Raw genomic sequence first — 141840 nt, 5'->3', positions numbered from 1 at the left:
ATTTCAGCCTGGTCAACGTGCGGCCCCAACCATCTCCCAAAGCCTCTGGCCGCTGCCTGGCAGTCCCATCCCTGTCCCCAGGGGCCTTTCCTGGGAAGGCAGAGTTTCTGCTGAAGTGGGTGGCAGCTTGGAACCGAAGCCAAAATCTTGAGGAATCAGGAGGCTGCTGCCTGGTTCCAGTCCCTAGTTGCCTAAGTGATCTGTGAGTGTCAGCTTCCCTAGCTCTGTGCCCGGGATAAATCTACTTCCTGGGGTTCCAGTGAAGGTCAGAGAGGTTTACATTTAAGTGCCAGGCACATGGTAGGTCCTCATTTTGCCCCTCGGTCTTCCCACCTATGAAATGGGGAAGTTGAATCAGATGGTTAGAACGCAAGCACTCTATGGTTTTAAGTTCTAGCAGCCAGGGCCTCCTCTCTGTCTCGGAGCCCTGAAGTTAGATACTCCCTCAGCTAATTTCCTGAATGTTCTCCAGAAACTTGTTCCTCTGTTTACATCTCCCCCCAAAAACCCCCCACCTCAAGGGCTGTGGGGAGGAGGGAGCTGTTCCAAGGCTTGTCAGTGAGCCAAGACAGGGCTGTGGATCTTTTTGCCACCTCTGTCCTTGGGGACCCCTGGGGAAAGGGCAGAACTCCAAGGCCCTAGACCCCCAGTGCCACTCACTGACTGTGGGGTTCAATCAGCGTTGGTCATTCATTAAATTTCACCCCTACCCCCAGACTATAACTCCTTAAGGACAGGAGAGTATCTCCTTACTTTCATTTCTCTAAAACGTGGCTCCTAGGAAACATACCATCCCACTAACTGTTGCCATAGGAAGCACAAACGCCACCTCTTCTGGGAAGCCTCCCCTGATACATACTCATGGCCAGGGTGACCCTGGAGCTGTATCCCCAGATTGGCACTATCATCTTCTACCTGGTTTTAGAGCTGTTCTGAAATTTCGTCCTTCTCTTTAGATCAAAGTTCCTTGAGGCCAGGAGCCCCACTGGTTGTTTGTATGAAAGGATGTGGGGAGGATGGTCAATGTCCACAGGGAAAGGGCTTTGTGCGACCTCCAGGGCCACAGCCTCCCCTCTCTTCACTGCCCATTTTGGGCAGCACGTTGGGGGTGTGGGGTGAGGTAGAAGGGGCAGTAACTAGTATCTAGACCACCAGCGGCTCTCCTAGGACCACTCCACCTGCTTCCTAACTGGTTTTCCGGCTTCCAGCCTCACCCCTCCTACCCTGAAGCAGCTTGCTGACTGTCTCAAAACACAACTCTGACCACATCACTCCCCGTACTCTAAACTCCAGAGTGGCTCCCCACTGTCCTTAGGATCGAGGCCCCAAATCTTTAACAAGCCCCTCCCTGCATGCATCTGCCCGGGCCACCGCCCATGCATCATCTCCTCAGCCCCCAGACACCATAATTCCTGAAGGCACCATGTTTGGTCCCAACTCGCACCTACTGCTCCCTCTGCCTGGAACCCATTCATCCTTTAGACCATGCGTTCTTGAGACCACGGCTTTAATGCCACGTCCTCAGGGAGCCTTGTCTGATCCCCAGGTGAGGTTCCCCTATCTGCTCCCGAGCACCCTGCATGTCTCCTTGGCAACCGCAATTGCACTTCTAATTTCCTGCTCCTTATCTGCCGGTCTGCCAGACTGTGGAAAGAGAGATCTATCGCTCTCCCTCATGCGGACGGCAGCCCTGACACCTGGTACCGTACCAGGCAGGCTTGTTTGCTGAATGAACGAATGAACGCAGCACTCTGACTGTGGCTGGGGTGCTTACCTAGTTGACGAAAAAGAAAAAAAATGGAGTGGAAATACAAAAAGTCGTAAATCTTTGCCAAAGGCTCCTCCCTCGCAGTAGACATCAAAGTGTGGACTTTAGCCAAGCGGGTTATGTCGTGGCCAATGCCTGAAACTTTCTGCTGAACCCACCTTGGAGGCAGTCCTCTGACTACTCAAATCTTGCTGCTCCCCATGGGGCCTGGTCTTTCCAATTCTGTCTAGGCAACAATCTACTTCGTCGTTAACAAAAATTAACGACACAACTGCTTACCAAAAATCTTCACAATGTCAGGAGAGCTGAGTGACCCGGGTACCAGCATAGACGCTGACCCACAGAGGGAAGGGTACTGCTGGCCTCTGGGAAGCCAGAGCGAGCCCAAGTGGACAGGTGCAGGGGGCGTGTGGCTGGCCTCCCATCTTCAAAGAGTAATACCTCCCCTCAAGTTCTTAAGCATTTCTACATTGTATGCTAGATTATATCCTCATGACATCCTGTCAAGGAAGCAAATCTGCCCCACTTGGTAGGAAAGGAGGTGCAGAGAGGGGGAAGAGTTGACCCAAGGTCACACAGCAAGCCGGTGGTACATCTGGCATTCAAACCCAGGCAGTGGACCCTGTCCTCAACTCAGCCACTTACAGTAAAGATGATTCCCAACACTCAGCCATGGCTTTAGGCTCAGCCCCTCGGCTGGAATGTGGAGGAACAATCTCAAACCGCCACATCGGCAGACAGGGAACACTGGGTTGGGCCTCCTTTCCCCCAACCTGTCTGCCTGGTAACCCTCTATACATACAAGAGGCTTGTGCCTGCTCTGACCCTATCTTGCTGTGTGACCCTGGGCAATCTCCTTCACCTCTCTGTGCCTGTTGTTGGGTGGTACGAGGACAACCGAAGACAGGAGATCTAAAAAGCCTTCTCAGAACCTTCATCCCAAGCCTGGGCTGGGGGTTCCAATTGAGGCCTTTAAGAACTGCACTGACTCTCCACCAAAGGATTAGAGCCCTCGGTGGGGAGCTGGGGACCATCAGGGGACACTCAGCCAGGACAAGAGGAAATAGCCCACCCCCTCTCCAAAGGAGCCCTGTTAGGAACCTGGGGGCCAGGGGAAACTTGGCCATGCTGGAGGGGAGGGAACGTGGGATTTGTTTAAAACCCATGGAGCAGGAGATCCAAGGAATAAACTCTTTAGTAGCCCTGAATCACCCCCACCTCAGGAATGAGCACAGGGACTAGTGTTTAGGGGAAACCAAAATGACAGGGGCCAAGTAGGCCTGACGTCAGGCTCCAACCCACCCACCCCCACACCCCCACAAATGGTGGGTCAATAATCCCCAGTGGTGCTCCAACTCCTCAGGCTAAGCGTTCGGCCATCTGGCCCCAGCCATGTCCCTTGGCCACTTTCTCTCCTCTTCTCTGGCTCTCTCCTGTCCAGGTGCCAGGCAAGCCCCAAGAGCGTTCCTCGTTGTTCTCACGCCCCTGGTCCTCTGTTCACAGAGGTTCCCCTACCTGGAAGTTCTTTCCAATTCAGATGCCACCTGCTCAGTGAAGCTTTCTCTCATCTCTCCAGCCAGGAGGAACTCCTCGCCTGGCATGATACTTCTGCCTCTCCCAAAGATATGCCATTTGGCCTGAGGATCCTTACAGACATTTATGAATTGGCAGAAGCTCCCCTAACACCGTCTTGATGACAGTTTTTCCTCCTTAGCATAGGGTATATAGTAAGTGTTCAATAAATCTTCGTTGGATGATGAACAAAGGAATGGTTCTCTAAGTATCACTGTCCCCTTCTTCTCCCTTCATGATAACCTGTAATTCTTCTTCCCAACTAGCAAATAGGTTAGATTCACACAGAACTTCCCAATTTGAGCTTAAGGTTGTAAAGAAAGGAAATAAAGCTGTATTGGAGCAAACACTCTCACTGGGTTATCTCACCAAATCCCCACACCACCCCTGCAAGCGAGACCTTTCATCTCTTCTCACAGATGAGGAAACTGATGGTCAGAGGTGAGCGTTCAACTTGATCCAAGTCCCTGCGGGTAAGTGGGAGAGCCAGGCTTTGAACCTGAATCTATTTGATACTAAAGCCTGGAAGGTTTCTCAGGTTGTAAGACTCTGAAAAGTATCTCCAAGGCAAGGTGCCCTCTCCTTCTTTGGTTTCTAAGGAGGAAAAAGTTCTCTTTCTGAGTAACTTAGGTCAGGGTGGGTTTGAAAGCAGAGTGAATGATAATGACCTCAATGTCTCACACCCTTTTATTGCTTGTATGCGGAGACCTTAAATCAAGGACCAGGCCACAGGGTGTGAGCTCCCTGCCACCAGAACTGTCCAAATAGAGCATTCCAGGGGAGGGATTCCTGACCAAGGAGGTAGGTTGGGTCCAAGACACAATTTCATTATTACTTACTCTGGACAGGCAAATGGCAGAGGGGGAGGCAGATGTTGGTGGGGAGAGGAGAGAGGAGGGAAAAGGGATGTTAGAAGGGGACTCCAGCTCTGGGCAGAGCAGAGGTTGGTCCTGGGGCATCACTGGGGGGCTCTTCATACCTACAGGGGTCTCATCTTGCCCCCACCTGGTCCCCTTCAGGCTTGACAGCATCATCACAGAGAAATGGAGGTGGCTGTATCCCTGGGACAAGCAGCCATCATCACTGGCACATGCCCTCCTCAGGCACTACCTGGTGACTTGTACTCAATTCACAGGACACAGAACAGGACCAGGAGAGAGAATCAGAAGGGCCTGTCCAGGGGAAAGCAAAGAGAAGTAGGTGGCTTCCACCCCCATGATGCAGAAGTGATCATCAAGCCCTAGAGAGATTATTGAAAGGTCCAAGCTTTCCTTCCGGAGACAACACCCCGCCCTAAAACAGCCCCAACAAGCCCAGCCTCAACCAAAAGAGTTTCTTTCCTGGGGCTCCAGAAACCCCCATGAAATCCCCCTGCCAAGTCCCTTCTCCCTGGTGTTGCTGACCAACCCCCTCAGCAACCCCCTCCTCTGAGGACCCATTCCTGGGAGATGCTGGGGAGAGCGAATCACTGAAAGCAGGGTCCCCAAGTGTTCCCTGGTCTCTGACAGCCGCCAACCTAGCTGCCTCCACTCTCCACTCCCTCGGGCCATAGTGGGATAGGCAGTCTCCGAGCGCCTCGACCTCTACGGAGCCCTCAGAAATGCCCTAGGCTCGGCCACCCCCGACGCCCCAAGCCCAGCCTCAGCCCCAGATCGACCTCGGCGACCCGCGACATTCAGGTCCAACTGGATCCAGCCGCTCGGAAATTGTGCCCGACCCCAGTATCGGACCCAGCCCGGATGCCAGGGGTCTCCACTCCCTGCTCGGACTTCCGAACGCCCCAGACTAGAATTGCACCAACTCTCCCCGAACCGAATCGGCCACCCCGAGTCCTCCAGACCCGGCCGGGGCCAGCTGCCCAGATCCAAGCTGGGCGCGGCGGCTCCCGACGGAACCGCGGCGGCGCCGCCCGGCCAGCCGAGCCTGGCCCGCGCGCCCCCCGACTCCACGCCTTCCGAGCGAGAGCCGCAGCCCGCGCCCAGCCCCCCGCGAGCCCGGCCGAGTCCCACCGCGGCGCGGCCGCCGGGGCCGTCGAGGCGGGGCCGGGTGCGGCGGCACTCACCATAGCTCGCGCGCTCCGCTCCCGCACCGCGCCGCTCCCCGGGCCGGATCCCGGCTCTCGGCTCCCGGCCGCGCTCTTGGTACGGCGCGGCTCGCTGGCCCCGGCCGCGCGCTCGGCTCCCCGCGGGCGAGCGCGGCTCCGGCGCCTGGTCCCGGGAAGGCGGGCCCGCCAAGCGGCCAATGGCGGGGCGCGGGGACCGGGCCGCGCAGCCAATCACGCCCCGAACCCGGCCTCGGCCGCGCCCCCTTCGCCTCCTTAACCCCCGGCGCGCCGGGCAGGGAGAGGGGGTGCGTGCGGACCGCGCCGCGGGCGCGGGCAGGGCCTCGGGCTGCGGGGTGCGGGGTCGGGACCTCGCCGAACCCGGCTTCGGGGGCAGGCGGAGCCCGAGGAGCGGCTCAGCTGCGTCTGGTGCGCGGCGCCAGGAGCCTCGGCGACCTTTGTCTCCTGCCTGGCGCCTGCTCGGGAGTGTGACCCAGGGCGCTGCAGCTGCGCGTGTGTTTTTGTGGTGTGTGTGAGTGTGTGTGTGTGTGCGCGCGCGCGCGCGCGCGCTGGAGGGGAGGAGTGTGGGGAGGAGGACCGAGAATAAGCGGGGAAGGGATGGAACCCGCGTGCCTGTGTGTTTATTTGTGACGGAATTCATAGACTGACTATATTTGGGGTTTGTTACTTGGAGCTTCCGTGTGTGCGTGTGTATGTGTGTGTCGATGTCTGTGTAAGAGAGAGGGGCAAGAGAAGGCGGTGGGAGAGAAGCAGAGAGAAGGACCGACGGCTCTCCGTGCCTGTGAGTTTTCTGTGTCCCGGGTAGAAACTGTCTCTGCTGTGTGTTGTGTAAGAGAGTGAAGGAGGAAGAAGGTGCAAGGATGTGTGTCTGTGTATTTGTATGATGTGTGACCTGTGCGTTATGGGCCTGTTGGACATGCATGGCCATGTGGTAGAAAGAGACTTTGTATCCCTGTTACAAACAGAGACCAAATCCCTGTGGTGTTGTGATGTTGTGGGTGCTTGTGTTCGTTTGCACACACAAGGGGGCATGGCTGTGATTTGGTACACTGTGGAGGTAGCCTAGTTTTTGAGAAAGAGAGATGAAAACCTTGTGTGTGTTGTGAAAGTGTTTTGTGTGACTCTGTAATCACTTATGTTTGTGTTGTGTCCAGAGAGAGAAACCAATGTGTAAGAGGCGTGATGAGTGTCTTTTCAGGAGAGACAAAGCCCTCTAGGAGGAGATGAGGTTTGGGCTTTGAAGGAGGTATAAGCCTTCATAGGGCAAGAAGGAATGAAGTGGGGAATCTTGCCTATCAGCCATGGGATTGGGGGCAAGGGACTTAAACTGGCAGGGGACAGGTGGATTCTGGAAGAGAGGAGGGAGGGTAGGAACAGCTCACAGCAGCCCCTGCTCAGGAGCTAGCTCACATCACTGTGGGCACGCAGGAGAGAGGAGATCTAGGCACATAGTGCCAGGTTCCAAAGGGGACCGTCCCATCCTGGGCAGTGTGTGTGGCTACCTAGAGGTGGTGGGGGGCTCTGTGGAAACAAATCTCCCCCCTTCCATTCAACAGCACTCTGAATTCTTTAATGTGGAGGGAAGGACATCCAGAGGAGGGTCACTTGTCAAAATTCACAAAGCACGTTGAGTGCAGCAGACAGGAAGCGGAGTAGAGAGGGGAGGGTTGGGCCTTGCCCTAAAGGTGACCAGATCTTCTCTGTCCCAGACACTCTCTCCATCCTGGAGGTTGGGTAACACACCCTCAGCTGCCCAGGCCGGGGCTAGCTTCAGATTCCTGACCAAGCATCTTCCTGGGAATTGTAGCCTGATGCCTGGGAAGACATTCTGAGATCCAGGGAGACGCAAAAACGGAACCCACTTATCCTGGATCCCCTTTCCAGCGGTGTAATTGTAGCAGATTCCATTCCCTCAGTTTTCTCCTCTGTAAAATGGGATTTGTCATTCCTGCCCCCCTCCCTGTACTTATGTGAAGACTTAACGACTTAATGTACATGCATGTCCTTTGTAAACTACAAACCACTGGAAAATATTAAGCATTGTTCCATTTATATAAAGTTCAGCAATAAGCAAAATGAATCTATGCTGTTGGGGGGTCAGGCTACTATTACCTTTGGGGAGGGAATAACTGGCAAGGGGGAACCAGGGGCACTTCTGGGCGCTGGAAAGGTGGTTTCAGGACCAAGGGCTGGGTACGGGGATGTGCTCAGTTTGTGAAGCTTCCTGAGGGTCTGTATATTTTTCTTTTTTCTCTTTTTTTTTTTTTTAAGATTTTTATTTATTTATTCATGAGAGACAGAGAGAGAGAGAGGCAGAGGGAGAAGCAGGCTCCCAAGGAGCAGAGAGCCCGATGAGGGACTCGATCCCAGGACCCTGAGATCATGACCTGAGTCGAAGGCAGACGCTTAACCATCTGAGCCACCCAGGCACCCTGTATATTTTTCTTCATACAGGCATACCTTGGAGACATTGCAGGTTTGGTTCCAAACCACCACAATGAAACGAATACCACAATAAAGCGAGTCAAATGAATGTGCTGGTTTCCTAGTACATATAAAAGTTAAGTTTACACTATATTGTAGTCTATTAAGTGTGCAATAACATTATATCTTAAAAAAAAAACACAATGGTTGTACTTTAATTAAAAAATACTTTTGGGGTGGGCACCTGGGGGGTTTAGTTGGTTAAGCCACCGACTCTTGATTTCGGGTCAGGTCGTGACCTCAGGTCGTGAGATTGAACCCTGTGTCAAGCCCACATTGGGCTCCATGCTCAGCGCAGAGTCTGCTTGTCCCTCTCCCTGTGCTCCTCCCCAGCTTGCGCTCGCTCACTCTCAGATAAATAAGTCAAATCTTTTTTTAAAAAAGTAAATTTAAAAAAAAGGTACTTTGGGGGTGCCTGAGTGGCTCAGTTGGTTAAGCACCTGACTTTTTTTTTTTTAAAGATTTTATTTATTTGACAGAGAGAGGCAGCGAGAGAGGGAACACAAGCAGGGGGAGTGGGAGAAGCAGGCTTCCTGCCGAGCAGGGAGCCTGATGTAGGGCTCGATGCAGGGCTCGATGCGGGGCTCGATCCCAGGACCCTGGGATCAGGGCCTGAGCCGAAGGCAGAAGCTTAACAGCTGAGCCACCCAGGTGCCCCTAAGCAGCTGACTCTTGATCTGAGCTCAGATGTTGATCTCAGGGTCTTGAGTTCAAGCCGTGCGTTGGGCTCCACTCTGGGCATGGAGCCAACTTTAAAAAAAGGTACTTCAGGGCGCCTGGGTGGCTCAGTTGGTTAAGCGACTGCCTTCAGCTCAGGTCATGATCCTGGAGTCCCTGGATCGAGTCCCGCATCGGGCTCCCTGCTTGGCAGGGAGTCTGCTTCTCCCTCTGACCCTCCCCCCTCTCATGTGCTCTCTCTCATTCTCTCTCTCTCAAATAAATAAATAAAATCTTTAAAAAAAAAAAAAAGGTACTTCAGTGCGCCTGGGTGGCTCAGATGGTTAAGCATCTGCCTTCAGCTCAGGTCATGATCCCAGGGTCCTGGAATCAAGTCCCACATCGGGCTCCCTGCTCAGCAGGGAGCCTGCTTCTCCCTCTCCCTCTCCCTCTGTCTCTTATGAATAAATAAATAAAATCTTAAAAAAAAAAAAAACGTAAAAAATTTTAAAAAGGTACTTTATTACTTTATTGCTGGAAAATGCTAACCATTACCTGAGCTTTCAGCAAGTCATAATTTTTTGCTGGTGGAGGGTCTTGCCTCAATGTTGATGGCTGTCCACTGATCAGGGTGTGGGTGCTGAAGGCTGGGGTGATTTCTTAAAATAAGACAATGGTGAAGTTTGCCACATTGATCGGCTCTTCCTTTCATGAATGATTTCTCTGTAGAATGGGATGCTGTTTGATAATATGTTACCCACAGTAGAACTTCTTCCAAAATTGGAGTCAGTCCTCTCAAACCTGCCACTGCTTTATCCACCATGTAATATTTCTGTACTCTTCTGAATCCTTTGTTGTCTTTTCAACAATCTTCCCAGCACCGTCACCAGGAGTAGATTCCGTCTCAAGAAACCACTTTCTTTGCTCATCCAGAAGAAGCAATGTCTCATCTGTTGATGTTTTATCACGAGATTGTAGCCATTCAGTCCCATCTTCGGGCTCCACTTCTTGTTCTAGCTCTCTTGCTGTTAACACCACATCTGCAGCTACTTGCTCCCATGAAGTCTTGAACCCCTCACAGTCATCCATGAGGGTGAGAATCAGCTTCTTCCAAACTCCTGTGAATGTTGATGTTTTGACCTTTTCGCGTGAATCATGAATGTTCTTAATGACATCTGGAATAGCAAATCTTTTCCAGACACTTTTCAATTTACTTTGCTCAGATCCAAATAATTTGGATAGTATTAAAGAATCTTCAATATTAAATAAGCATATTAAATAATCTTAAATAATAAGACCTGAAAGTCAAAATTACTCCTTGATCCAGGGGCTGTAGAATGGATGTTGTGTTAGCCGGCTTGAAAACAACATTCATCTCGTTGTCCATCTCCATCAGAGCTCTTGGGTGACCAGGTGCATAGTCAATGAGCTGTCATATCTTGAAAAGAATCTTTTCTTCTTGAGCAATAGGACTCAACAGTGGGCTTAAAACATTCAGCAAACCATGTTGTAAACAGATGTGCTGTCATCCAGGCTTTGTTGTCCCCTTTGTAGAGTGCAGGCAGAATTGATGTAACATAATTCTTTTTTTTTTTTTTTTTTTGCGATGTAACATAATTCTTGAGGGACCTAGGATTTTCAAAATGGTAAATGAACATTGGCTTTGACTTCAAGTCACCAACTGCATGAGCCCCTAACAAGAGAGTCAGCCCATCCTTTGAAGCTTCTAAACCAGGCTTTGACCTCTCCTCTCCAGCTATGAAAGCCCTACGCGGCATCTTCTTCCGATAGAAGGCTGTTTCGTCTACACTGAAATCTGTTGCTTTAGTGTAGCAGATCTTCTGGAAAGCTGGCTGCAGCTTCTATCTCAGCTCTTGCTGCTTTACCTTGTACTTTTATGCTATGGAGATAGCTTCTTTCCTTAAGCCTCACGGATCAACCTCTGCTAGCTCCAGACTTTTCTTCTGCAGCTTCCTCCCCTCCCTCACCCTTCATAGAATTGAAGAGAGTTGGGGCCTTGCTCTGGATGAAGCTTTGGCTTAAGGGCATGTCGCTGATCTTCTATCCAGATCACTCACCCTTTCTCCTTATCAGCAGTAAGGCTGTTTCGCTTTCTCATCATTCCTGGGTTCACTGGAGTAGCACTTTTAATTTCCTTCAAGAATTTTTCTTTTGCATTCGCAACTTGGCTACCTGGTGCAGGAAGCCTAGTTTTCAGCCTATGTCGGCTTTCAACATGCCTTCCTCACTGAGCCTAGTCATTTCTAGCTTGTTATTTAAAGTAAGAGACATGCGACACTTCTTTCACTTGAACACTTGGAAGCCATTATAGGCTTGTTAATTGGCCTAATTTCAATATTGCTGCATCTCAGGGAATAGGGAGGCCCAAGGAGAGGGAGAGGCACCGAGGAATGGCTGGTAAGCAGAGCAGTCAGAACTCACACAACGTTTATTGATAAATGTTGCCGTCTTATGAAGTTTGCCGTCTTATATGGGCACAATTCACGGTGCCCCCAAACAATTACGATAAACATCAAAGATCACTGATCGCAATTCACCATAACAGTTATAATAATGAAAAAGTTTGGGGCACCTGGCTGGCTCAGAAGAACGCGCGACTCTTGATCTTGGAGTCGTGAGTTTGAGCCCCACATGGGGTGTAGAGATTACTTAAATAAATAAAACTTTACAAAAATATAGGGGATGGGGTGCCTGGGTGGCTCAGTCATTAAGCGTCTGCCTTTGGCTCAGGTCATGATCTCAGGATCCTGGGATAAAGCACCACATCGGGCTCCCTGCTCAGCGGGGAGTCTGCTTCTCCCTCTCCCTCTGCTCCTCCCCCTGGCTTGTGCTCGCTCTCTCTCTCTTTCACTCTCTCTCTCAAATGAATGAACAAAATCTTTCTAAAAAATAAAATAAAAAATAAAAAAATATAGGGGCACCTGGGTGCCTCAGTCAGTTGAACGTCCGACTCGATGTCGGCTCAGGTCTTGATCTTAGGGTCATGAGTTTAGGCCCTGAGTTAAAAATTTAATTAATTAATGAAAAAGTATGAAATCTTGCAAGAATTAACAAAATGGGACACAGAGGCACAAAGCGAACAAATACTGTTGGAAAAATGGAACCCATAGACTTGCTCAACACAGGATTGCTACAAACCTTCAATCTGTAAAAAAAGAAAAACAAACAGCGCAGTTATCTTCAAAGCACAATAAAACGAGACATGCCTGTATATTATATTGAGACAACATGTTCCAAAAACAAAAAAGAAAGATTGCGTGTCCTGACCACATTTTCCTCAGTCACGCAATGGGCATTCTGAAGTTCTCCATCAGCGAGTCAGGAGCTGGGCTAAGCTGTGGGGAGACAGCAGTGAGCAAGATTGGATCCTGGCAAATTCACTCCCCAGGCCGGCGGCCGCGGAACCAGGACTAGAGACGAAGCCTCCAATGCTGTGGCCGAGTCCTTTCCATTCCGCCAGGAGAAGCAGTCTCTGGTCTTAGGCTTGCCCGGGAAAGAACAGGAAAAAGGTTTGCTGTGAACTCTGACCCAATCCCCCAACTCCTTAGGGATCCCCAGAGCTCACCTCCTCTAAACAGTCTTCTCGGAACAATTCTGTGCAGTAGATGCCACCCCACCCCACGTTGCAAGTGAGAAAAATGAATGTTCAGAGAGGGGAAGTGACTTCCCCAAGGAGGCACAGCTAGTCGGAGAAGATTTCCTCCTTTGCCGACATTGTGCTGCTTCTTTGGTGTTTGTGGGCAGAGACATGGGTGTTTGTATGGCAGGAGAACATGTTTCCCTTGTCAGATTCCTACAGATTGAGAGGTGAGGGGTGTTTCCTCCAAATATTCATTCAGGTCTCTGGGCATTGTGATGGCTCAGTCAGAGCCTCAGGGCTCAAAACCCTGGTGGAAAACCCAACTTAAACTGGAATACAGAGGTAGAGCTGGCTTTAGGCACGGATGCCCTGAGGAACTGACATGAGGTGGTCAGGACTCAATGTCGCTACCCATCTCTCAAGACTATTTTCCTCTCTGCCTGCCTCATTCTTTTTCCTCATGATCACAAGACACCTGCCAGCAGGTCCAGGCGTGCATCCTAGTCTCTCAGCAACTCCAACAGAAATAAGAACTCTCTTTTCCCAACAGCTCCAACAAAATTCCCCAAACGGAGTCTCATTTGCTCTTATCGAGACATGTGTCCGCTCCTCTGCCAATCACAGGGTTCTGATTGGCCAGGCCACAGTTAGTGAGGGCCTCAGAGGGACCTAGCATTTGAGTCTGGCTGTGGGTTCCAGTCATCTCAGCTTCAGGATTCACCAGAGTCCAAGAAGAATGCCCCAGAACTTGTGGAGAGGCTTACCTCGCACAAGCCTTCAGTAAAGGGTCAGGATTGCCATTGGCATCATTCTTCTCTGCTTTGCCTATATCACATCATCTTGTACAGAATCGATGTTCAGTAATGTCTAGTACACCCTTAGTGCCCAAAGAATCCTTAGCGGTTGACTGATTTCATGTGTGTGTGTGTGTGTGTTTTCATTGATATCGTGGACCAAGTCAAATAGGGTCGGACAAAATGGACAGCCCACAGGCATGCAGAAGCAGAATGAGACTCGTTATAAGGGCTTTAAATTTTTTATTTTGTTTCTTCTTCCACAACTGAGCAGATACTGCGGTCTAGAGCTCCCAGAGGAGAACACCAAACTCTCCAGAAACAGACTCTTCTGATGTACACACACCAGCCTGTCAGAGAGGATAGAGTCAGGAACACGTTGGAAGGAACCCATTAGGACGCTGGCAGGGGAAGGGGCAGGTTGAGCTTGTCAGACCCAATTAAACTATTTCTAGACTCATCTAACCCTGCAGAGAGGTCGCCTGGGGACAAGGATGTCCCAGCCTGACCCCTTCCCCTTGGGCCGCCGGCTACTGTAATTCAGCTGGGCAGTTTGAGTTTCTGTGAGGAATTGGAGGTCCATTAAGACCTGAACAACAATAGGTGCTATTTATCAAGTGTGTGCCGGGCCCCCTACTGGGTACTTTCCGTGATTTAAATACAACACCAACAGAATATCTTTTGGATACTCACATTAACCCTGCGTTTCCTTTCCTTTTTCTACTATTTCCTCCCTTTGCCCTGATTTCCCTACTTGATTTCAAAAATAAAATAAATCTGTGTTTTTTCTGATTTCAAAGCGAATGAGGGGCTCCTGGGTGGTTCAGTCGTTAAGTGTCTGCCTTCAACTCAGGTCATGATCCCAGGGTGCTGGGATCGAGCCCCGCATCGGGCTCCCTGCTCTGCGGGAAGCCTGCTTCTCCCTCTCCCACTCCCCCTGCTTGTGTTCCCTCCCTTGCTGTGTGTTTCTCTCTGTCAAATAAAAAAATAAAATCTTTCAAAAAAAAGCGCGCATGAATACATGCTCATTTTAAAATAATGCAAATAATGCAGGGCACCTGGGTGGCTCAGTCGGTTAAGCGTCTGCCTTCAGCTCGGGTCATGATCCCAGAGTCCTGGGATCAAGTCCCACATCCAGGTCTCTGCTCAGCGGGGAGCCTGCTTCTCCCTTTCCCTCTGCCTGCTTCTCCCTTTCCCTCTGCCTGCCCTGCTTGTGCACGCTGTCAAATAAATAAATAAAATAAAATAAAAATAATGCAGAAATGAATACCATAGAAATTTACTTAAAAACTAAATCTAAACTCCTCTGATATTAACCCCGGCTAACTCCTTGATGTGATTCTGCCTTGAGCTGTATTAACCGATGTGTGTCCATTTTGTGAAAGGAAACACGTTACCCACCTGTTCATAGCCTCCCCTCCTCCCCTGCTTTGAGAAAGGAAACTGTAGGCCAGGCAGCTGCAGCCTGGCTTTATCCTGCGGATCTGGGGAACAGGTGGAGGGAGGGGGGAAGAAGCAAGCTAGGGGAGCAAGGGCAGAGATGGCTGGGTTGAAGAAGATGGAGAGATGCTGGCGCAGGGGGCCAGCGAGCTGAGAACCAACACAGACTAGGCTTTGAGGGAGTCAGAACATAGATTTGGGGGCCACTGTGCTGTGCATAGGGAGAGAGGGAAAGTCAGAAAAAGAAAGAGAGGGAGAGAAAAGTGAATTTTAGCAAGCTTTATCGAGATTGTAAGTGAGACCTTCCTTAACATTTTCAAAAGATTTGAATACATATTTAAATTGCTTTTCAAAGAAAATTTCCTTTTCAATGTTTTTTGGGAGGGGACCTGGTGTTCCTAATTCAATAGGAGGCTGAGACTAGCCTCAAGGTGGTCCAGCTTTTTCCCAGATCAATTTTTTATAAACAAAAAGTGAAATTACGTAATAATAATAACTGCTAAAGTGTATTGCCTACTTACTCTATGCCAGGAACCACACTAAATACTCTTCCACATTAACATATTGAATTCTACAATAACTAATGGGGGGGGGGACTACTAGTATCCCATCCTACAAATGAGGAAGCTGAGGCTCAGAGTGGTGAAGCAACTTGCCTGAAGTCACACAGCCAGCAGGTGGGGATGCTGAGATGAGATACTTGGTCAATTATTTTAATCTTCTGGTAAATGTAATAGTTTTATTTGGGGTTTGGGAGGGTTTTGTTTTGGTTTTGGTTTGTTTTCTTTTAAGATTTAGTTTTTAAGTAATCTCTACACCCAATGTGGGGCTTGACTTTCCTTTAAGATTTAGTTTTTAAGTAATCTCTACACCCAATGTGGGGTTCTGACTTTCCCTCTGCACAGCACAACGGCGCCCAAGATCAAGAGTCGCATGCTCTACTGACTGCCAGCCAGGGGCCCCTGTGCCCCCTCCCCCCCCCAAGCAGTTTCAAACCCCTTTCTGCTTGTGACCAGGTAGGGATATACATAAACAAAGACAGGCACAGACTGCCACGAAACCCGCCCCCAATTCCTTGCAGTGGTGTCGTGAGATTTGAACTGTGTTGGAGTCTCAGTTACCCAGACACAAATTCACAGACCCTGAAGGCTGGACCTGAACAACATATGAAAAGTGATCTATTCCAGTCCCTTTTGCAGTTTATGAAACTCCTTGGCAGGTTCCCCCCCCCCCCCCCCCCCCCAGGTCACCTGGCCCAAATCTGAACACCTCCGCTGATAGGAGACCCACTACTTTTGCAGAGCCCAGAGGGAAACAGCTGAGAAACTAGGCCAGGCTGGAGCAGTGAAGCAGAAGAAATGCCTGAGAATTAGCTGAGAAGAACACAGGGAGACAGCCAGAGGGGACAGGAGTGCAGAGAGAGTGAAAACCACTTCCTCAAAGACTTCCCTGCCGATAGCAGCACATAAGAGTGGGCCAAGGTGGGGGAATGTGGATCAGGTAGGAGGGAGAAGATGGCAGGACCAAATTAGCAATGATGATCGGTTACATAGAGAAGAGGTTCTTGGGGCTAAAGATATTTGACCTGGTGGAAGGTCAAGGGCGCTAAAGAGGGAGTAGCTGAGTATGAAGGAAGGAGCATGCAGGTCAACCAGGTAGGAAAGGGTGCTCCAGCAGTGGGAAAGTCCTGTGTAAAGACCCAGACATGGGAAGGGAGCAGGACCACAGGAAGAAAGTTCCATGGCTGGAGCGCCTAAGGCAGTAAGGACAGTGGTGGACTGGGGTTGGGGAGAGCCGGGCCAGGCCTCACCACTCAGTGAAGTGGCTTTCATCCTAAAGCCTGAAAACTCCCATTCTCAGGAGCTTTCCTGGGGAGCTAGGCTCACAGGCAAGGCTGGGCCTGGCAGTCCCAGGCCAGGAGCTCTATTCCACCCTTGGGTGTCTTTGTCCCATGTAGCTACAACCTTTGGGCCAATGGTAGGGTGAAGGCAGCAGAAAGGCATGGATCCAGGGGCCCTTGAAGCAGAACCGGCCTGCTCAGCTCTGCCGACTCACGTGGGAACTTACCAGGGGCTGCCCAGCCAGTCAGGGCCATAGATGAACACTCAGGGCTCCAGCCAGGCCACTGGGTGGGCCAGGATCCACAAAAGGACCATCTGACAAGGGCTGGGGACCATGGGATGAGCTTCTACTCCAGAGTCAAACTCTCTGAATAGATTTTGGCCTCATGTGAGTGAGCCTGGACCAGGGTCTTGTCTCAACTTCATCTCTAAAATGGGAGGGATATTACTTGCCCCGAAGGCATGTTTTGAAGTTTAGGTGAGTTAACAATGCAAAAGATTTAGCATAAAGTAGTTAGTAAATAAGTGCTCATTCCCCAAATCCGGGGGCTGGGGGGAGGCCCTGGATGCCACTACCCCTGGGCTGCACGCCCCCTTCCGTGTCTCGAGTCCGATTAGGGCTCCCACATCCATGCTCCCACGCTGTGTCACTGCTGACGCAGTACCTCCTACTCTGTCTTGCCCAGTCTGTTCGCTCTGTGCCCTCTGTCGATCTCCCCTGTCTGACCCCAGCTCTGCAGCCCCAGAAACAGGAACCAGGCTGGGGTCGGTGCCCAATAAATGTCTATCAAACTGTACAGAAGGTCCCTGCTGGGGAATGCAACCTGTTTAACGAGCACCCCCACCCCCTGCCGCCTACCCCATCTTGTTTAGCCTTCACATAACCCCTGTCTTCATAGATGAAGATCCTGAGGGTCAGAGAGGTGAAGTGACTTGCCCCATGTCACACAGCCTGTAAGTGACAACCCAGGATGGAAGCCACCTCTCTCTGATTTCAAAGGTCCTGCTCTTCACTGCAGCTCCAAGCATGCTCACTGCAGGTCTTCCACGTGGAGGGCAGAGTTCAGAGGCTCCAGCTGCAGCTGAAAAGGGCAGGAGGACCTGGGGGATGGGGACAGTGACTCAGAATCTCTGGGCATCCGTCTCCTCACCTATAAATTGAAGGGGTTGGGTCAGTGATTCTCAGCCTTGGCAGCCTAATCAAATTGTCCAAGGAGCTCCTAAAATGTACCACTGCCTGAGCCTCACAGGTCAGTTAAGCCTGGATCTCTGAGAGTGGGTCCCAAGGCTGATAGGACTCCCACATGATTCGGTTGCACGGTCAGGGCGGAGAACACCGAACCAGCCTCTCCCTGAGGCCTACGGCAAGAAGCCACTCCGTCTGGCAGGGCTTTGGAACCAGGCAGATGTGGGTTCTAATCCCAGACCCGCCCTGCCCCATACACCAACATCACCTAGCAGAGGAGAGTGAGGCTCAGTGAAGTTCAAAGCCACGCAGCCAGGAAGTGGCATTGTGGGGGCTGAATCCACGTCTTCCCTCAGGAACACTAGGTCCTGGACAGGTGGGAGCAGGTGCGGACGGGTCCACCAAGAGCCTGTGGCCCCTATGGCGCCCTGGACTGCCTACACCTGGGCGGGGCGCGTGGGTGGTGGTGGTGTAGGCGGGGTGGGGGGGGGGGTCCTACAGCCGTGCCTGCCCCGTGACTCACAGCTCGGGCAGCATGAAGTCACCCAGACTCCGGCCATCTCGTCCAGCACATGCCCAGGCACCTCCGCTGCTTCCATGTCCCACACCCAGGGCTTGACGGGCCAGTGTGGACAGAGCGGGCAGCTCGTGTGGCTGGGGCGTTGGCACTCCCTGTGGGAACACACTGGCCCAGAGGCTGATATCGGCTTAAGGCACAAGCAGAGCTTGTTTGACACACCCACCCCGGGGCACCTGGGGGGCTCAGTCAGTTGAGTGTCCGACGCTTGATTTCGGCTCAGGTCATGATCTCGGGGTCCTGGGATCGAGCCCCGTGTTGGGCTCTGTGCTCAGCGGGGAGTCTGCTTGTCCCTCTTCCTCTGCTCCTCCCCCCACTCTCTTTCTCTCTCTCTCAAATAAAAAAAAAATCTTCAAGCACCCACCCCAACACTCATGTGCCACATGGTCTTAACAGGTCAGGGCCCCTTTGTGAAACGCTACAAAATGGGAGTAAAAGCACAGCTCACAGCCTCCCCACCAGGCCTGGGACCACGCCGGTCCGTCACCCCTGCACCTTCCCCATCTTCCTTGCAGGCCTGAGTCCCACGGTCATCCTTCAGCAAAGCCTTCTCTGGCCCCCCTCTCCGAGGAGGCTCCCCCCTTTCTTCTCTATCACTGTACCCCCGTCCTTCCTGCATTCTAGTCGGCAGAACTTACCACTCCGGGCTTAGCTGTCCCTGCCTTACCTGCCACTGTCTCTCTCCAGTTAGACTACGAAGCCCACAGAGGTGGGGACCGCCGTGTCTTTTGTGTTTTGTCCTGTCTCTTCACAAGGTGTACCTTACATGCCACAAAATGCACCCATTTTAAGTGTATAATTCAAGGATTTTTAGTAAACTGATGGGGCTACGTGAGCATCACCAGCAGCCAGTTTTAGAACTTCCATCACCCCGAGGGGCTCCCTCGGTGTGTCTGCGGGTCGTGCCTGCTTTCCCCCACGCCCCCAGGCAATCACTGGTGGGCTTTCTGTCTCCCTGGTTTCACCTTTTCTGGAAATGGCGTGCACACACAAGGAACCACACGATACGGGAGCTGGGTCTGGCTTCTTCGCACGAAGTCTTTGAGCTTCATCCTGCTGTCGTGTGGCAGCGGGTTGCTCCTTTCTATGGCTGGGGAGTATTCCTGGCGTGGATGTGGATTTGTCTACCCATTCATTCACCTCTTTGATTTTTGGATTGCTTCCAGTTTTTGCCTGTAGCATCGTGCTGCTATGAACATTTGCCTACAAGTCTCTGTGTGGACAGACATTGCATTTCACTCGGGTACATACCTCCATACCTGTGAGTGGAATTGCTGGGTTATATGCTAAGTGTATGTTCAACTTCTTCAGAGACAGGGAGCCTGATGTGGGACTCGATCCCAGGACCCCGGGATCATGACCTGAGCAGAAGGCAGATGCTTAACCATCTGAGCCACCCAGGCGCCCCCTCGCAGAACTCTTTCTACCAAGGCTACATGGATGGAACCCATATCCTCATCCCCAAGAAGGACCCTTACAGAATGATGTCTCTTTTTTTTTTTTAAGATTTTATTTATTTATTTGACAGAGACAGAGACAGCGAGAGCAGGAACACAAGCAGGGGGAGTGGGAGAGGGAGAAGCAGGCTTCCTGCTGAGCCGGAGCCCGATGTGGGACTCGATCCCAGGACCCTGGGATCATGACCTGAGCCGAAGGCAGTCGCTTAACCAACTGAGCCACCCAGGCGCCCCAGAATGATGTCTTAATACAATGCCCTGGGCTCTCTGGAAGATGATGGAGGAATTAACTCCACCCAGGACAGAGCATCTCTGCCCTGTCCATAAAAGGCTGTTAAAGAAATCATCCCAAACACAGGTCCACACGGCTGCGCCTATGTGATAAATCATTCTTGTACTGTAACACCAGGGTAAAGCATCTTTCCCAGCTGACATGGCCTTCGTTCTTCAATCAGGAATCGGAGACTATACATTATGTTTCCTTTTTTGCCTTGGCTGAGAGGATGCTCAGAGCAGCATTCGGTTGACTGTGAGCTCCTGGAGGGCAGGGACTGGGGCTGCTTGCCTCTGGTCCCCTGGAGCCAGCACAGCCCTGTCCCAGGGAGATTTCTTAGCAAATGTTCACTGGGTAGAATGAAATGGAAACGCAGGAATTTCATTGACTTAGAACATTTTATCACATATTTCCAGTGGTCCATGTATTTTTTTTTAACAGTCTGTATGTGTAGTTTCCTGTATGTGCTGTAAATGTTACTTAGTGGCATATAAATTGTGAAAGAATAATAATGAAGAAAACAGAGTTCCTGGTATTAAAATGTTTACATCTGAAGGGAAAGATAAAACATACCCTGGCGACTGCAGAGGAAATGGGGACATGATGGACGCCATACAGGAGTCATTAAGGGCTAAGAAGTCCATGGGTCAGAGTGTGGCTCGGTGACCAGGAGAAGGGTCAGGAGAGGCGAGGGTATAAGGACAGGTAAGACTTCCAGAGGCCAATGCTTGTAAGGAGCTAAGTAGGCTAGATTTGTGGGAAATAGGCCCTCTTACTCTTGTAGGAGGTGGAAGTTGGTGGAAGGAACAGTAGGTTCAAGAATTCTCAAAAAGAAAAAAGAAGAATTCTCGGGACACCTGGGTGGCTCAGTCAGTTAAGCGTCTGCCTTCAGCTCGGGTCATGATCTCAGGGTCCTGGGATCGAGTCCTGCATCAGACTCCTTGCTCAGCGAGGAGCCTGCTTCTCCCTCTGCCTGCCGTTCCCACCGCTTGTGCTCTCTCTCTGACAAATAAATAAATAAAACCTTAAAAAAATCTGTTTAAAAAAAAAAATCTCGGGAAAGTTGGTTTTGAAAACACATATCCCTTTTGATCCAGAAATTCTACCTTTAGGAATTTCTCCTACAGAAATAATTAAAGATATGCACAAAACTGTAGCTATAAAGATGGTCCCTTGCAGAGATTTTATTGGAACTAATTATGCCTATCATAATTATGTTGAGAAATTTTTGGCAAGATCTCTATAGCCATTAAAAATATACTGATGTGGGCGCCTGGGTGGCTCAGTTGGTTAAGCGACTGCCTTCGGCTCAGGTCATGATCCCAGGGTCCTGGGATCGAGTCCCACATCGGGCTCCCGGCTCAGCGGGAAGCCTGCTTCTCCCTCTCCCACTCCCCCTGCTTGTGTTCCTGCTCTCGCTGTCTCTGTCTCTGTCAAATAAATAAATAAAATCTTAAAAAAAAAAAAATACTGATGTAAGATATTTATTGAAATGGAAAAGTGTTCATGGTTTGCGGGTGAATTAAGCAAAAGGAAGGTTATGATATTCCATGTGCCCTTGTGCAACTCAGCAATGCTTTCTTGGGTATTTATCCCAGAGAGATTTATGTTCCCATACACAAGAAGACTTGTACCAGAATGTTCTGCAGCATGGTTTGCAAAAGCAATCATCTGTGGAGTAAGTAAAGAAGCTGGTCTATTCATTCCCCAGAATCGGGGATGGCATATGAATGAAAAAACAAGAGTGACAAGGATCAACACGAACACACCTCTAGAACGTAATGTTATAAGCCCGGAAGCAAGTTGCAGAAGGATATAAGCAGAACTCTGCTATTCATCTGAAGTTTAACAATATCCAAAACATGCATGGGAAAGATAAGCCCCAAACTTGTGAGAGGCTGACTTGGGGTGGAAGGGGTACCTGGGAGGGACCACAAAGGAGCACCCAGGGGGCTTCAGCCGTATCTGTTAGTTGTTATTTTTTTACGGGGGGGGGGGGGGACGCTGAAGCAAACAGGCTAAAAATGTTAATATTTGTCAAAACTCAGTTGTGAGTATAAGTGTATGTTCTGGTATTCTCCATATCTTTGTTTGCTTACCATACTTCATTTAAAAACCAACATTCAGGGGCACCTGGGTGGCTCAGTTGTTAAGTGTCTGCCTTCGGCTCAGAACTTGATCCCAGGGACCCGGGATCGGCTCCCTGCTCAGCGGGAGGCCTGCTTCTCCCTCTCGCACTCCCCCTGCTTGTGTTCCCTCTCTCGCTGTGTCTCTCTCTGTCAAATAAATAAATCTTTAACAAAAATAAAAAATAAATAAAAACCAACATTTGGGGGCACCTGGGTGGCTCAGTCAGTTAAGCGTCTGCCTTTGGCTTGGGTCATGATCTCAGGGTCCTGGGATTGAGTCCCAAATCAGGCTCCCGGGCTCCCCGCTCAGAGGGGAGTCTGCTTCTCCCTCTCCCTCTGCCCCTCCCCCTGCTGTGCTTTCTCTCTTTGTCTCAAATAAATAAAATCTTTTTTTAAAAACCCATTCATTAGGGGCACCTGGGTGGCTCAGATGGTTAAGCGTCTGCCTTCGGCTCAGGTCATGATCCCAGGGTCCTGGGATCGAGTCCCACATCGGGCTCCCTGCTCCTTGGGAGCCTGCTTCTCCCTCTGCTTCTCTCTCTCTGTCTCTCATGAATAAAATAAATAAAATCTTAAAAAACAAAACAAAACAAAACCCCATTCATTATGTTTTGTTAATATAAATAGATACGTGGAGATGGGGTGCCTGGTTGACTGAGTTGGTAGAGCATGTGACTCGATCTTGGAGTTGTAAGTTGGAGCCCCACATTAGGTATAGAGATTACTTAAAAATAAAATCTTAGGGGCGCCGGGTTGGCTCAGTCGTTAAGCGTCTGCCTTCGGCTCAGGTCATGATCCCAGGGTCCTGGGATCAAGCCCTGCATAGGGCTACCCGCTCAGCGGGAGCCTGCTTCTCCCTCTCCCACTCCCCCTGCTTGTTTTCCCTCTCTTGCTGTGTCTCTCTCTGTCAAATAAATAAATAAAATCTTTAAGTAAATAAATAAATAAATAAATAAATAAATAAATAAATAAATAAATAAAATCTTAAATATATATATAAATCTATATGGAAAACTAAAATTTAAAGAGTACTGTGTATAATAGCAAATAATCAGTTAATCATGATTATTTCTATGTGATGAGATCACTATTTTTATTTTCCTATATCTGTACTTTCTGATTTTCCTATAAGTGAACATGTATTATTTGTGTAATTTATTTTATTTTATTTATTTATTTGAGAAAGAGAGAGAACACAAGTGGGGGGAGGAGCAGAGGGAGAGGGAGAAACTGGCTTCCCACTGAGCAGGGAGCTGGAGGTGAGGCTCGATCCCAGGACCTGAGATCGTGACCTGAGCTGAAGGCAGACACTTAACAGACTGAGCCACCCAGGTGCCCCCATCTGTGCAATATTTTAAAATCTTAAAGAAAATAAGAGTCTAAAAACCCTGCAGGGAGGGCATTCTGGGTAGAGACAACAGTAGGGCCAAAGGATGGCTGTGGAGAAGCTCCTAGTACATTTGGGCACCAGATAGGGGAGGGATAGGAAGAAAAACCTCTGGAAAGGGGCACTATACAACACGCAGGACTAGGGAGCCTCAGGATGCCCAAGGCTCATGCAGGACATGGGGCCTCAGACTGGGCTCTCTGGCTACTGGGAGCCTCAGGTGTAGTCCCAGGAATCTGGCTCCACTAGGAGTGTAATAATTGCATTTTAATGATAATGTAAAAACAATGAGTATAAGCATAGTCTGACTCCTCCAAATGACCCAGGCCTCATAACCCAGAGCTGCCAACCCTATTTCAGTGCCCATGTTGGTCTGTGCTCAGGGCCTGGTGAGTGCCAACAGCCCTACTTTAATTGTTTTGGGCGGGTGATGAGAGAAAGAAGCAGGCCTCAGCTTGACCAGTTTATTTGCCAGCGCCATGAGCTCAGCCCTTGGGCCTGGTAGAATTCCAAGGGCCTAGGAGATTTTCAGACCTGAAAAATATATTTTTTTTGATCCAAAACAACAACAACCAAAATAACACACACACACAAACACACACACCCTGTTAACTGAAATAATTTCAATTGCAGAATTATAAAAATAAATTCCTTCAGTGACAGGGTTGTTCAGTCAGCTGAGCGTCTGCCTTCGGCTCAGGTCATGATCTTAGGGTCCTGGGATCGAGCCCCGTGTCGGGCTCCTTGCTCAGCAAGGAGTCTGCTTCTCCCTCTCTCTACCTCCTGCTCGTGCTCTTTCTCTCTCTCAAATAAATAAATAAAATCTTGGAAAAAAAATTAAAAAGAAAAGAAATAAAAATGAATTCCTTTTTAAAGCAAAAAAATATTTATATTTGGGGTGCCTAGGTGGTCCAGTCAGTTATGTGTTGATCTCAGCTCAGGTCTTGATCTCAGCGTCCTGGTTTCAAGCCCTGTGCTGGGCTCTGTGCTCAGCGGGGAGTCTGGTTGTCCCTCTACCTCTCTCCCTGCTCATGCTTTCTCTCTCTCAAATGAATAGGTAAAATCTTAAAAAACAAAAAAACCCACAAAACACACACACACACACACACACAACCAGTCCTGGTTAAATCTTAAAATATAGAAGGATGACACGCCCACAGCAAGGGAGGCCAAACGACGAGCCCATGTGCTCGCCTGATGAGAGGACCTCCCTTGCCCAAACGGGAAAAGAAGTGGCCCAATGGAGTCAGCCCACACAGCTTCGTAGAAACTCCAAAGTAAAAACAAAAGCCAACAGAAAAGAAAACACAATGCACTAGCAGAGCCAGTAAAACCCTCCTAATTCCAAGGCGTGATCTTGATTCCACAAAGCATCATCATCCAGCACACGAAACGAAGTGCATTCATTTGAATGTTATGAGGTTTGCAGCTGTGTTCGTGACTCATCTGCAACTTGGTCTGATGGTTGTACCGAAGCCTGAGGAGTTTGTACCTCATTTTCTGTTGTCAGGAACAGCGTAATAAAAACAATCCCACTGTGCACTGTCTGGTGGGGAGGATCTCCTTCCTTTCTGGGAGAGCCTGTTTATATATGGCTCAGGTTTGGGAAACACTGGGAGGGGCCCAGGAACCTACTGAAGGCTGGGGGGGCAGGGCGAGCTGTGCGGAGCATGGCTTCAGGGAAATGAATGGCTGACGGCACATAATATATCTGTCCTGGTCCTGGTGGGTCCCGGACCCTCTGCCATGTCAAATCAGTACATGGAGGCCTCATTGCACGTTTGCTGAATTGAGGGGGGCCGGAAGGAAGAAGCTGTTTCTCCTGTCTTCAGACCCTGCATCCAATGCACCCCTAAATCATTTTGCTCTACCTCCAAAGCAGATCCAGCCCCAGCCCCTTCTCCTAGCCTCCACCACCCTTCCCCTGGGACTGCATCCGTGGGCTCACCACCCTCTCCCCACTCTGCCCTTGTCTCCCGAGAGCCTCTTCTCTACCCACAGAAAGAGGGAGAGTTTTAGAGCCTAAATACTCTGCTTCCGTGGCTTCTCACCAAGTTCAGAATCAAATTCCAACTCTTCATGGTAGCCTAGCTCTACCCACCTCCGCCACCTCTTCTTCTCCCCACTCCCCTCTGCTCACTCAGCTCCAGCCACAGCGTTCTTGATGTTCCCCCAAAATGCCAAACTCATCGGGTTTCAGGGTGTTTGGCCCTGGCTGTCCCCGTACTTGGGATGCTCATCCTCAGGGCTCAGCGGGGTGGCTCCTTCTTACCACCACCAGTGTCACCATCTTGGAGAGGCCCTTGCCCTGGTCCCCTGGAAGATGTAGCTCTGCCCGCCCCCGCGCCTCCCCGGCCTCCATTAGTCTGTTTCAAGGGTTCGTAGCGCTTACTGCTGCCTGGACTTCTCCTGTCAATGTACGCATTATTCTTTCATAACCCAATCTGCAGGAGATCTCGAGCCCCCCCGGGGAGGGCAGGCCCATCTCTGTCCTGTTCACCCGGAAGAGGGCCTGGCACACTGTAGGTGCTCAGTAAAAGTTTACTGAGTGAACCATGAGATCACATTTTATACTGCTACAATGGCTACAATTAAAAAAAAAAAAAAAGGTGAGGATGTGGGGAACTCAGAGCTTTGATACCTTGCTGGTGGGAATGTGAAACGGTGCAGTTTGAGTTCATCAGTCCTCAGAAAGATTTCAGATAGAGTTACCATATGATCCAGCAATTCCCGTCCTAGGTACAGACGCGAGAGGGATGAAAACATATGCCCACACAAAAACTTGTTCATGAATGTTCATAGCAGCACTGTCTATAATTGCCAAAGAGTGAAAAACGCCCAAATGTCTGCCGGCTGACAAGTACATAAATAAAATGTGGTATATCATTACAATGTAATATTATTTAGCAACAGAAAGAAATGAAGTAATGATACAAGCTAGAACATGGACAAACCTCAAAAATACATAGTACTAAGTAAAAGGAACCAGACAGAAAAGACCACTATTACATGATTTCATTATATGAAATGTCTAGAACAGGCAAATACATAGAGACAGACAGAAAGTAGATTAGTGGTTTCCAGGGTGTGGGTGTGGGGGGGAGGGGGGTGGGATGGGGTGTGACCTCTAATGAGTATGGGGTCTTTTTTTGGGATGATGAAATGTAGCATTAGAGTGGTGATGGCTGCACAACCTTGTGAATATACTAAGAACCACTAAATTGCATTCTTTAAAAAGGTGAACTGTGGGGCACCTGGCTGGCTCAGTCAGTTAAGCTTCTGCTTTCAGCTCAGGTCATGATCCCAGGATCCTGGGATTGAGCCCCACAGTGGGCTCCCTGCTCGGCGGGGACTCTGCTTCTCCCTCTGTCTCTGCTTCTCTCTCTGTCTCTCAAAATAAATAAAATCTTAAAAAATAATAATAAAATAAATACAATTATTTAAAAAATAAAATAAAAAATAAAAAGATGAACTTTATAGTATATGAATTATAAACAAATTGTATACAAATGTTCATAGCAGCATTATTCATAATTGCCAAAAAGTAGGAAAAAACCCCAAATGTCCACCACCTGATTAATGGATAGACAAAGTATGGTCTATCCCTACAATGAAATGGTATTCAGTAATAAAAAAGAAATGAGTATTGACGTATGCTACAGCCTGGATGAATCTTGACAACTTGATAGTAAGTAAAAGAAGCCAGTCACAAAAGACCACATATTCTTTAAAAAAAAAAAAAAAAAGTTTTAAAGATCTTATTATTTATTTGAGAGATAGAGAGAGAGTGCATGAGCGGGGTGGGGGGTGGGGACACAGGGAGAAGCAGGTTCCCCGCTGAGCAGGGCTTGATCCCAGGACCCGGAGATCATGACCTGGGCTGAAGGCAGCCGCTTAACCGACTGAGCCACCCAGGTGCCCTAAGACCACACATTCTATGATTCCGTTCATAGGAAATGTCCAGAATAGGTAAATCTATAGAGACAGAAAGTAGACTGGTGGTTGCCTAGGGCTGGGGAGGGAGAGGAGCAGAGCAGGGTGGGGGTGGGGGGCGGGTAGGGCTGGAGAGTGATTGTGTGGGTTCAAGGCTTCTTTGGGGATGAAAATGCTCCACTCCAGGTTTATGGCAAAGGAGGCACAGCCTGCAAGTGCACTGGAAATCATATTGCCCACTTTAAGTAAGGGCGACTTTTCACGGCCTATAAATTCTACCAGGATCAAGTTATTTTAAAAGTTTATTGAATGAATGGATGATCAAGTACGAAGAGGATAAGGGAGGGAAAACAACTGAGAAACACTTCCCCAGGTCTGGACACAGCCGATCCCCTAAGACACCCCAGCTGTGGACCCCAGGGCACCTTTTAGTCCCCTTCTCTCCCCTCTTTCTGCTTCTCTCCGAAGCCCCACACCCCCAACCCCAAGTCTGAGATTCTGGTGGCACCAGGCCAGGGCTGGGCTGGCAAGGGACCTGCCAGAGATGGAGCACAGCTGCCCCCTGGTGGTGAGCTGAAGTGAGCACTTGGGAATGCGCCCGAGGGCTCAGCCTTGGGAAAGTGGCCCAGCATTAGCCAACTAGGGAGGCCTCGGGGACAGGCTGGGGACAGAAGAAACTTCCAAATGCTTGGAGGCAGGGAATACCATGATGACACCTAGGACACTTGGCTAAGTTTCTGAGGCTGATATCAGGATTCATAATTATTACCGAAGGTTTCTCTCTGTTTCCTCCTCCTCCCACAGGGATGTGGGCACGAGGAGTGCAGCAAAGTGCTGGTTCTTTCTGCCTCCCCAGCTTCCATCACGGTGCCTGGGTGTTAGTCGGTACTCCACAAAAGTGTGTGTGCTGTAGTTTGTTGTAGTAGAAAGAACAGATGGACAGCCAGGGTGTGAATCCAGTGTCCACCTTGCTAACCCAGTGACTTTGGGTAAGTCACGGGACCTCAGTGGGGATGGTGAGGGAGCACTGTATCCAGGGGGGTGTACAGACCTGGGGTGAGAGCCCGGATCTCCACTGACTTGCTGGGGGACGTCAGGGAAGTCCCTTTACATTTCTAGCTTCTGTTGTACCCCCTTTAAAAATTGGGAGAGTAGGGGCGCCTGGGTGGCTCAGTTGTTAATCATCTGCCTTCGGCTCAGGTCATGATCCCAGGGTCCTGAGATCGAGCCCCGCATTGGGCTCACTGCTCAGTGGGGAACCTGCTTCTCCCTCTCCCACTCCCCCTGCTTGTGTTCCCTCTCTTGCTGTGTCTCTCTCTGTCAAATAAATAAAATATATATTTTTTTAATTGGGAGAGTAATACCTTTACTTCTGCTCCTTGGATCCCTTTAATGAATATGTACTAAGAACCTACCCTGTCAGGCGTTGTCCTAGTGCTGGGTTCACGGAGAACAAAGAGCCACACCTGCCTCTGCTCGCAGGGAGCTTATATTCCGGTGAACAAAGCCAACAGCAACCAATCATCACACACCTAACATATTATAAATGAAGACTGAAGGTTAGAAAGCACAGGTAGCTGTGGGAGAGGATAGAGTAGATTAGGCCAGAGAAACCCCCTCTGGAGAGGGACATTCAAAGTGAGACCCAAGGAAGGTGAGGCTTGGTGAGCAGAATGTTCCAGAGATGTGTGAAGGCATTCAGGAGGGAAGCAGCCCCACCACCTGTCACGGGGAGTCACATGGAAGCCAGAGCCATCCAGAGAGAGGCAGGCAGGGGGGGCCAGATCACGGGGGGTGGGGGGAGAGGGCCTAGTGGGCCACCTTCAAGATTTGGATTTCGGGAACGCCTGGGTGGCTCAGTCGGTTAAGCCGCTGCCTTCGGCTCAGGTCATGATTCCGGGGTCCTGGGATCGAGATCCGCACCGGGCTCCCTGTTCAGCGGGAAGCCTGCTTCTCCCTCTCCCTCTGCCTGCCTCTCTGCCTACTTGTTCTCTCTCTCTCTCTGTCAAATAAATGAATAAATCTTAAAAAAAAAAAAAAAAAAGATTTGGATTTCGTCCTAAGTGGGACAGAAGCATACAAAGTAAAGAAATGAAAATCCTCCTTCCCCCACCCACTGCCTCACCCCTAGGGATCCAGTCCATACTGACTCAACTATGGAGAGGAGACCTAGCTGAATGAAAACTCCAAGCAGTTTGGCAGTATGGCTCCACTGACCTTATCATTAGCCACCTCGGGAATCAACTTTCCAAAATAAGCTAGAACATTTGCTAGGGCTGGCATAAGGTTCTAATTGCTGCACAAGAAATAACAAAATGTTGGATCCTCCTTTGTGGCAAAAAATGGAGGATTTGGTTCAACCCGTGCTTCCTAACCCTGGTGTGCCTGTCAGAATCTCCAGGGGGAAATTTAGAAAGTAGCAATACCTGGGACCCAAGTCAGAATCTCCTGGGTGTGGAGTTTGAAATCTGTATTTTAACATGCTTCCCAGCTGTTCTAACACATTAGGCCTGTTGAGAGAGAATCTCTGCTCTTTACATTTAGCGGGATACTTTGCAGGAAAAACAATATTACAGAAATATACCTCCCAGGGCGCCTGGGTGGCTCAGTTGGTTAAGTCACTGCCTTTGGCTCAGGTCATGATCCTGGAGTCCCTGGATCGAGTCCCGCATCGGGCTCCCTGCTCAGCAGGGAGTCTGCTTCTCCCTCTGACCGTCCCCCCGCTCATGCTCGCTCTATCTCATTCTCTCTCTCAAATAAATAAATAAAATCTTAAAAAAAAAAAAGAAATATACCTCCTGAAGCCCATTTGTACCTATTGGTCCTGTTCTATTGCTTAGGGATTAAAAGTAGTCTGCAAAATAGTATGGGAGTAGATCTTCCTCCTTTTGTTGTTTGTGTTCTCGGATTTTCCACAATAAGCATGGATTGCTTCGGTAACAAGCAATCAAATGTGAGAAAGAATGGCAGCAAAGCCTTTGTGGGGGAGGGGATGGGATGACTCAGATAACTTCTTGGTGTGATCATTGGCCAGGTGGAAAGATTGGATATCACTCACACTATCCTTCAGAGATCGTATTGACCCCCTCTATGTGACCTGCCTGCCTGAGGGGCTGGTGAGCAGGCGCAGATGTGGTCTTGTCCTGGTGGGCACAGAGTCAAGTCGGAAGACAGACATTACTCAAGTCATTGCATGAATGAGTTGAATTACAAGGTGAACTAAATTTCTGGCAGGAAAGAAATGTGGCTTTTTTTTTTTGGCTGGGCATGGAGCCCAGCGAGGGGCTTGAACTTACAACCCCAAGATCAAGACCTGAGCTGAGATCGACACGGACCCCTCTGACTGCTGTGTGGTGAAAAGTCTGGAGGCCCCCCCCCCGCCCCCCGAGGTAATGCTGGGAGACCAGACAGGATGTTTTCTCATAAAAGCCTAGGCCAGAGATGACGGTACCTGGAGTAGTGCTGGAGATGCTGATGGAATGGATGGTACCTGGTGTTGGACTGCATATTGAGGTGAGGGAGAGGGAGCTTTCCAGGATGGCTCGCAGGTTTATGGTGGGGAGGATTGTTTTGAGAATCAGGTGGGGGGAGATAATGAGTTCCATCAGACAGGTGGGCTTGAGGTATGTTTGGGGCAACCAAGGGGAGATGGGGTACAAGTGGCTGGATGTTCTGACTTGGGGTTCAGAGGAGGAGCTAGGCTAGAATGGGGTCCTCAATCTTGGCATTGCTGACACTGAGGCGGGGTAATTCTTCGTCGTGGGGGCTGTCCTGGGCGCTGTGGGATGTGTAGTGGCATCCCCGGCCTCTAGCCACTAGATGGCAGGAGCACCCTCCCTCGCGGTGGCCATCACAAACGTCTCCAGACCTTGCGGAAGGGCCCTTGGAGGGCCAAGCCATCGGGACACCCTGGGCTAGACGAGTACATTCGGGAGTCATCAGCATCTACGTGGGTGTGGCCTCGACAGCCCAGGGAGAGAGAACGGGATGGAAGAAGAGGGTGCAGGACCCAGTGCTGAGGAGCACCCGCAGTTAACACCAGGTACAGCCCTGCAGGGTGTCACAGGAGGCCAGGAACAGAGAGGGTCAAGAGGTGGGAGGAGGAACAGAAGCCAAAAAGTCAAGGGAGGGAGTGTTTCCAGAAAGAGCGGGTAGCCAACAGCACCAAGTGCTGCCGAGAGACCTGGAGTGGCCTGAGCCAGAGCGATGTCCGCGGGGGTTTGGTGACTTGGCCTGTGCGGTGACCTCGGGGTGCTTCGGTGAAACTGGGGGAGGGGGCAAAAACTCCAACGGCCCAGGCTGTAGAAGAATGAGGAGGAAGCAGGGAGGGGAGCACAGTGAGCGAAGACAGCTCTTCCTGAATTTTTGCTGGGAGGGGAAATAGGGGGGTAACTTGAGTCCTGGGGTGGGGGTGGGGAAGCAAGGTTGTGTGCCGGCACTTTTAAGATGAGAAAGACTTAAGCATGTTAAACATCTGGGGACAGCCTGGCTTGGAGGGTGGAATGCGCTGTAGGGAGGGGATAATTAGGTGAAGACAGGAAGGAATGGGACCGGGGTCTGGGACCCACGGGCCAGTGCTGGGGGTGGGAGGGGGGTTGGGGAAGGCGGCAGGTGTGGATGGTTTGAGGATCCCCAGCTGAGGGGGGAGGCCTACAGCTGTGTTTGTGGAAGGAATGTTGAAGGCATGGAGCAAATGGAGAACCTGGATAACTTTGATACCAGGTTGTGGAAAGTGGGAGAGAGGGTTTAAGGAGATGTAATTTAAAGAGCCTGGTGCAGTTCTGGATCCTAAGGAAGAGCCAGGTTATGAGCTGCTCTCCTCCTTATTCCTTGTAGGGGGTTCAGAACTGGCCTACCCCTTAGTTAAGTGGCTTGCCATCTCTGTCTGAGCTTACAGCATGTAAAATGGTGATAATAACAGAACCTTCCTCATAAATTTGCTGTGAAGATTCAATTAGATAAAGTGTGTTAAGTGCTTACAACTTGTAAGAGTTGTACACAAAGAGTGGCCCCATCTCTGGGCCTAGAAAACCTGTTAGGTTTTATAACAGACTGACCAGCAGGGGGCAGCATGACCACGCAGGGAAGGCCTTGCTGCGCGAGATGCGGAGAGAGAATTTTAAGTCAAGGCACCTAAGCCAGCAATGCTGCAGACTTCAGGGGCGGGGCCCAGGCCAGCATGGAGCCCCCTTTGGGTGGGGGATAGGGTTAGGAGAGGGGTGGGGTGCCCCAGCTCAGGTGGGATGGGGAGCAAGCAGTGTGAGGGCTCCTGGCGTGTCTCCGGCAACAGTAAGGACAGCTTTGTGAGCAGAGGGGAACAGCCTTGACGAGCCAGGAGGAAAATCGACAGATTGATAGGAGCTATTTCCCCCGCGCCCAAAGCCAGACCAGGCTGGGTGACCAGGGATGTTCTGGGGGAAACGGGATGAAGAACCCAGTCCAGCTTAAGAAGGAGCCTTGCTCGGGGCGCCTGGGTGGCTCAGTTGGTTGGGCGACTGCCTTCAGCTCAGGTCATGATCCTGGAGTCCCGGGATCGAGTCCCGCATCGGGCTCCCTGCTCGGCGGGGAGTCTGCTTCTCCCTCTGACCCTCCTCCCTCTCATGCTCTCTGTCTCTCATTCTCTCTCTCTCAAATAAATAAATAAAATCTTTAAAAAAAAAAAAAAAAAAAAAGAAGGAGCCTTGCTCGGGTGCCTGGCTGGCTTAGTAGGTGGAGCATGTGACTCTTGATCTCAGGGTTGTGAGTTTGAGCCCCACGTTGGGTGTAGAGATGACTTAAAATCTTAAAAAAAAAAAAAAAAAGGAAGGAAGGAAGGAACAAATGAACAAATGAACGAACTCGGGTGAGCCTGGGGAGAGAAAGGGAACTGTGCTGGCTTGAAGAGGGCAGAGTTCAGCCCGGGCTTTGGGCTGGGAGTTGGGAAGTGAAATGGCTGTGAGGCTTTGCAGGATGGGAGTTAGAAAGCAGAGCAAGGACCTGGGGCCAGAAGTCCCATGGGGCTGGGGGTGCCAAGGGAGGAAGGATGGGGAGAACCAGTCAGACTCCAGGAGAGCCAGGGCCAAGGACACAACCTGCTGTCAGAGTCTCAGGCCCAGCTGCCAGAGGCAGGCTGAGCTGGCCTCACCTGGCCTCAAGTCCTCCTTTGCACAGATGAAGCCTCTGCAGACCCAGGGAGGTCTTGGGGTGGGGACGCTGCCCTCCAGGCTTGACTCCCCTGCCAGTAGGTGGTAAGGCAGCCTCTTCTTTTTTCTCTTCTTTCTCCCAGGTCCCTTTGCTCCCCTGCCTGTGGTCTCAGAGGACATATCACCCCTAGTCTATCCTCTCAGACATGGAGGATCCATACCAGGCTGCAAATTTGGCCAAGACTGGGATTACAAGCAAGGCCAAGGCTGCTGTCTGTGTAGACCATGCTCCCACCATGTCCTCTTCTCCTTCCCCAGATTCTTTTTTTTTTTTCCTTTAAAGATTCTATTTATTTATTTGACAGAGAGACAGCGAGAGAGGGAACACAAGTGGGGGGTAGAGGCAGAGGGAGAAGCAGGCTTCCCATTGAGCAGGGAGCCCGATGCGGGACTCGATCCCAGGACCCCGGGATCATGACCTGAGCTGAAGGCAGACGCTTAACGACTGAGCCACCCAGGCGCCCCTCCTTCCCCAGATTCTATCTGTGCCTCTGAAACCTGGCCTAAAACCCCAGGAGGCTGGCTGAGAATGATAAAGGCCTTAATTGTTCAGGATAGAGCAGTCCTCAGGGCTGTCTGATCCCATGCCCTCATTTTACAGAGGAAGAAACCAATGCATAAGATCACAGAGGCAAAGTCTTGTAGCAAAGCAAAGACTCAAATTCGATATCCCAGTGTTCTTTTCCCTGATTGGTGGAGCTAAGAACAGATAACCATGTAGTGTCTGGAGCATTCTTGCCTGACAAAGGAGCCCAGGCTGAGTGTCATCTCCAACAGTGATCTTTTTCAGGACAGAAAATGTCCCTAACCTCCCATGTGACATTTGTCAAATCCATCCCTTTCTCTGGGTATCAGAGTCTCAACTCTAAAGTAGGGGAATCAGAAGGGGGGGTTGCTGTTTAACACATTTTATTAGGTGTTATAATCTTACTTCCAAAATTGGAAAAATAAACAAGACAAGAGAAGAAAATTACAGGTTCATTTTGCCTATGAACATAAAGATGAAAGATAAAAATCCTAAATAAAATCCTGGCTGACTGAATCCTGTGTTTTTTGTTTTTTTAAATTATGGCCAGGGGTGCCTGGTGGCTCAGTCGGTTAAGCGTCTGACTCTTGATTTCAGCCCAAGTCATGATCTCAGGGTCCTGGGATCGCCCTGCATCAGGCTCCATGCTCAGCAAGGAGTCTGCTTGGGATTCTCTCACTCCCTCTCCCTATGCCCCTCCCCCTGCTCGTGCTCTAGCTGTCTCTCTAAAATAAATAAATAAATCTTCAAAAATATATATTAAAAAAATTTGTTTGGGTTCCTCCCCCTCCTTGGGCTCTCTCTCTCTCTCTCTCACTCACTCTCTCTCAAAGAAGTAAATAAAAATCTTTTTTAAAAAATTAAAGATATACTGGATGGCGCAACTTTACAGGCTGGCATAAGGGACTTTGGTTTCTTTCCTTTATTTTTTATTTTTTTGAGAGAGAGAGAGTGCATGGGGTGGGGCCAGGGAGAGGGATGTGGAGAGAGAGAATTTTAAGCCGACTCCATCCTGAGTGTGGAGGCGGAGGCGGGGCTCCATCCCAGGACCCTGAGATCACGACCTGAGTGGAAACCAGGAGTCGGAGGCTTTAACTGCTCTGCCACCCAGGCGCCCGGGGACTTTGGTTTCTAACTGCGCTCCGTGGAAGTTGTAGTAGGGACAGCCAGATTACCTGGGCTAAGATAATGCAAAACGCACACAAGGTAGATAGAGGTGGAACCATCTGAAAAAGGAAGATCTGCTTTCTTGGAGTTGTTCACCATCTTGCCTTTGATCCCCCTTGCTAGAACCGCGTGACCTGGCCCAGCAGCCCTGGGTGCACATAACTCCGTTTGAGAAGTGTGACCCGAGTCACACACTTCTGGGCTACCAGCAAGGTGCTTCCCAAGATACTCTCCCGTGGTTGGTCATGTCAGTGAATAAGGGCCCTTAAAGACATCCACCTCCTAATTCCCTGTGAATATCTTCTGTGGCAGAAGGAATTTGCAGGTTTGAGTTAGTTCAGGGTCTTGAGATGAGTCTGGATTATCTGGGTGAACTGATGTCATCTCAGAATGTTCCTATAAAAGGGAGGCAGGAGGGGTCAGGAACATTGGAGAAGGCAGAGTTTGAAGTGATGCACTTCAAAACTAAGGGAGGGACTGCAAGCCAAGGAATGCAGGCAGCCACTGGAAGCTGAAAAATGCAAGGAAATGGGTTCTCCCCTCTGAGCCTCCAAAACGAAACTGCCCTGTCGATACTTTGATGTTAGCCCAATAAAATTAATTTTGAACTTCTGACCTCCAGAACTCTAAGAACAGATTTATATTGTTTTAAGCCACTGAGTTTATAGTGGTGATTTGAGAACACAATAAAAACCTATTACCGTTGGGGCACCTGGGTGGCTCAGTCATTTAGAGTCCGACTCTTGATTTCAGCTCAGATCCTGATCTCAGGGTCCTGGGGTCAAGTCCCACATCAGGCTCCTTGCTCATCGGGAGCCTGCTGGAGATTCTCTCCCCCTTCCTCTGCCTCTCCCCATCCCCCCAAATAAATAAATAAATCTTTAAAATATATATATATTAAAAAAATTTAATAAATTATGACCAAATGGGGTTTATTAGAGACAAGAAAGGAGAATAATCAGAAAATTCATCCATTAAATTTTCCATATTAATTAACATACTGAAGGAGAAAAATCACTACAGGTGATTCATTATAGGCACACATACCCAAAAAAGGCTTTTAATAAATTCAACAATAATTTATGATTTTTATTTTTACTTTTTTTGAGATATATTTTATTTTAAGATTTTATTTATTTGCCAGAGAGAGAGAGTACAAGCAGGGGGAGCTTCAGGCAGAGGGAGAAGCAGGCTCCCTGCTGAGCAAGGAGCTTGGATGTGGGACTCTATCCTAAGACCCTGGGATCATGGCCTGAGCTGAAGGCAGATGCTTAACCAACTGAGCCACCCAGGCGTCCCAATAATTTATGATTTTTAAATTTTCTTAAACTAGGAATAGAAAAGAACCCATAACATTTGATAAAAATTATATGCCAGGGCGCTTGGGTGGCTCAGTTGGTTGGGCGACTGCCTTCGGCTCGGGTCATGGTCCTGCAGTCCCGGGATCAAGTCCCGGGTCGGGCTCCCTGCTCAGCAGGGAGTCTGCTTCTCCCTCTGGCCCTCCCCCCTCTCATGTGCTCTCTCTCTCTCTCTCATTCTTGTTCTCTCAAATAAATAAATAAATAAAATCTTTTAAAAAATTATATGCCGAACATTTAGAGCAAATGTGTTTGTCTTAATGGACAAACTTTAGGTGCCTCTAGGATCAGAGACAACTCAAAGATGCTTGATATCATAGCCACTATTTAATTTAGCCCTGGGGGTGTAGCTGACATAACAAGGAAAAGGAAAAGAAGTGTAAGGATTAGAAGATAGAAGGTAAAACTGTCATTATCCACGGAGTATATAGTCATTGACAGAAGAAAAAAAACACAATAATTACCCAATAAACGACCTACCTATAAATTTTTTTAAAATTTCTTATTTATTTATTTTTCTATTTTTTAGAGAGTGTGAGCTGGAGGGGGTGGGGGGCAGAGAGAGAATCTTAAACAGACTTGGCAGTGAGTGCAGAGCCTGATGTGGGGCTTGATCTCACAACGCTGAGGAGATTATGACCTAAGCCAAAATCAAGAGTCGGACGCTTAACCGACTGAGCCACCCAGGCACCCAGACCTACCTATAAAAATTAATAGCATTTTTCCATATCAGTAATAACCAACTGGTAAATATAAAGGAAAATAAGATACTTAAGTATCTAGGGAATTTGTTTCTTCTTCCTTTTTCTTCTTTTCCCTTCTGTTCCCAAAAAATTCAGTCCTAAAGCCATTAGATGGGGTACAAGGTGACATCTGTGCAGGGGGGTGGCCTATTGGGGCGTTGGGGCCCAAGTGGGGCAAGGAGGGCATCCAGCATGGGGGAAGCCTGGCATGAGATGTCGGAGCCCAAGCAGAGTGAAGAGAGTGACCTATATTCTCTTGCTCTGTCCACTGAGGGCTTGGGGGCAGTGATACTCCAATAACAATGAGCACTCCTAGTACTCAGATCTTGGCTTCTAACTATCATTCTCCACTAAAATGAACCAGGTCTCTTTGGATGAATGACTGATTCCAGGATTGGGGCAGAGAAAGTAGAAAATAAGCATAGATCATGTGTTATAAGAGAAGTAAGGAGGTGCTCAAAGAATGATGGGGAACTTGGAAAGGCTCCCACTAGACAAAAATGAGACAATTTGAAAGCAAAATAAATATTAGTAACAGACTGAGTAAAATAGAAAACCATGACTCCATATTGCTATAAATAAATAACATGAATAAATTGAAAGTTTGATGAAAATAGAATATTTACATATTTTTAAAGAACCACTTCAGTGGCCCCTGGGTGACTCAGTCAGTTAAGTATCTGCCTTTGGCTCAGGTCATGAACCCAGGGCCCTGGGATGGAGCCCCACATCGGGCTCCCTGCTCAGCGGTGAGTCTGCTTCTCCCTCTCCCTCTGCTCCTCCCCCCATTTGTGCTTTCTTTCTCACTCACTGTCTCTCAAATAAATAAATAAAATCTTAAAAAAAAAACCACTCCACAAAATACTTTTAAAAATCTTTTTAAAATTTTTGTTAGTTTTTTGTTAAATTTTTTAAAAACTTTATTTATTTGAGAGAGAGAGAGCACGAGAGGGAGGCGGGTCAGGGGAGAAGCAGACTCCCTGCTGAGCCCGGAGCCCAATGCAGGACCCAATCCTGGGACTCTAGGATCATGACCTGAGCCAAAGGCAGTCACTTAAACAACTGAGCCACCCAGGCGCCCCACAAAAAACTTTTAATGAAAAAGGTAAAAAGAATAACTTGACAATGGCAAAACCTGGCAGATACCACCTTAATCAGGTGATCAAAGTAAACACCATCAGCAATGGGACAAATTGAAATTATGTGCCATCTGCTAGGATGCCATGGGAAAGATACAGCATCACTTCTGTGATGTTCCTGCCAAGGATGCACAATTTGAATCCAATCGTGAGGAAATAGACAAAGCTAAATTGAGGGACATTCTGTAAAGTAACTTGCCTGTGATCTTCAAAAGTATCAGGGTCATATAAGTCAAAGAAAGACTGAAGAATTGTTCCAAACTAAGGGGGATTAAAGAGACAAAAACCAAATGCAAGGTGTGGTCTTGAACATATGATTCCTTTTGCCATAAAGAACGTTACTGAGACAATTGAAACTTGAACGAGGTCTGAGGATAAGATGGTACTAATGAATCAATGTCAATTTCCCAACTTTGATAGTTACATTGTGGCTACATATGAGACTGTCCTTATTTATAAACACTCAATAAAGTATGTGGGAATAATGGGGCATCATATTGGCAACCTCAAGTGGTTTAAGAAGAAAACCTATTTGTATTGTTCTTGCAACTTTCCTGTATGTTTGAAATTGTTTCAAAATTTTTAAAAACCTGAAAAAAATTTAAAAGACCTAAACTTTACATTAAGGTACCTAAAAATTAATTTAAGGAATGGAGAAGATCCCTAAGGTGAAATTTTAAAAATTCTATTAAAGAGGTATGCCTGGTTGGTTCAGTCAGTAGAATGTGCAACTCTTGATCTTGGGGTTATAAATTTGAGTCCCACTTTGGGTGTAGAGGTTACTTAAAAATAAAATCTTTGGGATGCCTGGGTGGCTCAGTCGTTGAAGCGTTTGCTTTCGGCTCAGGTAGTGATCCCGAGGTCCTGGGATCGAGTCCCGCATCAGGCCCTGCTGAGCAAGGAGTCTGCTTCTCCCTCTGCCTGTCGCTCCCCCTGCTTGTCCTCTCTCTCTCTGACAAATAAATAAATAAAATCTTAGAAAAAAAATAAAATCTTTAAAAAAAAATTCTATTAAAGGACATAAAAGAAGACATAAATAGGTACCTAATTCCATATGTGTTTAGGGAGACTTAACTTCATAAAATTACTGGTTCTTCTCAAATTCATCTACAAATCCAGTACAATCCCAAGCAAAATTCTAGATGGACTTTGTTTAGAAGAAAACCAATGAGATTATTCTAAATTATGTATGGAAGAATGAAGCCCACAAAGAACTAAGTCAGTCTGTGAAAGAAGAACTAAATGGGGGGCGCCTGGGTGGCTCAGTTGGTTAAGCAACTGCCTTCGGCTCAGGTCATGATCCTGGAGTCCCGGGATCAAGTCCCGCCTCGGGCTCCCTGCTCAGCAGGGAGTCTGCTTCTCCCTCTGACCCTCCCCCCCCCATGTGCTCTCTCTCTCTCTCTCAAATAAATAAATAAATAAAATCTTTAAAAAAAAAAAAGAACTAAATGGGAGAGATTGCATCTTATCAGATATATAAATATAGAAAGATAGATAAACAGATATAGATATAAAGACAGATAACAGATGATAGATAGGTAGGCAGCGGGATGCCTGGGTGACTCAGTTAGGTGGCTGCCTTTGGTTCAGGTCATGATCCCAGGATCCTGGGATCGAACCCCACATCAGGCTCCTTGCTCAGTGGGGAGCCTGCTTCTCTCTCTCCCTCTGCCTGCTGCTCCCCTTGCTTGTTCTCTCTCTGTGTGTGTCAAATAAATAAATAAAATCTTAAAAAAAAAAAGAAAGGTAGGTAGGTAGGTAGACAGATTTGATCTATAACAAGGGTGGCACCATAATTCAAAGAAGGAAGGAGGACACTTTTTAGTATATGGTATTGGGAAAACTGGCTTCATACCCTTACCCACCACAAATGCAGATTCCAGGTGTTTGAAAGACCTAAATGTGAATGGTAAAAACATAGAACATCTTTGTGATCTAGACATGGGGAAAGTACCTCTTAAATTAGACCCAAAGCATAAGCCATAAGGCAAGAAATGCTGGATGTGATTATATCAAAGATTTTTGCTGAGTGAAGGACCCTAAAAACAAAATTAACAGATGGAAAACTTGTAAGAGATGTTGCTATGTCTAAAGCCAATAAGGGATTAATACCTAGACTGTACACAGAACTCCTGCAAATGAACAAGAAAAGGAACCAAAACATGAGAGAAAATGAGCAAAGGATATGAATAGGCAACTCACAGAAGGGAAATCCAAATGGCTAACAAGATGTGAAGAGATGCTTAGATGCATACATAATCAGAGACACACAAAGTAAAGTATCAATGAGATGCCATTTCACATCCATCAGGCTGGCAAAAACAAGAGAGCTGGACAATGCTGAGCTTTGGTGAAGACTTAGGGAAACACCCACCCTTGTGAGTTGCGGGAGGGAATGGAGAACAATCAGGTAGTATGTAAGTGAAATTAAGCATGCATGTACCCTATGACCCAGAAAGCCCAATACTGAGTTGGTATCTGTGTGGATTGAATAATGGTTCCAATTTTTCACTGTCTATCCTTGTCATATCCTTAAGATGGGCAGAGAGAATTTCTCCAATCCTAGATGTTGGGCTTGGCCATGTGAATTGCTTTGACCAATAGTGTTAGCAAGTGAGACACATGTGAATGCATGAAAAAGGCTTGTGCAGTTGAGCTTGTCCTCTTGTCCTTCTGCCGTCACCATGGGAACACTGGAGTAGCCTCCTGCCCTTCCAGCCTAGGCTGGAGAGCCTGCCTGAGAGTGCAATGAATGCAGAAAGAAGAGGAAACACATGAAGAGCCATTGCTGCAACTCCATTTGAACATGTACGGTCAGCTGTGCCTAAAGCCAGAACTCCCCCTAGGATTTTCAGTTGTGCAAACAAATAAAGTCTCTGCTTAAGACGATTTGATTTGGCCTCTTCTGTCACTTACAACAGACTCCAGACTAATTCATCTCCCTGTATAGTATTTCAACACCAACCAAACTGACTTACCCATCAATCCTTAAGCATTCAGTGTCTCTTTGACCTTGCTCAAATTCGATGTAACTGATAATTTTTTAAAAGATTTTATTTATTTATTTATTTGTTTGTTTATTTAGAGCATGAACAGTGGGGAGGGGCAGAGGGAGAGGGAGAGAGAGAATCTCAAGCAGACTCAGCACTGAGCATGGAGCCTGGCACAGGGCTCAATCTCATGAGATCATGAGTTGAGATCATGACCTGAGCCGAAATCAAGAGTCAGATGTTCAACCGACTGAGCCACCCAGGTACCCCAATGTAATTAATACTTTAATATTTTTATATCATATAAAATATAGAAGTTTCTAGAAATAGATACTACTGGGTGCCTGGCTGGCTCAGTCAGTGGAGCATGCAACTCTTGATCTTGGGGTTGTGGGTTCAAGTCCCATGTTGGGTATAGAGATTACTTAAAATAATAAATAAATAAATAAATAAATAAATAAATAAATAAATAAATAACTTAAAAAAAAAGAAATAGATACTACCTGGCACATGTTTTGTTATGATCTAGCCTATGGTAGATACAACTTACTCAATTTTATTAATTATTTCAAAGAACCAACTTTTAGCATTATTGATTTGCATTTCTGCTCTGTTTTATTATTATTTCCCTCCCCCACAGATTTGATTTGCTGTTCTTTTTCAGCCTCTTGATATGGACACTTTAATCATTAATTTTCTTTCTTTCTCCTTTTCTAATATATACATTTTTTTAAAAAGATTTATTTATTTATTTATTTTAGAGAGAGAGAAAGAGCACACAAGCAGGGGGAAGGGCAAAAGGAGAGGGAGAGAATCTCAAGCAGGCTCTGACTCCACACTGAGTGCACAGCCTGATGGACGGCTCAATCTCACCACCCTGAGATCACTACCCGAGCAGAAATCAAGTTGGATGCTTAACTAACTGAGCCACCCAGGTGCCCCACTAATATATATATAAATGTATATAAATGTGTGTATATATATATATATATATATATATATATATATATTTGTACATTTTAGGGCTACAAAATTTCCTCCAAGAGTTGTATTGGCTGCACCCCACAATTTCAATATGTCATATCTTTATTATCATTCAGTTCAAATGTTTTTTGATTTCCATTTTGATTTCTTCTTTGACCAGTGTAATGTTTAATTTCCAGGCAGTTGGGGATTTTCTATTTCTCTTTTGTTATTCATGTATAATTCTGTTCCCTTCATGGTTGGAGAATATAGTCTGAATAATTCCCATCTTTTGAAATGTGTTGTCTTTTTTTTAATAGCCCAGTTTATCTTTGATTTGGGTAAATGTTGCACGTCCACTTGCAAACATGTGAATTTTGATTTCTCAGCTCAAATTTGTTTAAAAGACAGCACTAATTGATCATAGCTCTTCTTACATTATATCTCAGAGACAGCCTTAGAATCCTTCTCGATGCTAGGCTCCAAGCAGCCACTCTCAATTGATAGGAATAGGCACTGCATATGGAACCTACTTCCTTCCTGTACAGTGAAGGGGTGAAGGGCGAGGTTTCAATGCTTGCATTCAAATCCCAGCTCCACCACCTTCTAGCAGCATGATCTTGGGCAAGTTGACCTAAACCTCTTTGATTCTCAGATTCTGGCCTGCAAAATGCTAATAATAACTCCCCTGCTACCTGCAGTTGTGAAATTAAATAAGAATGAAGTGTTTAGCTCAGTGATTGTCATCTAGCAAACAAACATATAGGCCCTCTTGCCAGACATATAGGCCCCTGTCCAGATTCTGAACTCCTCCACCCTTCCAGCTGAGGACTGCTCACCCTTCATGGCCCTAGGAGGATCTACCCCTCCTCTGGGAAACTGTTGCTACTGAGCCTTTGCCTGTTCTTTCTGTTTTGGCTGTCTGACAACTGAAGTCTGGTTCCTATTCTACAAGTATCCCTTCCTTAGGAGTCATGGCAGGAGGCAGAAATGCCTCCCGTTTTATTCTATTCTTATTATTTTAAGTAGGCTCTATACCTGGCATGGAGCCCAACTTGGGGCTTGAGCTCACAACCCTGAAATCAAGATCATCAAGATCTGAACTGAAATCAAGAGTCGGTTGCTTAACTGACTCAGGCGCTCCCCATTTTATTTTTTATTTAAAAAATTTTTTTTAAGATTTTATTTTTAGGTAATCTCTACACCCAACATGGGGCTCGCACTCACAACCCTGAGATCAAGAGTCACATGCTCTTCCCACTGAACCAGCCAAGTACCCCAATGCCTCCCATTTTAAAAGCAAAAATCTTTAGATGTCTGTTTTCCCAGCTTCCCTTGCAGATTGGGCATTGTCATGTGACACTGGTTCTGCTGATCAGACATTCCCACTTTGAATTCAAAACAGAGACAGAGAGGAGCGCCTGGCTGGCTCAGTTGGTTAAGCGTCTGCTTATGGCTCAGGTCATGATCCCGGGGTCCTGGGATCGAGCCCCTCGTCAGGCTCCCTGCTTAGCAGGGGAGTCTGCTTCTCCCTCTTCCTCTCCCTCTGCCCCTGTTCACTCACTCTCTCAAATAAAGAAATAAAATCTTAAAAACAAAAAACAAAAAACAAAAAACCCCCCAGAGACAGAAAGTGCCCTGTGGGGGCAGCAACAGCTAGGCAGAAAGTGGTTTCTGGTCAACCGGGGTCAGTTGTGGATCAGGATTGGCATTGCAGGCTGTGGCCTTGTGGCTGAGCAATTACTCACCTAACCAGTTCTGTGGGTGATTTGGGTGGTGAAGGGGTTCACGACATCCCTCCCCCACTCCAGAATGTACCACTTTGGCCGTGGCTCTAAATATAGAGCTGAAGGCACTTGAGACCCTGCAGGCTCAAAAGAAACGTGTCCCTCCCATAACCACATAGTAGAATCTAAATTGGGGGTCTTTCCTAGAATAAGGATTATTAACAAAGATAAATTTTATCTCAGTGACCCATCTGTATGGCAAGGCAAACATCTTCCTTCCAAACACCTGCTCTTCTTCTTGTGCTGTGAAGTGCACTCCTTTCCTCTGAAATTCCAGACCCCGACTCCCTTCCTAGTTCAGAATGACATGTGTACCTCATTTTGCCTGACTGTTTTTGGAATTTCCATGTCTGTGTGGATTCCCTGTACATGCTTTATTAAATTTGATTTCCTCCTGGTAATCTGATTCATGTCAATTTGATTCTTAGTCCAGCTAGAAGGAACCTTTGAGGGCACAAGAATTCTTGCTCCCCAACAGTGGCTTCTTGGCCCTGAGTCCTCTGAGCCTGGTTCTCCCACATACCAATACCCTGGAACAAACCCAGTACCCTTCCAACAAGTTCCTTTGCTGCTTAAATCAGCCAGAGTCAGTCTCTGTTATAACCAAGACCTCCTCTGATAGGTCTTCCTTCCTCTTCCTTCTCTCTTCCCTCTAAGGCTCCTGCAGCACCAAGGGTCTCCCCACGCCCCACAGTCAGGTAACCCTGGCTTTGACCACAGCCATGTCATTTTATGCCCCTACAAGCTCAAAGTCCTCTAACCAAAACTCTATGGGCCAGAGGGGATTCCAAATTCAAAAATTTACAGATTTTAGAAAGGTGATTTGGTGCATATTCTGAGGCCATATCCAGTAATCAACTATATTAATATGTTCATAATAAATGGAGGTGCCTGGGTGGCTCAGTCAGTTAAGCGTTCAGCTCTTGTTTCAGCTCAGGTCATGATCTCAGGGTCATGGGATCGAGCCCCACGTCATGCTCCACGCTCAGCGCAGAGTCTGCTTGTCCCTCTCCTTCTGCTCCTTCCCCTGATCTCTATCTCTACAATAATTAATTAATCAATCAACTAATTAATTTAAAAATGTTCATAATAAATGTGTTAACCCTTTAAGACTTGGCATCAGTTTAGATTAAGTTTTGCTCTCAAATGTGTTTTGATGGCAAACTTACAAAAACACTTGAATTTTCAGAGCTTTATAAATTTCAGACTACAAATGATGGATTGTGGATCTGTAGAAAAAACTGTTAAAAAGTAAAACTCTACCAAGTAGAGTTTGCTTGAAGATCTAATTGGCCTTGTTAAATGATTCATGAGTCAGGCAGCTCCCCATCTAGCAAGCAGAGGGGTGCTCCACGGAGTTTTACAAAATACAAAGTTTTTATAGGAAGCAAAAGGGCAAGGAAGTTGTAAGCAAAAGAAAATAAAGGTTTGTTCCAGCAAGATCACTTTCCATAAGGAAAAGGGGCAGGGGGTCTTATCATGCAGATTACTTCTTCTTCCTTTGAGGGGGATGGAGAGGGCCCATGTGACAGGTTACTTCACTGGTGCATGTCAGAAAATTCCTGGGTGCTTGGGTGGCTCAGTCAGTTAAGCGTCTGCCTTCAGCTCAGGTATTGATCCTACGGTCCTGGGATTGAGTCCTGCCTCGGGCTCCCCGCTCAGCCAGGAGTCTGCTTCTCCCTCTACCCCTCCCCACTGCTCATGATCTCTCTATCCCTCAAATAAATAAATAAATAAAATCTTTAAAAAAAAAACAAAACAGAAATTCCTGATTGATGGGTTAAGATTGACATTTCTGGGGGAGGTTGAAACTGCAATTAGGTTAAGTACTAAGTTCTGGCTTGGTGATTGGGTCTGGCCCAAGTAACACCATTTTGAGTCTGTGGTTTTCTTTTTTTTCTTTAAAGATTTTATTTATTTGCCAGAGAGAGAGGTGAGAGAGCATAAGCAGGGGGAGCGGCAGGCAGAGAGCGAAGCAGGCTCCTGGCTGAGGCTCAATCCCAGGACCCTGCATGCAGGGCTCAATCCCAGGACCCTGGGATCATGACCTGAGCCCAAGGCAGACACTTAACTGACTGAGCCCCCCAGGTGCCCCTTTATGTCCATTTACAGCTGAGATAACCAAGCCTTAAACTTGAGCATAAGCACAGAAACTATCTGACATTGGGAAGAGATGTTATTTTAATGGATGAGAAAATGGAGGCTCAGAGAGGTGAACTGACTTGCCCTAGGTCACAAAGCAAGGAAAGTCGCAGGGTAGGGTCCGGAGCCATCCTGCAGTCTTCCTTGGAAAGAGATCACTCCAGCACCCCTAGGGCTCCAGTCTAGCCCATGTCCCCCCTACCTTGCCTCTCTCCTGCTGCCTAGAGCCTCACCTCACCCTTGCCCTTCTTCGTCCCAAATCTGGTAACAAGGAGCTGGCAGGCATCTCCACCACCCCCGGCAATTGCTCAAACAAAAGATAATGCAAATAGTTCTCAGGAACTCTGGAAGGCAAATGTCCACCGTGTCCGGGACAAGTTATAAAAATGCAAATGTCTGGGTCAATTCAATTTATAGACCCCTGGGCTGGGCTCTCTCTGGCCACTCCCCACCCCTCAGCTTCAAGAGTCTCTTGAATCAGTGTTTCCCAGACTTGGGGTTTCACAAAGCTGCACTCTATCAAAAGAAAAGACACAGGGATGGATATAGAATTACCACTAAGGGCGTTAAAAACCACAATTCCTGGTAACTCAGCTCCATCCTAGCTCTAAAACTACTATCCTATCATACCTCTCCAAGAAATGTGGATGAACAGGGGTACAAAGAGCATCACACACTAAACTTTAGGGAGAGGATCCTAGGAACAAAGTGTTGAACAAACAGAACAGACTGTTGGGACAAGGATCTAGAAGTTTCCAAAGAACTTGGATTCACATGGTGGTTAGGCCCATGGAATGCATATTGGGAATTCTTTGCCATGTTATTACCATCCCTCTGTTGAACGAATAATACAAGAAACTGTAGAGGTCGCTTTTAGGCCACAGGCTCGAGCAATGGAAGCCTGAGTAAGGTACAAGGGTCCACAGTGACCACCCGGCTGAATGCAAACAGGCTCATTAGGTGACCCACCTCAAAATAGCCATACACCCTCGTTGACCAATGGGCTACTTACAACCAGGCACAGGTATCAAAAAAATTAAATTCTACACCCTCCCATACCTCCTTACTCGCCCTCTTAGAAATAAGCAGCCCCCACCACTGCCTCCACCAGAGAGTCTCTCCTTTGCGGTCCTGCCCACCACTCCCTTGCGGTGTATTCCATAAACTTCCATGTCCTTTGTTCTGCCTTGAGTGAATTCTTTCACCACCCACGCCGCTGGCCTCCACCCCATCCAGTTGTCCCATAGAAATCCCTATATATGTTTTACCAAGATTTCCCATTTGCTAACATTTTACCACATTTGCTTTATCTTTCTATATGTCAGCACTGGCCAGTGGGAATTTTTCATGAAGATGGAAATGTTTTACACCTGCACTGCTCGATACTGTAGCCACTAGTCACAGGTGGTTGCTGAGCACTTAACACGTGGTTAGTGTAACTGAGGAACTGAGTTATTTATTTTTAACTAATTTAAATGTAAGCGTAAAGAGCTACATGGAGCTAGTGGCTACTGCTTTGGATGGCACAGCTTTATGTGATGTAGGAAAGATGTTAGGGTTTTTTGTTGTTGTTTTTTTTAATTTTTTTATTCTTATATTATCCCCATACATTACATCATTAGTTTTAGATGTAGTGTTCCATGATTCATTGTTTGTGCATAACACCCAGTGCTCCATGCAGAACGTGCCCTCCTCAATACCCATCACCAGGCTAACCCATCCTCCCAACCCCCCTCCCAGACGTTAGGGTTTGAAGCCCGTGGCCAAGAAAGAATTCTTGAAATGTCTTTGGTGCAAAAAGGTGGTTTTATTAAAGCACGGGGACAGGACGTGTGGGCAGAAAGCTGCACTGAAGTTGTGAGGAGTGACCGATGATATAGTTTCAAGTTGGGAGGAGGTTAGGGATAGTGTAACCCAGGTATTTTGGAAACAAGGTTTCCAGGATCCTGAGCGGTTTAGCTATTGTTAGGAAGGGTCATTTATTATTGTTTAGTGATGTGGGAAACAAAGGCAGAAAAGAAATTATTAAATTTCCTTACTGCCTACAGCCCATTGACAAGTCCTTGGAACAGGCAGAGTGACATTCCTCTAGGGACTCGACTGCCTTGATGTTGACACTTTGCTAAGTAAGAGCAAAAGGCGATCCTGGCCCAACCCCTCACCCCCACCCCAACCTGTAAGCCTACTTTAACATATAAAACTTCTTTTGGAAACTTCCTTTTTCTCTACCCGCAAGGTACGTGTTGGCAATCACCCCCCAAGCATACGGCCCACTGATATACACCTGAAGGGTCTCATGACTCATGTTTTATTAGACGGTAATAAATGACCTTTCCCCAACAATAGCTAGCCCCTTCAAGGTCCTGGAAACCTTGCTTCCAGAATTCCTTAGAGACTTACACTATCACTGACCCCCTCCCAACTTGAAAGTATATAATGGACCACTGCTCATGACCCTGGTGCAGCTCCTTCTGCCCACAGGTCCTGTCCCCGTGCTTTAATAAAACCACCTTTTTGCACCAAAGACGTCTCAAGAATTCTTTCCTGGCCGTCAGCTTCGAACCCTAACGTCTTTCCTACATCATTTAGTAAACCCTAATTCATAAGACCCTTCAGATGTATATCAGTGGGCCAAATGCTTGGAAGATGATTCCTAACATGTATCTGGAGGGGTGGGGTAGCGATAAAGGGAGGTTCCAAAGGAGTTTCTGTATGTTTAAAGTAGACTCACTTTAGAGGGTCAGGCTAAGATTGCCTTTTGCCCTTAGCAAAGTGTCAACATCAAGGCAGTTGAGTCCCTGGAGGAATATCACTCTGCCTGTTTCAAGGACTTGTCAATGAGCTGTAAGTAGTAAGGAAATTCAATAATTTTTCTTCTCCCTTTGTTTCCCACATCATATGTAACACATTCTTTTATTTTGCTGAACCACTTGAAAATAAATTGCAAATTTATTGTACCCCTAAAACTAATATAACACTGTATGCTAATTATACTGGAATTAAAATTTAAAGCATAATAAAAAAAAAGAAAATAAGTTGCAGACATCATGACACTCCATCCCTAAATACTTCAGTTTATATTCCTTCAGAACAAGGACGTTTTCCTATATAATTAGGGTACCAATATCACAACCGAGAATTTTTTTTTTTAGCAAAGTTACTGAGATAGAATTAATATACAATACAGTTCACCCACTTCAAGGACACAGTTCAGTGTTTTTTGGTGTATTGACAGAGTTGTGAAACTGTAGAGGCCCAGGGCAGGCTGCCCCAAGATGAGCCACTTTGGCATAAAGATTTTGAGTTAAAAGTAATCAAAACCCAGCAGATGCCAAGAAAAGCTCTCTGCCTCCCCCTCAACTGCCTAAATTTACATTGGAAAGGAGAGCCTGCACTGGGAAGAGAGCTATTAACAGAGGCTCCCCTTTCACCTGAGAAACTTAACAGCAACCTTTGTTTTTCCAAACATCTGCCTTCACATTCTTGTTAATGGTCTTCCTCCCCTTTGTAGCCACAGGCCCCTACACCGCTCCTTGGCTCATATAAGCTTCAGGTTGCCACAGTCTTTGGAATTTCCATGTCTGTGTGGATTCCCCCTTACGTAATCCATCTCATGTCGTTTGATTCTAAGTCTAGCTAGAAACATCATAGGGCAGAGGGAGGTCTTCCTCTCTGACAGAACTATCACCACAGTTAATTCAATTGTACTTTTTTTTTTTAAAGATTTTATTTATTTATTTGAGAGAGAGAATGAGAGACAGAGAGCACGAGAGGGAAGAGGGCCAGAGGAAGCAGCAGACCCCCTGCTGAGCAGGGAGCCCGATGCGGGACTCGATCCCAGGACTCCAGGATCATGACCTGAGCCGAAGGCAGTCGCTTAACCAACTGAGCCACCCAGGCGCCCTAATTGTACTTTTTAAAAGACTATTTTTGCGAGAGACAGCGTGCTTGCGCGTGCTCGCGGGAGTGGTGGAGGGTGGGGGCGCAGAGGGAGAAGCAGACTCCCTGCTGAGCAGGGAGCCTGATACGGGGCTCAATCCCAGGACCCTGGGATCATGATCTGGGCTGAAGGCAGATGCTTAACCGACTGAGCCACCCAGGCACCCTCACCACAATTAATTTTAGAACATTTTTATCCCCCTAAAAAGAAACCTGTACTCATTAGCAGTGACTCCCCTCTCTGATCCCCAATTATCCCCCTCCGTCAACCCTAGCCCTAGGCAACTACCAATCTACTTTCCGTCTTTATGGATTTACCTGTTTTGGACATCCATGAATGGAATTATACAGCATGCGGCCCTCTGTGACTGGCCTCTTTCCCCTAGCATAATGTTCTTAAGGTCCACCCATGTTGTAGCAAGCATCAGACCTTCATTCCTTTTTTTAATAAATTTTTTTTATTTTTTATTTTTTTAAGTTTTTTTTTTAAGATTTTATTTTATTTATTTGCGAGAGAAACCATGAGAGACAGAGAGCATGAGAGGGAGGAGGGTCAGAGGGAGAAGCAGACTCCCCGCCGAGCAGGGAGCCCGATGCGGGACTCGATCCCGGGACTCCAGGATCATGACCTGAGCCGAAGGCAGTCGCTTAACCAACTGAGCCACCCAGGTGCCCCCTATTCCTTTTTTTTTTTTAAATCATTAGTGAGGTAAAAGTCACATAACATAAAATTCACCACTTTAAACTGTACAATTCAGTGACTTCCAGTAAATGCACAATGCTGGGCAACCATAACCACTTTCTAGTTCCAGAACATTTTCATTACCCCCAAAAGAATCCGTATACGCATTAAGCAGTCACTCCCCATTCCCCTCTGCATCTGGAACGTATACACAGCATTCTGTTTTTGTTTTTTTTTTAAGATTTTATTTATTTATTTGACAGAGAGAGAATGAGAGAGTACATGAGAGGGGGCAGGGTCAGAGGGAGAAGCAGACTCCCTGCCGAGCAGGGAGCCCGATGCGGAACTCGATCCCGGGACTCCAGGATCATGACCTGAGCCGAAGGCAGTCGCTTAACCAACTGAGCCACCCAGGCGCCCTGCTTTGCTGGAATTTTTATAAGGAATCCTTAGGTTGAACTCTTAGTAGCCCCTCCAGGCCAGAAGCCAAGCCAAGTACCTGCCATCAGACATGCCTGCAATACCTGTAGATTTGGGCAGATTCCTCTTCATGAGGTCCCCAAAGTATCCTGAGGTTCCTGCACCTGCCAGGAAGTGACATTCTTTACTCACCTGGTGAGGCTGTTGGGAACTCTATAAGCAAGGTATCAGGCCAACATTTCCAAGGGCTTTTATGGCTCCATGTTTCATAAAGCCAACCTCAATTCCTGAAAGCTGTTTGGTCATATCTGAGCAGGCTATGCATGTCTCTCTCAAATATGACATTCCAGTCAAAGCCTTGGCAAAATAACCAGTGTTTCCAGTGGTGTCCTGTTATAAGAACAGATTCTTATTGAACTTACGCAATTGACTATGATTGCCATGGAAGAAATAATATTTATTGAGACCTTTTGAATTTCAGAGAGTTCAGGTAGAGAGAAAAGTTAGATGCTTTAATTTGTTTTATTATTTCTGCATATCACTGATGTCTTAAGAGAAAGTTTCCTTAGCCTGGAAGAGCCAATATTAGAGAACCAGCAATGTTCCAACCAAGAGTCACAAAAAACTATAATCTTTTTTTCCCAATTCACTTAGTCCCATGTTACTATTCTTGTTTAGTTTGAATGCAGCTTTACTTAGTTCTGAAAGTTCTTATCCATTTCAGTTTTAGAATTTTATTTTTTAAAGATTTATTTATTTATTTATTTGACAGAGAGAGACAGAGTGAGAGAGGGAACACAAGCAGGGGGAGTGGGAGAGGGAGAAGCCGGCTTCCCGCCGAGCAGGGAGCCCGACGCGGGGCTCAATCCCAGGACCCTGAAACCCTGACCTGAGCTGAAGGCAGAGAGGCTTAACGACTGAGCCACCCAGGTGCCCCCAGTTTTAGAATTTTAAAGATACTAAAAACCTGTATTTGTCCTAAGTCCTTTATAGGAATCTCCTTGAAGATGAACCATTTTACAAGAGAATAAAAACAATAACTATAAATGACAAAAGACTCAAAAAATGGACATGGTTAAAGATCTGATGAGAGGTTACAATATAGCTGGCAAGGAAATCCGGTTATTTCTGTGACACATAACACTTCAATAATCAAAATATCAAGTGATGACCTTATATTAAAACATTAGAACTTTAGGAATTGCATATCATCTCTAGAATAGGTATGACATTTACCCAAATATAACCTAAGGCTATCATTTGTTTAACAGTGCTTCCGGGGTAACTTAACAGACCAAATAATAAGGCCTGATGAATTAAAGAGACTTTATTTACAATTTAAATCTTAGGAGTTTGTTAAAACTTTAGGAAGTTTTAGTGCACAGGCCTAAATAGGATTAGGGATGGTCAAAGACCTGATAAAGGCAAAACATAGAAACTGGTTTTTCTGGGCAAAGAGAAAACAACTGTTTGCATTTTCTTATCAAGAGCAGACCAACAATTCAAGAAAATTTTGTCCTTTTAACAGAGAGAAAGCAGACTTTCAATCTTACATCAATGTACTTTAAAAATCCATTCATTTCAGGGTGCCAGGATGCTCAGTCGTTTTAAGTGTCTCCCTTTGGCTCAGGTCATGATCCCAGAGTCCTGGAATCAGGTCCTGCGTGGGGCTCCCTACTCAGCAGGGAGCCTGCTTCTCTCTCATTCTGCTGCTCTCCCTGCTTGTGTTCTCTCTCTGACAAATAAATAAATAAAATCTTTTTTAAAAATCCATTCATTTCAATCTTAGTCCGTCCTGACCACACCTAAAATTCCTTCCCAAAGACTTCCCATCACAAACCTTCCACAACTTTCTTTTGCATTCAGATTTTGTCCAAGCCTTTTCTCTCCAAACAACCATTTAGGACAAAATTACCTTCTTTTACCTTCAACAAAAATGCATCCCCATTCCTTATATCTTTCTTACATATCTACTTTTCTACATACAGAGTTGCTTCCTTTATTTCCACCAGGCATTATTATATTTAGTAGAATTTTGCATTTTTTTTAGAAACCTTAGTCTCCAGTGAAGATTAAGTAGTAACCAATTGTGAACTCTTATACCAAAACTCTTTGATGGCAAATTTGTGAATCAGTTAAGCACAAAGCATGTTTACCAACAGACTCAAATATCCTTTGTTTTTTCCAATAAGTAGTCAAAAGCACAAACCTATGTCCAGTACTCAATGCTTTAGCACTTTATCCTATTTGGAAAAGACCTAGCTGTCCAATGAATTTAATCCCACTTATCATCCAAGCAAAACTTTAAAGTTTCAGGTTACCATAGATTTTGAAAGCTATCTTAACAATTACCCATGAAAACTTTGAGACAGACAAGATTAACCATCGTTTTACATCATCTTTTTGCTAACAAATTGCAACAAAGATAACACGAGCTTATTTGACCTTCAGTATATCTTGGTAGGATAAAAGTTTCACATTGAATGCTGATAACCTTCAAGACAAGTCTCTCTTAAACCCATAAACTTAGGGATGCCTGGGTGGCTCAGTCAGTTAAGCAGCTGCTTTCAGCCCGGGTCATGATCCCAGGGTTCTGGGATCGAGTCCCACGTCGGACTCCTTGCTCAGCAGGGAGCCTGCTTCTCCCTCTCTCTCCCTCTGCTTGTGCTCTCTGTCAAATAAATAAAATTTTACAAACAACAACAACAAACCCCATAAACTTAAATCCGTTTAAATACCGAATTATGTTCCACCTGGATCCTCCCCATTGTCAATTTTTACCTGAGACCTTGGTGGAGAAATCTGGAGTGGGCAGTGTTAGGCCCAGGGGGTGTTTTTCTTGCTCCTTGATGGTGAGGGGAGAAGGAACCCTGGTGCCTGAGGTACCGAGGATGGTATAAGAACCAGCTACGCAGGCTGCACCCAAGGTGGTGCACAAACGGGGCAGGGGGAGGGGCAGAGGAGGCCAAGTGCTGCTGGAAGGCAGAGAAGGTTTCTGGTTTTAGAGCTCATCACCTCCAACAGATGAGCAGGTGCCATGTTTTCCTGCCAACAAGTGGAATTAGGCAGTCCATGTCGGGGAGGAGAAGACAGGGAATTTCCCTAAAACAAAGAGAGTTTCGGCAGCTGCTTGGGAATATTCCTTAAAGTCCCCGTCCCGAGGCAGACTAACCACAGTTGGCTCCAGTTATAGCCATTAACCCGGGAAATGAGTGAGGGAGAAGCCCCCACATCTATTAGGAAGAACAGAGAGAGAGAGAGAGAGTGTCAAGAGTCTCCTTCATCTGGGATAGCTTGTGTTTCCTCTAGCAACCTGGATTTACTCAGAGGAGGCCTATTTAGGTAATTATCATCCAATACGTCAGGAGGGAGTTTATTAGCCAAACACGTACTGCAAGAGACCCTTAGGTCTGGGTCCTGATTTAGAGCCCTGAAGGCTTGGATGGGCCTAGGGTACCTCTGTCTATTTGCCCTGTTTCCTGCAGAAGAGATCTGACAGATCCCACTGAGGCCATGCAGTGTTACAGGAGATCAGTCCTTTCCTATATTTTGCAATCCGAATTGTTTCCAGTGGATTAAAAAGGAATCCCAAGGGAGAGTCCTCAGAAACTGAAGAAGCAGCCTACTGAGGCCATGTTTCCAGGAAAGTGAAGAAGGTCCATTACCAAATCCCCCCAACTCCCAGGTGGCGTCCCACACAGCATATGTCAGAGGTTCCATGTGTCAAAATCCACCAGAGGTGCCCCTTAAACAAAAAATCACTATTGATCACCATCCTGCCTTCTTGGGAAGGCATTCCTGCCGTAAAAGACCCCAGGGGGATGCTGGCGTCCCTCCCCTTCCCCATTGCATCCTAGGCTGCCGATGGGTGCCTGGTGAATGGACTGAGATACCCTGCCGTGCCATCCTATGCCCTGAAACCACATTATTGCCCTGCCATTTTTAACCCATGGAGAACACTAGGAAAGTTTTACAAGGGGAAATTACCCAATTTTGTAATTTAAGTAGTTAATAGAGGACATTGATGGGAAACAGTAAAGATAGAAATCCATCATGGTTCTAAGCAACATTCCAACACATGTGGTCCTTACAGCCAACTTCCCTAGGAAACGGTCCCCGGCTGGGCTTTAGTTCAATCGGGTACTGGTTTCAGCCAGCTGCCAGTGGAGGTCCCGTGGCCAGAAGTGGCTAGACCAGGGATGTGAAGGGGATCAGGAGTAAAGAGAGGGCATCAAGTTTCTGGGTATTACCATCCCGGCCAGGCTACTAACTTCCAGCCCAAAGGCAGGCTTTCTCCTCCCCGTAGAGTAGCCACGAGCTAGAGGATTGTGGCCTGAGGAGTCAGCATGAAAGTGTTCCAATAAGACCGTACTCCTTGGGGCGCCTGGGTGGCTCAGTTGGTTAAGCGACTGCCTTCAGCTCAGGTCATGATCCTGGAGTCCCGGGATCGAGTCCCGCATTGGGCTCCCTGCTCGGCGGGGAGTCTGCTTCTCCCTCTGACCCTCCTCCCTCTCATGCTCTCTGTCTCTCATTCTCTCTCTCTCTCAAATAAATAAATAAAATCTTAAAAAAAAAAAAAAAAAGACCATACTCCTTAAAGAGCCCCAGAAATGAGAGTAAAGGAAGAGAAGAGAAAGTACCCACCAAGTTTTCACCGAAGCTCAGAGTCCAGATGAAAAGACTCGGAAGCCCCACATTGGGCGCCATATGATGTGGTTTTGGAATATAGGTGAGGTTTAGTGAAGTGAGATCTGGAGCCAAAGACCAAGAAAGAATTCTTGAGACATCTTTGGTGCAAAATGGTGGTTTTATTAAAGCGTGGGGACAGGACCTGCTGCCCCAGGGTTGTGAGGGTGACTGATTATATACTTGGGAGTTGGGGAAGGTAAGGAAAAGGGAGGTTTCAAAAGGATTTTCATATGTTAAGGAAGACTCACAGGATACCAGAGGCCTTGCCATTGTCAAATTCAGGTTGTTTTTCCCTCTAGCAAGGCATTAACATTAAGATAGTTGGGAGCTTCCTGGAGGAATGTCACACATATCCCACCCAGGAGTGGGAGGTGGGTGGGTGGGGGGTGGTCGGGGAGGTTGCAGGGTGTCAGCTTGTGCTTTGTCCTCAGCTAGCCTTCTGCTCCTTCATCACATTCATGACCTGATGGACATTTGGGTTGTCTCTACTTTTTGGCTACTGTGAATAATGGCGCTGTGAACATTGGTGTGTACCTTTTTGTTTGAACACTTGTTTCCAATTCTCTTAAATCACTGGTCACATCACAATTCTATGCTTAACATTTTTTTTTAGGGACGCCTGGGTGGCTTAGTCGGTTGGGAGTCTGTCTTCAGCTTAGGTCATAATCCCAGGGTTCTGGGATCGAGTCCCGCAATCGGGCTCCTTGCTCAGCGGGAAGCCTGCTTCTCCCTCTGCCTGCTGCTCCCCCTGCTTGTGCTCTCTCTGACAAATAAATAAATAAAATCTTTAAAAAAAAATTTTTTTTTTTTTAGAGAGACAGCACTTGAGCGGCGGGGAGGGCGAGAGGGAGAGAGAGAGAATCCCAAGCAGACTCTACTCTGATCACAGAGCCCTAAAAAGGGCTCAGTCTCACAACCCTAAAATCATGACCTGAGCGAAACCAAGAGTCAGACGATTAACTGACAGAGCCACCCAGGCGCCCCTCTATGCTTAACATTTTGATTAATTGTCAAACTGTTTTCCGTAACAGCTGCACATTTTACATGTTCCACAGCAATGTGTCAGAGTTCTTATTTCTCTACATCCTCACACTTGTTATTTTCTTTTTCATGTTAGCCACCCTGATGGGTGCGAAGTGGTATCTCATTGTGATTTTGATTTGCATTTCCCTAATGACTAATGATAGTGAGCATCATTTCATGTGCTTATTGGCCATTTGTATATCTTTGGAGAAATGTCTATTTAAGTCCTTTAAATTTTTAAAATTGGGTTGTTTTTCTTTTTGTTGTTGTGTTGTAAGAACTCTTTTTTTTTTTTTTTTTTTTTTTTTTTTAAGTAGGCTCCATGCCCAGCGTTGGGCTTGAACTCAGGACCCTGAGATCAAGACCTGAGCTGAGATCAAGAATCAGATTCTTAACCAACTAAGCCACTCAGGTGTCCCTGTAAGCATTCTTTATATATTCTGGATACTATACCTTTCTCAGATATATGATTTGCAAATATTTTCTCCCATTCTGTGAGTTATCTTTTCACTTTCTTCATGGTGTCCTTTGATGCACAAAAGTTTTTCATGCTGATGAGGTCCAATTTATCTACTTTTTCTTTTGTTGCTTATGCTTTTGGTACCATGCCTAAGAATCTACTACCAAATCCAAGATCATGAAGATTTACTCCTATGTTTTCTTCTAGGAATTTTACAGTGTTAGCTCTTACATTTAGGTCTTTGATCCATTTTCAGTTAATTTTTTGTACACGGTATAAGGAAAGGATTCAACTTCATTCTTTTGCATGTGGATATCCAGTTTTTCCAGCACCATTTGCTGAAAAATCTACTCTTTCCCCATTGAATAGTCCTGACACTCTTGGAAAATAATCAATTGACCATAAATGTATGGGTTTATTTCTGGACTCTCAGTTCTAGTCCACTGATCTCTGTCTATCCTTATGCCAATACCACACTATCTTGAACACTATAACTATGTAGTGAGTTGGGTTTTTTTGTTTTGTTTTGTTTTAAGTAGACTCCATGCCCAGCATGGAGCCTAATTTGGGGCTTGAACTCATGACTCTGAGATCAAGACTGAGCTGAAATCAAGAGTTGGACACTGACTGAGTCACCCAGGTGCCCCTGTAATAAGTTTTGAAATCAGGAATTGAGTCCTCCAATTTTGTTCTTTTTCAAGATTGTTTTGGCTATTCTGGGTCCCTTGAGTTTCCATATACATTGTAAGACCAGCTTGTCCATTTCTGCAAAAATGGTAGTTGGAATTTTGATAGAGAATGCACTGAATCTTTAGATCAATCTGGGGAATATTGCCATCTTATAAATATGAAGTCTTCCAAACCATGAACATGGGGTATTTTTATACTTATTTAGGGGTTAATTCCTTTAAACAATGTTTTGTAGTATGCATGTATGTTATTTTTCTTTCTTAAGTAAGCTCTATGCCCAACATGGGGCTTGAACCCATGACCCCAAGATCAAGAGTACCATGCTCCACCCACTGAACCAGTCAGGTGCCCCCATTTTGTAGTTTTTAGTGTACAAGTCCTGCATGTCCTTGGTTAAATTTATTCCTAAGTATTTTATTCTTTTTGATAATAATATAAATGGGGTTATTTATTAACTTCACTTTTAGAGTATTTATTGCTTAGTGCTTAGAAATACTATTTATGTTTGTCGGGACGCCTGGGTGGCTCAGTCGATTAAACGTCTGCCTTTGTTGTTTTTTTTTTTAAGACTTTATTTATTTATTTGACAGAGAGATACACAGCAAGAGAGGGAACACAAGCAGGGGGAGCGGGAGAGGGAGAAGCAGGCCTCCCGCTGAGCAGGGAACCAGATGCGGGGCTCAATCCCAGGACCCTGAGATCATGACCTGAGCCGAAGGCAGACGCTTACGACTGAGCCACCCAGGCGCCCCTAAACGTCTGCCTTTGGACTGGGTCATGATCCTGGGGTCCTGGGATTGTGTCCCACATGGGGCTCCTTGCTCAGCGGGGAGTCTGCTTCTCCCTCTGCCTGCGGCTCCCCCTGCTTGTGTCTCTTTCTCTCTGACAAATAAATAAATCTTAAAAAAAAATACTATCTATGTTTTTATATTGGTATTTTGTATTGTATTGTATTTTGTATCCTGTAAAACTGTATCTTGCTAAACTTGTTCATTAGTTCTAAGTAGATTCCTTAAGATTTTCTATATACAAGATCATGACATTTGAGAATAGAGCAAGTCCCACTTGGTTATAATATATTCGGTTTGTACTTGGTTTGCTATTTTAACAAAATATTTTATTTATTTATTTGAGAGAGAGAACACATGATCAGGGAGAAGGGCAAAGGGAGAGGGAGAAGCAGACTCCCTGCTGAGCAGGGAGCCCAATGCGGGGCTCAATCTCAGGACCCTGGGATCACGACCTGAGCTGAAGGCAGATGCTTAACTGACTAAGCGACCCAGCCTCCCCTGGTTTACTATTTTTATTTATTTAGTTAGTTAGTTAGTTTGCTACTATTTTTTTTTAAGATTTATTTACTGGGGGGACAGGGACAGAGGGAGAGGGAAGGAATCCGAAGCAGACTCCCCTCTGAGTGCAGAGCCTGATGCGGGGCTCAATCTCATGACTCTGAGATCATGACCTGAGCTGAAATCACCAGTCAGACGCCCAACTGACTGATCTACCCAGACACCCCTGGTTTCCTACTATTTTGTTGAGGATTTTTGCATATATATTCACAAGGGATATTTGCTTTGTTGTTTTCTCATAATGTCTTCATCTAGCGTTGGTATCATGATTATACTGGTCTCATAGAATGAGTGGAGAAGTGCTCCCTCCTCTACTTTTTGGAAGTGTTTTGGAAAGACTGCTGTTAATTCTTCCTTAAGCAGTTGATATAATTCACCAGTAAACCATCTAGTCCTGGGCTTTTCTTTGTTGGAATGTTTTGACTACTGATTTATTTTCATTACTTGTTATATGTCTATTCAGGTTTTCTTTTGTTTTTCTTTTTAATTCAGTTTTGGCAGTTTGAGTTTTTTTCTTTTTAAGATTTATTTATTTATTTATTTGAGAGAGAGAGAGACCATGGTGGGAGAAGCAGAAGGAGATGAGCACAGAGCCTGACGTGGGGCTCCATCTCAGGACCCTGAGATCATGACCTGAGCCAAAATCAAGACCCAGCCACTCAACCAACTGAGCCATCCAGGTGCCCCTCCCTTCACTTTTTTAACTTGGAGGCAAACTGGGGAAAGGGTGAGATCACGAGCTTTGGTAGTAAATAGACCCTGCTCTTATGTAAGTCTACCATTTATTAGCTGTGTACTATGGGCTGGTTACCTAATATCTCTGAATCTGTTTTCTCAAATGTAAAGTGTATCATTAGTGAAAATTAGAACAACATATCTAAAGCACCTGGTGCCATGTGATCACCTCCCAAATATTAACTCCCTCTCCATTTCACCTTCTTTCTTCCTTATTTAATTCTCAAAACAACCTTCATTCAATCATTTATTCACTCAACAAACACTTACTGAGCATCAACTGTGTGTCAGGTGCTAAGCTCTGGGGAAACAATGTGAATTAAAATAGCCACCGTCCCTGCCTGCCTGAAGGTTACCATCAGGAGGGAAAGATGGAAGATGAGTGGTAATCAAATAACCATACTGGGGCACCTGAGTTCCTCAGTCAGTTAAGTGTCTACCTTCAGCTCAGGTCATGATCTCAGGGTCCTGGAATCAAGCCCTGCATCAGGCTCTCTGCTCAGCGGGTCATCTGCTTCTCCCTCTGCCTCTCCCCACCCCCCACCTGCTTGTGCTTGCCCTCTCTCTCAAGTAAATAGATAAAATCTTAAAAAAAACAAACAAATAATCATACTAAAGTTAGGAAGATGAACCCAGTTCTCTATAAGGGTAGAATGGGAACCTGAACTCTCTCATGGCTGCTAATCAGAGAGGGCATCTGGGAGGAGATGACCCTTTAGCTGAAAACTGAGTAAATAGGAGAAAATGAGGCAAGGCTTTTAGGGAGTAAAGAGGGCTTTCCAGGCAGAAAAGACAGGATGTGCAAATGCCCTGTGTCAGGAAAGAACATGATGCATTCAAGGAACCAAAGGAAGGCTCGGGTAGGCACAGCAAGGAGCCAAGTGTAGCTAAGGTGGTGAGGGCCAGACTTTGATAGGCCCAATCAGCCAAAGGAAGAAATCAGGTCTTTAGCACAAGAGCAAGGAGGATCCATGGATAGCTTTTTGGCAGGGATGGAGGTGGGAGCGTGATGTGATGAGGTCTGCCCTTAGAAGAGAGAGCAGTGTCATATCCTGAGACCATGGGGAAGCCTTGCAGTCATCCTGATGAGGAACTGGTTGCCCTGAGTAGGATGGTAGTTGGGGAGATGGAGGGGAGTGGTCAGAATTTAGAAATACTTAGGGATTTATCATGTAAAACAAACAGGAGCTGGAGATGGTCTGGACATAGGGAGGGAGGGACAAGGAGCACAATCAGGTTTCTGGTGTGATCATGGCTGAAAGGCAGTGCCAATGAGACAGGAACTCAGGGGACCAGGATTGAGGTGTCGGGGAAAAGTCGGGTCCTGTTACCTCCACTGAGGTTCTATGAGGTAGAGAGACCGGTTATGGCCAGACAGCTAGATGGGCTGAGAAGGGGTAATGATGCTGTTTTGAGCACCTGCTGATCCAGAGGAAAATTCCAGCTAGTGTGTGTGTGGCAGGGAGTGGAGGGGGTGGTTAGAAATACTCCATTGCTTAAGATCCAGGAACATCCACGTCTGGGCATTCTGGAAAGGTTTTCATACCCCATATGGAAGACAGAGCCAGCCAGAATGAAGCCAAGAAAGCACCGAGATATTCGGGGCAGCAGTCACCCTGCTGACAGTGTGTGGTGCCTGGCACACAGTAGGTGCTCAGTAACTGCTGAGGCTGGCCTAGCACCTGAATGCGGGGGCCACGGAGGGGATGCTTTACCTACTCACTCACTCTTGTCTCCCTCAGCTTCAGGGATCAACCTGCGAATAGTGGTCCCTTCCTCAACTGGGAAAGCCTAGGTGTCAGGACAAAAGGGAAAGGAAAAGTGAACTTTTTTGAATACCCTCTATGTGCCAGGGATACCTTTACAGCTATTGTGCGGATTTACTTACTAGATTGACTTGAAGAGTAAATGAATTCCCGTTTGAAGTTCAGAGAGGGCAGTACTTTTGCTCAAGGACACACAGCCAGTGAAGGTGGCAAAGGTATGGTTCCTACTTGGCTGTCCGACCCCTCAGGCAAGATAGAAACTAGGTTCCAGAACAAAGAGATCCAGGTTGGTTCTGAAACCCCTCAGGCATCAGGGATTTGAAAAAAAGTGAAACCAATGCTGATGTAATTGGCAAAGTTGAATTTCAAAGCACCCCTCCACCCAAGGATGGGGAGGGGATAAAATTCCTAAACTGGGAAAATATTTACATCCCATTCAAACCCTTGGCACTTTGCTCCCAAAGGTAATTAGCACTGAATGCTGTAAACAGGGAGAAAGCACACACTGGCGAGGGGCCCTGGGAGAAGCAGCAACAAATTACTGTTCTTTGAGAACTACAAATATCAACAAGCCAATTCAGGGATTGTGTTGGAGACTTGTGCTCCCAGAGAAGAGCTCTGCCTCGCGCTGCCCTCGGGTTCAGACTAGGGTGATGCAATATCCTAGTCCCACCCTGCTGTAAGGCCCCAGGACCCAGGAGCAGTTCAGGACAGTGAAACTCTGCTCCCACCCTTCTGCACAGGCTCCCCCACCCCTCAGCAAACTGGACTTCCGAGGGAAGACCTGAAGGGGGCGGGTGCTGCCATGGTAACAAAGGACATCCGCCTATCACTCTCCCTCAGGGTTAGCAGCCTCATAGAACCCACAGTAGGAAACTATTTGGGGTGATACCCAGATTGGGGTCTTAAGTAACCTTGAATCACATACTGAGAAGGCTTTCCTTTTTCAATTTGATTTCAGGCTATCAATCTATCAAGATATCTTCAACACCTCCCTACCACTGGCTCAAAGTCTGGCAGGCAACAGATTTCAAGCTAGAATTCACTCAATCTGTGGTCATGGTTACCTTCTATTTAGGGCAAATGAGATTGGTTTTTCCATCTACAACAGAGATTTATTTCTAAAATAAATCGATGGGAGTTAAAAAAAAAAAACCAAAAAAACCAAAAACTAGGGGTTCCTAGGTGGCTCAGTTGGTTAAGCGTCTGCCTTCGACTCAGGTCGTGATCCCAGGGTCCTGAGATCGAGTCCCGCATCGGGCTCCCTGCTCCGTGGGGAGTCTGCTTGTCCCTCTCCCTCTGCCCTGCTCGTGCTCTCTCTCTCTCAGTCTCTCTTCTCTCTCTTAAGTAAATAAATAAAATCTTAAAAAAAAAAAAAGTAAAAGTGCATCTCCTTGAAGAAGTGTATCAGCCAGCAGAGCCCAGGTGCTACACACGGCGTGCCAGCCACTCTCTCGAGGTGAGCACGAGGAAACACACTGTCCCCAGCCCGTGCCATAGACTCAAAACCATCCTGTGGAATCTGTGTCCCACCTATTTCCAAAATACCCTAGAGAGTAATTTTCTTTTGGTCCAGGATCAAGTGGCAAAGGACCAGCTTGGGATAAAAAAAAATAATAATTAACAACTTTGTTACTGTTTTCTTTGGGGACTGTTTCCCTCCCTCCCGCCCCTCCCCCTGGGAAAAAAATAATATAAACAAAACTACTTGGACTCGGTTGATACCGTGTGAGTTGAGCATTGTTTTGCAACTAAGGTCTTAAGGTATTTTAAGAGACAGTGATAAGGAAACAGTCAAGTCCTTTCACTCAGAGAAAGATGATGACTTGGGGCCACCAGTCGCAAGGTTAGGGACCTGACTCCCAGCATCAGGACCCACTTTACACCTTTAGATGTCTGAGCACTGTGGTGTCCCTTACCAACCTCTTCTCATGAGATTAGAAGTATAAATAACATTAAACCACAAACATATACCTAGCAGGTACCAAAATTAAAACTGTACTTCTGTATCTTATTTTTAAAAGATTTTATTTATTTGAGAGAGAGACAGAGCATGAGCAGGGAGAGGGAGAAGCAGATTCCCCACTGAGAAGGGGGCCTGACACAGAGCTCAATCCCAGGACCCCAGGATCATGACCTGAGCCAAAGGCAGATGCCCAACCCAGTCACCCAGGCGTCCCTATGCTTCTGTATTTTAAATTTACTGATTGCAAAGTTCTGAATAAGATTGTCAAGATGGACTTTTGTTCTTGGGTTGTTTCAAGATTTTATTTATTTATTTATTTGACAGAGAGAGAGAGAGAGAGAGACCACAAGAAGGGGGAGCAGCAGAGGGAGAGGGAGAAGCAGGCTCCTTGATGAGCAGGGAGCCCGATGTGAGGCTCCATCCCAGGACCCCGAGATCATGACCTGAGCTGAAGGCAGACGCTTAACGACTGAGTCACCCAGGTGCCCCATGTTCTTGAGTTTTGTTTGGACTCAGGGAGATTGTTTTACTTTCCTGGTGTCCTGGGCACATTATTCGCCTGTACACTGCTTGCTAAGGGAGGGTGGGGCAGGGTGGGAGTATGACCTAGTCTGACTGCTGCTGCACCCAGGATCAGAATGTTGGTGTGTCACCTGTCAGGGCCACTCAGTGCGGTTTGTCTGACATTAGCCTTTTAGCCAGCCGGTCAGGACCTTGCCTTTTGTCCCGGGATTAGCTGGATTCTTAGCAAACAGTCCCAGTTTACTTCACACACACCCTCTGTGTTGGGGACATGGAGAGATCAGGAAACGCAGGTATGGAATAAGAAATAAAATAGTCGACCAGTCATTATCATAATGCAGAGTTGTGACGAGACACCTCAGAGTGTATCAGAGCAGGGCGGGGCCCTAGACCATGCCTTGTCCAACCTGTCATTTCTTTTTTTTTTTTTTTAAGATTTTATTTATTTATTTGACAGAGAGAGAGAGAGCGAGAGCAGGAACACAAGCAGGGGGAGTGGGAGAGGGAGAAGCAGGCTTCCCGCCGAGCAGGGAGCCCGATGTGGGACTCGATCCCAGGATCCTGGGATCATGACCTGAGCCGAAGGCAGACGCTTAACGACTGAGCCACCCAGGCGCCCTCCAACCTGTCATTTCATAAATAAGATTTCAGTGTTACCAGTGGCTCCTGAAAAGGAGGGACTTGGGGCATTTGGCTGGCTCTGCCAGTAGAGCATGTGACTCTTGATCTCGGGGTCATGAGTTCAAGCCCCACATTGTTCGTGGAGCCTACTTTATTTTTTAAAAAATTTTTAAAGATTTGATTTATTTATTTTAGAGAGACAGAGAGTGTGAGCAGGGGTCGGGGCATAGGGAGAGGGAGAGAGAGAATCTCAAGCAGACTCCTGCTGAGCTTGGAGCCCGACACAAGGCTCAATCCCACAACCCCAAGACCATGAACCGAGCCAAAACCAAGAGTCGGATGCCCAACTGACTGAGCCACCCAAGCACCCTTTGTGGAGCCTACTTAAAAAAAAAGAGGGGGGGGGCGCGCCTGGGTGGCTCAGTCGTTAAGCGTCTGCCTTCGGCTCAGGTCATGATCCCAGGGTCCTGGGATCGAGCCCCGCATCGGGCTCCCTGCTCCGCGGGAGGCCTGCTTCTCCCTCTCCCACTCCCCCTGCTTGTGTTTCCTCTCCTGCTGTGTCTCTCTCTGTCAAATTTAAAAAAAAAAAGGATTTTTTAAAAAAAGGAGGGACTAAGTGCATGTATAATTTAATTATAGACACACAGTAGGTGCTAAAAAAAAATCTTCATTGAAGACCTGCTGGAGGAGAGAAGAGGGTGGCACCAGGTCTAGGCTGAGCTTCTTAGGTGGTGGGGAGATTGTGGGGGAGAAAGAGAGCTGGGTAGAGTCACTCCCAGGCAGATAGAGTGTTTGCCGGTGAGTGGTTGCCTGGGGTCCGGTAGCTTCTGTATCAGCTTCTGTATCTAAGTGCAGAAGCACTGAGACTGGTGCTTGGAGGGAATAGTTTCCGGAAAGTCCTACTCCGGCCCTGCTTTGACATGTCATGACCAGCCCAACTCTGAGGCCCGGAGAAGGTCCCCCATCCTAAAGACCCTCTCCTGCTGCCCTCAGGAATGCAGTGCCCACGCTCTGGGGTGCGAGGCCATAATGTTCATTTCTACAGGCCATTTTGGGCAAGTTGCTTCCTATCCCCTCCCTCCTGGGAAGATCAGGTGATACGGAGACAAGAAGAGTATTGTGGTGCGAACCAGCATTTGGAGTGTCCTTAAATGGATGTGATTCTTGGTGCACGCTCTAGGCACACATATGGGCACATGCCTGCACATCCCCCACCGGCTTTAAGCAGGAGAAATAAGGCGGTGGCTGGGTTCTCTTCTCTCCCTGAAGAAATAAGGAAGTTGGATGATTTGTGGCTCAGGGAGAAATGAGGAAGTGAATTTTTCTGGGTAGGGCATTTTTGGAAACACAAAACAAAAACTGGAGTAAGAGGAACTGTGAGGCTGTCACTGGAAATTCCAGGGATCTCCTTGAGCCCAGGAAACTAAATGCTGTCAGGCTTCTTGTGCTGGAGGCAGGGGCTGGAGAGGCGGAGGCTGGAGCTACTCGCCCAGTGACTCGGGCAGCAGGTCACTCTTAACCGCAGATCTGAGTAACTGCGCCCTTCTCCTCCCTCGGTGGGCATGCTCCACGGCCTCAGGTTCCACACGGCTCCACACGTCCCCCCGGGAGAATCTGACCTTCCCTCTCTCTCGATCTACTGCCCTCCCCTCGCAGTTTCTTAGTTCAGATGGAGTTAGGAGACAAGTATAGGTTTTGGCTGAAACTGATGCAGGCATCTGTGTCCAGGGGCGTGCGCGTGCGCGTGCGCGTGCAGGGGAGTCCTGTGGTGGCTACTCAGAGCGGTGGGTACCGCAGTCGGGCTTCGCCCCGGGACGAAGGAAACTGCAAGCAGGCTCTCTACGTAAGTGTGGAGTGAGAACGAGAGTATGGCTTCTCACTTTGAGAATCAAGGAGTAAAAGTGCTTTGTGAGGAAGAAAGTGGGATGAGGGAATCTCATCACCTGGGTATCTAGTCCCACTCCCAAACCTGTCCCGGCTTCCTCAAGGGTGGCCATGTCGGCACCGCGTGGCCCCGCCCCCACCCGGAGTTGATTGGTCCCGAAGAGTGGGCACGTGACCCAGCTGGGCCAATCCGATTCTCTCTCCGGGGCACCGGCACACCACCGCCTGCCGCCCTTTGGTGGGCAGCCCTGGGGAGGCCAGGTCCTGCTGCAAAGACTGGGGAGCGGGGCGCGGGGTCCTCAGGGAGAGGAGCGTGAAGCAGGTGAAGAGAAACTCAGAGAAGGGAAGTAGTTTGGATTGGTGACTGATCAAATCCCAGCTTTCAGTTTCCTCTGGCAGCCTCCCTGCCCTTGGCTGTCACAGACAAACTTTTTAGTAAATTCCTCTTTTCTGTTAGTCCAGCGGGAGTGGTTTTCTGTTGCCTGCAACTAGAATCCTCATTACGGATGGCTAATAAAATGGTAGTAGTAATAGCTGATATTTATTGAATCCTCATGATGTACGACACACTCTTCCAAGGGGGCTTATATACATTGTCTTAAACTTCTCAACAATTCCATGTGGTATGTATTATGCCCGTTTCACGGCAGAAGGACCTCAGGTCACACTGCTCACTGGCTCAAGGTCACTCACATACATGAAGCCAGATTTGAACCCAGGCAGTCTGATTCAGACTCTTGGGTCACCATCTATCACTACAGCCTTTTCAGTGGAAGGTGCTGGGAGGTAGGGGCTCAGGCCTTCTGAGGCCACTTATCACATGCTCACTCCAGTCCTACACCCACACAGAACAACGCACGCTGGGGGAGTTGGCAGCTGAGGTGAAGTGTTTGCCCTCTGCCCTACCCCCAACACCCCCCCCCCCCCCCCCTTAGAGGCAGAGGAGGAGTCTGGAGTCCCTGAGTTTCCATGACACAGCACTTTGGAGTGGTAAAGATTAAACCACTGGCTTTCCTTCCTCTGAGTGCTTGGAGCGCTCTGGAACCACCAAGGAGGAGGCTGGAAAGGAGACTGAATTGTCCTGGAGGTGCGGCACATGGTCACTCTCACTTTCCAGGAGCACTTGCTGGGCACTTCGTGAATGAGCAGTAGCAATCCTTCCTCTCTCACTCGGAGGCTGTGAGGCACCATGGTCAGGGGCTAGGAATTGCATGCTGGCTGCCTGCTCTCAACTTATTCTCCAAGCCCCTGTTTCATTATCTGTAGAAGGGGATCATTCATAATAACCCCTATCCAGAAGAAAAAATGAGATAATGCATTCAGAGGTTTGAAAACCCGCGAGGGATTGGGAAAACGTTTACATTATTACATGAGAAAAGCAGGGACCCTCAGTGTGTATTCTATGATCCCATTCTTTTTTTTTTTTTTTTTAAGATTTTATTTATTCATTTAAGAGAGAGAGAGACAGAGAGAACACAAGCAGGGGGAGAGGGAGAAGCAGACTCCCCGCTGAGCTGAAGGCAGCTGCTTAACCATCTGAGCCACCCAGGCGCCCCTTATGATCCCATTCTTTTAGTTTTTGTTTCGTTTTGTTTTTAAATCTGGAAAGATAAATACCAAGGTGTTAAATGGGGTATTTCTGTGTGATAAGATTACAGGGTATTTTGATTTACTTTTTCCTTATGCATTTAAACTTTCTAGCTTGGGGGCACCTGGGTGGCTCAGTCAGTTGGGTATCTGCCTTCAGCTCTGGTCATGATCCCAGGGTCCTGGGATCGCCCCCCCACAATTGGGTTCCTTGCTCAGAGGGGAGCCTGCTCCTCCTCTCCCTCTGCCTGCCGCTCCCCCTGCTTGTGCTCTTTCACTTTCTCTGTCAAATGAATAAATAAAATCTTAAAAAAAAATAAACTTTCTAGCACAAACATATATGGTTTATATATTTTAAAATAGATTGTATGGGGCACCAGGGTGGCTCAGGCGTTAAGCGTCTGCCTTTGGCTCAGGTCATGATCCCAGGGTCCTGGGATCAAGCCCCATATCAGGCTCCCTGCTCAGCGGGAAGCCTGCTTCTCCCTCTCCCACTCCCCCTGCTTGTGTTCCTTCTCTCTCTGTCAAATAAATAAAATCTTAAAAAAAAAAAAAAAACAGGTCGTACTTTACACATATAAAATACGTTTATTATTATTTACTTCTAAATACTTTGGCAACTATAAAGTCCTCCATAAATGCAAGCATGTGAGTATTTGCCTAAGTCCCAAAGCCATTGCGTGGGGGGTATTTGTGAGTTGCCTCCCCAGCACTCACTCCTCTCTTCTTTCAGAGCAGATTGGATGGACTGAGTCTCATCCCATCTCCACCAATGGGCCTGGATCAGCTTGACTCAATCATTGTGGTGACTGTGTTAGGGAGCCCACGATGGAGGGTGGGTCCATCCTAAGACTTGTGTCTGTTTGGGGAAATAGATTTCCACTCTTTTGGATATATTAAAGGCTACTTCTGTAAGCTGGTAACATTAGCCTGGGTGAGAATGGGACCAGGACAAGAAGGAGGAAGAGGCACTGAGAAATGGAAAAAGAGAGGAAAAACCAGGTCCTGATTACATCACTGGGCCACTGAGAAAAGCCTCTCTCCTGAATGTAGACTTTTTCATTCCGTGTGCCAGTGAATTCCCTGATTTCAAAACCCTCTCTGAGAAGTTGGATTTTCTGTCAGTTATAACTTCCTAGCCAATAAAGAAACTGGGACCAGAAGTGAGATGTTGTGAGTAATAGACCCCAGAGCTTGTGGGGCTGAAGAGGTAGGGGGAGCATAGGGGGCCCCCCAGGCTCCTGGCTGAGAAATTGGCATTTCTCAAATAGCTGGTGGTGAAGGAGTCTGTTGAATCTTAGAATTCAAGCCAGGTACCTATAAGGTTGCTCTGTAAGGAGACTTGTGGGAAAATTTCAAGATTTTGGAATGGTCATTCCTTTCTTGTAGTCATTAGTAAATTCCTGTAAGAGAGATGGGATTCTTTGGAAATAGGCCTGTTTGAAAGGAGGGAAGGAAGTGTCAGGGCTTTGTTAAGAGAAGCTCTTTTTTTTTTTTTTAAGATTTTATTTATTTATTAGAGAGAGACGGAGCACAAGCAGGGGGAGTGGCAGGAAGGGGGAGAGGGAGAAGCAGGCCCCCTGCTGAGCAGGGAGCCCTATGCCAGGGCCCAATCCCAGGACCCTGGGATCATGACTTGAGCCAAAGGCAGACGCTTAGCCGACTGAGCCACCCAGGTCCCCCAAGAGAAGCCCTTTCTACCTGAGGTCTGCAATCCAAGTTGACAGCGAGTCCAGAATTCCTGTCGAAAAGGAGAATTTTCTATGTCAAGCAGTATTTAGTGTAAGTGCACTCCAGGAAGTGGGAACCTTGGCACAAGATAAAACCGAACACCCCTCAGGTCCCTCCCAAGCATATCCTGTCAGGCATTCTTTGTCTGACAAAGACGCCCAACTCCTACTCTTTTGCTTCTGCTGGGATGCAGCCTTGGGACAAGAGGCCGATCAGTGGTACCTCTCCATCCTTGCCATGGTTTTGAGATGCCAAGGTGAAGGCCATCCATGAAACCAAGGGCAGGAGGATGCACTGAGCCCAAGGCCAGTTGCCAGGAGCTAGATATTCTCAGGCCATGTCCTGGACACAAAGATGTGGCAGCCTCTGGCTTGGGTTACTAGTCCATGTATTTGACGAAAAGCAAATAGATTAGACACCTACTAAGCCTTTAAGAATAGAATTTAAGATTGTTTATTCGTAATGCTCAAGCTACCAATGTTGGCCTGCCATTGTCCATGCCCTAAAGCATCCTCAGGTCCCCCACTACATCTGACAGGAAGTGAGAGGCCAAATTGGTGCAGGCTCCAGGAGGAGCATCTCCAAGCGCCATCTCAGACGTGTCCATGGAAGACAGGGAGGTAGATAGATAGGCCGGTGGTGCACAGGCAGGAGGACAGATGAATCTTCAAGGGAAGATTTTATCAGAGATAATGAAAACCCTATGTTTGGAGAATGATCTTTCCCTTGCTATCCTGGGGATAGCCAGCTTTTCTCCTACTTATTAGGAATGGCTTCTCTCTTGCCTCCATTCTGGAAATGCCACAGGACTGCTAAGGCCAGGCCTGCCTGAATCTACTCTGGCCTCTGGAATCCAGCCCCCAGAAGATGGCCTTGACCCTTCCTTTTGGCCTGCAGCCTTCTCCAGGGCTGAGAATAGGAAGCAACATGCTCCCTTTCAGAGCTGGGAACTCGGAGCTCAGAGCCTGCTCACAAGTCCTTTCAGAAATAAAGGACAAAATAGGGACATTGTTCCCTGGACAATGGCGTTTCTCACAAGCGGGCTTCCCCCTTTGTGAGGAGAGCTCCCTTTAAGAGCAGCTGGGACCCAGTTCTTAGGGTACTGAGCTAGGAGAGACCTGGAACTGGGGATGGAGCTGTACGTGTGAAGGGACACCTTGGGTTAGGACTGCCCAAAAGATTGGACTAAGAGAAGATGGGGGCTGGAGCAAGGGTAGGCTCCAGATGGGATTAAGGCAGGGGCTGGGGCAGGATTAGGGAGTAAACCTAGGGCTGGAGTGGAAGCCAGTGGGGGATGAGGCTTGGAGGGTAGAACGGGTCCTGGGAGGGCATGTCACAGACAGCTCAAAAGCCCAGGCATCAGACCTAGGCAGCTCAGGTTCTCCTCTGACTGTCCAGGGGGGCCTCCAGCTGGCTCTCTCTCGCCTTTCATCTTTGCTCCAGTGTCATCTTCTTGCCCTTGAACATCTTATTTACTGCCACAATCTGCCCCCACTTGGCACTCTTGTTCCTCCTTGTAGCTCTTTATCCACTCCCTCAACATCTTCTAACATACTTTATAATGTACGTATTTATAACGTTTATTATGTCCTCCCTAACTAGAATGTCAGCTCCATGAGGACAGAAATCTTTTCTTCACTTGTGTCCCCAGTTCCTAGAACATCTAATAAATATTGGTTGAATGAACCCAGTTGTTAAGCTTCTCTGATTTGAGAGCTTTCCCCTTTGAAAAGCAAGGAGAGACATTCACCAGGCAGCCTCAGTGTTGCAGAGAGGAACAAGTGAGATCACGTTTCCCACCACGCTGGCGGGCACTTCCACCTATGACAGCTTGTATATGCCTCTGTTTCCTCATCTGTAAAGTGGGAACGAAGTCCTACTCTATAGAGTTGTTGTGAGGAGTAGGAGTAGATGGGTTAATAGGTCCAAAGGACTTAGACCAGGGCCTGTCACAAAGTCAGTATTCAGTAATGGTGGGCATTGTGTTGGTTTAATGAAAGTGCCTTGTCCTTAGTCTTAGTTTATTATTCCACAGAGTTGAAGGTGGGGCTGGAGGGAGCACTGAGAGGCAAGTGGCTGAAACTTTGGTCATGCCTGGGCTTGAAATAAAATGATCCTTTGAATATAAGGGTCAGAACAGTCAAAGCGTTTCCTGACACCACCCTTTAAATATCTTCCTAGACTTCAGGCCGGGTTTCCCCAGGCCCGGGTCAAAGCCGACTCCTCACCGCCCGCCCCCCACCCAAAACAGACCTGAGTTTCGTCTCTTCTCTCTCTGTTCTTTCTCCTTCCTCCCTCTCCACCATGGCCCGACCCATGTATGCCCTCCATCATAGCATTTCCCACTGCAGGAGGCTCCCCAGGGGCAGTGGAAATGAGAATTAACTCTGGGCCTCCTTGCCTTCTCACCTCAAACTTGGCTTTTTTTTTTTTTTAAAGATTTTATTTATTTATTTGACACAGAGAGAGAGAGAGATTGAGAGTACAAGCAGGGGGAGCAGCAGAGAGAGAGAGAAGCAGGCTCCCCGCTGAGCCCGATGAGGGGCTCAATCTCAGGACCCTGGGATCATGACCTGAAGCTAAAGGCAGACGCTTAACGATTGAGCCATCCAGTTGCCCCAACTTAAGGCCTTGTTAAAAGCAGGGGGCTCGGGGCACCTGGGTGGCTCAGTCGGTAAGCGTCTGCCTTCAACTCAGGTCATGATCCCAGGGTCCTGGGATCGAGCCCCGCATTGGGCTCCCTGCTCAATGGGAAGCCTGCTTCTCCCTCTCCCACTCCCCCTGCTTGTGTTCCCTCTCTCGCTGTGTCTCTCTCTGTCAAATAAATAAATAAAATCTTTAAAAATAAATAAATAAATAAAAATCTTAAAAAAAAAAAAGGCAGGGAGCTCATAGCATGTTCTTAATAGATATGGAATAAATGAATGAGTAGAAAAAAGTAGAAAAAACCCAGCTTTGATCCTGACCTTTAGGTAAATAACATCTTTGGCCTTCAGTTTCCTCATCTCTTGTGGGGATTATTAATACCTGCCCTGTCCACAAATAAAACTGTGGTCAAGGGGCACCTTGATGGCTCGGTGGGTTGAACTTCTGACTCTCGATTTCGGCTCAGATCATGATCTCAGGGTCCTGAGATCCAGCCCCGCATCAGGCTCCAAGCTCAGCAAGGAGTCTGCTTGAGATTCTCTCCCTCTGCCCCTCCCCTTGCTCGAGCTCCCTCTTTTTCATTCTCTCTTGCTCGATCCAAAATAAATAAGTCTTTAAAAAAAAAATAAAACTGTTGTGAAGATCATTAGATCATTAGTTCTTAGAGCAAAGAGAGCTTGGAGGTCAAACAGTCCAATTTGCTTATTTTTCCAACAAGGAAGCAGAGCCCCAGAAACAGGGTATGTATAGCTGTAGAAAGACCTAATGTAATAATTGCTTTCTACCAGCCGAGTAGTCCTGGAATCCTGGGCTCTCAGCAGGATTTAGAGATTGCCAGTCCAACCAGCCAGAGGGCATGTGAACCTAGGCAAGGAGAGTGACTTTCTCAGCTCCCCCAGAAAGCTAGGGCAGAGCTGGAGGGTGGGGTTCCTAGTTTCCCATCCAGGCCTCCTTCCTGCTAGGCTGACAGAACCAGGAGGGGAGGTACCCAGGGAGCGGGGGCAACAATGGCTGCCGGGTGTCCCCTGCCCCACCCCACCCCCGTGGAAATTTCCCTGTGGGACAAAGCCCAGGAGCAGGACAGGAGAGGCAGGGGAGGAAGGTGTCAGGGCTGCCCAGGCAGCGGTTTCTCTTGTTGATAACCCATCAAAGGACTCCCAAGGGGGGGTGGTACCTTGGGGAAAATCACCCAGACACAGAGGCCTCAGTGCTGGCCATGTGCAACCAGAAGAGTTATCACCATAGCTTTCGGGAGATCGGAAGGCAGGGGCAGGTGCTGGGGGCTCTTGATAGGTGGGATGCGCTTCACCCAACTTCCTGCTGGCTCAGCCTCCCAGCTCTGCCCAGGCTGCGATGGGCAGACTTTCCATGCCCGCAGCTTTGCCCCTGGCTCACTGATGATGACACGATCTCAAGCCTCCTGGTATCACTAAACCCTTCCTTGGCGTTTGTAAGCAGTGACAGAGCCCCTCCCAGATGCTGGGCTCAGTTCTGGACGTTTTTCACCCACAGCGTTTTATGCAAAAGTGTTGTATTTCTTAAACTTCATTCATTTACCACCTCAATGATTTTCACCATAATAACCTAACCCATTAAATACATAAATAAATACTATTTACTCAATGTTTTGATTAACTTTTTAAAAAACATAAACTTATGTCAAAAAGGAAACTTTGTATCATTCCTGTAAATAAAGAAATAGTATCAGTTTCTAAAACTAGAGGAAGAAAAACAAATACAAAGACATTCTTGGTTTCTGGTGCCAGACCCCAGTTTTGGCTCCAATCTTATTGATAAGTCATATGCTCTTTCTGGGCCTCTCTTTTCTCTTATGTAAAATGAGATTGTTGGGAGATATGATATGCAAGATGCCAGGTCCTGAGCTGCCATGGAGCAGATAAGAGACTTCTGGGTTGGTATTGGTTCTGCTGGTGCTGACATGGTCTCCCCTCTGCTCTGGACTCGATCCCCGCCTCACCTTCAGGAAAAGGTGGCTGCAGGAAGATTGGGGCTTAGATACTGAGGATGGCAGGGATCTGGGGGACCGAAGATCACTGCCTTCAAATCTCTGGCTATTGTGGGTTAAGACACAAATTACTCCAGGCAGCCCTAAGGGCCACTAAAAATACCCTTTTCTTGGGAGGCAGTGAGTTCTTTGTCACTGGAGGCATTCAAACAGAGTTTGGGGGCTTGGAAGAAGATGGTCAGAATTCAAACTCAGTCTGGTTCTCAGGGAAAGGGAGCAAATCCTTCCCCCACCCGCCCATGGGGGCTGGTCCCTGGGGAGTAGGGATGGGGCCCATAGCATTCAGCATCTGCTGCTGTCCACCCCCCTCACATTTATCTAGAATTTTAGAGTTTCCTGTATGCTTTTCAACCACTGTTTCATATGACTCTCCCAGCACGTGGTGAGGGAAGCCAGGGGAGACAGCGTCTGCCTGCTAAGCAGGAGCAGGCAGATCCACAGGGGCCAAGTGACTTGTCCAAGGTCACCAGGGTGGAGTCTTACACCCGGGCTGTCTGACTCCATTGCCTAGGAAGTGTGGCTTCCTCCACTGTCACCCAGGAGGCTTGTGGCTGGGACTCAGGCTGGGACAAGTCAGCATGATCCCTGGCTGGCCCCTTCCCTCTCAGAAGAAAAGAGGTAACAGCCCCTGTCCAGCGGAAGCTCCGCTCCGGAAGCCACCCCTCCTAGGTCATCCTCTGCTTCCTTTGGCCCTAGCCAAGGAGACAGTCCAAGGGCAGGGAAGAGAGCTAGCAGAGAAGAGTGCTAGCAGTCCGGTCTGAAGTGGGAGGAGAGAGGGCAGGGAGAGTCAGACACACAGGTGGACAGTAACAGAGGACACGTGGATAAAGATGGATAGAGATATGGAGAGATCCGAAGAAAGCCAGGTAGACAGACACAGACAGACACACAGAGAGGGGCACACAAGACCGAGGGCAGGAGGAAGACCACAAAGAGACACAGAACGAAGTTGGAGCCAAAGATAAAGACGGCTGGGATACGCACGCAGAGACCGGAATCCGCCCGATCTCGCAGAGAGGGAGGGACAGAGGGTCCCCGCGGGAAGCCGGGAGGTGGAGAGCGCCCGGGAGCGCGGGGGACGGGGAAAGCGCAGGCAGCTGCCGGGCCCCGCCCCCCCCGCCATCCCTCCCGGAGCCTCCGGGTGTGGGGGGCGGGCGATCGGCCCGCTTCCCGGCAGGGGGCGCCCTGGCCGCGTGGCCCGGTCTGCCGGCGGAGCTCCGGCGGGGGCGGGGCGGGGGCGGGGAGGGCTGGGGCCCCGGCCTGGGCCGGCGGCGGGGGCGGGGTGCCCCGGCTGCTCTCCGGGCCCCTCGGCCGCCTTTATAAGCCCGCGGGGGAGGTGGCCCCGGCAGCGTCGCGCTCCCGCCACTCCGCGCCGTCGGTCTCAGCGCTCCGACCCCACGTCGCTTGTGCCAGGAGACCCTCGCCCACGAACTCTGCTCAGGTAAGGACTTGGTGCCGTCCTCGGCTCTCCGGGACCCCCAGGGACGGGGTCGATCCCGGCCCCTCCTACATCCTCCGCTCGTCCGGGGGTGGCGGCGAGGATGGATGTAAATGCCAGGGCGCGGATCTCCGCACCTCCTCACCACCCAGGGCAGCCCATTCGGGACCCCCAGGCACCTGTCGCGTTCCCGTTCTCGCGCGCATCCGGGGCTCCCGGCAGCGCGCGGGGCCGGGCTGGAGGTTGGACGTGGCGCCCGCGGGGACCGCGAGCTAAGGGGACCGTGCTCGGGACCGCTGCTGTAGTCCTGGGGTCTCCTGCCTCCCGGGTCTCTGCCCGGGACTTACACCTTCCATCTACGCGCCTCTCCCGGGTGTCCCGTGACTGAGCAGCCCCGATGATACCCCCTTGGTGGGAGATCAAGAGACTCAGGCTGCCAACCCCAGCACCCAACCTGGTGCCCTGCCATGCCTCCCACCTGGAAAGCTCGCGCCACTGCCTCCTGGGGAGGAGGCTGGTGTGTCCATGTGGGGTCCAAAGTAGTTTGGGCCAGAGCTGGGATGAGTAGAGGGAGAGAGGCGCTAGGGTGTCCCAGAGCCACATGGGGTGGGGAGAGGGGACCTCTGGTGAGTGGTTGTTTGTCTGGGAGTTGGGGTGGGCACAGTTGGTGGGGGCAAAGCTCTGGAGCCCTCGAAGCCAAGGGAGCCTATGACTCACCTCTGGCAGTGCTCAGGTGAGTGGGTCACCCAGAGTTGGTTCCCATGCCCAGTTTAAATAAAAAACAGTTCAGTGCCTGGTGACAGTGATGGGGTGGAAGCTGAGAAAAGGCCCATCACTGTCCCTTCTGACCTTTTTCCAACATCATGGGGTAGGGGCCTTTACAAAGGCCTCTGGCTGGTGGAGGAAAAAGCTGGAGATCGAAAGAGGGGGCCATTCTCAGGCCAGAGGGGGCTTTGGGCCCCAGGGAAAACTGTAGGTGTGTAGGCTTCCCTGGGAGGCCAGGGTTGGTTCCCACACTAGCCGGGATGAGAGCTGTTCACTGAGTGCTTGCTGTGTGCCGGGTCTGCTCCAACACTTTACATGCATCATCTATCTGGTTTACAGATGGGGAAACTGAGGCTTACAGACATTAACAAGTGATGAGACTAGAATTCGAACCCAGACTCTAACCCACACAACCTCGGCTTCCTGATTCCATTCTCCCGCCCAAGAGCTGAAGGAGCAGACCCTCAGTTCTGGGCTCCATTCCTGCCCACCCTCCAAACTTGCTTTCTCCAGGTGTTCAGCCCTCCCCACCTGCCCATCTTGGCCCTCTTTCCCTTTTTTTCTTCCTGAACTTCATGCCTCTGAATTGACTAAGCCGAAGAGGCCCCTGAACACAGCTCCCCAACTTCCCCGCCCCTGGAGTGAGACCGGAGTGAGTGTCCATGTCCGCGGCACCATCTGTAAATGGGGAGTGTGCCTCTTGCGTAAGACTCTTGTGAGGAATAAAACTGAACTGAGGCCAGAAACAAAATACTATCTTCATTCAACAAATGTGGAGCTTTGCGCCAAGCCCTGTTCTAGGTGCTGGCCAAGGAGCAGTGAAGAGAACAGAGTGATATTTGGACACTCGCATAGAATTGGAATCAAGGAATTCACAAGGGAGGAGATTAAAATGCAATAACACGTGTAAGATTGGTCGGCCAACATTTTGTTCTCACTAATAGAGCAGGCAACCTAGCTGTGTGATCTGGGATGAGTTCTGTCCACTGTTGTGCTTCAGTGTCTTCCTTTAAGCTGAGGACATCAATAAACTACCTACCGGTGGTGAGTTCTGGGTATGACTAATGCATGCAGGTGTTTAGCTGGTGTCTGTGCTTAAGAAAATATTGGGGGCACCTGGGTGGCTCAGATGGTTAAGTGTCTGCCTTCGGCTCAGGTCATGATCTCAGGGTCCTGGGATTGAGTCCCACATCGGGCTCCCTGCTCCTTGGGAGCCTGCTTCTCTCTCTCTCTCTCTCTCTCTCTGTCTCTCATGAATAAATAAATAAAATCTTTAAAAAAAAATAAGTAAAATATTGGCTACAGTCAGCTCTAATCTCAGCAAAAAATGCAGCCCTAACCCTGGGTGTACGGTTATGTCACTCAGTGCCCCTGAGCCCTGGTCACCCACCTTCACCCGGGCTCTGCCCAATCTGTGATGGGCTGCCCTGGAGGGTGGCATGGTGCCTTTGCGCATACTCAGAAGCCACCTCCTATCATCCTAGACGCAGCCTTGGTCAGGAGCCTGGAGCTCTGTGCTGGGCACAGGTTTGGGGCTGTTATCTCTGCAGGACCTCATACCCCCTCTACCTGTTCTTCTGTCTCACTGTGTCCCAGCTTGGAAATGGAGTGAAACAGCACTCAAGCCCTGCCCGTCCAGGGGCTTACATATCCGACATTCCCTGTAAAATAGATGCTGTCCTCGCCTTATGTTTCCTAGGAGGAAACTGGTCTTAGGGGAAGGGATTTGCACGAGGACACACAGATGCTACCGGCGGAGCTGGGGTGAGGGACCAGGTGATGAGAATTCCAAGTCTGGTGATCTCTGTGTTCTACCCATCCCTGGGGATGAGGTCCTCTTCATCCAGGAGCAGGATCCGGCAGCACAGCCCAGAGTTCTCACCTTGAAATGGGCCCGACTGAAGTTATCGATACAAACCCCAGAGCTGGAAGGGAGCATTTCGGGGAGAGTGAGCAAGCTGGGTTGAGAACCAGCGCTCAGAAATCTGCACGTGGCCGCAGGAATGCTGACTCAGCTTTCCCAAGGCAACGTAGTCGCAGGCAGGCTGGAGCTAGGCTGGGCCGAATGGCTTCATTTTTTTTTTTCCTCCTAGAGGTATCCTGACTTTTAGAGGACAGGGGGCAGTAGCTTGCTGGGGGCAGTAGATTGGAGGTTCATTCCCAGCATTCCTATGTGACCCTGAACGAGTCACTTTCCCTCTGAGCCTCAGAAGAGGAAATCATTTGTAATGTGGGTTAATAATGTATACTTTGCAGCTGCTATGAGGGGCCAGCAAGATCATACATGGTTTTCCAACACTGGGATGAACCAGTGTTCCCGGGGTATTTTCCTTCACCACTAGCAGGCGATCCATAGGGCCCGAGAGAGGCCCTGTTTAGGTTAAAGGGCCCGGACAGCCCGGGAAATCCTGGCTTCGGGGTGGGCATCTTGGGTTCCAGTCCTTGCTGTGTGACCTGAGACAAATCACTTGGCCTCTCTGAGTGTTGCGTTCACAGTAGGCCCTTAGCAACTTCGGCTTAGAATGTTCAGTGTCCAAAGAACATTCAAGAACAGTCTCTATATTTTCCACCTCCCCATACCACCCCCCAACATTTCATGATTGCTCCCAGAAAAAGTTCATGCTTCAAGTTTTCCATGCTGAAATTCTCAACCTCACTGTGGCATGAAATCAATTGTTTGCATTTAATTTGACTTCTCAAATTAAGGGGTAAAATTTGAGATGAGGGTAGGGGGTTGGGGGAGGAGATGAGGAAAACGAAGTTAAACCAGATGTGTTTTTGTTTAACTGTCGGATGGTGGTTAAACTGCCTGAGTATTACCATGGTTCTTTCTGGATTCCAGTAACCGGGAGTCAGGTTTCACTAAAAATTGTAGTGTTCCTTCCCAGCAAATGTGGGCTTGCCCTCCCCATTATTATTATTATTATTATTATTATTATTATTATTATTATTATTCTTTTATATTCATGTGCAGCCACAAAGTACTACCCAGTGAGAATACCTCACAGATGCCTGGGATTTCAGAGCTGGAAGGTGTTTAGCAGCTGGCTTGGTCAGCTGGCTGCTTTGCAGACCAGGGAGACTGAGGCCCAGAGAGGGGAAGGAGCTTGCCCAGGGTCACTCAGCTGCTTAGGGCAGAGTTGGACTGGGAATTCAGTCTCTCGGCTCTAAGGTCCATGACTTTCCTAAAAGTAACCACTGTCTTGAATTTGGTGTGTCTCATTTCCATAGTACATCCATAGTATATCTATCTTTTGAAAAGAAAAGTTGTTCAGGGAGGATGCAGACAGTGTGGACTCGTAGGAAAAGGATCTTCAACTCAGGAGAGCAGGGTTTGAGTCCTGAGCTGTTGATACACTACCCATATGACCCTGGGCAAGTCACTTCCCCTCTCTGAGCCTCGGTGTCCTTGTTGGTAAGCCCAAATACCTGACATCCTCAAGACTAGGAATGGCTCTAATTCAGTCAATTGGCTTTCCCATATTTATGGCCTAGGTTATGGCAGGTCTGTCACAGACTGCCCTCCAAATGGGGCAGGGGACAGCTGTGGCCGATTGTTGACTCCTGCAGTGATTTAAAAACATTGATTTAGTTGTTGCTGTTATTCAGCCAAGTGATTTCATTTTACTTCTTTAGAAAGATCAGAAGACGTGGCCACACTGGGCCGCGTCCCAGCCTGGCCACCATGGCTGGAGCTGATTAGCAGCTGCTCTGTCCACTTGACCGCAGTCCCCACGGCTCCCTTCTCCCTCATGCTCACTTACCTCATGGACGCGATCTGCCTGCCTTCTGAATTTGCAGTTTCTGGGCGAGGTGCTGTGAGGCCTTGGAAGGAGGGCTCAAATCTCATCTGAAGGACGGCATGAGGCTTGGGCCAGCCCTCGGGGGGCTCATGGTAGGAATGTGGGACACATGGACCTAAGTCCCTCTTCTGTGGCTACATAGAGGGAGCTTTCTTCCTGCTCTGGTGGTCCCCGGGAAGAGTCTAAGGGCTCTAGAGGTCTAGGGGTGACGGCAGCAGCCTGTCAGGACTTAGAGAGCTGGGCCCGGGGCCGACCCAGCTGGGGACAGGCAGCTGTGGGAGCTTCAGGGTACAGGTACACAGCTCCCTCAGGGAAGGGACTCCCTGGACTAGGGGCAGCTCACCTAAATGCTCCCAACAGCCCTGCGTGCTGTTGTCACTCACTTCCGAGACAGGGAACACGGTCTTGCGCTCTGAACCCAGGGCTCTGTTGGGCCCCCCTTTGCTGAGTGCCAAGCCCTAGCCATGACGGGGCAGGCGTCATGGTGGCAACACAGACCTCCAAGTCACTGTGACTGAGCTTGAGGGCAGTGTGGCAGGCCATGAAGCCTCATGGTCAAATACAGGGGGTCTGGAAGCAGCTGCCTGGACGTGAGATTCTAGAAGGTCTCCACAACTGTTCTGGGGGTACAAGATGAACAAGGAGGTCAGTTACCCCACCAGACAACCTGATAGTAACCACAGCCACGGCCCGCCCCCTCCGCCTTGCACTTGTGGAGGAGCTCAGAAATGTGCCCCGTGTGGGTTTGCATTTTCTAAGTACCTGCCAGGGACCAGGCACCTTCAACATTATCTCTGATCCCTTACCTCCTCCCCACGTCCTGCCCTTTTGCAGATGAGACTGAGGTTCAGAGGGTAGACATGCCGGGTTCAAACCCTTCCCCAGTTCTTCTGACCCAGGGAAGGGAGGGGATGGGAGGGGAGGCTATTTCTGGGAAAAAGACCTCTATGACACCCCCCCTGCCCACCCCCCCCCCCCCCCCCCCCCGGGTTCCATAGCAGTATCTTCATTCTCCCAGACCTCAGTTTGTGGTTCAGGTGGATGAACTTCACCAGGTCAGGTATGCAGGCTGCCAGGCAAAGCTCAGCAAACATTTTATGTTCTTTAAAAAAGTGTTTAGGTGGCTTTTATTTGAAAAGCCATAAATCCAACCTTTAAAAGGATCTGCCATGTGACTTTTTGTTAAGTCAATCTCTTGCCTTCTTCGATCCACCTTTTCACTTTGTCTGGGAAACAACAAGGTGGGTGTCCTCTCCCAGGCTGAGGCTCCCAGTTCTCTGTCCTGTAAGCCCCCAGGCCTCTTGTAGGCTGTCACTGAACTGTGTCAGGCTTGGCCTTTCTGAGTATTATTTGTCAGTTTCTCCTTCCACCTGTCCCCACGTTGACTTACCACCGGCTTCTTAACATAACATACAGGAGTTAATAACTTACCCATCTGCCACCGTTCTGGGCAGAAAGTGTTTCAGCAGATTCTGAGTCTTCCTCCCCTCCCTCACTCCTACTTAGCACTGCTGTAGCTGCTGTTTTTTCTGCCTCCTTAAGTGAGCGCTCCCCCCCGCCCCCCGCCTCCGCCAACATGTACCAATGCTAACTAATACCTGCTAATATTACCAGGCCAGGGGTGACCTGCAATTGCTCATTGGTCTTAACAGCAGCCCTGTGTGGTCAGTGCTATTTTCCCCACGTTACAGAGGAGGAAACTGAGGCACGAAGTCACCCAGTTGGGAAGTGGGAAGCAAACACGTTTGTCCCCTACCATTGCCAGTCCACCCACTCAGGGCTGCTTCCTTCTCTGTGACATAAATGATACAATCCATTTTCCTAGAAGAATCTGGTTCCTGGGACGCCTGGGTGGCTCAGTCGGTTAAGCGGCTGCCTTCGGCTCGGGTCATGATCCCGGGGTCCTGGGATCGAGTCCCGCGTGGGGCTCTCTGCTCGGTAGGGAGCCTGCTTCTCCCTCTTCCTCTCCCCCTGCCTGTACTCGCTCTCTCTCTGACAAATAAATAAAATCTTTAAAAAAAAAAAGAATCTGGTTCCTTATTTATTTTGAAATCATCAGATTTGGTAATTCATGTTTCAGTTCAGTTAGCCAGATAGCAAAGATCAACAGGGCTCCTCTCAACAGCCAGTCCAAACCCTTGCCTGAATCACCTGGATTTTTGTGTGTGTGTGAAAATGATGTGGGTTTTTTTTTTCCTCCTTTAACCTAATCCTGATAATTAACATCTAAGGGCTTCCTCTGCTTCAGGAACACGGAGCTAATCACTTTGAACGGTTGTACTGTATTTTTGTTCTCTTCATTTTACAGAGGAGCAAACTGAAGCTCAGAGAAGCTCTGTAACCTTTCCCACGCCACACAGCTGGAAAGGGGCAAGAGAACCAAATCCAGGTCTTGTGCTGTCTTGCTTAATCAGATTAGCATCTGAATTCAAATCTTTGTTTGTATACAAGCCCTCAGGGGATGGTGCTGTCTGCATTTGTTTTCACTGGAACCATCTGCCTCTGGGGTTTGGGAAGTGTGGTAGGAGGCCTGAGGGGTGGGGGTGGGGAGCCAAGTAGGCAGTCCTGTTTGGGCAGCAGCTCCTCTTTTCAGACAGTGGGTCTCAGTGGGTCTGGACACCCTCTCTTATAGTCCAGAGAAAGGACGTGACAGTCCTGGCAGGAAGCACCCTCAGAAAGCCAGAGGAGCCTGAGTTTGAATCCCAGCCCTGCCCTTTTTTATGCTGTGTGACCTTGGGCAAGTCCCTTTCCCTCTTGGCTTTCAGTTACCCCACAACCAGGGCTGTATTGAGGCAAGGCCTTCAGGCTTTTCTAGTTCACGTATGGCAAGTAGTTACACTCATCAGGTATCACTAATCAACCACTGCTCTTTTTCCTTCTGAACTTCAGGGCCTTCTAAATGCAGTCCTCCAGGCAGCCCTTATCAACAAATTAGAGTTGGTACACAAGACTGAAAGATATCCCAGATCCAAATTAGATGTTGTCATTATGTGGAGGGTGGAGAAGGGACAGGCCCAGGGTAGCCCTCAGGTCAGTGTCCCCCTGCTCCTTAGTCTCCTTTCCCTTGTACAGGAAAGCAGGAGGCGCTCAGAGCTAGACTGGGCCAGAACTTCCCTCTGGTGCCGGGTGGGGACCTGTCCTGGGGCACACAGCGGTGCACATGTTTAGTCCTCAAGGCGGGGGGGGGGGGGGGGGGGGGGGGGGGGGGGGGGTGCTGGCTTTTGGGGCTGGTGACGACCCAGGCTTTATAGTGAGAGTAGAAAGAGGCTGGTTGCACATAGTCCTGGAGAGTTAGGCTCACCCCTCCCCCACCCTCTATAATAGTATTAATAGTATTAATTATGGTAGAGTAATAATAGTGGAGTTATTAACGTTAGGGACGCCTGGGTGGCTCAGTCGGTTAACTGTCTTTGGCTCAGGTCATGATCCCGGGGTCCTGGGATCGAGTCCCACATCAGGCTCCCTGCTGAGCAGGGAGCCTACTTCTCCCTCTGCCACTCCCCCTGCTTGTGTGCTCTCTCTCTCTCTCTCTCAAATAAAAAAATTTAAAATTTTAATTTAAAAATAATTAATGACTTTTTCAGCTATATTTTGAATATTTCGAATATTTTATTAATATTTATTATGCACCAAGCCATTCTGCTAAGTGCTTTGTATATAAATATACACTTTTAATCCTTCTAGCAACCCATTCTTGAAGTGAAGGAGATGACTCAGAGGTGAAGCGATTTGCCTGAGTTGCCCAGGCTGGTGAACTCAGTGGGGCTGCCCAGATTTTAATACACATTTGTGCAACCCTGCAGCTGGCTCCCTCCCTGGCTCTGTGCTCTTTCCCAGCTCAACATCCTCACTTCTCCTTTGTGACCGTGCCACCCCTTTACCTGTGGAGCGTGCTCTTCCCCGTGTGGCACCTCCCACAGACCGATGGGGACGGCACAGCAAATGGCATCTCCACTTTGGCAGGTTAGAAAATTGGGCCTGGAGTCCCAAGGGAAGAAATGGTAATCCCTGATCCAGGGGATTTAGTGTTCTACCTGTTCCCTGGGCCTTGCTGAACCGATGGCCCCAGGGAGCAAGGGCGGGAGGCGGGAACTCAGGAGCAGTGCAGCTGACTGAGGTGGGGCAGGGCTTGGCCTTCCTAGCTCCTGTTCTAATCAGCCATATGACCCTGGATGAGTCACTATGATACTCCCAACCTCAGTTTACAGGCTCCTATCATACTTTTCCATTTTTAAAGCCCATTCATTTATTTGTTTGAAATCTCTATATCTAACATGGGGCTCGAACTCCTGACCCTGAGTTCAAGAGTCGCATGCTCCTGGGCACCTGACTGGCTCAGTCGGTGGAGCATGCCACTCTTGATCTTGAGGTTGTGAGTTCGAGGCCCCACATTGGGTATAGAGATTACTTTAAAAAAAAGTCACATGCTCCACCAACTGAGCCAGCCAGGTGTACTTTTGAAGCTCTTTTTAAATTCATGAACTAAATGAATCCTTAAAACAGCCCCCCAAAAATATTGTCTCCATTTTGCAAAAGGGGAAACTGAGGCTCAGGTCAAACCGATGGCAAAATCAGCCCTCAAATTCAGATCAGGATCCCAGGCTAATGGTCCTTCCCCAGACTCTTGCAATCTGATTATCTATGGAGTGTCTGCCTCGGAGTATGAATTCCTGGAGGGTAAGAGCCCCATCCGAATCCTTGGTGAATTCCAGTGTGTGGCAAGGTGCCTGCCTTCAGCAAGTTCATGTCATCCTTGGGTTAACGAAAGGCTGTCACACCTGGCAAGGCTTTCCCCAGCCCAGCTGGACTCTGTTACCATGGGGAAACCTGTGGAGGCTGTCCTGCTGGGTTTAACACCTGAGCCACCCCAGGATGAGCCCGGCTGCCCTGCCTACATGTCCATTGGCGTCTTCACGTCTCCGCCGATGACACCGACTCATGGTTTGGTGGTGATTGGCAGCAAGACAAGCCAGTTTCCTTACTGACAGCTCAGGCCCTTAGTCAGGTATGAGTTCTGCCAACGATTATCTCCGACCGGTCTTTTCATCTGTTTTGTTCAGAGATGTACCCTCAGTGCCAAACAACCTTAATTTCCTTAGTAGGAACGGCCGTCATGCTGCATCGATGTGTACCATGCTTTTTGGCACATGGTGCACACTTAATGCGTATTTGGTGAATGAATGAATACTTGCACATCACACCCTGAGGCAGGGCCTAAACAGAGGTTTCCAGGAAGGGGAGCCAACCTGTCACCTCCCCGCTGCCTGGGATAGCCCCAGCGTGTCAGCTCCCTAATTGCCCAGCACTGTCCACAGCCGACAGCAACGGAGACTAGCACCTCTCCAGGTGAGGAAGGACAGTGACCTCTCCGAGGGAGGTACTGCTGTGATCTAGAGCCTGCAGGCAGCAGGGAGGCTCAGTGCAGTGAAATAACTTGCCCAGGGTCACAGAGCTGGTCGGTGGTGGAGCTGGGATTTAGACCCAGAGCCTGGGGTCTTTCCTCTTTCCCTCCCAGTCGGCTGAGCAGATTGGTTTTGGCTCTGGTGTGTCTTTCTGAAGATGTCTGGTCCAGAGTTCCAGGCCTGGCTCCAATCAACCTCAATGTATTTAATAATGACAGTAAGAGTGGCCTTTCACCGTGTGCCTATTGCAGTGGGCCCCTGCCAAGCGTTTGACACGCCCTTCTCTGTTTGGGCGTCTTAGCCTCCTCACGGAGTAGGTACCCCACGGAGTAGGTACTAGAATCCCTGGTTTTAAAGGTAAAGAATAGAAGCACAGAAAGGGACTCAAGATCCTGCAGCTCATAAGCAGTTAAGCCAGAATTTGAACCTCCAGAGTATGGGCCCGTAATCATTTAATACTAGATAAATCTCTGGAGGCCAAATGTGTAAACTCCTGAACCTCCTGGTTCTTCTGGAGCCAGACTTGGGGAGGAGGTGAAAGGCAGGAACAGACTGCATGACGCTTCCTGGCCCCCTGAGCTGAGGAGTGCAAAGTTTATCTATCCCCTGTGTGATTCCTGGGGGCAGGGAGAAATGGGGGTGAGGGGCACAGCAGGGCAGTCCCTGTGTTTCTGGGAACCAGGGTCAGGGGGAGGCCAGGGCAATTAGCCTGGCTGAAGCCACTGCTAACTCAGAAATGTCAGTGGGAGATTGGCCCCAGCCTCCGTCTGGATCTGGCCTCAGGCCTGACCTTCCTGGGTTTCTTCGATCCCAGCCTTCCAAGGTCTTCCTGGGTTGGGAAATGTCAGAGCACTGGCTTATCTGAGAACTTGGCATTGAAATTTCCTCCAACACCGAATCCCTGGGCTGGGCTGGCCTGCCTGTCCCACTTCCCCCTTTTGGAGGAAGTGGAACCTTACGTGATTTGAATAAGTGTTTCCCAACTGGCACCTGGCCACGGATTGCTCAGCTGTGCAAGCCTCCAGCTCGGGCTCTGAGGCAGGCCCACCAACCTCCTCAGCCAGTCATGGAGGGTGAAATATGGGGAGAACGCCTGTCTTGTTGGTTTGGCCAGGGCAGGCCCGAGAGGATTCCTGTGAGACGCGGTGCTGGCCTTCAGCTTTGTCCCCTCGCGGCCTGAAGTGGCTCCTGGGCAAGAGGGGAAGAAAGGGGCTTCCCCTACTTCAGGGTATTCCTGCTGGAGTGGCCTTGCTCATCAACTCACCTGGGTGTCAACTTCTTAGCACCTGTCAGGGTAGAGAAAGGAAGAAGCAGAGTCAGGAAGGGGGAAAAGATGAATGTGGGGGACACTCACTCATTCATTCATTCATTCATTCTACAAACATTTTCTTAGTCCACCTGCCTGCTGGACCCAGAGCTAGGTGCTGGAATTCATGCATGAATCTGGTCTAGTTTTTGCCTTCAGAGAACATCCAGTGTTTGGGGGAGATGCTTATGTAAACAGACCCCTTCCCAGGTGGTGTAGGATTAGGGAAAGTTCGAGAGCCATGGGACCAGAGGAGGCCTCCCCACCAAACCTGGGACAGAATGACCATAAGGGATCTCTGGAGGAGGTGGCGTTAGGTGTTTTATCTTTTTACCCCTCCAACAAATATTTACTGAGCATCTTCTATAGGCAGGTGTGGTTCTAGGTGCTGAGCATACAGCAGCGACCAACACCAAGTCCTCTAGGAGCTCCATGGTACTGGAAGAGACACACCATAATTAAGTTAATTTCAGACAGTGGGAGTGCTGGGAAGAAAATAGGAATGTGAAATAGTGGGGGACTGGGCAGGAGTGGGGGCCTCTTCACCTGGAGGGGCAGGGAAGGAAAGGATGCATGGCCTTTGACCTGAAGGAGGAGGAGTGAGCCCAGCATAGTCTTGGAGGAAGGGCGTTCCAGGCAGAGGATGGGCCAGTGCAAAAGCCCCGAGGGGGGAAAGCAGGGCAGAGAAGGTGTGAGTGGTGAGTGGTGTGGGCTGGGGGCCAGGAGGTGATGTCAGAAAAGTGGGCAGGACCCAGACTTGTAGACCTCCCACCAGCTGTGGAAGAATGAGGGGAGCCAGCCAGGACAAATAAAGGATTGGGTGACCTCCCATTTGCTGGGTGGCCCCTTAGAAAGTTTGAGTAGGAATGGCCTTTGGGACTTGACATTGCAGCCTTCTCCAAACACAAATGGGTGGCTGAGGCCCAGAGAGGGAAAGTGACCCGCCCGAGGTCATAAAGGGAGGTGGCGGGACTAGATCTAGGTCCCCTAGCCATCAACCAGTTTTTTGCCAATATGCCCACACAGCCCCTCTGAATTAAGGTGGGCATTTATTAAGCACTTAGTGTTTGCCAAGAAAGTTATGTACGTTGCCTAGTCTGACAGGAGGAAAAGGGGGAAAGGGCGGTACAGGGACCCGGTGAAGGGTCATTCAGACCTGGCTTCCATGTAATTGGCCCTGGCCAAGTGACTGAGCCTCAGTTTACTCATAAAATAGAGACAGTAATGGTTTCTAGCTCATAGACTGTTGAGGATGCAATGAGATAGTATATGTCCAGCACTGAGCATTTTTTGTTTTCATTTAAGTGATTCTATGGACCCTGGGATCTTTCAATGGCCTAATCGTGATCCTTGTATCAGGCAATCTCATCACTGGTCCACAATGGCCCTCTGTCTATTTTATTATTAAAAGTAAATTTAAACCTGGGTGGTTCAGTCGGTTAAGCATTTGACTCTTGATTTCAGCTCAGGTCATGATCTCAGGGTTGTGGGATCAAGCCCCACGCGCTCAGCAGGGAGGCTGCTTTGACATTCTTTCCCTCTGCTCCTCCCCCACCAGCACTCTCTCCAATCAATCAATCTTTAAAATAAATAAGCAAGTAAATCAATTTAAAGCCCCTATGAACTATCATCCACTACCAGGACTAGAATATTGACAGTAATTTACATCTTTCTCTGAGCTCCTTCAACCTCCTCCCACTAACTGTCTTCATGTGCGGTAATCTCTCCTGAATCTAGGGTTTCTCATTCCCAGTTTTAAATTTTTATTTTTATTTATTTATTTTTAAAGGTGTTATTTATCTGAGGGAGAGAGACAGTCAGGGAGAAGCAGACTCCCCGCTGAGTGCAGAGCCTGCCCCAATTCCAGGACCCTGAGATCATGACTTGACCCCAAGTCAGATGCTTAATTGACTGAGCCACCCAGGCACCCCTATATATACTTTACAAAGGTGTACCATCCTTTATATAATCTCCTTGGACTTGGTTTTCTCACTGAATCTTATATTGCTGAAATTGATCCAATTGTTGCATGTAGCTGTAATTCTTTTTTCGCTGGTTGTTTAAGTAGGCTCCACGCTGGAGCCAGACGCAGGGCTTGAACTCACAACCCTGAGATCAAGACCTGAGCTGAGATCAAGAGTTAGCTGCTTAAACGACTGAGCCACTCAGGCGCTTCAGTAGTTCTTTTTTTTAAAAATTAATTTATTATTTATTTATTATTATTTTTTTAAGATTTGATTTATTTGACACAGAGAGAGAGAGCACAAGCGGGGAGGAGTGGCAGGCAGAGGGAGAGGAAGAAGCAGGCTCCCCGTTGGGCAGGGAACCTGACGTGGGGCTCAATCCCAAGACCCTGAGATCATGACCTGAGCCGAAGGCAGGCGCTTGACCATCTGAGCCACCCAGGTGCCCATTTTTTTTTTTTTTTAACTGCTTGCTGTATATGTGATATATACACCAGGTAATTATTTTACAATTTTATTTAATTTCTTGTTGATGGCATTGGGGTTGTGTTCAGGTTTTTGCTAGTGTAGAAAAAGTACTTATGAATATTTATGTACATGTCCTATAATGCATGCAGAAAGGACTTTTCTCTTGATGTATACCTAGCCACTGATTGTTGGGTCATAGGGTACTGAAAATTTGTTCAGCATTACAAGATAAGAGCAAAATGGTTGAGGGGCGCCTGAGTGGCTCAGTCGTTAAGCGTCTGCCTTCGGCTCCGGTCATGATCCCGGGGTCCTGGGATCGAGCCCCGCATCGGGCTCCCTGCTCCGCGGGAAGCCTGCTCCTCCCTCTCCCACTCCCCCTGCTTATGTTCCCTCTCTCGCTGTGTTTCTGTCAAATAAATAAATAAAATCTTTAAAAAAAAAAAAAAAGAGCAAAATGGTTGGATCTCTTTGCACTCCCGCCGGTAACGTGTAAGAAGTCCTGCTGTTTGTGTCTTCTATAACACATGGTGTCAGACTTCTTAATTTTTCCCAATCCAATAAGTATAACAACTTCTCGTTGTAGACTTGATGCATTTCCCAGATTACCAGCGAGGTTGAGTATGTATGAGTATGAGTATGTGTGAGTCCTCTTCTGGTACTGTCTTTTGCCCATTTTTCTATTTGTCTTTTTTTTTTTGGCATTTTCTTACTGGTTTGTCATAGTTCTTTATATTCCTGAGTCTAATCATATTTTGGAAACTGACATTCTAAAATTGAATATAGGTCAATTTAGCAGTCTTTTATTTATTTATTTATTTTTAAAGGATTTTATTTATTTGTGAGAGAGAGAGAGCACAAGCAGGGGGAGCTGCAGGCAGAGGGAGAAGCAGGCTCCCCGCTGAGCAAGGAGCCTGATGTGGCGCTCAATCCCTGGACCCTGGGATCATGACCTGAGCCAAAGGCAGATGCTTAACCAACTGAGCCACCCAGGCGCCCCTCAGCCCTGGTGTTAATCTCAGGGTCATGAGTTCAAGCCCTGCATTGGGCTCCACACTGAGCCTGGCGCCTACTGAAAAGAAAAAAAGGAAAAGAAAAGAAAAGACATGGGGCACCTGGGTGGCTCAGTCGGTTAAGCGTCTACCTTCGGCTCAAGTCATGATCCCGGGTCCTGGGATCGAGCCCCGCATCAGGCTTCCTGCTCAGCGGGAAGCCTGCTTCTCTGTCTCCTTCTACTGCTCCCCCTGCTTGTGCTCTCTTGCTCTCTCTGTCAAATAAATAAATAAAATCTTAAAAAAAAAAAAAAAGAAAGAAAGGGAAGGGAAAAAGGAAAAGGGAGAAATTGTATCCCCTTTTCCATAATAGTTGTGTCTTAGCTCTATTTTGTATTTTTTAAAATTAATCTTACTTCAAGTTTTGACTTTTTTTAAAGGATTTGTGGCTTTGATCTTTTCAAATGAATCTTTGTCTTCTGTTGTGTTGATTACTATTCTTTATAATCTTACTTTCTTTGGGTTGCTGTTTTTTCTAACTTCCTAAGTTAGATGCTTAACTCATTAATTTTAAAAAATCCATTTATTTATTTGAGAGCCGAGGGGGATGGGCATAGGGGCAGAGGGAGAGAATCTTCAAGCAGACTCCTCATTGAACGGAGCCCCATGAGGTGCTCAATCCCACCACCCATGAGATCATGACCTGAGCTGAAACCAAGAGTCCGATGCTTAACCCACTCAGCTACTCAGGCGCCCCTTAACTCATTAATTTTTACCCTTTCTTTGCTGTGTTCTATAATTTTTGATACATAAATGTTTTTGTTATCACTCAGTTCTCAGTAATTTCAGATTTCTACTACGACTCTTCTTTGATCCATGAGTTAGAGATGCTTTTAACTTCTGAGTGTATAGGGAATTGTTTGTCCTTTTAAAAACATGATTTCTAAAGAACATAAAACAAAAGAACATGACTTCTAACTTAGTTGTACCATTGTCAGAGAATGTGGCTATGTGAAAACCGGTCATTTAAAATGAGAGACTTAGAGGGGCGCCTGGGTGGCTCAGTCGGTTAAGTGTGACTCTTGATTTCCAGCTCAGGTCATGATCTCAGTGTTGTGAGATCGAGCCCTGAGTGGACCTCTGCGCTTAGCAGAGTCTGCTTCTCTCCCTCTCCCTCTGCCCCTCCCCATGTGCTGTCAATCTCTTTCAAATAAATAAATCTTAAAAAAAATAAAAAATAATAAAGCATCCTTTAAAATCCTTTATTCCTTTAAAATAAAATAAAATGAGAAAGTTGGAGCACATGGCTGGTTCAGTTGTAGAGCATGTGTCTCTTGATCTTGCGTTTGAGTTTGAGTCCCATGTTGGGTGTAGAGATTACTTAAAAATAAATAAAAATAAAAGAGACTCGCTTTATGGCCTGGTATGTAATGATTTTTAAACTGTTTTTTGAGTGTTCCTGAAAAGAATGTGTCTATGTACTTTTGTTTCTGCCTTCCTACATTTTTATTTCAATTTATCTTGCTTTTTCTTTCATTTTAATGTTTTATTACTTAAAGATTGCCGGCTATAATTTTTCCATACAAAGACCAGGTCTCCCTCTTAAGCCCTCATATTCACTGACTTGCCCTTCAGCCCCTGTGACATCACATTTAAAATTTTCCAGATTTTTTAGCACTGAGTTATTTTTAGATATATGTTCCTCGGGGCGCCTGGGTGGCTCAGTCGTTAGGCGTCTGCCTTTGGCTTGGGTCATGATCCTGGGGTTCTGGGATCAAGCCCCGCATTGGGCTCTCTGCTCGGCGGGAGGCCTGTTTCTCCCTCTCCCACTCCCCCTGCTTGTGTTCCCTCTCTGGCTGTCTCTCTCTGTGTCAAATAAATAAATAAAATCTTTAAAAAAAAAAAAAGATATATGTTCCTCTTGTTCTTTTCTTTGCTCTGGGAATTTTTTTTAAAACACTAAATTTTATTTGTTATTTGCTCTGCCTTCACATACCTTTAGTATCTGCTTATGTTTGTATTACTTAAGTAGTTACTGAAAAAGGTTTTTAGGGATGCCTGGGTGGCTCCGTCAGTTAAGCGTCTGCCTTTGGCTCAAGTCATGATCCTAGGGTCCTGGGATCAAGTCCCACATCGGGCTCCTTGCTCAGCAGGGAGGCTGCTGCTCCCTCTGCCACTCCCCCTGTTTGTGCTCTCTCCCTCTGTCAAATAAATAAATAGAATCTTAAAAAAACTTAAAGTTTTTTAGAGGGTGTCTTTTTGGACAAATGTGAGCCCTTCAATGTAGACTTTAGTATCTGAATGACAGTTTAGCTGGATATAGAATTCTTTTTTTTTTTTTAAAGATTTTATTTTATTTGCTAGAGAGAGAGAGAGTGAGAGTACAAGCAGGGGGAGTGGCAGGCAGAGGGAGAAGCAGGCTCCCCACTGAGCAAGGAGCCCAATGCGGGACTCAATCCCAGGACCCTGGGATAATGACCTGAGCCGAAGGCAGACATTTAACTGGCTGAATCACCCAGGCATCCCTGGATATAAAATTCTTGGTTCAGATTCTTTTCCTTTGGTACTTTGGTCAATTCAATTTGACACCTATTCCTTTGTAAGTGATCTGTTTTTCTCTAGACTTTAGAATGTTTTTGTTGTCTTTTGATATTCACTGTAATATTTCTAAGTGTGCATTTTTCCTTCTCTGTCCTGTTTGGTATATTTGGGGCCTTTTCAAAGGGAGATCTTTGGTCTTTCTTTAGTTCTAAGGTTATCTTCATTATCTCTTGAAATATCTAGATGTTGGCACTTACACTTCTTTTTGTTAATGTACAATTTCGTACAATAAAATGCACAGATGTTAAGTGTGCAATTCCATGTGTTTTGACAAGTATACATTACCTTGTAACCATGATCCCAAACCAAGATTTAAAAAAGACATTTCTATCTTTCTAGCAATTTCCCTCATGCCCCTCTCCAGTCCATTTTGCCTCCCAAATGCAATCTTTATTCTGATTTCTTTCACTGTAGATTAGATTGGTTATTTCTGGAGTTTCATATAGATGGATTACACAGCATGTACTCTTTTATGTTTAGCTTCTTTCACTTAGCATAATGTTTTTGAAATACATCTGTTTGTTGTGTTCTTTGTTCACACCTTTTTTGCTGAGCAGTTTTCCCTGTGTGCGCGCGTGTGTGTGTAGGAGGGGTGGTTGTTAATCATTTGATTGTCAACTTTAGTAGTTATTTACTGGATACAGTCCTTTGTAAGTTATATGTACTATGCATGTTCTTTTCCATTATATGTCTTGTCTCTTCAGTTTTTTTTTTAAGATTTTATGTATGTGTGAGTGGGGGAGGGGCAAAGCAGGTCGGGGGAGGGAAGGAGGTAGAAGCGGGCTCAAGGAGAAGCAGACTCCCCACTCAGCGGGGAGCCTGATGCAGGTCTGGATCCCAGGACCCTGAGATCATGACCTGAGCCAAAGTCACACACTTAATGGATGAGCCACCCACACACTCAGACTATTCAGTTTCTTAATGGCATCTTTTTTTTTTATGGTATCTTTTGATGGGCAGAAATTTTAACTATTGATGAAGTCCAGTTTATCAGTTTTTTTGTTTTGTTTTGTTTTGTTTTCCTTTTATGAGGTTAGGACTCTTTGTCTTCCCCAAAGTCACAAAGATATCCTCTTATGTTTTTTTTTAGAAGCTTTATGGTTCTGGCTTTTGTAACTAGGTTTATGATCCATTTCAAATAATGGAGTAAGGTTGGGGTTGACGTTTTAATGTTTAACTGATGTTTTATCCTCTCTCTTTAATCTTTTCTGTTTCTTAATCCTTCCTGGCTTCTTCCTGGAAGTGTCTGTTTCCTCTTTCCACTCTACTTCTTACCTTCATTATTTCAACTGGTTTTTCATACAGAATATTTCCACTTGGGTTCTCTAACACTTGATCTGTTTTATATCGCTAATATCTTTCCTTACTTTGTGTGTTCCTAATGCTTATTTAAAATTCTCAGTCCATCTGTTGAATACAGCTGATTCCAGTGGTATCTAATCAGTTTGTTTTGAAGCCATTGTGTTCCTTGGATTCCCTGTTCTTTAACCCGTGATCTAATTTCTCGGGGGGTCGGGTGTGTGTGTCACGGGGGTAGGTTCAGCAATTCTATCTGGTGCTGCATACTGGGCTAGGAATCTAAGCCTGACCCTAGTCTCTGTCAACACCAATGAGCCCAAGTAGATGACAGCCTAGAGTGGAGACCCTCAGTTGGGCATTGCCATTCCCCTCCCCAGGTAACCCAGCGCCCCAGGACTGGGCCTCACTTCCAGCACCCCAGGGCGCAGCAGGCAGGGAAGGGGGCTATCTGGTTAGACCAGAATCCACCAGCCCTGAGGTCTGGAACGGAAGGGGTGGGTGGTGGAGAGACCAGAGGCCTGTTGGTTTCCTCTTGATTCCTGCAACCCCACATTGCCTGCTGCACTGCCCTGATTTTGCTCCAGGGTTGTTGGGTGTGGTTTTCTTTCTTTTTTTTTTAAAGATTTTATTTTTGGGACGCCTGGGTGGCTCAGTCGCTTGAGCGTCTGCCTTTAGCTCAGGATATAAACCCAGGGTCCTGGGATCGAATCCCCCATTGGGCTCCCTGTTCAGCGGGGAGCCTGCTTCTCTCTCTCGTTGTGTCTGGCAAATAAATAGAATTTTTAAAAAATACATATTTTATTTTTAAGTAATCTCTGCACCCAACTTGGGGCTTAAACTCACAACCCTGAGATCAAGAGTCGAATGCTCTACAGACTGAGCCAGCCAGGTGCCCCTCACCCTGGTTTTGCCCCAGCAGACACTCAGGCCATCTGCCTGAGCAGACACTCAGGTCCAAGCGAGTGGTCCAGGGCAGTGGGTGTGCTGGGGAAGGGAGTGTCTACTGGGGAAGGCCTGATGCAAAGGGGCATCAGGTTTGAGCAGAACTCAAACCTGATTTTCTTTTCTAATGTGTTCCACCACCCTAAAGACTACGTCCCGCTCCTTCTCCTGGCTGCCACACCAACCCCCTCCACACACCAGTTTAAAACCCCCTTGGATCTCCCCAGGAGATTCTGTTTTCTCCATAATTTCCTAGGCTTAGTGATATTTTGCTGTTTTGCTGTTTTGTTACTCGGGTGTTAATTTGAGGAAGAGGATCCAGGAGCCGGATGTCTTCCCTTACTGTTCCTTTCAGGACCGTGTGGCATCCCTGCACCCACTGCACGGCCAGCCACTGCGCCACCACCTGGAGCACGGTGGCTGCCACAGAAAAACAGCACATTGATTAGGGGTACCGCTGAGTCCGTGGTATTAGAACAGATGGGCCAAGAATTTGATTTTATTTATATTTTTTAAGATTTTATTTATTTGAGAGCGAGCGAGCGTGTGCTTTGAGCAGGAGCTTGGTGGGCAGGGGCACAGGGATTTGCTGAGCATGGAGCTGGACTTGGGGCTCCATCCCAGGACCCCGGGATCAGGGATCATGACCTGAGCCGAAGTCAGACGCTTAACCGACTGAGCCACCCAGGCAACCCTGGACCAAGAATTTTATTTTATTTTATTTTTTTGTTTTTGTTTTATTTATTTATTTATTTTTTAAAGAATTTTAAATAAGCATTAGAAACGTGCAAAAGAAATAAGGAAAGATGTTGGCAACATAGAACAGAATAAGAAAGTATTAAAAAAAAAAAAGAACAAGGTGGAAGTATTTAATATGAAAAGCCAACCTCATCATCTGCCCCTGCCCCAACCTTTGCATGCACCTCATAGCTTACTATTCTCCAAAAAAAAAAAAAAGACTTTCATGGCTCCCAGAACTTTGCATGGGCTATTTCCTCTGCTGAGACTGCCTTCCTTCCACTTCTGCTGGAAAAATTCTGGTGCATCCTTGAGCCACCTTCCCTGATGGCCCCTTATGGTCAGTGTGATACCCAGTGATGGCATGGGGTTCTGGAGTTAGGAAACCTGGCTGCTTGTCCTGATTCTTCAGCTCACTGGCTGTCTGACTTGGGGGTGGGGGTGGGGGGATCATACTACCTCTCTGGATTTCAGGAACCTGCTGGGAAAAAAATACGAGAGTGTCAGGGTAGATTATTCCTAGAGTCTCTTTTGGCTCTGACAAACTGATGGGGTAGTTAAGAGTGAAGGCTCTGGAGTGGGGCTGCCCATGATCCCTTTCTGGTTCAGCACTTAATCACTGTATTTCAATGCCTCAGTTTACTAACCTGGCGTAATGGTTGAAAGTTTGTATTTCAGAGGTTCCAGGTTCCTAGTCCCAGCCCTACCACTGCCTGCTGTGTGATCAGAGGCAAGTTACTTAACCTCTCTGTGCTTTTTTTTTCTCTTCTGTAAAACGGGGTTGGTACTGAGGATGCCTACCTCAGAGGGTAGGAGCATAATGAATACAGCTGTTGTTCTGTTGCTGGTGGTGGTTCACCATTATGCAAACTTCTCTATTCAGTTCAACAAATTCTTGATGTTTGTCTGCCAGGCCCTGCTAAATGTTTTCTAAATACGCTTTCTATTGAGTTTTATCTCTTAACAGATACTCTCCTTGGCATCTTATCTTTACAACAACCTTGCAAGACGGGTTTGACTAACCTTGTTTGACAGATAAGGAACCTGCAGCCCCAGATGCAGAGTCACTTTCAAAGTTGCACAGACTCAACCCATGGCCGCCGCCTCCATGGCCAAGGTCTTTCCGCTATGCTCCAGGGTTCAGGAAGATTACACAGGGATTTTGGGGATTCCCGGACAGATCCCAGATGGGAAAGCTCAGTGAGAAGCTCCCCACCCCCTTACACATGTATTCCAGCTGTCTGCCCGCCCTTGGCCATACACAGGATGTCTTAGGAGGTTTCACACAAATGTGGGTTTAGTGATGGGCCAGAAGTTAATTAGGGGCTCATATGACCTGGGATAGAGAGCCACAGGGGCTCTGGGAAAGCGAAGGGGACTCTTGGAGGACAGGGAATCAGCAAAGAGGAGGCTTGAGTTTCAACAAGCCCAGAGCTTGCGAGTCCTGTGGAAGTAGATGTGGGCCTTGCCCAGAGGCAGCTGCACAGGGTGGCACCAGGGCTGAACCCCAGCCTCTCTGTGCACCTGCGGGCCTGGGCTTGAGGCTTTGCCTCTCAGAGCCTTGCTTGCATCATCTGCAAAAGGGCCTCTAGTGCCATTTGGTAGAGTTGGGGAGAGGGCATCGGGGAGCCCAGCAGCACCTGGTTAGATTAGCATATGTAGGCGGACACCACATTTAATCCTGAAGCTTCCTGAAGTTTCCTTATCTGCAGTTTGGGAATCACATGCTCAGCTGCGAGGGATTACTGCAAGGGCAAATGAGATGATTGCTGCGTGAGCCTTTCTCTGACCTTTCTATTTAAAACTGCTCGCACCATCTCCTGCTTGTCCTCCCTGCCTCCTTTTTCTCCGTCAGGCTTAGCACCACCTGGCATCCTGTTGACTTTATTACTTCTTTGTTGTCTGCTCACCCCAGCAGGGATTTGGGTGGCTCTGTTCAGTGCGTAGAGTACCCTCCAGCTGTAGTAGGTGCTCAGTAAACAGCGGTCCACCGAATGTTGGTGGAATAACAAATAGGGAAGGCCCTAGTGTGTAGGCGATGCTCAGTCAGTACCAGCTGGATCTTGGAGATGCAGGGTAGAGGCTGGGACAGCTCATTTGGGGTGCCCAGGGCTGCCTGTGAAAGCATCTGGGCCTAGATTTCTGGGTGGTGCCTGGTCCCTCACTGGTCACAGCCTGCAGGAGGAGAGTCCCATAGGATAGTAAAGCTGGATGGGCCTGAGCACTGGGGCTTCTCACAGAGCCAAGAGCCTCAGGCAAACAGGAAGCCCATGATACTTGGCTTTCTTCTTTAGAATTTTTTTTAAATTGCATTTATTTATTTTTTTAAGTAATCTCTACATCTGACGTGGGCCTCAAACTCATGACCCTGAGATCAAGAGTCACACTCTACTGACTGAGCCAGCCAGCCACCACCCTTCTCTTCAGCTCCTTAAGCCACTCTGACTTCTGAGGGCACGAGCTGCCTCGGAACAATGACAGCCCTGTGCCAACCCTGCACCCCAAGGGCTAGGAGAGAAAGCACTGGGTCTGGAGCCAGGCAGATCCCAGAGCATGGCCTGGCCTGGCCCCTCCTTAGCAGAAGGATCTTGGGCAGGTCACTTCACCTCTCTGCATCTCCGTTTCCTTCTCTGTGAAACGGGCGTAGCAGTATTTCCCCCGGTACTCCGACCTCCTGGGGCTTTTGTATAAAACCCAGTGAAAATGGGTTCACTAGACTGAAGGGCCTACAAGGCAGAGCTTTGCACCTGCACTGCTGAGCGTAGGGCCAGGCACACAGTAGACACTTGGAACGGGTCAAAGAGTTAAACTCCACTGACAACAGCTGTTGGAAGGGGAGGGTCTCAGTCCTGCCTGTAGTAGGGTTGTTAGGTCCTGTTCAAAGACCTCCTATGGTTCCAAGGGTTTATAGATTCCAAAAAGAAAACCTAACTTGTGTTCAGTTGCACTTGAAATGTGTTGACCCATCTTTAGCTTGTTTGCAAGCTTTATCCTTTGGTAAGAACAGCTGGCTGAGCATGACGTAATGTAGTTGCTTACATTATAAGGGGATCAGAAAAACTTACTGAACTGGAGTTCTGAGGTCAGACTGTGTTCCAAGAAACAGGAAATCCAAGGCAAGCAATAAGGGGAACGAATTGGCTCATGTAACCTGGATGTTCAGAAGTGAGCTTCAGGCATGGCTGCATCCAGGGACTCAAGCAATGTTACCCAAGACTCCAGATTCTAAGGAGTTGCTCCACCTTTAGGCTCCACACAGTGCTCCCTGCCACTGGCCTCAACCTTAACAACACACCATCCAGGTGGAGAGTCTTCCAGTGTAAGCCAATCAGGGCCCACCTGGAGCTGCCAGGGCTGGGGATCAATCCCATCCAAACCACGGGGCTGAGAGGGGGAGGGCTGCTGTCCAAGGAGACTTCGGTATTGTCAGGAAGGGGGAATGGATTCCGGGTGGCCAGAGATCCCAGCACGTACCCACTATGGTCATCAGAAGGGGAGCCATGGAAAGCCGTCGGAACATCTGCACAGCACTTTACAGTTCGAAAAGTTCCTTCCCTCCCAAGAAGCTGATCGTGGAGGCAGAGTGGCATTTATTATCCCTGCTTCACAGAGGAAGAAACAGCTCGAGACTATTTGGCCAGGACCCTGACTTGTACCCCTGGGCTGCCCCTGCCCATCTCAGCCTCTCCGAGGAGTTACAAACCTGGAAAGGGCTGTCCTGGGCGGGAGGGAGACAATGTGACCAAGCGAAGCCCCTCCCCTTATGGAGGCCGCCCAAGGGGAGTTGGCAGGGGGCGGAGGGAGCAGCCTGACTTCAGGGCCGGTGGTGGGGTGGTGGGGCAGGGGCCGGGCACACCACAACCCTGCAGCACTCGGGGCCAGGACTGCAGTGCGCACGCATACACAGGCGGAACGAGATCATCCGGCACACTGACGCAGGGCTCCCTGTGCCTGGGGCGGCAGAGGCCTCGGCTCTTGCCGCCGGTGATGGAAGTTGTCCTGGCAGATGGCTGGATTGGGGGTAGTAGCAAGTACTGGCTGTGGAGCCAGCCAGGCCTGGCCTAGATCCCAGCTCTCCCACGCGATGGCTGTGTGACCCTGCTCCTCCCTCCTACTTCCCGAGTCTCAGTGTTGTCTCCTGACCCAGAGCTGATAATTCCCACCTCATAGGATCCTTGGAAGGCAGAGCCAAAAGCTCCAGCACATAGTAGGTGCTCCATTAAGAGCCTCTCCCTTTCCATCTCCATAGTGTCCTGTTCATAGCTGTGTGACCTTGGCCAAGTTACTGAACTTCTCTGTACCGTGGGAGCATTGATGGCCCATACGGGAGGGTTGCTGTGCGGGTTAGGCGAGTCAGTGCATGTGAAGTGCTTCGAAGGGGCCTGGCATGCTCGTTCTGCCCGTTACTACCAGCTAACGTTGAGTGTTTTAATGTGCCAAGCCTGGGGCATTTATCTCCCGGTTTATTGTATTCTTATGCTTAACAATCGTACGGAGTCAGGCACACACGATGATGGTCTGCCTGGGACACAGGAGGATCCTGAGGCCCAGAAAGGTGAAGTGACGTGCCCAAGGTCGAGAAACCTGTAAGCGATAGGCACTCTGCTGAGCTGGGCACCCTTCGGGTGGGACCCTCACTTCCGTGGGCTCAGGTTTCCTGCGGGGCGAGGCGGTCTCCCTGCCCTGCCACCTCCTGGGGTCTCCAGCAAATGCACTAGGGGCATTAGTCTCCTCCTCCTGCTGGAAGGTTCTCCGGGAATGTGAGGGACGTGCTTATCCAGGGCCAGCTGCAGCGTGCTATCTCTGGGAACATCCGTGTACTCCCAGCCCTGACGCCAGCACGGTGCTTGCGAGCCCCCTGCACATGCCACCCAGGGATGCTGCTTGTGTTGGCCGCTGCCCAGCAGGTTACAAGTTCACTGCCTATTTCCCCCATCCTGAGCTGTCTCGGCCTCTCTCAGGGCCCACGTGGGGGCTGTGGAATGGTGGCTTCCTCTCCCACGGAAAGGCTGCCAGGGTGCGTGGGCCTGGGGGGCGGGGTGTGGGGAGAGCCGGGGTGGTCCAGTGATCTGCTCAAGGACCCGCTGGAGTAAGGGTGGGGTGGGGCGGGGAGGAGGCGTGTGTCTAGGCTCACTCACGCCGCGCGACCTCGGGTAAGTCACCTCACCTCACCTCTCTTTTGTAAATGGGGATAAGGGGAAGTCCTCCCTCAGAGGACTGGGGTGACGTGGGATGAGTGTAAGGAGCCCGAGCCCAGTAGTAGCTGCACGTGGTCCATTCATCCACAGACACGGACTACTCACGCTGCAGCTGGAGCAAACGTGCTTCCTTTCTAGACTCGCCGGCTGCTTAGGGGTTTACGCTTGGCCCCGGGAGATAGAAACATCCACAAGGAATGTTGAGATCTGGCTCGGCCCCTTACTGGCTGTGTAACCTTGCACAAGGGACTTAACCTCTCTGTGCTTCTGCTCTGTCACCTGCAAGATGGGCGTAATAATAGTGCCTACGTGGCAGGTGGTTGTAGAGATTAAATGAGTGGATGGAGGTAAAGTGTTTCCCGAACAATGGTTGGCACGTAGTAAGGGCTATGAAAAGGTTTGTTGTGATTAAGAACACAATGACAAAGTGTGAAATGAGGGCTTTTTTAGAATGGTCTCAGTTTGAATGGTTCTCTTCAGGTGACACAGATCATTCACGTCTGGAATTCCAAGACACTGGCACTAGGCTGGAGACTGCCTTGTGCTTCCAGTCAGAGCCCCCACATCGTAGCTGGTTCCTCTGGAGCCCTGTCCCTGCTGTTGATGTGCTGTGTGACCCCGGGGAGGCGTGCACCCTCCCTGTGCCTGCCTTATCGTGTTGTCGATTGTGAGAACAAGGATGGACAGTCCGGTGTCCTGGTAGCACAGGGGCTCCTGCCGCAGGAGTGCTGAGTGTACCCAAGTCTGGGGGTGGCAGGCACCTCAGAGAGAACACAGCACGTGCCCCCCCCCCGCCATGTACTGTCCGTGGGATGCTGGAAGCCTGTGTGCCCACAGAGCAGCCATCCCTGACCTCCTCTGCCAGGCCCTCAGCCATCTCAGGCCCCAGGCACGGGTTTCGGGGCCCTGCCATCCCCCCTCCACCCCCGTGTCAGCTCTCCTCCCACTAGTGGGACCGTGACTGGCTTCAGTCCTCTGCCCACAGAGCCAGTTGGTGGCATCCAGACCATCCAGATGCCCCAGGGAGTCCCAGAAAAGCTTTGGCTCCAGAACCCAGGCCTTTGAGGCCTCTGATTCTAGCTCTGCTGTGTGGCCTCGGGCAAGTGGCACACGCCTGAGCTTCAGCGTCCGCACCTGTAAGATGGGCTGGCATGTCCGTGTGCAGGGACACGCAGGACGTGCTCTCGACCGGGCTGAGCTCCGCGAGCAGAGCCCTTTGTGGCCGGTCTGGGCTGCCCCCTCTGTCCACCTGTCAGGGGCACCCTTGTCTCTGTTCATCTCAACCCCTCCCCCCCAATCCTTCCAGCCTGGCCTGCCTTCCACTCCATCCATGGAACCTTCCTGGCAGATCCTGGATGTTCTCTCTCTCCCCTTCGAGGAAAAGAACATGTCGGGCTGCGTGGTGGGTTATTTGCTCCCCGTGTGGAGACGTGGAGCCCTTTGACTCGAAGAACTGGAACCTTGCCCCCTTCCCCTTCACTAAATACCCCCCTCCTCCTGCCACGTGGAGCTGTGCAGCGGGCCTCTGGTGGGGCCTTCCAGACAAGCAGGTCTGTGGGAAAGCCCTGAGGGTAACTAGCTGCCTGGCCGAGTGAGCAGGGAACGGTCAGTCCATTTTCTGCTCCAGACCTTCGTGTGCCCCTCTCCCTGCCTGTCCTTGGCGTATCCGTCCATCCTCCCCCACTCCTAATCCCGGCTGCTGGCTGGCAGTCACCGAACACTTCCCATGCCCTGTGGCCTGTTTTAAGCCCCTTCGTCTATTAACTCCTACAATCCTTAGTTTCTGTGGTTTCTGTTAGTCTCCCACTTTGCAGATGAGAAGCCGGAGACACAGAGGGTGGGATCGGCGGCCCTTAGCTTCCCAGCTCGAGGGGCAGAGGCAGGGTCCGAGCCCGGTGCCCCGGCTCCAGGGCTCGCTCTTCCTGCTGCTGAGCTGCGTCTTCAGCCACTCACCCCTTGACCGCACTGCCCTCTCACCCAGCCACCGACATTCCCTGGCCGCACAGCTCTGCGCCCAGCCCTGCCAGCCTTGGGCCTGCCACCATCAGCAGAGCTCATGCCATGGTAAGGGGGTGATGGCCAGTGGCTCTCTAAGACTCTGATGGGGTGACCTAGGTTCTGGGAGCTTGGGGAGGAGTCGTACCCACCGCATGGGCTGAGGCGGGGGTGCGGGGCAGCTCTGCAGAGCTATCAAGGTGGAAGGATGATGGGAAGACTTCATGGAGCGGACAGCAGGGAACATTCTAGACCAGGGAACACTGTGTACAGAGATGTTGAGACTGGAAGTGCTCAGGGGACAGCTGGTGTCTTGGCTGAGCCTTCAAGACGCAACGGCTTGGCAGACAGCGGGGCTGACACCATGCCTCCCCGGGCACTTGCACATCTGTTTTCTGCCCACATGGCGTGCTGTCAGCAGCTGGAGGGCTGAGCCTTGCCCTGTCCCCAGCATCTGGCCCAGTGCCCTCTGGGGAAGTCCCTCCTTGGGTCTGACCTGCAGCCCACTCTGACCACCACACATTCCTTCCTGAGCCCTACACCCGGAGGCTGCTTCATGGCAGCCATAAATAACCTACGTCAGTGAATGAATGAAGTCCTGGCCAGCAAGGCTTGCCAGAGACGCCAGGCTTGGCTGAGAGAGGGATTCCGTGTCCCCTCTCTCTGACCCTGCAGCTGCAGTGTTCCTCCCCAGGCAGCTGCTGCAGCCCAGTTCGGTGCTCTAGCAGGCCCCCCAGCCCCATCCCAGTCCCTAGCCTGCTGGCAGCTCGGGGAACACTCAGCACTTGCTGCCGCCACAGCTCCTTCGAAGAGCCAGGAAGGCCCAGCTTGACAGCCCAGAGGGTGCTGGCTTCCGCCTGTTCTCATTCTGATTGTTCCCTGTGTGTGTCCATGGGAAGGAGGAGCTGGGCAACCGGGGTAAGTCTTTCCTCTTTCGGCCTCAGTCTTCCCATCTGGGCAATGGGACAGTCTGCAAAGCAGTGTTTCCCAAACTCATCTGCTCACAGAATGATTCAGCAGGTCCTGTGGGGGAGAATGGGGAATTTGGGGGTTGGTGTGTCTCTTTAATCTCCTTTTAAAGTTGAATCAGCCACACCCTTTTCTTTCTCTATGCTCCCTTCACGCAAAGCTCCTCAGGTCCTCAGCACCTAGCAATACTGTTAGCCCCTGGCTGGAGTTGTACAGATACACAAACACGCACTTTTAACTACCTCCCAATCACTGTAAAGAACACCTCCATGACTCTCATACATTTCCCAGTCTGTCCCCCTCCCCAGGAAATCGCTTGGGAGTAGGACCCCCCCCAACCCCTGCATTCACCCCCAAGTGATTCTTGTGGCCTGGTTTGGGGAGATCTGCTCAAAGGACCCTCCCCAGCCCAGACTTTCCAGGGCTGTGACTTCTAGCCTGGAGGCTCCCCAAGGACAAAAAACTGCCCTCTGGCCCAGCCAAGTAAGGCTAGGGAGCACAAGGTGACACTCTTTGGGTCTCCTATTGATTTGGGAAGCTGGAGGGTGGGGGGAGTCTTAGAGCTGAGCTGTTCCAGCCCTGGGGAGCTGGCTGGGGCAGGGAGGGTCTCTGGGTCAGCTGTGGTAGAGAGAGCCTGGAGCAGGGGTGACCTCCAGGTAGGTTCCTTGAGGGGTCCTGTGCAGGGCGTGGTCAGCATCTTCCATCTGTGTGAGCCTGGATCATCTCCACCACCGTGTCCGCCCCTCCCCCCACTACTGCCCAGGCCTTCCTTCCCTTGCCTGGGAAGGGGGACAAATGATCTAGCTCTCAGGGCTGTTAACGAGGACTAAACTGAGGTCACGTATGTCCCACTCAGTGTCTGATACATCGCAGGTGCTCTCCCGAGCGGGCGATGGCTGTAGGCTCAGAGGTACAGGGACTGACCCAAAGTCACACAGCTGGGAAGGGGGGTGGTCTGGGGCCTGGCCCAAATGTGCTGGCCTTGTGACTTTACTGATGAGCCTCAGTTTCCCTATCTGTCAAGGGGGCCAATAAGCCAACCCTGCCTGGATCACTGGCATGCTGTGAGGGTCTGATGCAATCTGAGTGAAGGGCCTATTGAAAAAGAGGCTTTCATGGAGTCATACCACTGGATTTCCTATTTTCATGGGGAGCCTAGTGGCCCTTCTGGAAAGGGGGGACCTCTTGGCACGAGAGGGTAAAAGCCTCTTCTCCTGGGCGCCTGGGTGGCTCAGTTGGTTGGGCGACTGCCTTCGGCTTAGGTCATGATCCTGGAATCCCTGGATCGAGTCCCACATCGGGCTCCCTGCTCGGCGGGGAGTCTGCTTCTCCCTCTGACCCTCCTCCTCTCATGCTCTCTCTCTCTCTCTCTCATTCTCTCTGTCTCAAATAAATAAATAAAATCTTTAAAAAAAAAAAGCCTCTTCCCCTAACCTTGAATGCTTTGTGTACCATAGGGTCTGAGGTGTCCCAGGTGACGGGAGGCGTAGCTGGACAAGGCCTGGCCTCATAGGCACAGCTGGTGTTGTGTCAGCTCTGGGTATGTCTAGTGGCTTCCCTTCTCTGAGCCTCAGTTTCTGAATCTGTAAAATGGGAACCGTAACCCTATCCTGGCTTGATGAGATGTTGTTGGGACCCAAGAGAGATATGGGGAGGGGACTTCGGAAGCAGAAAGGGCCCTTCAGGCAGGCAGTCGCTCAGCCACCTCCAGCCTGTGTGTGCTGACTCTCCGGGGATAGCCGGTGATTTTACTGAAGTCTGCTGTCCTGCAGGGCTGGTGTTATCCCGGTTCTGGGGCCGTGCAGGGGTCGGGGTGACCGGCTGTGGAGGCTGGGCGATCTGGGTTCAGATCCCAACTCTAACGTTGCAACTCTGAGCTTCCCTTTCCGTCGTCCTGTAAGAGGGGATGCTGATGCCTGTCTTACGGGGCCAGGCACACAGTGGGTGCTCAGTAAGAACAGTTCCTCTTATTCTGGACATAGCTTCCCCCTCTGGCTGGTTCAGTGCAGTCTCGTGCCCGGGCTTGTAAATGGGGTCGAGCAGCCACTGTTGCTGCTTCAGACGAATAACGGATCATGACCTTGGCCGGCCGGGGATGCCCTTCCTTCTGCGGCTTTTATCCCACAGGGTGACCAGCACAATGGCTACTACGTAGTAGGTGCTTTTTTTTTTTTTTTTACCCTGGGTGGTCAGGAATCTCCAAGAGGACAGAGATCCTGTCTATCCTCTTCCCCCAGTGAGTCCTTAGTACCTAGGACAGAGTACCAGGTACACAGCTGGTGCTCACTCAATGTTTGGGAATGAAGAATGAATGAACAAAGTTGAATGAACAGGCATCAGGTGGAAAAGGCCTGGCTTGGGGGGAGGGGAGCTTCATGGGCTGTTCCCCACCCCCCACCCATCCCGTTTCATCCCTCCAGGGCTAATCCCTAAAAGATTAACCCCAAGGAACAAAGCCAGGTCACTGGCCACTGACTCAAGGCTTTGCAGAGAGCATCCAAGGCTAGTGTGCAGGGGGCTGTGGACAGGGGGCTCTGTGGGGCCCTCTTTGCCCCAAGATGACTCTTCTGTCCCCCACCCTGGACATGGTCCTCACAGCGGTCCTCAGCCTCCTCCTCCTGATGCTGGCCTTGAGCCTCCTCTGCTTCTTCACCTGCCGCCTGGCCAGGCCACTCAGGTAGGAGAACTCGCCTGGGCCTAACTCCCTCCCCTGCCAGATCTCCTGCCCTGAACTCATTTGGCTACAATTCGCTCTTGGCGGGACAGAGAAAGGGTGGGCACTGGTCTCTCTTTGCTCTCCGTGGTGGGGAAACCAAGGCCCAGAGAGGTTAAGAGTCAGCCTGGGATTGAATCACACTTGGCCATGGACTCGCTGAGATCCTTTGCTCAGTTTCCTAAACTGTTCAACAGGCTAATGACACTTGCTGTGAAGATTAAGTAAGACCACAGATGTCAACAGTTAGCACAGTGTTCGGTACCACATGAGTGCCCAAGAAATGGTAGTGATTTTTATCTGTCAACTGCCCTGGACCTTTTGGGACCCAGCCACTCAGGACTGGCTTTTTGCATGGCTCTAAGGGGCTCCCATGCCCTCTGCCCCAGGACGCTGAGTCAGTCCTCAGGGCCAAGGCTCAGCCCCTCGGCTCCCCTCTCCTGACCTGCCAAGGAGCTGCTCCTTCTCCAGGGACCAGAGCCCAGTTAGGGCTTCTGCATACTTGTCATGAGTAATCAGAGCACGTAGCTGGGAGCCTGGTGGAGACGGTCCAGCTGGGAGGTGGGGGGCAGTGGGCCTGGCACACACTCGAGACTCCGTTCTGAGCTAGTAGAGCATTGGCAGAGGGTGGTGGGCAGCCAGGGCCCCTGCAGCCCCCGACTGGGCCCCACTGAGCCCATCACCAGGGCCAAGAGAGAGCAGGCTTGGAGCCTCTGGGTGGCGGTGGGGGCCAAGAGGAGGAGCCCGCAGAGCAGACTCTGGCTTCTGAAGGGTCTCCTAGATTCCACCCCCCTCTCCTTTTCAGGCAGAGGCAGTGGGAGAAAGCACGAGAAGGCACCTGTCTGTCTCTAGGACAGGGGGTCTCAAAGCCACATCCCTGGGGCCAAAATTCAGAGCATTCCAGCCTGAATCTTGAGGCTTTTCATTAAGTTAGCATTTACAGAGCTGTTTCTGTGTGCACAGGGTTGGGGATTCAAAAACGGGGAAAATGATGTTTACTCTCCCAGAGCATCAGGCTGACAGAGAAGAGAAACAAATAAGAATAATCATGCAGGCTGGATGAGCCCTTTAGATCTCCTGGGGCCACCCTTGACTTTTCTTTTTCCTTATTTCCTTGTTTGTATTGGGCCCAAGGGGCAGAGAGGATTAAGTCCTATTTTTCAGTGCATGGTGAACTATCATGAGCCTTGGTTTTCTCACCTGCAAAGGAGATCACAGCCCGCCTCTGTCCACTGTAGGGGTTACTAGTGAGAAATCATGATGGAAGTCTTCATAAACAGTGACGTGCAATACACAGGTCATTTGCATTCTGTGTTTATAGATTGTTTACCTAAGCTCTTAGTATTGTTTTTATCTTCTTGAAATAGAACATACACGCATTCATGCAGAAAAGTGTCAATATTACACATCGACCGCTTGTTTGATTTTCAGACGGAATCCACCCATGTAACCAGCCTGCAGATCAATCACAAGTCCCTTGTGCCCCCTTCGGTCTCCACACCCTCAAGTGTAACCTTTGTCTTGTCTTCTAACCCCTTGCTTCTGACCCCTCGCTTTGTCCTTATACTTTGTATCTTGGGAATTACTCTCTATGTACTCCTGGATTGGCTTCCTCCAGTCAACTTTACCTTGGCAAGATTCATCCCTGTTGTGTGGAGTTGTTGATCATGATCATTCATCCTAACTGTTGCTTAGATTTCCATTCTGAGAACTCACACAGTGTATTTCTCCATCCTGCTGAAGGTGGAGCAGTTCTGAGGCCGGACGAACAGAGCTGATGTGAATGTTCCCATACTGGTCTTTTGGTGAACGCACGTGTGTACATTTCTGTTGGAGATAGATGGGTCAGAGGACATATGTGCGTTTCGGCTTTGGTAGATGCCGCCAGTTTTCCGAAAGGGTTGTACTGATCTACACCCACTCCTGGCAGTGAACGGACACCCTAGTTATACTCTATGCACTTGCCAATGCGTGCATTTCTCGGCACACACAAAGGAAGGATTTGGGGTGGTTCTTCCCTTCCCCCTGCCTCCCTCCTTAGAGCATTGGCTTTCAACTGATGTCAATATTTACCAATATTGCCAAGCACTGGAGTATGGACAAACAAGGCAAAGTCCCTGCTCTTAGAAACTCCCACTGTGGTGGGGGAAATGGACCAGAAAAGAATTACTTTCAAAACAGGGACATACACACAATGGTGGAGGTGATATGAAGTTCAGAGGTAGCATCCTCAAATGAGTGGCCATCCGGGAGGCTTCCTGAAAGAGGTGACTTTGGTTTTTAAGCTATTTGGAATAATATTGTGATGTATTGACACTGTATATCAATTTAATAGCATTCTTTCTGATGTTACGGTTTACTCTAGAAACATTTGAGAAGGGGGCACCTGGGTGGCTTAGTCAGTTAAGCGTCTGCCTTCGGCTCAGGTCATGATCCCAGGATCGTGGGATCGAGCCCCCCACATCGGGCTCCCTCCTCAGTGGGAAGTCTGCTTCTCCCTCTCCCTCTACCCCTCCCCACCGCTCCTGCTCTCTCTCTCTCTCTCAAATAAAATCTTAAAAAAAAAAAAATTTGAAAAAGGTAGAGTAAAAAGAAATCAGAAATCATGCCTCTCAGAGTTAAGTGCTGGTAGATGTCAGATGTAGTGTTTCCTTTTAGTTCCTGCCTGCCCTACTGCCCCCCATTAAGGAGCCAGGTGGATGCGGAAGCAGGTGGAAAAGCATAAGGGTGCAATTGGATGGTGCTTTTGGTGAATGCTGGGTGTTTTGTGGGTGGAGGTGCTGGTGAGCCCTCACCTCTGGGCACTGAAATGCAGTGTGTACTTTCCCTTAGATTTATTTATTTGAGGGAGAGAGAGGGAGAGAGCGTGCATGCGAGCAGGGGGAGGGGCAGAGGGAGCGGGAGAGAGAGAATCTCAGACTCTCCGCTGAGCTCGGGAGCCCGATACGGGGCTCGATCTCAGGATCCTGAGCTCCTGACCTGAGAGAAACCAAGAGTCGGACTCTTAACCAACTGAGCCACCCAGGCGTCCCCAGCATGCACGTTTTTGAGATTGAATCGATCCTCTGCTAGCAGCAGAGTGGTTTCTTTCTTTTCTTTTTTTTTTTTAAAGATTTTTTATTTATTTATTTGAGAGAGAATGAGAGACAGAGAGCACGAGAGGGAAGAGGGTCAGAGGGAGAAGCAGACCCCCTGCTGAGCAGGGAGCCCGATGTGGGACTTGATCCCGGGACTCCAGGATCATGACCTGAGCCGAAGGCAGTCGCTTAACCAACTGAGCCACCCAGGCGCCCAGCAGAGTGGTTTCTTATCTGACACGACACCCAATGGTAGAATGTTGTGCATCACTGCTGTTTCCTGCAACAAATGGAGAGTAATCGTTTTTATTTCGGTTTTGGTGGTAATATATTTTCCTTTGAAACTCTTGGCCTTTTGAAATCTCTCCTCTTCCAGCAACATTTATGCACAATGGGGTTAGTACATTCTCAGCTGCAATTGGGGTTGCCCCTTGTGATCCTGACAGGATGACCACAATTTAAAAACTTTCTTATGCCATCGAGTACATGCTCATTTTAGGCAATTTGGAAAATTAAATAATAATAATAAAAAGAAGAGGAAATCATCATTCATAGTCTTACTGCCCAGAGAAAACCACAGCTAATGTTTTGGTGTATTTCCTTCCAGTGTGTGTGTGAACAGTTCTTTTTTAAATTATAAAGGTAACATCTCAACACAGGAGAAAATTTGGGGAATGCAGAAAAGAGTGAAAAGGCAATCAAGTCCTCCGAAATGTCACCACCCAGAAATGGGCACCCTTAGCAGCCAGTCTTCTTTGGGTCACTCCTATAGCTTTTATATCTCACAGTAAATGCCAAGTTCTAGAAGAGAATGTGGCAAATGTGGTTGTCCCTGTAAGAAAGGGTGGACTCTGTTTTGTCTCAGTTGTGCTTGGAACACGGGTCATTAAAAGGCTGCAGACTAGTCAGGAGCAGGAGTAGCCTCTCCTGGGATCTTGTTAGAAATGCACTCAGGAGTCTGGGTGAAGGCAGGTGGATCCTGGGCCTATTTCCTTCTAAGAGATTCTGGTGCATGCTGCAGTTTGGGAAGGATTACACAGGAAGACCGAACTCTGATGGGGTTCAGGCTCCAGATGGACCGGAAGTGGGAGTTCACCTAGGAAATGGGGAAGGAACCACTTTGCAGCATGAAGCTCATTATACTTACATGACCGTTTTTGTGATTGAGCTTCCTGAGGGAGGGACTGCCTGGGTTTGCATCCCAGTGCCCAGCCCCATGCCGGGCCGGTGATCAATGCTCAACAAATAATGAATGAATTAGTGAATGTATAAGTGGATGGATGAATGAATTCTGGAGCTATGGCCCACATGTCTTTTGTTTCCCTTTAATTTCTAGGATTGGAACATCAATTAACATCTGACCACTGCCAGCCCATCCCCTCCCACCCACGTTGATCATACCTCTGGGCCGGAGAGAGAAAGCAGGTCTTGGAGAGGGCACCATGATTTCTCCCTTCTTAGTGCTGGCCATTGGCACCTGCCTTACCAACTCCTTTGTGCCAGGTAGGCTGGAGGACCCAGGCAGAAGAGCGGGGAAACTTGGTGCCGGTGGGGTAGGAGGAGGGCAATATCTCTGTTCAGGGTCATAGAACTATCCAAATGATCTAACAGCTGGAAACACATGTTCCCAGAGCAGGAGGTCCCAGCTCTGCTCTTGCATGTGCTAGTGTTGGACGGGCCACTCTTTTTCTCTTTATATGATCCTATTCCTTAATTGGGGTATAAACTATGCCAAGTCTTGGGATGCTAAGCCTCCTGTTGGTTTTGTCTACTTAATGCTCCCCCGTGGTGATAACATTTCCTTGTAGCTTATAATTTTTGCTGGTGAATTCAACAGGAGTTTTGTTTTTTGTTTTTTTGTTTCTTATTGGAGACTCACATGGAAGTGTTTCCATGGTGCAGTGTTGTTGTGTTTGATTCTTCAACTAATTCTAGACAAGTTTTTATGTTAATTCTTCAGTTAGGGGTTCTTATGCTGTAAATTCAGACCTCCGCGGAGACTGGGCTTAGATTTGGAGTTGCGCTCACATTTCTCAAGACTGGCTTTCTTTCCCCATCCCTTCTATAGTAACACATGCACATTATCAACCTAGATCTGTATCTGTTGGGACACCCTGAGGGCCGCCCAGCCTCAGCCCCAGCGGGAGAGGGGAGCCTGCCTTGGCTCAGTCCATCACGTGGAAGTTCTCTACCTGTCTGGTGGAGAGAGTAAATGCCTCCTCTTTAGGGCTGTTGTGGGAATCCCACAGTATAGTCAGTGTTAGGCAGGGAGTGGGTGCTCTTAGGAAGAATATTTTCAACAGATGAGGAAATTGGGGTGCAGGGAAGGGACTGGCCCTCCCCCGGTGACACAGCAAGTCAGGGTTGGGGATGAAACCCAAACTGCCGGGGTCTCAGGCCATGCCCCGCTCTCGATCCCATGATGCCTTTCAGTGTGGATCCTTGGGGATCTGCAGTCACTCTGTGGGACCACGTCCCTGCTTTCTCAACACTCACAGCCCACCTGAGTGAAAGCTAAACAGATGGATGAAAAGTGAAAAGGTGAGACAAGCAACAACGTGAAAAATCTTCAGATATTCAGCAATTCAGTCTTTTGTATTTGTTCCTTTTTAGCCATTCTGATGTGTGTGTAGTGGTGTTACATTGTCTCCCCCCCTTTTTTTTTTAAGATTTTATTTATTTGTGAGAGAGAGAATGAGAGACAGAGAGCATGAGAGGGAGGAGGGTCAGAGGGAGAAGCAGACTCCCCGCTGAGCAGGGAGCCCGATGTGGGACTCGATCCCGGGACTCCAAGATCATGACCTGAGCCGAAGGCAGTCGCCCAACCAACTGAGCCACCCAGGCGCCCCGTCTCCTCTTTTTTTTAAATTAGGTATAACTTATAGTAAAGTGCACCAATCAAAAATGTATAGCCTTGTGAATTCTTACATATTTTATGCCCATGCAACCACCATCCAGATTAAGAGAGAACATTTGTAGTCATGGGACACTAAGGGCTTTCGTATGCACTCCCCAACCAAGCCCGCCCCCAAGCCGAAGGAAGTGCCCTAGGCTTACTCCTGCCACCACACATGAATTGAGCCTGTTTGGAACTCATGTACATGGAATTATATGGTATGTACTGGCAAGTACTCTTCCCCTAGCATTATGTTCTGAGCATTTGTGCATGTCATGTAATGTTCTCCAAAAACAATGGCCTCCTGATACTCAGTTGTCCAAGGCCATGATTGCTTAAGCCAGTCCTCTGACAATGAAGTCAGTTTCACATCCACTAACCCCTTCTCAGGGTCAGGCCCTGGGGGGTGGCGCTGGTCCAATAGACAAGGGCTCTCGCCAGTCTTTTCCGGTCTCACGAGGAGCATCCCGAGCAGGGAGTCTGGCAGAGTGGGATCACAGCTGGAAGCAAGAAGAAGGAATGGATGCAGGGCAGGCTGACGTCAGCCCAGCCCCTGGAGGAAGGGGGGAGTCTGCCCGGATGATGTTCGGGAAGGGGAGGGAAGGAAAGGACTGGTTGTCGGTAAGTCAAGACGGGAAGTAGTGCATCACCACCCAGATTGCACCCAAATGGCCAGAGAAGCTCCTTGACCTACGCCTTGCCACTGTAGTAGGTGTGGAGGAAGGCAGGAGATGGGAACCAGCCCTGATCAAACCACCACCGGCTCTGGAATTTGTTGAGACTCAATCTCAATCCTAAAACTGCCTCTAGGAAGCTATGGACTCCCGTTTTCCTGGGGGCAGAAACTCAGATGGTGGGAATCTGCCTCGAGGTGCACAGCTGGTTGGGAGGGCCAAGGCTCCCCAGCCTGCAGCGTGGGGCTCTGCCTGTGAGGCCTGAAATGCGTGAAGTCGGCAGAGCCCTTCATTAGGGCGGTGGCCCCAGAGGCTGCCAGGGGGAGGCGGCGCGGACTAGTCTGCGGGGCCTCTGCTTGTAGGAACAAGGGATTCCAGGTCTGGCATGGAATTATTCCTGGGGGTGCGTGATGGTGATCTCCTGGGGGTCAAGTATGTCATTTATTGAACCCGGCCGCCCCCCTCCCCGCACAGTGACCCTGAGAGGAATCTACAAACAACCGCATTTGGCAGGGAAGGAAATGGAGTTTCAGAGAGGTGTGACCTGCCCCCACGGGGGTCCTTGGCACAGCTCTGGTTGTCACTGAGGTCTGTCAGGCACTGCAACTGTGTTCTTTCCATTGGAGGATTGACTGCTGGACACACGGGGGCAGGGTGGAGGGTGCGGTGGGGGTGGGGAAGAAGAGCATTCCTGGTTCCCAGTTTTTCTCAAGACTAAGGACAGGGACATCCTCCTCTTGGCTAATTTCTCCTAACAGGGGTGAGATTGTGCGTGGCTGCTTGAAATCGGATTTGTTAAACAAAAGGCAGTCTTGCTTTCCAGTACTGCTGTCCGTGCTGTTGCTAACTGAGGTTTCTGCTGACTTTAATGAATAAGCCAAGCAGAGTTTATAATTGATGGCTGGATACCTCTGGGGACTCCTGCAGGTGAAAGTAGTTTGTTCTCTTGAGCAGATTAAACATTACCCTCGTAATTGTGCTTGCACAATTCATTTGCTGCCTTAGCAGAATGTCTCTATACGGGGTGGAAAGAAACAGCGTGGGCTCCGGGGAGTGGAGCCAGAGCTGTGTGGCCCTGGACACATTGGTTGGTGTCTCTGAGCCGTGGACTGGCCCAGGTCTACAGACCACACAATGGCTGGCGGACATAGACAGCCCGGCTCCCTCCCCCAAGTCCAGGCAGCCCTGCCCTCAGGCACAAGAAGTTGGGGTATCCGTAATGTCTGGGGAGGGGAAGCTGCCCCCCACCCCTGCCAGAAAACTCTGCCTCTCTGTCTCTACAGAGAAAGAGAAAGACCCCAAGTACTGGAGAGACCAAGCTCAGCAGACCCTGAAATATGCCCTCAGGCTTCAGAAGCTCAACACCAATGTGGCTAAGAATGTCATCATGTTCCTGGGAGATGGTGAGGCCTGGGGGTCCCCGAGAACATGGCTGGGTGGGGGCACCTAGGTAGGGGCTCAGGGAGCCAGGCTGTGGTGGAGAGGGCTGTGTTGAAGAGGCTGGGGCCCGGCGGGGGGAGCATGTTTAAGGGGTTGGGGGGCCAGGCTGTGGACCCAACAGGTCTGTGTGCTCTGCCAGGCAGTCCCTGAGGGTCTGGGGAGGGGAGGGAAAAAGGGGCCACAGAACCGTGCTCTGGTGCCCACGCCCCACCCAGCCTTGGCCCCAAACTAGAGAAGTGTAGGTGCCCAAGATGAAGAGGCGGGGAGCCCGAGAGACTGAGGCTCCCCCTTCCCCTGCTGCAGGGATGGGTGTCTCCACCGTGACGGCTGCCCGCATCCTCAAGGGTCAGCTCCACCACAACCCCGGGGAGGAGACCAGGCTGGAGATGGACAAGTTCCCTTACGTGGCCCTCTCCAAGGTGAGTTCGGCCACCCCGGGACTAAGCCTCCCACCTCTCAGCTTGGCCACACCGAGGAAGGGCAGGGGAGTCGGGCCTGCGGGTGAGGCGGTCAGCCCTCCTGGGGTCTCCGCGGCCCCACCGTGAAAGGAGGATAGCAACAGCTGCTCACCAAGACTTGATCTTGGGGGTCTTAGTTGTCGATTTAAAAATCGATTGACGTATAACCGGCACAGAGGAAAGCGCACGTGCCCCAGCGGGCGGCTTGAGTTTTCACAGACTGCACCTGTCTGCGTAGCCGGCGTCCAGGCTAAGTGACGGCAGCCGGCAGGCCCCCAGCTCTCCCCCAGCCCCTTGTCCCCCCGCCCCCCGCCGGCTTCCAACACCACCGAGGAGCTGTTCTGCTTTTGTCCTTGCTGTCCGCGGAACCCCGCAGCATGTGTACTTCTGCGCTGGCCCTGCTGCATTCATTCCCTCCCCAGGCGCCGCCGGGTGGTAGATTAGTGGGGGCAGCTCTTGTGCTGGGGTCCCTGCTGGGGCCGTTATGTACTGAACATCCTCTGGACACCCTGGGTTGGGCCCAGGGCTCACTTCTGGGAGAACGGCAGTGGCCGGGATTTTTTTCTGTGGCTCACAGGCTGGTGGGGAAGGAAGACAGGCAAATAGTTTTAGGTCAACCAGAGGTCTGAATGGCGGAGGGAGGGGGGCCTTTTTCCGCATTCTAGATCCTGCTGCCCCCTCACTTTTCCTCCCTTTTTCCCAGCCTCCCCCCCCGTCACTTTTTCAAGGACCCCCCCTTCTCTAGGACTCACCTGCCTCCCCCACCCCCTTGCTGGCTCCCACAGCCCCAGACCCAGAGAGAGGCCTGAGTGACCCGGCCCCCACCCCCCTGCATGTTGGAGGGCTGCCCTCGCCCCTTCCCGCTGCCCTGGCCACCAGGGCACAGGGAGTGGGGGCAGGACACAGTGGCTAGGTGATCCTGTGGCTCTGGGGGGCCCTCAGGAGGTAGCGGGGCTTCGCCAAGGCCACAGGAGGCCTCTCTGTCTCCGTCATGCCCGTCCTCAGGGTGTGAGTGGGGGTGAGGTGGAGGCCACCAGCAAGGCCTGGCCGATGCCTGACGCCCCTTCCCCACCCGCAGACGTACAACACCAACGCTCAGGTCCCTGACAGCGCGGGTACTGCGACAGCCTACTTGTGTGGGGTGAAGGCCAACGAGGGCACCGTGGGGGTGAGCGCAGCCACCCAGCGCACCCAGTGCAACACGACTCAGGGAAACGAGGTCACCTCCATCCTGCGCTGGGCCAAGGACGCTGGTGAGTGGGGGTAGTGGCAGGGAGTGGGGCCCGGCTCTGTGTCCTGTCTGGGCCTCAGTCTGCCTGCACTGGATAATGGGGAGAGGCAGAGAAAGATGCTCTCCAGGGCTTTTCCAGCTCTGGTGGCTGGGAGCCTGGGGGATGTTCGTGGAATCCCTTCCATGCCCGGGAAGGCTAGTGGCTTAGGGGGTTACTCAGATGTGGGTTCCAGTCCTGGCTCATTTCCCTGAGTCTCTTTAGTTGACAATAAAATGGCCATGAAAACATGGCCCCCTTATCCGTATGGTGTGAGGAAGGTAAAGAACGTAGCCTGGTGCTGGCCCCGTGGGAGATCAGTGTCTGCTTCTCCCTTCCTCCCTGGAAGTGGGGGCCCTGGCTGGTGTCCTGGGAACTTGGGGTCAGGGTATGAGGTCGACTGACAAGGTGACAGAGCCACACCACCTGAGAGCCCTTAGGAGGGCCCCTGTGTTCTTGTAGGGCACCTGGGGGGCTTCCTGTTGGGGGGGTTCTGCAGGGTACGTGATGGAGGGGAGGACCCCAGCCCAGGTGCTCACAGCTCAAGGGCCATCAAGGAGGGGAGGGCCACAGAGGTAAAGGGAGCTGTGCTGCCGTGATCTTCAGAAGCCACCGTCCCCCCCACCAACCCCTGCAGGACTGGTGGGGAGACTGAGGCCGAGGCAGTCAGTGGAATGGATGGGAGGCCAGCCTTTAGTCAGGAGAGGGAAGGAGAAGACAGCTTGGACAGCCCCATCCCCAATCGTCCTCTCCCACATGCCAGGGAAGTCTGTGGGCATTGTGACCACCACGAGAGTGAACCACGCCACCCCCAGCGCTGCCTACGCCCACTCTGCTGACCGGGATTGGTACTCAGACAACGAGATGCCCCCGGAGGCCGTGAGCCAGGGCTGCAAGGACATTGCCTACCAGCTCATGCACAACGTCAGGGACATCGAGGCGAGTGTGGGGGTGCAGGCTGCTCAGGGACGGGCGGGCTTGTGAGGCGGGGCTTCTGGTGGGCCTCAGGCCTCTGCTGGCTCAGGAGAAGCGGCCGGCCTGGCTCCCCACACACCTGGGAGGCTCCCAGCCCATTAGGGGATTTGCGGTTGGGGCAGGGAGCACTGGAGGCTTTCTCCGCGGTGGGGCTGAGGGATAAGCCCTGATGTGGCTGCCACCACACCCCAAGAATCAGGCGCCCAGGGATTATTCTGTAAGTTGGGATCTGGCGCTGCACCATTAGCCCTGCCCGCCAGCACGGGGAGGTAGGGGTGACCCTGTGGCCATCTGAGGGGAGCACCTGCCCTGCACCTGCCCACAGGCACAGACAGGCCCGTGTCCCATGCGCCCGACCAGGAAGCCCGGAGAGGCGGTGGCGTGGGCAGTGGTTAGCACGAGTGCCCATGTTGGAACCTCCGGGCTTCCGGTCCTTGCCCTGCCGCTTGCTAGCTGTGTGACCTTGGGTCGGTTAACCTCTGTAGCTTCCCTTTGACAGCCCGTTTGTGACATGTGCCTCCCTCGTCAGCCCACTGCAAGATCCAAATAAAATAAGCCCTTGGAGTTTAGTAAGGCCTGGCGCCCAGTGGGTTCGCAGAAGGCGGTGGCGTTCGGCGCAAGCCACACAGGCCGGCCCCGAATCCCAGCTTCGGCACCCAGGCCGTCTCGTGTGCGCAGGCGCGAACACACAGCCCAGATACTGTTCCCTTCCCTACTCTGTTCTTAACTGAGGCCCTCCAGCTTGCTCCTTTTTTAGGCTCTTGTTGCCCACTTCTGGGGTCTGGCGAGGGGGCAAGGGGATTTTAGCTCCCTGAAACTAAAATGGGGGTTCAGTGAGGCTCAGAGAAAGCCCCAGGTCCCACCTACCCCTCACCTGTTCCTACCACCACCAGACAAATGGACTGGCTCCCGGACCCTCTGTCCCCCATGTACCACCCCAATTCCCAAGGCCCCTCTCCCCACCCATGACTTCCCTTTTCTAAGCAGTGGACTGAGCACCCCCTTTCAGGACAAACAGTCCCGGCAGCCCCTCCTAGTGAGCATGTATCTGAGGCCAGGCCTCTGTCCTGACTTTGCCTCCACCTGATGAACATCCTGGGGCAAGTTGCTTCCTCTTCCTGAGCCTCAGTTTCCCCACCTGTGCAACAAGAATAGAGAGCCCCACCTGCCCCCTCCCAGGGCCGCTGGAGGCCGAGATGAGGTCATGGATGTGAGAACATTTGTTGTACAAGTGCAGGGTGTAATTATGGGGCCGCTTCTCGGGGAGATGTGCCAGGAACAGCCTGAGAGGGGGACAGGAGCTTAGGGAAGACTTCTCCGTGGGGCGAGGGTGGACTGGGGTGCTCGGGTCACTGGGGGTTGAGCTGGGGCATGAGTGAGGGGGTGGACCGGGGTGAACACTGCCCCCCTTCCCCTCTCCTCTCCCGCTTTGCCCTTTCATCCGCTCCTGCATCTCCACCACCCCAAAGCCCCCCAGCCCCCAGGCTGCACATGAAACACAAATCCTAGTGTCCGCCCTGAAAATAAATATCTTTTGCTAAAAAAAAAAAAAAAGAAAAAAAAAAAGAAAAAGGAAAGAAAGAAAGAAAGACACAAACCCAAACCCCAAAGCCAGACAGCAAGTCTGTTATTTGGGAGTTTAATGAGCGTGTGAAGTCCCTGCTGGGGCTGGAAATGATGAGGCTCTAGGCAAGAAGATTGGGGGCTTCATTTTCCATCTGAAAATGCCAAGGGGTCAGGTTCTGTGGGAACGGGGGTGGCGAGCCGTGGGCCGGTGACCCGGGGTCCCCTCTCCTTCGTCTCACAGCCTGCCCCACCCCCAGAGCTCCTGGCTGGGGCCAGCGGGGAGGAACTCGCCTCTTTGGAAGTACTCTGATGTCCGCTACTTCGGCCAGTGAGAACGGCTTCGGCCGGGGCCGCCTGCGGGTGTCCGGACCGCGTTGGAATACTGCATTACTGCATTTCCTTCTGCGGCCATCCTGACCATTTGACAGATAAGGAAACGGAGGCTCAGAGAGGTGAAGTGACAGGCCCTCGGCCTGTAAGTGACAGAGTCGGAGTCAAAAACCCCAAGTCTGACTTCCAAGCCCGTGCCCTTTCCAGTTCCCCATGACCCAGGCTGGCCCCGGGCGCCTTCCGCACCCCCCCATCCGCCTGGACTCCGGGGTTCTCAGGAGGGAGGGAAGCGGAAGGCAGAGCAGGGAACATAGGAAATGTCAGGCCTGGGGCGGTGGATCTGAGGCCAGCCATAGCTGGGCTCTGCTCTCCCAAGGTGTCCAGGGGCGGCGGCCTGGCCTGGCACCCGCGGTGACAGGAGGACACCGGTGTGGCGGTCACCGCAGGTGGTGGCTGTGATGCTCTTGGCCCCATTTTAAAAATAGTCAGGACTTCAAACATGGACTCCCAAGGAAAACAAACAGTCCCGCGTCCGTCCGCCCACGCACGCCAGCCGTGGTGAGTAAAATTAGCCTGGCGGGGACTACACAGATGTGAACGCCGGCCACTGTTTGCCCCGGCTCCCGGCCGGGCTGTCCCGAGACCTCCCTGGCAGAGGCTCTGGCCTGCGGCATGCTGCTTCCCACTGGGGACAGGAGGCTCTGCAGATGGACCAGGGCCCCCGTGCTGGGGTCAGGGAAGCCCCGGGTTCGAATCCTGGCTAAGGCCGTGTGGCCTTAGGGGGAAAAGAAATCACATGTCTGCTCCCATTTCTTTAGTTGGAAAATGGGGACACAGGTTCCCTGGCAGCCTTGGTACTGAAGTTGATTAAGATGATGTATCTGAAGTGTTTAGTGACTGACACGCTGTGAGCGCTCTGTAGATGGTGTTATTCTTACACGAGTGGGAACAGAGTCAGGCTTCTGGAAAGCCAGGTAGGAGAAGTTACCAGTATTTCACCCAGAAGCCCCAAACCACGGTCCTAATATATTCATGATTTCATCTCCCCAAGTGGAAAAGCAGAGGCTTGGGGTGGGCGGTGTGGACCGAAACCAAGACTCTCCGAGCTGGAGAAGCGTCCACACTTGGGGACGCTTATGCCCAGCGCCTCCGGGAGCCCAGCTCTTGAGGCTTGGAACTCTGGGGTACTGATGGCTTCTGTCCCCTGTAGGTGATCATGGGGGGAGGCCGGAAGTACATGTTCCCCAAGAATAGCACCGACGTGGAGTATGAGATGGACGAGAAGTCCAGGGGCACGAGGCTGGACAGCCTGAACCTCATCGACATCTGGAAGAGCTTCAAACCGAGACACAAGGTAACCCATTCAGGGGCCAGGAGGCTACAGGGCTGGCTTGTGGTGGGAGGGGCTGGGCGACCCCTCTCTGAATCTCAGTTTATTTCCTCCTTTGTGGGGAGGGGGTCGTAATTCTTACCTCGATGGAACCAAATGGTCTAACAGATACATGAATGGCACATAGTAGGTGATCAGTCAGTTCTTCCCTTCAGGGGCGGGCACCCAGGGGAGCTAGGCAGTGAGGAGGGTGGGCCACAGAATCACCTGCATGGACATTCAGGCCACTTGAGCCCCTACTGTGTGCAGGGCCCCTCACTGGGCATGAATTCCAAAGGATGAATCAGATGGTCAAGGGATTGTGGATCACTCTGTGCTTGGATGGCGAGAAGCCCAGGAGCTACGGGAACCCGGAGGGGACAGACCGCAAGGGGGGGCTGACAAGCCCTGAGGAGGAGGAGGGGTGGAGGTGGCAGGGAGGGGAGTGTGCGAGCCCTCCGTGGTGACTTGGTTTGGCCCCCGCGAGGGCACGTGCAGGGGAAGGAAGCCTGGAGCGCTGGACGGGCCTGAGTATTGGCTCTGGCAGCTGCTGAGCCTGGGGCAGATGGGGTCTGGAAATGACTGTGGTCAGGACTGAAGACAGTGGGGAACAGCCTGGGAGCCGCTTTGATGTCACTCTGGGGTTGGGTTTCTGAGGGTTCCAGGACTGGCCCCCGGGGGGAGCCTTGTGGGATGGGGCTGGGCCAAAAGCAAGGTGGGGGCAGGGGCCTGAGGATGGCCCCCACAGGGTGGATGAGGGTGGGACTGTGCTGCTTTGAACCCTTTCCATTCGTCTGAGTCAGCCCCGGCCAGGCCAGAGCCCCATCCTGGCCCAAGCCAGAGAGACATTGCTCCTCCCAGCCTCAGTTTCTCTACGCGGAACATGGGGCCAGGGTTTAACCCTTCTAGCCTGGGTAGGTGCTTAACCCTGGAGCTCAGTGTAGACTCCAAGAGGGAGAGATTGGACCCTTCTAGAGTCACACTCCCCTTCACTGCTGAGTGGCTCTGTCATCTGTGTCTCAGTATCCTTGTCTGCAAAATGGGCATAACAGTACTTCCCTCGTAGGGCTGATGTGAGAACCGAATGAGGTAACACAGGAGAACCAGCTCAGCGAAGCAGGACAGGGGAGCCCCACTTCCTCAGCCTTCTCGCCCTCCTTTCCATAACAGCCCCCGAGACTCCAGAACCACAGATCCCGATGTCATTGCCCAGAGAAGGGCAATTTTCCTCATCCTCGTTGCCCTGAGGATGCACAGCTGATTCTTGGCCATGCCATGACCCCCAGCCCAGCGCTGAATGGTGCCATCTCCAGATAAGTCGGCCAGCTTCTTCCTGTGGCCTCTGTCCTGGGGAAGCCACACTTCCTTTATCACCCTCTCCAGTGGGGTCACTGGGGCAGAGTAGGGCTTTACTTCCTCCTTGGCTCTCCACAGCTTCCATAACACCCCCAGCCCGTGCCTCTTGATGGGCACTCCATAGCTGGGGACCCATAGCTTCCTCTTCTTGGCTCCATGATCCCTCCCTGCTGTTTGAAACTCTCCTTCCTGACCCCAGGCTGATCACTGGCTTCTTGTCCTCCAGGGCCCCATGAGGACATCACCTCCACTAGGAGGCCCTCCCCGATGCTGCCTCTGGGCTCACAGCGCCCCCCAGCCCTCCATTCTCATTCTCCTGCATTAGAAGTGTAGAATTGCCTGTTCATCATTTCTTAAAGGCAGATGGTAGATCCTCAGGGAGGGATTAGTAAATGGCTGAAGGAAACAAATATATTCCCTAGACCCTGAGAGCAGCTTGGGTCAGTCCTCCCAACCCCCAGCCCCCACGTGACTAACACAGGCCCTTCCTCCTAGCACTCTCACTATGTCTGGAACCGTACCGAACTCCTGACCCTCGACCCCTACACTGTGGACTACCTCTTGGGTAAGTGGGGGTGTGGGGGGTGGAGTGGAGGACACCCAGCTGGGTGCCCTGGGGCTGGGACTGTGAGTCCAGCACCTAGGGGACCAAGGCCCTGACCTTCCCCCTACTTAGGGACCTTGCTCTGAGGCTCTAGGGCCTGGGAGAGGCGAGGAAGGGGTTTGGGTTCATAGAATTGGGCCTGAAATCTGCTGCTGTGGAGAGCGAATGGTTCCATTGAGCACAAAGGGGAACAGAAGCTCAGGTTGGGGAAGAGACTGCGGTGTGCCACTTGGCCCATTAGCATCCTGGCCCAGGTAAATCTGACCCCTGGCTGGGGCGGGAGACCTGGAGCCAGCCCTGCTGTGTGGCCCAGGCAGAAGCCCGCCAGGCTATCTCTGCTGGTCTTGACTAGGGGTTGTCCCCCAGGGAGTGGGGAGCAGGGGAGGGGCCCTGACTTGGTGGAATGAGGCCCTGAGCCCCACCATGCCAACACCTGGGTCCCCTGTCCCACCTGGCGTTGTGCCCAGTGAGTGGTGGCAAAATCTGTAAACCTTTCCCAAGGGGCACAGCCCCTAGGTCCTGGGTGTGTCATCGGAGGTTATGGGCTCAAAGCTGGGCACCTTGGAGGATCCTCCCCAGACACACGTGCACACATGCACGCGTGCACACACACACGCACTGCTTGCCTGGGTCACACAGCAAACACCCTGTGCCACCAACAGGCTGTGGAGAGCCGTGCAAGTCCCCATGTGGCACATCTGGCCCGCTCGTGGATCTTAGAGCCAGAGTGCTGGGTTCAGATCCCACTCTACCACCTGTAAGCTGTCCGACCTCGGGCAAGTGATTTCTCCTCTCTGTGCCTCAGTTTTCTCTCCTATAAAGGAGGAGTGATGACTGTTCTGTAAGATGGGGCTAATGACATCAGGGCCATCATGGGTACACATGAGCCAATGCATTGTATGAGTTGTTATCTCCAAATTACCTCCAAATTTAACAGTTTAAAAGAAGAGTAAACCAAAAATAAATAAAAAGTGAAAATAAAATGAGTAAACATTTATTACTTCACACAGTTTCTTGGGGCCAGGAATATCGAGCAGCTTGGCTGGGTCTCCCATGAGGTTGCAGTCATCTGAAGGCTTGGTCCCTGCCACATGGAGCTCTCCGTAGAGTTGGTGGGGTGTCCTTACAACATGGCAGCTGACTTCAAGGCTAAAGCCATAATATCTTATGCCCTGGTCTGGAAGTCATATAGCATCATTTCTGCAGTATTCTATTGGACACTCAGGATCATCTTAGCGTAGGAGGGGACACACAAGGGTATAAATTCCAGAAGGCAGGGATTATAGGGCGCCATCTTGGAGGCTGGTGCCTGGGTGCTTCCAAAGCCCCTAGAAGGGCATGTGGCACACGGCATTCTGTCCGTTGGAGCTCTTGTCTGGCTGTGCACATACTCCCGGAAGGGGCAAGGTGTTCTGGATCCAGAACATCTAGGGCAGGAAGCACCAACCTGGTACATGTGGAATCTTGTGACTTGGGCAAGGAATGGATCGATCGTATTTCGTAAGTGAGAAAACCAAGCTCAGGGAACAGAAGGGACAGTGAGCCAAACCTTCTAATACTTCCCTGCACAGGGCACTATGCCTTTCAAGCCTGACCTGTACATGGCAGGTAAGTATACACCCAAGCTGCTCCACTGCGTCCATGGTCCTCTGCCTGGGGGTTGCAGTGCTGTGTCCGGAGCCCTTCAGACTTGGGACCGCACTGATGGATTTAAATCCCGGATCGCCCACTTAGCAGCTGAAGACACCAAGCTACTGACCACCCATGCCTCAGCCTCCTCTGTAAAATGGACGTGGTGATCCCCTCGCCATAGTGCGGCTGTGAAGGGGGAATGAGGCAGTGCTCGCAAGGCGCTGGGCACAGTTTGGACCCACCCGTGGGCAGCTTCCTCCCTGCTGGCTCTAACCCCAAGTTGTGTGTGGGGAACCTGTTCCCTGAGACAGCCCAGGCTCCTTGGGGAGGGGGGGTCCCCTGGCAGGGTCACAGGAAAACTCACTGTCCGCGTCCTCCTCAGGTCTCTTTGAGCCGGGGGACATGCAGTACGAGCTGAACAGGAACAACGTGACTGACCCATCACTCTCCGAGATGGTGGAGGTAGCCATCAAGATTCTGAGCAAGAACCCCAAAGGCTTCTTCTTGCTGGTGGAAGGTAGGGCCCCAGGCCTGGCTGCAGGGCCACTTCCCTGGGAGCCTCTGGGTATATAGCCCTGGGATCCAGGGATGGGGTGCTCCAGCTCTCAAAGACAACCATCCACTATTGGGGAAGACGGGTTATGCATGGAGTTGAAGCTCTCAGCCCAACAAGCTGTTTTCCTTTGGGCATGAGGATAACCTGTCAGACCAACTAGTCCAGGAGGGCTTCCCAGAAGAGGAGGTGGGAGCCTTCCTTCTGGGGGTCCCTCCCTAAGGCCCCTCAGCTTCACTCCTCCCAAAAGACAGGTCCAGGCTCATCCTCGGCAGATGCCTATCAATCTGAGGAGCCCTCAGCTGGTTGGTGGGCATCTGCTGTTACCAGGCCCTTGTGGGGCCAAAGTCAGATTCATGACCCTGAGATATCCTGGGTCCCCCAGACGGGGAGAGCCAGTCCCTTCAGGAGCTGGCAGTGCTGTATGCCAGCGTTCATGGGGGTTCCTAGCGCTGTTGGGAGGCCCTGGAGTCAGGCCTGGGTTCTTTGCTGGTGCTGTCCGACCTCTGTCTGTACATTTCTATAAAGTGAGGCCAAAAATGGTCTTTGAAGGGTTATTAACATCCATTATGTTCAGAGACATAAAGTACTTGGAACAGGGCCCAGCAGAAAATAAATTTTCCGTGTTTCTATTATTACCATTATTATGATTACACAATAGCTAAGTCAATAACAGTAGGAAGTGTGAGGAAGTGATAAAATTTCCAGAATCTTCCAGAGTTCTAACAGCCATTGTCTCCCATGGTTCCAGATGTTGCCTCACTGAACTCTCCCTGTACACACACACACACACACACACACATTTGCACATACACTCTCACCACACACATACACACTCAGGCCCCTCTGCCTTCCAGAGGCCAGCAGCCGCCCGCCCAGCTTGGCAGCTTTCTTGCCAAACCCCGGGGTTCCCACTCAAGCATGGCGGTCTCAGCCTGGCCCGAACAGGCCTCTGACGCCAAGGACCCAGCCAGGAGCCAGTGGTGGTGAGCACGGGCTCCCCCGGGAGCAGTCCTCTTTGTGACTGCTCCCAGAACCACAACAAAGGGAGGACCCACCCTGCCAGCCTGCCAGGCCAGCGTGGTGAGGCTCAGGCCAGTGGGAAGGGAGGACGCCCAGGCCCACGACCCTCCGAATTGGGAGTCTTCACTTGGGCAGCATCCTCCTGTTAGAGACAAAGAGGGGTCACCTCAGGTCATGCAGCCCTTAGCCATGACCTTGAAGCCAGGTGCAAAGCCAGGCCTCCTGCACCCACCTAGGAGAGTGGCGCCTCAGGCTTCGAGGCCTTTATGGAGGCCTGCCATGGGCACTGCCCAGGCATGGAGAATGAGAGTTACGCCCAAGTTCAAATCCCAGCTGTCCCACCTTGGGTACATCACTTGTGCACCCGAGGCCTCAGTTGCTCCATCTGTAAATGGGGCTGATTGTGCCCATCTCTGCCCAGGATTGTTGTGAAGGGGAAATGAGACACCAGCTTGTTAGGCCTGGCGCCCAGTAGGCACTTAGGCACGCTGGCTCTGTGTCCACCCGTTGGAGGTCTCAGACTCCTTCGAGGAGCTGAGGAAGCTGCTCTGAGAGCCATGCGCGGTGGCGGACAGAGCACCAGCTTTTTAGTCTGGTGGATCTGGCTTCGCTCTTTCCGTGCTTGGGCCCTTGGTCCACAGCCTGTCCTCGCTGAGCTGCCGTAAAGGTCGAATGGCGGCATGATGTGCCTGGCGTGGTACTTGGCACGTGGCTGTTCCCCACCAAAGAATGGTTCCTCCAGCAGTAGTGTGGCAGGACCTGGGGGGCGCAGATCTTCCCCTCCCCCTAACCCAAGGCCTTTGCCTTGGTGTCTCAAGGAGGAAGGATTGACCACGGGCATCACGAGGGCAAGGCCAAGCAGGCGCTGCACGAGGTGGTGGAGATGGACCGGGCAATTGGGAAGGCAGGCACCATGACCTCCTTGGAAGACACGCTGACTGTCGTCACTGCGGACCACTCCCACGTCTTCACCTTTGGCGGGTACACCCCCCGTGGCAACTCTATCTTTGGTAGGTGGGCCTTGGTTGGGGTGGGCACCAGGCACTCCCACCGCCTGCCCATCGGGGGGCAGGAGTAGGGTTGGGAGAGCCAGCAAGCTCCGGGCCTGGCATGTGTGGGATTGTGTGAGAATCGGGTAAGAAAGAGAAGATACTGTTGTGGGGGGTGGGGGGCACGGTTACAGGATGAGGGGACAGAGTGAAGTGAGTGCTCGGGTGGGTGGATGCGTGGCTACCTGGATGCTGGGTGGATAGAAGAATGAGAGAGGATGGATGCATAGCCTAGGGAGAAGATGGATGGGTGGATGGACCGACGGACAGGTAGACCAACAGGTGGGAGGGATGTGGGCACAGTGAAAACGGAGGGGTAGTTGGTGGGAAATGAGTCAGGTTTGGAAGGTAGCCTCATGGAGTGGTTCAAGGTTCTTCGCAGGGGATCTAGGGATTGCCAAGCTAGGGCCTGGGGACTGTAGTCTTGGCTCTCCAACGTGACTCCTGGGTCGATGCCTTCCTGCGCAGGTCTGGCCCCCATGGTGAGTGACACGGACAAGAAGCCCTTCACTGCCATCCTGTACGGCAACGGGCCTGGCTACAAGGTGGTAGGCGGTGAGCGAGAGAACGTCTCCATGGTGGACTATGGTGAGATTGCCCAAACCCGGGGCAGGGAGGGTGCAGGGTGCCCCATGGGGATGGGCCTGGGAACATTGTAGGCTCGTGGCCAAGGTCAGGGGGCTCCAGATAGCCAGGACTGGAGTCAGAACATCTCAAGTCAAATCCCCTTCTGCCACTGAGCAGCTCTGTGACCTTGGGCATGCAGTTTTGCCTTTCTCAGCTTCCCTTTCTTCCGTAAAAGAGTTCTACCTCCCAAGGTTGTCTGAAGGACTAAGTGGGTCTGGAGAACGTAACGTGCTCCGCACCTGTTGCTGTTAGACTGTCATTTTTACTGGCTACGTAATTCCCCAAAGCCGAGCCTTCTCGGTGTGCTCATCCAGTTCCATATTGTTGACTGTTCATTGGCTCACAATGGCCCCAGTAGTCCTTGGGGGTCTAGCTATGCCGCCAATGGTGAGAGGCTCTCCTGGGTTGACTCTTCAGGGATTTTTCTCTTCTGGGGGTCGAGAGGGCAGTCTTCTGTGTCAGAACAGACCCAGCCCCAAATCCTGTGGCCCTTGTATGAAGTGACAGCCCTGCACTGAGCCTCTGTGTCCTCAATAAGAGGAGAGCCTTCGAGCCAGCCTGGAAGGGCAGGGAGAAGCCGCTGCAGAGCCCAGCCCCCTGGCAGGCTCTCAGCAAGTGTTTCTTCTGGCCCGCAGCTCACAACAACTACCAGGCGCAGTCCGCCGTGCCCCTGCGCCATGAGACCCACGGTGGGGAGGACGTAGCGGTCTTTGCCAAGGGGCCCATGGCACACCTGCTGCACGGTGTCCACGAGCAGAACTACATTCCCCACGTGATGGCTTACGCAGCCTGCATCGGGGCCAACCAGGACCACTGTGCCTCGGCCAGCTCGGCAGGCGGCCCTTCTCCAGGCCCCCTGCTCCTCCTGCTGGCCCTGTTCCCCTTGGGCATCCTGTTCTGAGGGCCCAGGGCCCAGGCACCCACCAGCCTATGACGGATGGCCAGCCTCCCTCTCTCAGCGTGGCCCACTGCCTGGGAGCCCACACCTCAAGGGCCAGGTAGGCAGGGACCTTCACAGCCTCTACAGCTGCCAGAAAGAGGACCCAGGAAACCAAAGTCTGCTGCCCACCTCGCTCCTCTCTGGAATCCTCCACTGGGGCCAGACCAGTTCCTGGCCTCTGGCCTCTGCTCCTTCCTGCTGCCCCTTTGGCCAACAGAGTAGGTTTCTCTGGGCAGGCAGAGGATGCAGACTGCAGAAATTCTCAAAGGATCTTATTTTTCTAGCAAACACATTTCTCCAGACCTGGAGGCCCTGGAGCTTCCATGGAACATTCCGGATCTGATCTTCCCACTCCCCCTCCCCTTTTAGAACCACCAGGCCCCATCGTGCTCATGTCCGTACACCTGCCGGGAGACCCGGTTCTTCTCCGCAGGAGGGGGGTTTGCTCACTCATTCCAGAGCCGCTGGGGGCTCCCAGGAAGTGAACTGGGACTGGCCATCTGACCCCAGGGCTTCCTGGGCTCGGAAGAGGAGCCTGGACAGGCAGACCTTTCTCAGCTCTTAACACACATGCCCACTCCTCTCTGAAGGAACACTCCTGTTTGGAACGGCAAAAAAAAAATTTTTTTTTCTCTTTTTGGTGTTGGTTAAAAGGGAACACAAAACATTTAAATAAAACTTTCCAAATATTTCTGAGGACAGAACTGAGTCTTTGTGGTCAGTGAGGAAGAGAAAGAAATAAGCTTGGTTTCTCTGGGAGAGAACTGGACTCTGGGCCCAGGAATGCGGGTGGTGAAGGGCCAGGAGGAAGGGGCTGCCTGCTGACCTGGGGGCTTCACCACTCAGTACCTGTGTGACTTTGGACAAATTGCTTTGTATCTCTGTGTCTCCATTTTCTTAACGATAAAACGGGACACAGCCCAGTCCTGGGTTGCTGTGAGAATCCAAGAAGCCTCTGGGCCCTGAAACCCACAGCAAGAAGGCCTCCAAGGGCCCCACGACACCCTTGCCACACAGACAGAGCCACATGCCCTGGCCCAGTGGAACTCATTCATTCATTCAACAAATCGATTTGACCCTTGAACAACCAGGTTTGAATTGCATGGGTCCGCTTACTTACAGATTTTTTTGGATAAATACAGTTCTGTAACTGTATTTTCCTTATGATTTCTTTTTTTAATATAATTTTTTAAAAAGATTTTTTTTTATTTATTTGACAGAGAGAGATCACAAGTAGGCAGACAGGCAGGCAGAGGGAGAAGGAGAAGCAGGCTCCCTGCTGAGCACGGAGCCCAATGCGGGGCTCGATCCCAGGACCCTGGGATCATGATCCGAGCCGAAGGCAGACGCTTAACCGACTGAGCCACCCAGGCAGCCCTTCCTTATGATTTCTAATAACATTTTCATTCCTCTAGCTGACTTTATTGTAAGAATACAATCTATATTACATATAATATACAAAATATGTGTTAATTGCTTATATTATCAGTAAGGCTTCCAGTCCATAGGAGGCTGTTTGTAGTTCAATTTGGGGGGAGTTGGCGCCCTTTACCCTCGTGTTCAAGGGTCGACTGCATTGAGCAGGGGCTAGGCACTGTAGCAGGTCTTACGAATATTGTGGAGAACCACACAGACCTACCCCTTGCCTTCACAGAGCTTCAGCCTGGCTTGGCTATTGTGATCTCTTTTCCATTCCTGATTATCAGGCCTGGGTACTAGACTCAGGATTGCACCTGGCATTGGGATATACCGGGTCCCCGGATTTGCCCCTTGCCTTATTGCAATGACGGTCCTTATAATGGTAATCGTCATAACCATTCACATTGATCACTTAACCATCTGCCAAGCTCTGTGCTTGATGCTTTATATGGATTCAGTTCATTTGACCCTCACTAGGAAGTGGGCCCCTGTCGTCCGCATTTGTAGATGAGGAGACCGAGGGTCCACCAGGTGGTGTGATTGCTCAAGGTCCCCCAAGTTGTGGGGCTGGGATTTGAGCCCAGGTACATTCTATTCCAAAGCTCCTATACTTAATGACATCCTTCATTTGTTTATAATACATTTCCAACCTCCTGCCAACACGTTCTGACGCAGCCAGTACGAGGGACTCAACACACGGGTCAAGTGTGAACTCAATGCCGAGAGACCGTGTCTGAAGGGGGCCCTCCTTCAGGGAGAAAATGCAATCGATCAGGTTTCTCTCTGAACTTCCCGGCAGTGCTGACAAGAAGGGAGGCGCAGCCACGCCGACGCCGGATTAGAAAATTTAAACTACATGCTCACGTTCTTACCAGGGCAAAGAGACCCCTCATACCACCTTCCCGATTTTTGTCCTCTCTCTACTACTATTTCCTAAACACTTGTTTAAACGCACAGGTGAGCGGTCACGGTTTGAAAGTTCACCAGCACCGCACCTGAAATCAACTTACATGTCTCAGGGTGCAAACTGTCCTTTGTGTCTTAGGTTGGGTTTTCCAAGGGCAGACCCTGAGATGTACGTGCAAGTGTAAAAGGAGCTCAGAAGGCCCCAGGCAGGGAGTGGGGAAGTGGGACAGGGAAAGGAAGGAAGCTGATAAAAGGTAAGTTATGAGGGACGCCTGGGTGGCTCAGTTGGTTAAGTGTCTGCCTTCGGCTCAGGTCAGGATCCCAGGGTCCTGGGATCGAGCCCCACATCGGGCTCCCTGCTCAGCAGAGAGCCTGCTTCTCTCTCTCCCACTCCCCCTGCTTGTGTTCCCTTTCTCGCTGTGTCTCTCTGTCAAATAAATAAATAAAATCTTAAAAAAAAAAAAAGGTTTAAGTTACGAAGCAGATTGCCATCAGGGGCAACTAGGGCTCAAGCCCACCCGGGGCCACCGGGAGACCCCGTAGAGGATGCACCTCAATCCGCCCACCGCCGGGCGATGAAGCTGGGGCATTTATTTCCCAACTCCTCCTCCACTGGCTAAGGGCTGCTTCCTGGAAAGAGAACACCCTGGCATTTCCCAACCTGCCCTTGAAGGGCTGAGAGAGAGAACCCCCCTCCCCCCAGACATGTGCTAGAACATTAAATGCTCAGAGGATATGAAGAGGGCAGCAACAGCATCTGTTAAACTTTGGGATACACTGAGGGGGTTGGAAAGCAGGGACCGGGAGTCTGAGAGATGGGGGAGCACGTCTCTATGAACTAGGGACAGTTCTTTAACTTTCCTACACCTGAATGGAGGGTGTCCAGTGCAGTGTTGAGCACATAATGAGCATTAGCTCCCACGAGGAGTAGGGAGTTCTTCCCACCCAGAATCTGTGCCGTGGGCTTCAAGATGAATCCATGGTGCTTGGGCACCCCAGGCTCCCCTCACCCAAGCTGGGCCCCCGCACTCTCAGGTCACTTGTCACCTTTATTGTAACTAATCCATGCCAGGGGGCAAGGCAGAGGTCCCAGCCCCACCCACCAGCACCCATTAGAAGCTAAGGGTGACCGTCTGCCTCCAGCACCGGTTTCCAGCGCCCTCAGATGCTTTCTCAGGGAGGAAGAACAAAGAGGGGCTGACAAGTCCACCTCTGTTCATCCACATAACCCTGTCTTCTGTTTAAGATAAATCCAGAATGTAACACAATGAGTTTATTTCTATCTCAAACATCTGGTGGTGCCCCTGGTCAGGTGACAGGGACCCAGGCTCTTTCCACCTTGTGGCTCTGCCCTCCTCCAAATCCTGGAAACTCTGTCTCACCAGAACTACTGAAATCCTGTGAGCAGCACATCAATGGGGGGCTTGAGGGGTAGAGACCCTTTTAACCACTTCTTCCTGGAAGTGACACACATCACTTCCATTCATGGTCCATTGGTGAAAACTAGTCACATGACCCCACCTAGATGCACAAGAGGCTAGGAAATGAAGTCTCTCTGGCTTTTTTGAAAAAATGGGAAGATATGGCTGGTATTGCCCCACATATCTGCAAGATAATGGCTGATCAGAGACAAGAGATGGCTGCCCATCCAGGGTACGGCTCTCCCATTTGCCACAGTCCCCAGCGCTCGGTACTCTTACACTAAACCCCTTAGGACAGATGCTACCCCTCTGGTCCCGGTGGAGCCCGAGCTCATGGCCCCTGCTTCACTCTGGGAACAGGTGAGGCTCTGTCCTCAGAAAGCTCCTGTCTCACGAGACAGATTGCCAGAAGCCATCCCACTGCAGCGGGGAAGCTAGAAGCTGTGGGGGCAGGGAGGGGGCGCTTAACCGGTGCGGGGCATGGCAGGGCAGGCACGGAGACAGAGAAGGCAACAAGTGAGCTGGGGCCTGACAGGCCAAGGAGCACTGAGGCAGGACATGGGGGTACAGAGGGCACTTCGGAGGACATCGTGGGGACAGATGGGCAGGAAGCTCTCAATGCCATTCCTAGAAGCTGCAGGTGGACCGTGAGCACTTGGGGAGCTGGGGAGTGAGCATCATTTTTGAAAGATCATCTTGGCTGCCCAAGGAAACTGGTAGAGTAGACCAGGCAGAAGAAATAGGGGCCCTGGAGATGGGGAGAGGGGTAACAACCCCCCAATATGGGCCTAAGAGTCCCACTCCTGTTTGTCAAGGAGGTTGGACCAGCACACGAATGAATAGGTCATCAGCAAATTGTCTGCTCTGAGATGGGAAGGAGGGAGCATCATACCTACTACGTACCACACCCCCATCTAAGCACCCAAGACATGGCAGTGAAGTTGCCACCTTGAGGGTACATTTGTCACATATAGTCCCCCAACCATCCTGTGAGGTAGGCAATATCATCCCCATTTTGCAGATGAGAAAGGAGAGGCTTGGCAGAGCACAGTGACTTGCTCAGGGCCCATGGCTTGAAAGGGACAGCTGCAAGTTGCACCTAGGTCCGCCTCACTCCCAACCCGTGTCCCCTCCCTGGCCTCTGGGTGCTAATCTCTCCAAGGAAAACAACCCAGGCCCCATCAGCCGCAGAAACCCTTCAATGGGGTAGTAAGAGCCCCAAGCCAACGGAGTTTATAATTAGCCCTGGTGGCTAACCCAAGACCTCCCAGCAAGATCTAGCACCAGCCGATCTGGGGGTGGGGGTGGGGGGAGCTGGGGGGATTAAGTTCTCAGAAGGGGATTTGTGCTCCCGAGTTTCTGGAGCTTCTGGGTGGCTTCCTGGGACCTCTTTTTGCTGCTGCCCCGAGTGTGGCTCCAGGCCCTCTTCTGGCTCCTCGGCCATCTGCGCCGGCCTCAGGATGGGCTGGACACGGGCCCCACCAGCCAAGGACAGGGCAGGCCGGGGTGGGGTCTGCCATCGACCGGGGCCACCTGTCCCTCCTTCCCGTTGGAACAGAGGCCGAGGGTCATTAGAAGCGGAGCTGCGGGCACACTGGCCAACATTTCTACGGTGTCCCCAGAGTGCCAGGCATTGTTCCTAGTGCCTCACGGTGCGCTGAGCCCACTTATCCTCCCCCCCATTCCCGAAGGGCGGGACTGTGTCTGTCCCCAGTTTCCAGATGAAGAAACAGAAGCAGAGAGAAATTGGTGACTTATGCAAAGCCACACCACTAACAGGGGATGAAGGAGGGCGTGAGGCCAAGCACTGCGGCTCCCGAGTGGGGAGTTTAATCATCCCGATAGCTCCTTTTGGCAGGGTAAAGAGCGGCAAGAAGGGGTCAGGAATGTAACTGAAAAGGTGGCAGGGGTGGGACCTCACTGTCGGGGATCCTGTCCTGTGGGGCCTGTGTCCTTGTCCTGGTTGGGAGTGCTCGGAGGCTTCCCGCAGCTCCCTTGCCTCCACCTGCCCAGGCCACGGTGGCTGGCTCCAGGGGCTCCGGGGTCAGCCCGGGCTTGCACACTCTGGCCGAGGGCCCTGGAATTGGCCTCCTGCCCACTCAGGTCACCTGGTTGGGAAACAATGGCAGCAGAGAGGCTGTGTCCTGAGGATGGTTGGCCGGGGCAGGGTGGAGGAGGGTCGGGAGGCAGGATCTGGAGGAGCGTGAGATGTGACCATTCACCCCTTTGCCTCCCAGAGCCCTGGGCCAGGCCTGAGCAGCTGCTGCCTACTTCCCGGGCATGAGCACGTTACTGTCTTGACATCCACTCTCATGGCCAGTTTTGGCGCTTTATGGGCCCTTTGCCCTCCACGCCTGAGGGATCTCCTGGGGCACAGGCCTCTTGCCACTGTCCCCCAGACAAAGCTCAGGGCTGGAGGCCAGGGAGGAAGGCAGCCCAGAGAGGGTGAGACGCCAAGGTGAAGTCACACAGTAAAATGGGTTAGACACAGAAGGAGATGTGGTCGGGCTCATGCTTTGGAAAGATTGCTCCGGCTGCTGGGCAGAGGAGGGCCCGGGGACGCCGGGAGTGATGCTGGAGGGCAGTCTGGAGGCCTTTCTGTTGCTGGGGCTGGAGGTGGTGGTGGCTTGGACCAGCCAAGTGTGGCGGTGGCGGGAAGCAGCTGGATCCCAGACATGTTTGGGAGTTAAAGCCAACGGGGCTTGCTGATGGGCTCGCTGTGGGGAGCAGAGGAAATAGCGCAACCGGGGATGCCCCCTGAATTTTTGGCCTGAGCACCTGGGTGGAGTGCCATTTATGGATATGGGGGAACAGATTTGGAGAGAAAATACAGACGCGGTTTGGATCACTTTAGCTTAGAGATGCCCATTAGACTTGGGGGCGGACATGCCCACAGGTACTTGGGAAGGAAGAGTCTGGAGTTCAGTGGAGGAGCTCAGCTGGAGACAGAGGGAGCGTCATGACGGCATTTAAAGCTGTAGGGCACAGAATGTGATGTGCCCAAGATCACAGCCAGCCAGCGGCCAGGATTTGAACTGGGGTCTGTCAGACTCCAAACCCCACAGAAGCCGTTTCCACTCCAGCGGGTGTTCACCTTAGGGTTTCGTCCAAGGTGTGTGTTGGGCAGGGAGGGGGTGGTGCCAGAAGCTTCTGGAAATGAATTTGGGAACTACTGAGATCCTTCCAGCCTGGGCTACCCACCCCCCAACTACTACCTCCCCACGCAGAGGAGCTCTTGTCAAGCATGGATTCCTGTCCCCTTCCCAGGGTACAGCTGGAGACACTGAGGTCCAGAGGAGGGCAGAGCTGGGATCTAGGTCTTCTGCCTGCCACCCTGACTTCTCCATCGGGCTCCTGCTCAACCAGCTCAATGGTTGAGTTGCAACCACCCAACAGAGACGATCCTGGAGGGGGTGAATGTTTCTCTCGAGGCCCTCAGATGGAACCGGGGCCTGGGGCCTTCTCTCCTGGGCTCCCCACAAGGCAACATTTGCCCCACACCTGCCTCTACCCCTCGTCCAGCCATCCCCAGCCTTCAGGACCCCTCCAAGTCCCTGGCAGGGCAGCCTCGAGCCTGGCCCCAGTCCCGGCTCCTGTCCTGCAGCCCGGATCGAGCTCGCTTGGCCCCTGCCCAGACCACCCAGCGCCAGGGCCCGGCAGAGCCCAGTGGGGCTGGCGGGCAGTGCTCCCGGGCTGGCCAGCCGTGGTCTGGCTCCACCCGAGGGGCTGTGGCCTGGGAACCGCTAGCTGTCTCCTCAGGGAAGCGGCTGGGATCTCCAGAACAAACAGGGAAACCACAGGCCCCTGCCCCACCCGAGGAGAGGGGAGCTGCCTCTGGCCACGTCCACCAACACTCCGTTCTCCAGGCGCAACCGGCGGGGAAGGAGCAGAATGGCTGTGGTCACATGTGGACAGAAAAAGCTGCGATGCTTGCTGCTCCCGCAGAGCCCCCCAGGAGGGGGGTTTGACGGAGCTGGAGGGGGTGCGTGGCTCCTCAGCTTCAGGCTGAGACAACACCCTGGGAGCAAACAGATCTGGGTTCAAATCCGGCCCCTGCCGCAACCTAGCTGAGCAGCCTTGGGTAAGTGACTACACTTCTCCGTGCCTCAGTTTCCTCTCTGAAAAGTGGTTTCAGCGGCCCCTGCCTCCCACAGATGTAATGAGATGACCCAGAGTCCTCCAGATGGAAAGTGCCTGGCTCAGGGCCTGACATACAGTAGGTTCTTGGGAGACATCGGTCCCTGACCCGTCACCGGCTCCGTGACTGCTAGAACAATCCCAAGGGATTCCTGGGCCTGGCAGGGCAGGTCGGGACAACCTCCCTGATTCAGGCCAGCTGGGGGTTGGGGAGCATCTGACTCCACTAAAAGCCGCAATTAGAGCCCAATTTAAAGAAACGCTGTGTTAGTTCTTCCCAGGGCAGATGTGATTACAGGCTGGGAGCTAAACTGTTACTAACAGGATGACACACAGAAAGGCCTCTTCCAGGGCATGGAGGATGTCCGGCCCCACCCCCTCGCCATTACAACTGGGGAAACTGAGACCCAGGGCAGGAAGAGACAAGCTCCAGCTCACACTGCAGGTTAGAGGGGGCTGGGCCCAAGCCCTGCCTTCCTTCCGATGCCACTCCAAGCTCCATCCCCACCTCCTGCTTTTCCCCAAAGGATTCATTGCTGCATCTGGAGGCCAGAGGCACCTTGAAAGAGATGACATTCGCTGAGAAGGAGGAATGGGGGCTGCGATGATCACATCTCGGTGTGACACTGGCCATGAAGCCAGGGCCTCAGGGCCAGTGGCGGCTCCCTGCCCGGTACGCAGGGATCTCACAAGGAGGACACTGATAATAATGCTGATCAGGATGGCGCCCCGCATCCTGCAGCATCCGCTGTGGGCAAGCACCACCTTCCGTCTTCAGCTACCCCAGCGGGGAGCTGGGGGCCTCATCCTCACTGCAGGGATGGCAAAGCCCAGGTCCTCAGCCTCTTGCCCAGGATCGCACAGGCAACCAGGGGCAGTGTGAGCATTGGAACAGGTCTGCTCCTGTTGAGCCCAGACAAGCTGCTGAGGTCCTTTAGCACAAGATCCCAAGCGAGGTCATCTCAGCAAATGGTGATCGTGGGTGAGTCAGCAAGTGAATGAATGAATGAATGAATGAATGAAAAGGCTATTTAAGGGACTCTGTTCTTGGGGAGGTGTGGGAGAGCATAGTCATCCCCTCCAGGGAGTCCCCTGAGATTAATAACCCACAGGAAAAGGCCCATTTCAGCTCTCCAGAAACAAGGGTCCCCCAACTACCTGGGTCCCAGGAATTCCCCCTGGCTGTCCGCGTGCCCCCACTAAGGAGCTCTGAGAACACCTCTGTGGCCTGCCCCTCCACCTTAGTCCCAAGCAACCCCCCAATGCCAGAAGCCAGAGGTCACCCTGCCCTAGTCTCCATCCCCCACCACACTCTTGCCTAGGCTGAACCCCGAGTTGAGAGTGGAGCCTGGGGCAGGGGTGCCATAGGGGAAAACCAGCCTCCTCTCTCCATCCCCTTTGCCCTTCACCCCCTTTCTGTGCTTTGGGGAGCCCCCAGGATGGGGGCACTGCACACACCAGTTAGCTCCAAGGAGCTTGCGAGCTAGGCGGCTGGAGCCCCCTGCTGGCCAAGCATCCCAATTCCCCATGGGGGTTGGGAGGCTTCTTCATTCATTCAGCAAATATTTAGGAAGCCCCTACTACGTGCCTGGGTTAGGCCCTGCGGCTCAGCAGGGAGTGTCCACAGACCCTCCCTTCTGATGCCTGTGGCTCAATATGTGGTGCCTGGTGTCAGGGTCACAGGCCCCCGCCTCCAGGCTCCCCAGGATGGTCCCCACCCCCAGAAAATTGCAATCTCCCCGTGCGCAGGAGGTGTGCCCCCACCATGAGACAGGGCATGGTTGCGCTATCCCCCCCAGGCTGGGGCTCCCACGGGCTATAAAACCTGCCATTCCTGAGAAACCTCTGGACTCACTCCTGGAGCCTCCCAAGGCTAAGGCTGCCAGATAAAATATAGGATACCCAGTTAAACTTGAATTTCAAATAAACAAGGAATGATTTTTTAGTATAAGTATGTCCCAAATATTGCATGAGGTATACTTAAACTAAAAATTATTTCTTGTTTATCTGAAATTCAAGTTTAACTGGGCTCTGTGTTTCTACTTGCTAAATCTGGGAACCCTACCCCTGGAGCTCATTCCTTCTGCTGGCACCTGGCCTGTCCAGGTGGCCCACGTCGTGCCTGGACACGGCCCCTGCCTGCCCCATTATAGCTCCTGTCCGCCTCCAGGACGGCTGTCCTCCCCAACAGGCCCCAAGTTCCCGGGTGGACACCCACTCCCACCTGGTATGCACGCTCCAGCCCATGGCCTGTCAGGAATGCTGTCTGACCTCCTTCGTGATGGCTCCAGAGAGAGGGGGACAGAGCCGTCCCTGCAAAGAGGGGCCTCAAGTGTCAGAGACAGAGAGAGGCAGAGATCCAGAGATAAAGAGACATAGAGAGTGAACAATGGAGACAGTGGGAGAGAGCTGAGACAGAGCCAGAGAGCTGAAGGCCCCCTGCCCAGCACTGCTTCATGGAGACCAGCTCAGAGGCTGGAGGGTCCTGAGAGCCCACCAGGGCTTTCCCTGAGTGGATTGGGGTAGAGGCTGGGCCCCTGAGCCCCAACATTGGACCTGGGACTCTGGGTCCTGGATGGGCGGGCAGGCCCTGAGAGGCGGCTCGGGGGTGGCCCTAACAGTCAGGGGTGGGAGTCCATCCCCAGCCCCTGCTGCTCTCCCCTCACCCTGCTTCCTAGGGGCAACACAGGGACATTCAAGGCTTCCCAGAAGGGCCCATGGGGCAGCCAGAGTGGCTTTTAAAATTAGCCTCACTAACCAGATCTGGTTATTTCAGGAGGCTCCGTCCCTGGCTGTCCCCTTGGCAGGGCGGGTACAGGGAGGGAGGGAGGGACCTCTACATTCCAGGGTCCCTGGCTAAGTACCCCCTGTGGCCTAAGCAGTAGAAAACATCCAGGTCCCAGTCCCCTGGCACTGGGCGGGCCTGGGCCTGCGGCTGTCTCTTTGGCAAAGTCACCTCAGGGTTAGCCATGGATGTCCACGGACACCCCAGCTGCTACGGGACAGGGGAGGACCCCTCTTGTGGGCATGGGTCTTATGCCAGGCACCTTAGAAGCCGTGACAGCCTCTTCACAGCAATAGGTAAGGCTTTGTCCTCCTTTTATAGGTAATGAACCTGAGACCTGGAGGGACAGGTACCAGCTCTAAGGCAGGGGAGATGGGGGTTGGGTCAGCTAGGCACCCAAGTCCCTCCACAGGAGGCCTCTTGCCTCCTGCGTCTGGAGAAACCTCTGGCTGCCATTTCCACCACCAGAGTTATTTCTACGTAGCGTCCACCGCTTCCCGGAGCCCAGTGCCCCCCACCCAAGCCCTAATTCCAGCCTCGGGTCAGTGTCCTGGCCTGCCCTTCCCACCTCAGAACCCAGAGTGAGTACGGAGCTGGCGTGGACACAAGAGAAACAGCGTTGGACACTTTGATCCTGGAGGCCAGATTCGTCCCCGGCTTCCCCTGGCCCCACCTTGGAGCCTGGGGAGGTGGGGATGGCCTGGGGCCCGGCCTGAAAGAGCCCAGACACCGACCCTGGCCACAGAGGGGTGCTGGCCCGGGCTGGGCAGGCAGAGGGCAAAGGCAGGGTCCGTGTCTGCCGGGCTCAGCTGTGGAGCGGAGCGCACGCGCAGTGCATGGGGAAGCGCACAGGTGAGGGTGCCCAAACCCCTTTTTAAAAGGATCGTCAGTCCCCGCAAAGCCCGGGAGCTGAGGCTCAGGGGAGCAACCGGCGATCACACGTTCCCAAGGTCTGAACATCTGTGTCGGGCCAGCACCGGCTACTCCATCTTCCACACCGAAAGCCGACCCCACATCCTCTGATGTGGCTTATGGATATGGTCCCCGTTAATGACTAATCACTGCCCCCGCCACCCAACACGCACAGTTTTTAAAGCACACCACGTGCTGGAGCCGCACCCCTGAATCCTCATGGCAGGGTACCCAAGTCAGAACTATTAGCCCTCCCGCTGTGTGGATGAGGAAACGGAGGCCCAGAGAGCCAAAATCATGTGTCCCAAGTCACAGAGAGAGGAGGTAAAGGCACTCAGAGCTAAGCTCTTGACCTTGGTGCTGAACTGTGGCTGCTGGCCCTTCGGTGGTGGGATGGGAGGAGACAGGGCAAGAGACTGAGGGGAGGACAGGAGATGGGAGGGGGGCGTTTGGGCTAGAGGACTGGGGTGAGGCTGTGCACGGGAGGGGGTGGGGTTGGTAGGGGACCCATGGAGCCCAGGGAAACCCAGAGCCAAACTGAGCGGGTGGGGTTAGGGACTGGGTGTGAGTCACAGCCCCTGGGTGGCCCCAGACATCCTAGAGCCACTGTCAGGAAAAGCATGGCAGCCCCTGGGGGGTGCGCTCACCACTGTCCTGCGGAGGGCGTGGGGGTTGTGGTAGGCAGTGAGGAGGCCACCAAGCTGTCGGGAAGGCCAAGCCATGTGTCCACCCCAAGCTACTCTTCCTCCTGCACTCCTACCTCAGAGGGGACCCCCTCACCCAGTACCCGGGCTGGACTCCCCCGCCTCAGACCCACATCCCATCATGCTCATGATGCTCATGATGCTCATGCCCCCCAGTCCTTCCAGGCCTGCCCACTGTCCCCAACGACTGCCTCCTCGACCCTCCCTTCCCTCCCTGACACTGCCCAGCTGGTC

General features: G+C 50.4%; 2 protein-coding genes across 4 annotated transcripts in view; one reads left to right on the top strand and one right to left on the bottom strand.

The window, feature by feature from the left end:
- Window positions 1-5533, bottom strand: part of ECE1 (endothelin converting enzyme 1) — a 113679-nt gene extending 108146 nt beyond the window's left edge. Inside the window, exon 1 of the mRNA XM_035019588.1 lies at window positions 5403-5533. Within this exon, the coding sequence (XP_034875479.1) occupies window positions 5403-5405 (3 nt within the window). The 5' untranslated portion in view covers window positions 5406-5533. The remainder of the gene's footprint in view (window positions 1-5402) is intronic.
- Window positions 5534-76176: 70643 nt separating this feature from the next.
- On the top strand, window positions 76177-129925 carry ALPL (alkaline phosphatase, biomineralization associated). 3 transcript variants are annotated; one of them, XM_035019571.1, is made up of 12 exons: window positions 76177-76336; window positions 111899-112065; window positions 115416-115535; window positions 115876-115991; window positions 117109-117283; window positions 118062-118237; window positions 121380-121523; window positions 123390-123459; window positions 125513-125647; window positions 127525-127716; window positions 128224-128343; window positions 129018-129925. In XM_035019571.1, the coding sequence occupies exons 2-12, from the start codon at window positions 112005-112007 to the stop codon at window positions 129281-129283; spliced, it is 1575 nt and encodes a 524-aa protein (XP_034875462.1). In that variant the 5' UTR covers window positions 76177-76336; window positions 111899-112004; the 3' UTR covers window positions 129284-129925. The 3 variants fall into 3 exon arrangements, with proteins under 3 accessions (XP_034875462.1, XP_034875461.1, XP_034875463.1); XM_035019570.1 differs by lacking the exon at window positions 76177-76336 and adding an exon at window positions 103864-104721; XM_035019572.1 differs by lacking the exons at window positions 76177-76336; window positions 111899-112065; window positions 115876-115991 and having other exon boundaries at window positions 115470-115535.
- The last annotated feature ends 11915 nt before the right edge of the window (window positions 129926-141840 follow it).

The sequence above is a fragment of the Mirounga leonina genome, unplaced genomic scaffold (assembly GCF_011800145.1).
Source record: "Mirounga leonina isolate KUSES-001 unplaced genomic scaffold, KU_Mleo_1.0 Mir_173, whole genome shotgun sequence".
Lineage (NCBI taxonomy): Eukaryota > Metazoa > Chordata > Mammalia > Carnivora > Phocidae > Mirounga > Mirounga leonina.
This window is presented reverse-complemented; position numbering and strand designations above follow the sequence as displayed.

Excerpts from the sequence above, each read along its gene's own strand:
- ALPL (XM_035019571.1), top strand. The coding sequence starts at position 112,005 with ATGATTTCTCCCTTCTTAGTGCTGGCCATTGGCACCTGCCTTACCAAC. Across the intron at positions 115,992-117,108 it reads CTTACGTGGCCCTCTCCAAG|ACGTACAACACCAACGCTCA; the intron begins GTGAGTTCGGCC and ends CCCCACCCGCAG. Across the intron at positions 123,460-125,512 it reads CACTGTGGACTACCTCTTGG|GTCTCTTTGAGCCGGGGGAC; the intron begins GTAAGTGGGGGT and ends CGTCCTCCTCAG.